The sequence below is a fragment of the Ruditapes philippinarum genome, unplaced genomic scaffold (genome assembly GCF_026571515.1).
Source record: "Ruditapes philippinarum isolate M1 unplaced genomic scaffold, ASM2657151v2 ctg5846_1_1_1_1, whole genome shotgun sequence".
NCBI classification, from domain to species: domain Eukaryota; kingdom Metazoa; phylum Mollusca; class Bivalvia; order Venerida; family Veneridae; genus Ruditapes; species Ruditapes philippinarum.
In genome coordinates, this window is record NW_026853361.1 from 1 (window position 1) to 133,556 (window position 133,556).

At 31.2% G+C, this 133,556-nt stretch overlaps 4 protein-coding genes across 5 annotated transcripts; 1 reads left to right on the forward strand and 3 right to left on the reverse strand.

Moving 5' to 3' along the window:
• Positions 1-2,491: 2,491 nt before the first annotated feature.
• On the reverse strand, positions 2,492-69,170 carry LOC132736635 (SCO-spondin-like; the record flags this gene model as incomplete). The annotated part of the gene is made up of 18 exons (XM_060723800.1): positions 69,119-69,170; positions 67,291-67,461; positions 34,171-34,341; positions 32,321-32,491; positions 30,486-30,656; positions 27,856-28,026; positions 26,024-26,194; positions 24,190-24,360; positions 20,515-20,685; positions 19,106-19,231; positions 15,488-15,628; positions 15,163-15,303; positions 13,329-13,472; positions 11,308-11,577; positions 7,867-8,160; positions 7,444-7,641; positions 7,192-7,287; positions 2,492-2,679 (listed from the first exon to the last, which is right to left on the reverse strand). Coding segments are annotated over exons 1-18 (3,018 nt in total), but the record flags the coding sequence as incomplete, so codon positions are not given.
• Positions 69,171-82,640: 13,470 nt separating this feature from the next.
• On the reverse strand, positions 82,641-98,615 carry LOC132736634 (thrombospondin-1-like). The gene is made up of 4 exons (XM_060723799.1): positions 98,532-98,615; positions 86,354-86,402; positions 83,959-84,105; positions 82,641-83,208 (listed from the first exon to the last, which is right to left on the reverse strand). Exons 1-4 carry the CDS (start codon positions 98,553-98,555, stop codon positions 83,021-83,023), a joined length of 408 nt encoding a protein of 135 aa, XP_060579782.1. The 5' UTR covers positions 98,556-98,615; the 3' UTR covers positions 82,641-83,020.
• A 7,042-nt stretch (positions 98,616-105,657) lies between these two features.
• LOC132736631 (sushi, nidogen and EGF-like domain-containing protein 1) lies at positions 105,658-129,189 on the forward strand. Of its 2 annotated transcripts, XM_060723796.1 has the most exons (14): positions 105,680-105,768; positions 107,400-107,448; positions 110,903-111,025; positions 113,278-113,400; positions 115,447-115,557; positions 117,114-117,272; positions 117,759-117,899; positions 118,335-118,475; positions 119,413-119,556; positions 122,261-122,530; positions 124,548-124,841; positions 125,868-126,068; positions 126,229-126,324; positions 128,762-129,189. In XM_060723796.1, the coding sequence occupies exons 1-14, from the start codon at positions 105,745-105,747 to the stop codon at positions 128,959-128,961; spliced, it is 2,076 nt and encodes a 691-aa protein (XP_060579779.1). In that variant the 5' UTR covers positions 105,680-105,744; the 3' UTR covers positions 128,962-129,189. The 2 variants fall into 2 exon arrangements, with proteins under 2 accessions (XP_060579780.1, XP_060579779.1); XM_060723797.1 differs by lacking the exons at positions 110,903-111,025; positions 113,278-113,400 and having other exon boundaries at positions 105,658-105,768.
• A 951-nt stretch (positions 129,190-130,140) lies between these two features.
• LOC132736632 (fibronectin type III domain-containing protein 3B-like) lies at positions 130,141-133,306 on the reverse strand (the record flags this gene model as incomplete). Its single annotated transcript, XM_060723798.1, has 3 exons — positions 130,141-130,439; positions 132,853-132,948; positions 133,109-133,306. Coding segments are annotated over 3 exons (494 nt in total), but the record flags the coding sequence as incomplete, so codon positions are not given.
• Between the last annotated feature and the right edge of the window lie 250 nt (positions 133,307-133,556).

A 133,556-nucleotide genomic window follows, 5' to 3' on the forward strand; every position in this document is an offset into this window, starting at 1 on the left:
TGTCAATTTTTCTATAAGGTAAAATATGAAAAATGCAGTTTTACTTATTCTTAAATTAGCTGGACTTTGGTGGATAGATTCATGACATATCCAATCTACATATTTTACATAAAAACAAAAGTTCGTACGTAATATACTTTCATCCTTAAAACTATACAATAGTCACCGCCTGGCGGGGGTAACGCTCGACTTTTTCCTTTTTCTAAAAGCAAACAAAGAAGCAAACATTTGAACAAATCGTAACGTTTCCTTATTTAAAGCTTTAATAGGTCTGTCTTGTCACACAAGTTTTGTCAAAGTATGAATCCTTTCCATAAATCAATTACAATAAAAAGAAGATATTATCAAAATTCAGAAAAAAATGCATTATGTATTATAGAAAATAAATATACATGAAGGTCTTGTCGTTAAAAATGGAAATTTCAATAATTGACCTTCAAAGTCAAGGTCATTTATGAATGAAGGTCAAAGTCTGTCTAGTTAATTTAAAGGGCTATCCTTGAAAATTATTATTTTCAAGATTGAAGACAATCCATTAAAAAATAACAAAGTTATAGCAAAAAATAGCAAGAACAAGCAAAATTTGGACATTTGACCTTAAAGGTCAAGGTCATTAATGGATGAAGGTCGGTCAATGTTAGTCTGGTCTGGTCTGAAAGGTCTTGTCCAAAGGGTTGTTGTGGCTAAGTATGAAGACAATACACCAAGAACTTAAAAAGTTATGATCCAGGTACAAGTTTGCGGACAGAAACGGCAACGCCAACGCCCCTAGGACTATAACAATACCCCAACTTTAAAACAACAACAACAAAAAAACAACAACAACAAGTCGACCTAACAATGTCTTCTCACCATTTCAAATTTTGATACATATACAAAATACTGAAGTGAAGCAATAATAAAATTGCCAAGTTTCGGCATTTTTCTAAAATTGACAAGGAAAGTATTGCCCTGAAAGAAATTTCAGATCATCTTTGTAACGTTTCCAGATGGTCAACATAAACATCGTCATAGTTGTACATAAGAATGATTTCAATCATGCTTCATGCAAGCATCATTTTCTTTGAGATAATGTGAATAAAAGTATTCGTAACCATGATTTTGTATAAATCTACATGTAGATTAATACAGATTCTTTATCCGAAAGTTATCGATTTTTAGAACAGATCTCTTATCAGTGACGTAAACGAAGCTTATCTCAGACCAATGGCTAATAATTTAAGCTTCTAAATTTATGCTCAAAATGAAGAATGCCAAAAGATATGAAAGACAAATTTTATTAATTAACAAAATGCCAAAAATATTGATCATTTTTCCTGGAGCCCCTAAAAGAGACCAAATAATTAATTTGAACAAATTTGAAAGCAGATTATCTAAGAAGGCTAAAGACAAGGTTTGGTGATCATCCATCAATTAGTTCAGTTTAGATTTTTCTATTTTTAGTTATAGTGGCCCCTAAAATGGAACAATGAAGTTGATATGAGCTAACATGATAAAAGGCTACCTAAGAATGCTACAGACAAAGTTTGGTGACCATCAATAAGTTCAGTACAAGAAGATGATAAAAGTTTATTATATTTTTAGCTCTAGCGACCTCTTAAAGGGTCCAAGCAAATTAATATCAGCGAATTTGATAAAATACTACCTACCAATGATACAGACAAAGTTTAATGACCATCCATCAATTAGTTCAGTAGGAGAAGTGGTTAAAAGGTATTTCTATTTTTAGCTTCAGAGGTTCCTAAAAGGGGCAAATTAATTGGAACGAATTTGATAACATACTATCTAAGAATGCTACCGACAAAGTTTGGTGATCATCCATCAATTAGTTCAGTACAAGAAGATGATTAAAGTTTATTCTATTTTTAGCTTAAGCGGTCCCCCAAAGGAGCCCGACGAATTTGAGAAAAGACAACCTAAGAATGCTACAGACAACGCTTGCTGATCATCAATCATTTAATTTAGGAGAAGAAGACGTTGAAAGGTTTTTCTTATTTTAGCTTTGTAAACCCCTCAAAGTGGCCAATTGAAATGAGATGAGCAAATTTAAGTGCTAGTGTCACAAGGATGCTACGGACAAAATTTGAGATTAACCTGCCCAGCAGTTTCAGAGAAGATGATTGTTGACACATGACGACGATCGCCCTTTGAAACTTTCGGTTCTGTTGAGCTTATTATGGGCCTTGTAAAATGATCTCCAGTTATGTTCAAAAACATGTATTAGCTTTCAAGTAATGCCTTCAGTTGTTTTAAAGATTGATGTTGCACGGACAACTTTTTATTAGGATTTTTCTAACTTCAAAAGGTCATTTTCTTGTCAAAATCTATGTTGGAGTTATGTTAAGTGACCGTCCTAAATCATCTAAAATAAGTGTTTGAAGATATTCTTTGATTAGTCAACTTAAAAACAAAAATACTAACCAAGACTGATTGATTTTAGTCTAAAATACATGTACATGTGTATATATAATGATTTTTTAAAAATATTTACCTGGAAACTTCCTTTACAGTCTAAGCATTTGTATAGAACCTCTTCCTCACAAGCACCTTTATCATCCTTAACTTGCAGAACATATCCGTAATTCTCAGCACTGTACGTGGTTATAGGTTTATCCCAAGTAATATGAAAGCTTCGGCTTGTAACATCTGATATTTGTAAATTTTCTGGCTTCATGGACACTGAAAAAAACCCCAAAACAATAACATGATAGTAATGCAAATCAGCCTATTTTACTAGCCTATTTAGAGGGATAACTGGTCTATGTCAGGCAACAGCAATTTTCATATACCTCAATGGATCTGTAGTTTCTGGAATGAATATTTATTTGACCAAACTCAAAGCAAAGCTGAGGTATCCAAAATGGTGTTAAAGATGGTCTCATATTCCCTAAGTATTCTAGTATATTTGCGGCTTTTTTCAGTTTTGTAAATCAATTGAAATTTAAAACAAAATTTATTTTAATCTACCACATGTTATAAATTAAACTTTACTGAATTTTTTGTAGCTTTTGTCGTCTCATTTTCATGGTAGAAAAAATATGCAGTGTCTTGGTGTCTTTTCTTTATATGTCTAACTTCTTAGTTTGTTTTTGTTTAAACGGAAAAAACATTCATGATTAACTCTATAATAATCATTATATGATTATAAATATATATAAACTCTTTATAATATTCCTTTGTATAATTAGAAAGATACATTTGTAAGCTTGTTTGATGAATTTTTGGTATAAGTGAACTATTTCATATTCATGATTTAGTTATATACATTTTCGGTATAAGTGACCTATACCATATAATTATGTATAAATGTATTGTATTGATCTAAACCCATAAAAATGGGTGGGGTATTACGAACGAGGGTTCAGCCGTAAGTGAAATACTTTTCTCTTTTGTATTATAATGAACAAGAGCCACCGCCGGGCGTGGGCAATGCATGAATGTTTTACTTTGTCTAAAACAAATCTTTAGAAAAAAAGTTAAGTTTTCTATTTCTTAATTTTAATAGGTCTGAAGATTCACACTGGTATTGACAGAGCATAAATCCTTTCCATGAATAAATGACAATGTTAAGTAATTTTCTTTTCAAAATTCAATCATCTGTCGCTCAAGGTCACTTAAAGATCAAGGTCTTATCTAATTTATAATTCCACATGTCTGTTTGGTCACAAATGTTGTTTTGTCCACAGATGAATAAAAAATGTATGTATATATATAGGTTGTTTTGTCCAAGTATGAAAAAACAAATCCATTGATTCATTACAAAGTTATAGCAATTTTTATAGTAATTATAATCAGTGAAAATGAAAAAAAAGAATAAATATCATATTGTTTATAAAGTTCAAGGTCAGTTAAACCTTTTAGAATATCTTGTACAAAATGTTGTTTTGTCCAAGTATGAAAATAATCCGTTGATTGAAACATAAAAGTTTGCCATGGCAAAATATTATAATTAACAAAGGGTATGGAAATGTAGAACTTTTCTGTCTTTGCCATGGCAAACCATTCTAACATTTAAGACCCATGTGACCCTAATTTTTGACCAAGTGACCCCAAGATCAAAAGAGGTCATCTTCTAATAATGACCAATCACTATATGAAATATGACTACTTTGTGAAGAATAGTTTTCAAATAATCAGCGGAAACCATGTTGTTTTCCGGCGGACAGACCGACCGTCATTAGCAAAACAAAATACCCCCTCTTCTTTAAAGGGGGGAGGGCATAAACAACAATTTAAGGGCCATAACTCGTTGTGCATCTTTTACTTAGTCAAGGGCAAGGACTTTACAAATACTTAATCAATCGACAAAAACACCAGGGTGCATAAGTACATATGCTGACCAACATTATTGTAAACTTTCAGACCTACAGGTCCAATACTTTTTGAGCTATGCATGAACAAGTTGAAAATTGCAAATTTAAACTGAGTCAAGAGCAATAACTCTTATAAAACTGAACAAATCAAAATGCAAAACCACAGTTGCACAGCTTCACAGTGATGTTGATGATTATTCCTGTATAGTTGGTTGTTTCCAACTCAAGCACTCAAGGCATAATGGAATGGTTATTTTTAAGACAAAGGCAATTTCTCTACACATACTGAATAAATCCACAATCAAACCCAGGCCCCGTGTTCACAAAGAAAAGGATCAAGTGATCCTGATTTTATTTTCTTTGTTTTATATAACTAATATTGATCGTATTTTGCTAGAATTGAATGGTACATAAAGCTAATGTAATATTTTGCTGATTTGCAAAGAAACAATCCTGTTTTGGGATAAAATAGACAAATAACGAAACAAATACAAAAATAATGGGATCAAAATAAGGATCAATTTTAGGATCAAGATCATTTTTTGGATCAACTGTAAAATGCCCATATCTTTCAAAAATTACAATAAATTTATTCTTTAATTTCAAAAACATGCTATTTCAAGTCCAGTTTTATCAAGTTAATATTAAATATCTAATCTATAAGAATTAACAATGGATAATATTTGAGTTTTTAGATTTGATCCTGATCTTGATCCTGATCCTAAAATCTTTGTGAACACGGGTCCAGGGCCACAACTAGACATGACAACCAATATTCCAAGTTTCATGATTCTTGGTCAAATACTTTTCAGCTATGTGTCACACAAGTTGAGAATTGCAAATCTTTAATTAGTCAAGGGCAATAACTCTACAAATACAAAATCCCCAATAAAGCCTCCAGGTGAAAACTTCACATGCTGACTAACATTTCAGTAATGGTTCAATATTCTAGGTAAAATACTTTTTGAGTTACCTGCGACGAAGTTGAGAATTGCAAATTTTTACTAAGTCAAGGGCACTAACTCTACAAACACTAAATAAATCCACACAAAAATACAAAGATGCCAACTACACATGCTGACTAATGTTCCTGTTAAGTTTCATGATATTAGGTCAAATACTTTTTGAGTTTCGTGCGACACAAAATGTGAACAGAAGGACAAATAGACGGACGTACTTAACACGAGAACTGGTTGAACTGGGTGATGTTCCCAGAATAGGTTTGGACACAGAAAAGAATACCTCTTGTAGTGTAAAAGTATGTTCCGGACACAGTTCAAAGTGAAACAATGAACAAAGGGCAATAACTCCAAAATTAGGTATGGCAGAGCTACTGTTCTTTGCACTACGCTTCTAAATAATGATATATATCCACCAACAATGTTTCATTTTGGTATCTCTTATAGTATAGAGTAATGTACCGGAAGTAAAGTACAGTTCAAAGTGTTAAAATAAACAAAGGGCAATTACTTCCAAATTAGGCAAGACAGAGTTATGGTTCTAACGCATTGCACATCTACTTAATGAGATCTATCTACCTACAAAGTTTCATGTTGATATGTCATATATTTTTAGAGTGAAGTCTCGGACAAAGTTCAAAGTATAAACATGAACAAAGGGTAATCACTCCAGAATAAGGCAAAGCAGAGCTACGGTTCTTGTACACTACACACCTACCCAATGAGAACTATCTACCTACAAAGTTTCATGTTGATAGCTCTTGTTGTTTCAGAGTTATGTTGCGGACAACAATAGCGGACGGATGGACGTCCGATCGAATAGGGACAAAGGGCCATTTCTATTGTTATTTTCTTTTGTTTAATAGAGAGCCATGGCCAGTTATTCTATTGTCACTGAATGAATTCGATTACACTCTTTTGTTCTGTTTACAGTTAGATGGCCTTTTATCCCTATTCGGTAGTGGGACATACAGACGAACGAATGGACAAAGCGGAGACTATATACTCACCCTTTGAGGAGCATAAAAATGGTACTTTTCCTTTGATCCTTTTAGCCATTTTTAGCCATACAAGGCTTAAAAAAGACACACAAGTAAAACCTGAATGAAAAGGATCAAAGAGAATTTACTGTTCCCCATTGTTCGCCAAGTCACAAAGGTATCTCTGGGTTTGTACGGACGGAAGTGCAAGTTTACATCTAAATGCCCCCACCCCTTATAGTGGGGGCACTAAAAGCAAAAAAATAATGTTAAAGTTTATTGTATGAAACGCTTTAAATAACATCTTCCGTGCAAAATTTCACTTCAAAATACAAATGTGGAAACAAACGTAAGCAAACATCCATATATGTGAATATTTAGGGATTTGGCGGTCATCTTTGACGCTATCTTGGATTTCTAAGCTTCAAATCAGACTTGAGGCAAATACATATTTATTCCGGAACTACAGACCTTGATGAACAATTTGGAATGTAGAACTTGCTGTTAGCTGACATAGACCACTTCGATGTCATTTAACTCTATGGATTTGCAGCACTAATATATATATATATGTATGTAGTTAAAAAGTTTCTAGGGAAAACAGGTTATTTAAACATCTAGCCTATATTTTTTTTAAAAGATACTGCTTATAATATGGTAAAGTTCACTCACTTATTATATATTATGTATGCCAGTGTATGTGCTGTTTCTTATATTTATTAATATATATATATGTATATATATATTTTATAAAGAATTCAGGTAGATTTTTTGTCTGTAAAACATCTTTGAAAACTAGAATTTAAAGTAAAAAGTTTACATTTATAAGTATTGTAAACAACATATATGGTGTTTTTATATACTAAATCTTTATAAAATTTTATATCGTAAATTGGATCGATTTATTCTTATTTTAACACTATGTACATGTATACTTACTCTTAGCTCTAGTTTTGCAAGATGATGAAACCTGGTCAAAATTGGTTGAAATGTATCCTTCATTTTCTGTATATAACCGAAATATGAAGTTTGTTCCTAAAAGAAGCAATACTCAATAAGTTATATTTGGTAACGTTTATATATTATGATCTAAATGAAAAGCAAAATATTATCAATTATCTAAATAACTATATACATAAGAACGTTTACATTATATCATGTATGACAGTATGTTGATAATGTCATAATTACCTGGCTGAAGATTTCCAACAACGTTTTGTGTTTTAGTTCCGGTAGTGTTATCACGAAACAGCACTTTGTAACTTGTATCCATTACATCAATATGATATCTCACTAAATCACCATTAGGTAAAGAAGGCGCATCCCAATCAAGTGTTATAGCACTGTCTGTTGGAGATTTGCAAACACCATTACGTGGTGCCTCTGGAACTTTAATTTAAAAAAACAGAAAGTTTGAAAATATTATTCTTTTCTGAAACAATAGTTTACTTGTTAGGATTTACTATTATTGTTTTAGTATATTCTAACATAAGAATGCTTTTCTTATAACACAAATTAAATGGTATAGTTTGTTCTTCATGCAAAATGCAATTTGAATATACCCAACATAACCTCAATATAATGTAATTAAAAGGCATGATAAAGAACAATTACCTTGGACTTTTGTTTTAACTGTAGAAACCTTTGTCTCACTCCATAAAAAGTCTCCATTAAACTGTTGACTCCTTGCTGTTACAATTACATTATATCTGTAACCATTCAGTACATTGTTAAACGCCGTAGATGAAGATGAGGTTTCCTGGGACGCTTTCTGTGTATCACCATCAAATAACTTTACTCTATATAACGTTGCTTCACCCGTTCCTGATGTCCATCTAATAGTAATGATTCTATCACGAGCATCTAAATCATTTTCTGAACTTGTTACAGGACCTGGAATGCTAGGTTCTGAAAAAAAGAACAAAAATATAAATATAAAGATACACTTTAAAAAGATAACAATTTTTCCCATTTTTTGAACCACAATTAAATCTGTTATTGATAAAAAGTAGTCATGTACCTTTCTAGTTTCAACAGAATTTCGCATCTCATATGGTCAAAAACATGTAGGTTGTCTCTTCTATTCTAAATTTTTATACAATTCATTACTTGTGTGCAACTTTTATTTGTGTTATACACTTAACTATAGTCGTCAAATCAAGCTTGAATAATGAATGCCTTACCGACATTATTTATGCGTGGTTTTACAATTTAAATTATTTTATAATGATCAATAGTTGTGGTTTAACAAATCAAATACATGTACAATACAATGCTGATGAACATGACACCAACAAATTTGTTATAAAGGACCACCTTTGAACTGATTAAATAGTGCAAAGCCAACAAGCATACTTGGTTTATATGGAATTTACTTAAGCTCTATTGTGTAGAAAGCTATAAGCTTAAGACAGACTTTTTACATCCATTCCTGGAACCAACCAATACAGAACAATAAGTGGAACCAACGAGTACAGAACAATAAGTGAAAAGTTTCTTGGTCAAGGAAACAATGACTTGCCCCTGACAGGGCTCAAACTCATGCAGCTGGTGATCATTAGATTACTGATGAATTAACCACTTGTCCATGCCACCACTTTGCTAAAATGTGTAAAACTATACATTCTAACACAACCTGCATTTTTCCCTGTTGAACATTAAAGAACCGAAAGTGAGTGTTATTATGCTATAAAATCACTGTTGACATCCTATACTTAGACATGTGAAGTGATCATTATACATGTGATGTAACTACTGAAAATGCGACAACCTCGTGATATAATTCTTCGCATCCAAACTTCAATAAGTTTTTATTGAGCGATAAAATCTCTGCTTGGGATATATCATTTCTTGAACGAAACCTTATCTTACTTGGACTTTTGTCACCTGTAGTACATCACAACAATTGTTCAAAATAGGTTATATTCCAGAATATCCAACTAAGAAAAATTAAGATAATAATCATATGCAAAAGTGTCCTCTCCCTTATTCTGCATCATAATGTAACAAGAGAGCCATGATTGCCCTGAGGTCGCTCACCTGTATAAAGGCACCCGGAGCGGGGCCAGTTTAATGTTTTTAAGTTTGTTAAGGTTTTACTACACACATATAATGAAAAACAACAATCTACCCCCCTCCTTCCACCCCCCCCCCATCTTGGCAGGGCCAATTTTAACCCAAGGGCTTTTATTTGAACAAACTTGGTAGACTACCATAAGAAGATGTTTCATGCTAAACATCTAAGCTCTAGCTCATTGGGTTTTTTTAAAAGAAGATTTTTTAAGTTTTTACTATACACATATAGTTAAAACCAATGACACCCCTGGGGCGGGGCCAATTTTGACCCCAGGGCTTTTATTCGAACAAACTTTGTAGACAATTACTAGAAGATGTTTCATGCTTAATATCTTACCTCTAGCTTTTTGGTTTCTTTCAAAAAAGATTTTTAATTTTTTGCTATACAAATATAAGGAGAATCAATAACACCCGGGGCGGGGCCAATTTTGACTCCAGGGCTTTTATTTAAACAAACTTTGTAGACACTCACTAGAAGGTGTTTCATGCTTAATATCTAAACTCCAGCTATTTGGGTTTTTTCAAAGAAGATTTTTTTAAGTTTTTGCTATATACATAGAAGGAAAATCAATGACCCCCCGGGGCGGGGCCAATTTTGACCCCAGGGCTTTGTTAGACACCAATTAGAACATGTTTCATGCTAAATATCTTAGCTCTAGCTCTTTGAGTTCTTAAAAAGAAGATTTGTTAAGTTTTTACTATATGCATATAGGGAAAATCAATGACCCCCTGGGGCGGGGCCAATTTTGACCCCAGGACTTTTATTTGAACAAACTTTGTAGACACTCATTAGAAGATGTTTCATGCCTAATATCTAAACTCTAGCTATTTGGGTTTTTTCAAAGAAGATTTTTAAGTTTTTACTATATGCATATAGGGAAAATCAATGACCCCTGGGGCGGGGCCAATTTTGACCCCAGGGCTTTTATTCGAATAAACTTGGTAGACACTCATTAGAAGATGTTTCATGCTAAATATCTTAACTCTAGCTCTTTGGGTTCGTTAAAAGAAGATTTTTAAAGTTTTTACTATATGCATATAGGGAAAATCAAAGACCCCCTGGGGCGGGGCCAATTTTGACCCCTGGGCTTTTATTTGAACAAACTTAGTAGACACTCACTAGAAGATGTTTCATGCTAAATATCTTAGCTTTAGCTCTTTGGGTTCTTTAAAAGAAGATTTTTAAAGTTTTTACAATATGCATTTATGGAAAATCAAAGACCCCCTGGGGCGGGGCCAATTTTGACCCCAGGGCTTTTATTTGAACAAACTTTGTAGACACTCACTAGAAGATGTTTAATGTTAAATATCTTAGCTCTAGCTTTTTGGGTTCTTTAAAAGAAGATATTTTAAGTTTTTACTATATGCATATAGAGAAAATCAAAGACCCCCTGGGGCGGGGCCAATTTTGACCCCAGGGATTTTATTTGAACAAACTTGGTAGACACTCATTAGAAGATGTTTCATGCCAAATATCTAAGCTCTAGCTCTTGGGGTTTTTTAAAAGAAGATATTTAAAGTTTTTTCTTTCGGTTGCCATGGCAACCAGAGTTCTGCATGGAATTAAATTCTTTGAACAATATTTAAAGGTGACCACCAAAGGAACATTCCTGTGAAGTTTGGATGAAATTGGCTAAGTGGTTTATGAGGAGATGTCATTTAAAGTAAAGTTTACGGACGGACGTACCAACTTTTGATATTTAAGAGGCAAATCAGCTCATAAACTACACCTGGACGTAAGTCCATAAGCAAAATTAGCTCATAAAAACAAAAAAAATAGCTCTTAATTTGAATTTTATGAGTTTTTGTTCTTTATTTACCTACGGAATGAAGCTCATAAATATCAAATGTTTGCTCGGACGGACGGACGACGGACGGATGGACGGACGGACGCCGGACGAAAAGCGATCATAAAAGCTCACCCTGTCACATTGTGCAAGGTGAGCTAAAAATACATGTAATGGATTTTTTAATTCTTACTTGCAGCTTGTTGTTTTGATGTAGAAGTTATCCTTGTAACACCAGGTTCTGTGGCTGTATCTTTTGATATCACTTTAACTTCATACGTTTTTCCAGGTGTCAAACCTGTAACCCTTTGAGGTGATGTTGCACCGGCCACCTTAACCCCACTTTGCAATTCTACATCATATCCACTTACATAACTAGATCTAGTAGGTGCAGTCCAAGATACAATAAATTCTGTGGTTTTCATACTTGAAAAGGTAATGCCTGTAACTTGAAGTTCTTGCACTGAAATCAAACAAATGAAATGAACTATTTTAACGTCTGAGGCATTCACTACAGTATCAAGAATTATATATGATCCGTTCACATATTTTTATGGCATGCTTTTGTTTTATACCTTCATAACTTGAAATATATAATAAGTAACTCAATGTATATTACACTGTACATCATATACATTATTATGCATATATTTAAGCCGATTACCTGGCGTGGTTAAAATCAAAACAAGAAAATTTGTTGAATAATTACTTTCCCATTTAAATGAATTTACTGAAGCTGCTTTGCATCACTGGCTTTTGAAGATGATCTTTGACCTTACTATTCATATGGTTGAAAACCATTAAAATATTTAATTAGTGAAACATCACTAGTGGATTATGTGGGCAATAATTATGCATCATGTTAATGTTAATATATAAGGGCTGTTTGAAAAGGTCATATAATTTCACAAATTAAATGCTCAATGATCACAGGAACTAAGAAGAGCCATCAACAAGTGGGGACCACACTCATTTTTTTACTTATTTCTAAAGTCAAACACATTTGAGGAAGAATATTGCAGTAAAGAATGCTCCAAAAAGATAACATCATTTCCTTGTTCAAAATATAAATAAAGTTTCATATTTCAAAATTGTACGGGTCAACTAGGTTATACTACATGACAAATATTTAAACTATATGCATTGCAGTTTCATGAAATAAGACTGATATGTGTTTGCTCATACAAGACTATATCAACAAAATGATCCCAAGGCAGGGCCAATATTGACCCAAGGGGTACGAGTAATACCAGTTATTTTGTGGGCCACAAAGTGATTTTACATGCCAAACATCCAAGCCCCGGGCATCATAGTTTCACACAATAGGTAACATGTCTTTTTCCTATATAAGTGTATATAAATTAAATGACCCATGGGTTGGAGCCAATATTGAACCAAGGGGCATGGTTCATATCAGTTTTGAAAGGTCAATGAGGCATTGATACATGCTAAATATCTTAGCTCTAGACATTGCAGTTTAACACAATGAAACTTAAAATGTGTTTCCGTATATACTCGTAAGTTTTTATAATACTGTATGTTTGTAACATTGCTTTTAATTGGATAATCGTCATGTTTCTATAGTTTTATATACATGACTGTTTTCAATTTATAAAGAAGTCTCACAGTTTTGTCTCTTACAATGATGCTAAATTGCTATAATATAAATTTGTTATAAATATTTCTTACAGGTCTTATGGCCGTAAATTAAAGGGTGTTTGAAATATAGTCCTTGCATAATATAGCTAATTAAATATATAAACTGTTAGAAATCTTTGTTAGTTATAGTATAAATCAAGTAATCCAGACAAGAAATTTTGAAATTTATACAAAATGATCATGTTTGACCTTGACCTGAGAAAGGTCAAACATGCACTATGCACAATGCCTCATTATATCATAGTATGAACTCTATTGTTCTGTTAACTATTTGATTGCCCCCTATCTCTATTTGGTAGTGCAGATGGAAAACCAGGTGCATAACAATATACGCCAATATTGTTTTGGGCATAAAAAATTATGACCAATGTAAAAGTTTATGGCTGGCAATGAGAATAGAAACAGACAGCATGGCTGTAGCAATGACTTTATTTAAAAGGTCGAGTTAAAAATACACTAAAAACTATCACTGTAAATATAAGGGTCTGAGATATATATAAGGAGATGGTCATATAATTGCCTGGTCAGCTAGTAAACAATGAATATAAACTTTACCTGTTCTGCAATTACTTTGAGAGCTCCCTTTATTGAACCAGTAAAATCCAACACTACATGTACATTTTCTATTAATACATTCAGCATTTGGATCTGAACATTCGTTAAGTACACCTCCTTGACAACTGCCACCAAGTCCAACATCTGAAATAAGATAATACATTGTGAAATTGATAAATATAAATATTAAATCTGAAATAATAATTGTACATCTTAATAGATAAGATTTTTCGTATATTTTATTAATTTAATTGCTACAATTTTCTCATTAATATTCGATTCTATCAGTATTTCAAGCAAGACTAAGTGTGTAGTTTTACAATTTATAATTGATTGCTTAGCACATTACAAATGTTTTATATGGTGAGGATCTATATAGATTGATGATTTAGATAAAATTTTAGATAAAACATGTTTTAGCAATAGCTTGAATGTTTCACTATTGAGAATTATTTGGCAGTATAGTACACAATGAAGAGTATATCTTTGCTAAAATAATACTTTATCAGTTTAATTTAAGAATAGACGGCAGGTAGATGACAGCTCTGGTTGCTTGTTGCAAGTTTATAATTTACATAATTTATATAAAGCACATTTTCCCCAAGATATGAATGAAGTTGTCCTTTAAATAGAGCGAACACGAGTAATACTTAATCACTATAACTGTACTTATTACTGAGAAGCAACAGAAGCAAAATAATTGTTCAGGTAATTGGCTTAAAATAAGTTGAAATCTGTAACATGTTACCAATTTCATAAAGAGAAATAAAGACAAAGACAAAGCATTCCTGAGGCATAATGGGCCTTAAGAGAAATCACAACTAAAACCCATGAATCTTAAAATGTAAGAGAAAAAAAAACCGTTTCAATTCTAGTGGAAACACAAACATTCCCTTATCACAAGTAAAAAGCCATTTCTCTACATTCATAGAGGATATTAACGTATCTACATTATAACACTAACATTTAGCGCGTCTTTAATATATGTTTGTATAACGTAAATAACGTCACGTCAAAATATATGCATGGCCGTGCAATACCTTTTTAACGGTTGCAAAAGCAGCAGAGGTAAGTGATAAAGGTACTTAAACTGTTTACTACAAGATGCTCAAATATAATACATTTTCTATTGTGATATCTACATACATGAAGTATCCTAATTGAGATGTGTTTTATAGCCATTAGGACAAACCTCTTTTATAACAATTCCGATAGCGAAATGCATATAAATAATGAATCTGTTAAGACAGATTTTTTACATACATTGAGTGTAAAATTCGATCTTGAAGGACTATATAGTGTAATAGTTGAATGTTAACTTAAAGGGAATTCAACAAGGTTATTTGACATGATGGGATTTGTATTTTTTTAAAGATTAATGTTCCATATGATCTAGACCTATAACTGGTGCACATAATTTAAGATTATTCACTCATTCGGCTTACCCAGAATAATTATTCTAATTGTTTTTCACTCAAATAAGGTTTAGAGTTTACCCAGAATAATTATTATAATTGCTTTTCACTCAAATAAGGCTTAAAGTAGCACAAATATGATTTTTAAATCTTTTTTCTAGAATATTTCTTAATTACCATTTGCAACTCCTTCTATTCTAAGCAATTCTATGTAAGATATTCAATTTTTTTTCCCGAGTTTTGGACCTCAGTTCAGTTCCTTTAATATTTCATGTTCATTATATAAAACTCAAATACATTTACACAAGAAATTACTCTAAAGATTTAAGATACAGCTGCTTTCTTCTGCATTTGTAGATTTTCCAACACATCCCTGTAAATTTATATAGTTTCTTTAAACTGCAAGTTATATTACTTACTTGGTTTACAAATACTTCCATCTTGATGATAACGATCATCACAGGAGCAGATATAGGATGACCCTCGACAGCTTGCGTTTTGGTACACACACTGTTTACTGTTCGAATGGCTTCTGGAACAAGAGGCTCCAAGATTTATCCCTGTAATCATACAATTACATTCACTTTAACATTATACACAATTTTTAAGTGTTTTCTATCATTTGAAACTTTACTCATGTAAAATGAAATTATGATTTTCACAATTTTACATGCATCAGGATGTTTTAGCAGTAAGAGCTTTAATATATACTATATGTTAAATATAAATATCAAATAAACATACTTGTCTCACAAATACCTCCAATGGTATTGTCAGTGTTTGTATCGTAATATGTGCTAGTACATCTACACTTGCTTCCAACACATGCAGCCCGAGATGATGAACAGGCATTTGGCATTGGACAATTAGAGCCAAGGCCAACCTCTGAAAATATAGAAATATATAAACTTCATACAATTATTAACTTTTTTATATCACTTTACATGGACAACATAACTTCATACAATAATACAACAATAAGCAGCTTGTGAAACTTGCTTTATATCATTACTTTCTATATCTCATAGAAATATCATACATATCTTACAGTTGTAAACACGAAAAAAAAGCACAAAAAAAATTCCTTTCAACTGACATTTTTTAAAATGAATATAACATGAAGTAAGATATTAAGGCCAGAAAGAAACAAATCAATAGGGGTCATCTACTAATTATGACCAATCACTATGTGAAATATGAAGACTTGTAATAAACAGTAACTAAGCTAATAAGCGGAAACCATACTACCATTCAAGAACCATGTGACCTTTACCTAGTGACCCCTAAATCAATAGAGGTCATAATTTCATAACATAGCAACAAAAAGATGGGTTTTCAGCTTTGAATCTCAATGTCTGAGAAGTTAAGAAACAACTTGCTCATTACATTTGTTGGTTTAATTCCCAAGATGCCACACGATATTGTGTCCTACAACCGAACAAACAAGAGCTGTGAGTTGGACAGCAAGCTTGACTATTTCCAATGCTTTATAGTAAAACAACAGTTTGGATAATGTAAGAATTATCACACAGGAAAACTAATCATTCACAAAAATACAGTAACCATAATGTACATGACAAAGTTTTGAGTGTCTTGGATATTCAGAACAAATACTTTTATTAGGTTCACAATATATAATAATTGACTAATGGGCTAATGAATATGATGTGAAATTTACCAAAAAATCTGGCATAATTTTGTCAGAAGGCTTGATTGAGTTACCAGTTCCTGTGTACAGGTTGGTGATATGATTCTGTGCAGGTGTTCAAAGTTTCAAAACCAGATGGAATTTGTCAATGGAACTTGAAAATATTTGAGGAAACGCAAACTTTAACATTAATTCAAAGTAAAAAAGGTGTATTATTCTGTCGGATAGAGTTACCTCCTCCTGTCTACAAGTTTGAGACATGATGGTGAACAAGTGCGCAAAGTTTCAGATGCAGAGGTCAATGACATTTGAAAATATTAGAGGTGGTACACACACTTTTACATGAAGTAGAAAAGGGGCATATTTTTGTCAAATGCTTGATAGAGATACTTCCTTTTGTGTACAGGTTAGGAGCGATATGGCCAACAAGTGTGCAAAGTTTCAAAGCCATATGTCAATGAAACTTTGAAACTATTTGAGAAGGTACGTAAACTTTAACTTAAATTCTAAGTAAAAAGGTGCATAATTTTGTTAAAATTTCTTGATAGTGTCACCTCCTCCTTTGTACAGGTCGAGGGGCATGATGGTGAACAAGTGCGCAAAATTTAAAAACCCTATGTCGGTGGACTTTAAAAATATTTTAAGTGGTTTGCAAACTTCAACATCAGTGGTTACGTCGAAGCTCGGGGGACTGGGATAGCTAATCCTTATTCTTCAAATAGTCGTGCTTAAAAACAGAAAGTAACAAAATGCTTTTGATTTCTAAAGCCAAAATGTGGTTAAATGATAAATCATTTAAATCATTAGTATGATTGTTATAATCTAAATTTCTTTTATATGTCAATCTTATTTAATAATCTTGTAAAATTAACGCCGAATACTTTAATGTATAATCTATCTATATTGACTTCTCTGTGTCACTTAATCTTTAAATTTTCTTATTCATTTAATAGTGTACTTCAATATTATTATTCCAGCTATTTCATATTAATGTGTCAAGCTTAAATTATTATTTATTAATCTGCCAATAACAATGCGAATTTAATATAGTTCCTGCTTAATGTTAAATATAGTAAGATGTTAATGGTTCTAGGTGACAATACTTTTTGTATGATCAAGACTTTAAATAGGCCCTTAAGAAATAATCATCAGATCTGCCATCACTTATCCATTAAATTTGTTATTGTTTTATTTCCATTTTTTAAATGTGTTAATTAAATCTGCTTGATTGACTTGTATGTATATCAGGTTTTTTTTCGCGAATATCTAAGTTTCGATTTAATCATGATGAATATCGCAAAAAGTAGATTCGCTAAATTTTCCTTCAATTTCATACAGGGATTGCATGAGTTTCCGGAACTTTCTTTTCTGCTTTTCATTATGAAATATCAATTTTTGATAGCCATGGTTGTTTGGAATTAAATCTTTGTTATTATTGTTTTTACTTTTTCTTTAGTAAATAAAAGTTGTTAGGTGACACAATGTGCATTTATGCTTATTTAACTGCTTTTCCTATATAATTTGATAGTTTACACCTTAAAAATAGGCAACTGAACAATAGCATGTCAACAATAAGGGGAGGTGATGAATTAAGTTTGAAATACAGAATACATACATGTAATCGATGCATCAATACAAATATTGAAAACAAAGTTTTAACTGAGAAAAAAATAAATCACTGACATTAAGGCGGTTTCTCTTTGTCACACAAAAGAAGCATGTACAGATTCTTTGAAGTCATATTCCAGCTTGACTATCACAGAATAAAATCCTTTTGTTTTATAATTTAAATCTTGCATAACGTCATGGACATCCGGGATTGTCACAGAAATTAGCCGACCGTTCCAGAGAAGATATTTGTGTAAACAATAGAAATTTGAAACTTATTTGCAGCAAGAACGTTTTAAATAATATGCAATTATATTCATAAGTTAATTATTCTAACCTGTTGATGTCAGAACAATTTCCCAAGACAGTTTAGTAATACACATAACGGTTGACTGTTTGGTATATATATGACATTTCTCAATCAATACTGGGAAAACTTGTAAACAACCGTTTGCACAAATGACTCCGACTACAATTATCTAGCAGTTGTTCACGTATGCAGGTTGGCAAAGTCTTTTAAATTCATAAACAGGCTGCCCGTTAGTGACGATTGACACTTCTAGTGCAGCAAACGATCTCTAGTGCCTGTCAGTCATGTGTCTCAAGGAAAAGTTCATATTATGATAAGCTTAAAAGTTACAATTTTGTTTTTAACTGTCATTAAAAGTTTTGTTTATTAACTGTCATTATATGCATTTGTAAGAAAATAATTGCTCGGAAATAACTTTTCTTCTTCAAATCTTTGCCTACTCGCAATTATTTTTGAAGTGTGATAATTTGGTTCATTTTGATTATCCAAATTTAGAGACGATTACTTAGCATGCTAAATTAAAGTAGGTCAGACTTTTCAATGTTGCCGGCCGTGAAGCTTCCGCAACTTAATCAGCCGCTTTTTTAAAAACATTTTTTCTTTATATGATGAGGCATTGTCACAGTATACAAATTGTATCATAATATTTGTAAGTTGTAGATATTAGCATACTAGGTTATATACTGCTATGTTAATTTCAGACACATTTTTAAAATGACCCGGAAATAAGTCATGAAACATCCGTATCACATGATTAATAATGTACATAAGAAACATTTATTAAATAAACACATACTTATAACACAGTTATTTCCATTCCAATAATATCCAGATACACATTGGCAAGTTGAACTTCTACATTCAGTATTTGGCCCTTCACACTTGTCCCCAAATATAATACATGGTTGCCCAAAAGGAATCACTGGAAATTAGACGTCATATATATATTTACTACACTTTTGAAATTATAAATCTTTTCCTCTTATCATTCTAAGATTTAACTTACCACATTATTGTAAAAGGATAATGAAGTTTTACGTGGCACTTCTCATCAAGTGTAAACATGGTAATGCATGGTCAGTATGACCTTTACCTTTACATCAGCCTAGCATGATCATGTATTTTATGAAGTTTGTTGTCTAAGTTACTGACTGAAAACAAACTAACCTAAAGATAAATCAACATTCTTTTTTTTGTATCAATCTCAAACTGTTATAGAAAAACATCTAAACGCAGTCGCTGTGTAAGATGAATTATAGTATATAAAAATAGAATTATACAGGAAAATACATACAGATAGTCAGTAAGAGTCAGATTGCAAAGATCAGAAAATACCACATTGTAGCCCTTTGATTACAATAATACATCATTTCCTCTTATCACGTAACACATTATTGTAAAAGGATAATGAAGTTTTACGTGGCACTTCTCATCAAGTGTAAACATGGTAATGCATGGTCAGTATGACCTTTACCTTGATACATCAGCCTAGCATGATCATGTATTTTATGAAGTTTCTTGAATATGGATCAAATGGTTGTCTAATTCTGATCCGAAACACAAATTGACATTCCTTTTTCTAGAAAGAAGGCAAAATTAATTTGATTTGAACTACTAATTTTTGAAAACAACTTTTTGTGACTTTCCTGTGATATTATGTTGTAAGTTTTTAAGGGTTTTTTTTGTCAAAAAATTCTATGAATGCTCTACTGTAATTGCTAATCAGATAAAATATGTTTTTTTTTATTTAAGCAATTTTCATAAAGTACTTGCAATGATCATTGCTGCACGAGAAGATGTTGTTTCTTTAAACTTATTCTTCTTTTAGATTTGGTGGCCAACTTGTTTTATGGACTGGAACCATTAGAGAAGACCCACAAATAATCATGTCTGTATTGTTTTATCACTATTAATTGGCAGAGGATGCGGCATAATTAAAATTGTAACCGACAGATGACCACCACAAGGGTATTATTAAAGTTCACATGAGTTTCTTTGTCCTCTGGTGAGCCTAAACAATTATTATGCAAATCTCTTTAAATAGTCCATGAATTGTGCATATTTCTACTAAAAACGCTACTTTTGCTACAAATTTTAGCATTTATGAAACAGATAAAATTTTACCTGGGCAGTTTTGAGAGTTACACTGTTGACCTTGAGAATATATGTGCAATACTTTAGGATAATTTACAAATAAAATATTACCTTGACAGTTTTGAGTGTTACACTGTTGAATGCCAGAATCACTTCCAAAACATGGTGCACCACCATATTGTGGTGGAGGGTTTGTACAAGTTCTAGACCTGGTTTGTGTGCCTCCAGCACATGAGACTGAACAAACACCCCATGTTGACCACTGAGTCCATCCACCATTAACTTTAATAAATAAAGATAAAAAGGTTAATTCAATTATTATAGTTATTTTCTCTGAATGCATTCATTCCTCATAATGGGGGAGTTTCCCACACTCTACTGATAAGCGGAAGTAGTAAATAAGAGGTATACAAACTATGGCCACTTGATGTAAACACAGAGATTAATAGAAAGTTTCTGAGTATTGCGTCTGGTCAGTTGTTAAATTAAAGAAATAGTTAATTACCAAAGGGTTTCAGCAGCAGGAATAAAAGAAGATTTTATCATTTAATATTAAGCTAATCATATTTAACAAATTGAATATATTACATTAAATCTTTTACAAACATATAAACGGCTTTATTTTTCAACTGTACAAGTGTACTATGTAGACTGAATAACAGTATGAAAATGAACTTGGAAAATAATCAACACTTTTAAAATACAATGCCTTTAAATACATTTTATTTACGTAGAACTAATTAAAGTGAATTATACTATATGTTTGATATAATCTTTTTTGGTATATCTATAAATTTATGATGCTTCAAATAAATATAATCATATAGAGTTTCTTGCTTCAAATTTGTTCTTTAGTAAATAAAATGCATCTAGTTACATATTTTTTACAGATTGGAGACGTGTGACAGAAATTAAGACTTTAAGGGAGAACCCATTCTGCTACTTTATTACATGTTCAAAGATCCTGTAACACATATTTTCATGGTTTTATTTCATAAATATGATGCTCAAATAAAGATTTGTCAATTTTGTAAGGTCCAATAAGCATTATTTATAAAGATATTACCCAATTTAACATTTCATGTAAATTAATGGAGATAATTAGAAATTTATTTTCTATAAATTCTAATTCAATTTTTCCAATAAGAAATGAATGCATGTAATTAATTGATTAAATGTTATGTGCGCAAATATTTGCAGTACACATTTTACATATTCTTCGATGTTTGAAAATTGTTTGATTTGCATAATTATATACATATATAATTTTTTGCAAGTGTGGTATACACACAGTAACAATATCAATCACAAAACATACAGGATCTTTAAAGGCAAGATATACTTGTTTGTGCATTAAAACGTGACATAATCATGATAATGTGTGTCTGAAATAATAAAATTTTCACATTATATATCTGTCTTTATTGTTAATGAGTATCAACTACGTATTGTACGATTCATGACATTCCATTCTAGTAGGTATGTCAAATCACTTAAATATTTTCTACAATCAAGCTAGTTTGTCAACAATTTAAAATCATGAAAAAGACGTATAAAATATGTGACCCCTGTTTAATTATAGCTGCAGGAAGTTTTGATTTTAGAATTTTCAATTGCTTTGAAAATCCTATTACCCGTTCAACATGTATCAGTTTTGATGTTATGCACCTGTCTCTGACTACAGGCAACAAGCAAATTACTATTACTATATAAATATAATTTTATATAGTAAACGGGTGCTGGATATTAATTTTGTTCTTGATGATCAATAGGTGATTATTATTATTAATTATTATGACAATTTGATCATTATTGGCATGGCAAATGTGCGTGACCATAACTTCATTTTATTACCATCACACCCTTCTAAATTTACTGCTACTCTCCATTTACTCTTTAATCTTTTATCTTGTGGAAAATGAAACCCTCAAAACCAATTACAAAGTGGAACACAACAATAATTCACCATAATGATACTAAGACTAGTGTTAATCAGTTTACTTGGAAATATAAACTTTAGCTTATTAATTAGATCAGTTGATTACAAAAACTGCTTTTTCCCATTGAAATTCAATGTAAACCAGCTATACAGCAGAGTTGTATACCTCTTATTTGTCAGGGGCGCTGCAGAGATAACTCTGCTGGATTATCTAGAAACTCTCCCATTGATAATTTGCCTTTTTATATACAAGTAAGGAGCAAAAGTCAATGTGAAGATTCATAGGTACAATAACAACAACACTTGAAAGGGTCAAAATGTCCCTGAATCTCTCAACTGAAAATATGTTTTAAATGAAAAAATATTGTATTATTATGTCAATCCTATTTAGTTCATCTAAATCAGCAGAGTGGTTATTGAAATGTTATATAAGTTTTATTTCTACATTAAATTTACAAGGAAGTAAACAAGTTCAGGAAACTGTCATAACTTGAGCTACTTCGTAATGTTTTAATGCCAATGACAAAACTGCAGCAATCACAATAGCTAGACTTTCTCTTCGTAACAGACCAGCTAAAAATGCAACAAGAGAATGTTCAAGTTTTTTTAGTAAATTATGGTCTTGCTACTACATTTAAATGTTATATTTTGGTATACAGCCATAAAGCCATAGGTCAATTTGAATTTTATAATGTACACTTCTTGGATATGGAAATGGCTCAGGTATAGCAGTGTATTGTTTGACAAACGAAGTCCATTTGAACAACTAAAGTAAATGACCACTTATGGATCATTTCTATAGAATTTCATCAAAATATATCGAGCCACTAGGGAAATGCCATAATTATGAAGCTTATTTCTATTTTTAGCTCTGGTTGCAGTCTTGTTTAACAAACTGGATGAATTTAAGCAATTCTTTTTAAAAGAACTACCAGTACCTGGTGATCAGTCTGTACAGTTTCGATTCATAGAAATCTACCACATGATTGAGGAGGTAATGTTGTTCAAAAAGTATCTCTATTTTTCGCTCTGGTGACCATCTTGATCAACCGAATTGAACCATTTAAAAGTTTGAGAGGACCACCCAAGACCATTCCTATTTTGTGTTATCAAAATCTACAAAGTTGTGACATAGTATGTAGTTTAAAGATTTTTATTTTATAAACTTAGGTGACCTCCTTCAACAGACTAAAACAAATTGATCAAGGACAACATGAAGGACTTTTCATCAAATCTACCAAGTTAAGTTCAATAGGGGATGTTGTTTTCTGCTTATTTCTATTTTCAGCTGTTTTGGCCATCTTGCACTGTTCAGTGGACGAAGTAATTTGAGCATTCTTTTTTATAAAGGACCAACATATGACAATTTCTGCATAGTTTCATCATTCCTGGCCAAGTGGTTTAGGAGATAATATTGTTTAGGTAAAAATATTAATATCAGATGACGAACTTATGGGTATCAAAAGAGCTCAATCTTGAGCTTGTTGTTCTCTGATGAGCTAAATAATTTTTAATTTTAAAATGTTTAATGCAATTTATTGTGCAAATCATAATCAAAATGCACTACTTTTGCTTCAAAAATTTGCATTTGTTAAATAGATAAAATATTACCTGGGCAGTTTTGAGAGTTACATTGTTGACCTTGAGAATATATGTGCAATCCTTGAAGATAATTTACCAATTTTCACAAATATGACAAAATTTAAAAGAGATAAAATATTAACTGGGCAGTTTTTAGTGTTACATTGTTGACTTTGAGAATCACTACCAGAACATTCATGCAATCCTTTCAGATAATTTACCAATTTTCACAAATATTACCAAATGTAAGACAGATACAATATTACCTGGACAGTTTTCAGTGTTACACTGTTGAGAATCAGAACCACTTCCAGAACATTGTGCACCACCATATTGTGGTAGAGGATTTGTACAAGATCTAGACCTGGTTTTTGTTCCTCCAGCACATGTGAGTGAACAATCACCCCATGTTGACCACTGAGTCCATCCACCATTAACTTTAATAAATAAAGATAAAAAGGTTAATTCAATAGTTATTTTTTTCTGAATGCATTTATTCCTCATAATTGATAATTTGCTTTTTGATATACAAGGAGCAAAAGTCAATGTGAAGATACATATGAACAATAACAGAAACACTTAAAAGGGTCAAAATGTCCCTGAATCTCTCACCTGAAAATATGTTTTAAATGAAAAAAATAATGTATTATTATGTCAATCCTATTTAGTTCATCTAAATCAGCAGAGTGGTTATGGAAATGTTATTTAAGTCTTGTTTCTACATAAAATTTACAAGAAAAGTAACAAGTCTAGGATACTGTCATAATTTGAGCAACTTTGTATTGTTTAAATGCCAATGACAAAACTGCAGCAATCACAATAGCTAGACTTTCTCTCCGTAACAGACCAGCTAAAAATGCAACAAGAGAATGTTAAAGTTTTTTAATCAATTATGGAATCAATTGCAACTACATTTAAATGTTATATTTTGGTATACAGCCATAAGTCAATATGAATTTTATAATGTACAATTCTTGTATATGGAAATGGCCCAGGTATAGCAGTGTATTGTTTGACAAACGAAGTCCATTTGAACAACTAAAGTAAATGACCACTTATGGATCATTTCTATAGAATTTCATTAAAATATATCGAGCCACTAGGAAGATACCATAATGATGAAGCTTATTTCTATTTTTAGCACTGGTTGCGGTCTTGTTCAACAAACTGGAACAATTTAAGCAATTTTTAAAAAGGACTACCGGTACCTGATGATCAGTCTGTACAGTTTCATAGAAATCTACCACATGATTGAGGAGGAAATATTGTTCAAAAAGTATTTCTATTCTTAGCTCTGGTGGCCATCTTGATCAACCGAATTGAACCATTTTAAAATTTGAGAGGACCACCCAAGACCATTCCTGTTTTGTGTTATCAAAATCTACAAAGTTCTGAATAGTATGTAGCTTAAAGATTTTTATGTCATAAACTTAGGTGACCATCTTCTTCAACAGACTAAAACAAATTGATCAAGGACTTTTCATCAAATCCACCAAGTTAAGTTTAAGAGAAGATGTTGTTTTTCAGCTTATTTCTATTTTTAGCTGTTGTGGCCATCTGGCACGGTTCAGTGGACGGAGTATTTTGAGCTTTTTTTATAAAGGATCAACATATGACAATTTCTGCATAGTTTCATCACTCCGGGCAAAGTGGTTTAGGAGATGATGTTGTTTAGGTAAAAATATTAACATCAGATGACAAACTTATGGGTATCAAAAGAGCTCAATCTTGAGCTTGTTGTTCTCTGATGAGCTAAATAATTTTTAATTTTAAAATGTTTAATGCAATTTATTGTGCAAATCATAATTAAAATGCACTACTTTTGCTTCAAAAATTTGCATTTGTTAAAAAGATAAAATATTACCTGGGCAGTTTTGAGAGTTACATTGTTGACCTTGAGAATATATGTGCAATCCTTTAAGATAATTTACCAATTTTCACAAATATGACCATATTTAAAAGAGATAAAATATTAACTGGGCAGTTTTTAGTGTTACATTGTTGACTTTGAAAATCACTACCAGAACATTCATGCAATCCTTTCAGATAATTTACCAATTTTCACAAATATTACCAAATGTAAGACAGATACAATATTACCTGGACAGTTTTCAGTGTTACACTGTTGAGAATCAGAACCACTTCCAGAACATTGTGCACCACCATATTGTGGTAGAGGATTTGTACAAGATCTAGACCTGGTTTTTGTTCCTCCAGCACATGTGAGTGAACAATCACCCCATGTTGACCACTGAGTCCATCCACCATTAACTTTAATAAATAAAGATAAAAAGGTTAATTCAATAGTTATTTTTTCTGAATGCATTTATTCCTCATAATTGATAATTTGCTTTTTGATATACAAGGAGCAAAAGTCAATGTGAAGATACATATGAACAATAACAGAAACACTTGAAAGGGTCAAAATGTCCCCGAATCTCTCAACTGAAAATATGTTTTAAATGAAAAAATAATGTATTATTATGTCAATCCTATTAAGTTCATCTAAATCAGCAGAGTGGTTATGGAAATGTTATTTAAGTCTTGTTTCTACATTAAATTTACAAGGAAAGTAACAAGTTTAAGATACTGTCATAATTTGAGCAACTTTGTATTGTTTAAATGCCAATGACAAAACTGCAGCAATCACAATAGCTAGACTTTCTCTCCGTAACAGACCAGCTAAAATGCAACAAGAGAATGTTCAAGTTTTTTAATCAATTATGGAATCAATTGCAACTACATTTAAATGTTATATTTTGGTATACAGCCAGAAGTCAAGTTGAATTTTATAATGTACAATTCTTGGATATGGAAATGGCCCAGGTATAGCAGTGTATTGTTTGACAAACGAAGTCCATTTGAACAACTAAAGTAAATGACCACTTATGGATCATTTCTATAGAATTTCATTAAAATATATCGAGCCGCTAGGAAGATACCATAATGATAAAGCTTATTTCTATTTTTAGCACTGGTTGCAGTCTTGTTTAACAAACTTGAACAATTTAAGCAATTTTTAAAAAGGACTACCGGTACCTGATGATCAGTCTGTACAGTTTCATAGAAATCTACCACATGATTGAGGAGGGAATATTGTTCAAAAAGTATTTCTATTCTTAGCTCTGGTGGCCATCTTGATCAACCGCATTGAACCATTTTAAAATTTGAGAGGACCACGCAAGACCATTCCTGTTTTGTGTGATCAAAATCTACAAAGTTCTGACATAGTATGTAGCTTAAAGATTTTTATGTCATAAACTTAGGTGACCATCTTCTTCAACAGACTAAAACAAATTGATCAAGGACTTTTCATCAAATCCACCAAGTTAAGTTTAAGAGAAGATGTTGTTTTTCAGCTTATTTCTATTTTTAGCTGTTGTGGCCATCTGGCACGGTTCAGTGGACGGAGTATTTTGAGCTTTTTTTATAAAGGATCAACATATGACAATTTCTGCATAGTTTCATCACTCCGGGCAAAGTGGTTTAGGAGATGATGTTGTTTAGGTAAAAATATTAACATCAGATGACAAACTTATGGGTATCAAAAGAGCTCAATCTTGAGCTTGTTGTTCTCTGATGAGCTAAATAATTTTTAATTTTAAAATGTTTAATGCAATTTATTGTGCAAATCATAATTAAAATGCACTACTTTTGCTTCAAAAATTTGCATTTGTTAAAAAGATAAAATATTACCTGGGCAGTTTTGAGAGTTACATTGTTGACCTTGAGAATATATGTGCAATCCTTTAAGATAATTTACCAATTTTCACAAATATGACCATATTTAAAAGAGATAAAATATTAACTGGGCAGTTTTTAGTGTAACATTGTTGACTTTGAGAATCACTACCAGAACATTTATGCGATCCTGTAAGATAATTTACCAATTTTCACAAATATTACCAAATGTAAAACAGATAAAATATTACCTGGACAGTTTTCAGTGTTACACTGTTGAATGCCAGAACCACTATTAAAACATGGTACACCACCATATTGTGGTGGAGGGTTTGTACAAGTTCTAGACCTGGTCTGTGTGCCTCCAGCACATGAGACTGAACAAACACCCCATGTTGACCACTGAGTCCATCCACCATTAACTTTAATAAATAAAGATGAAAAGGTTAATTCAATAGTTATTTCCTCTGAATGCATTCATTCGTCATAATTGATAATTTGCTTTTTGATATACAAGTAAGGAGCATAAGTCAGTGTGAAGATGCATAGGTACAATAACAGAAACACTTGAAAGGGTCAAAATGTCCCTGAATCTCTCAACTGAAAATTTGTTTTAAATGAAAAAATATTGTATTATTATGTCAATCCTATTTAATTCATCTAAATCAGCAGAGTGGTTATGGAAATGTTATATAAGTCTTGTTTCTACATTAAGGTAGACCATGGGTAATGGGCACCATAAAGAACTGTAAAATTGACAACATAGGACAGTTATATGTCTTCAAGGTCACCTGTATGCAAAATTTAAATAAAATTTACCGTGTGGTTTATGAGTTATGGATATATTTCTTAACTAAGACCTTGCCATTTGAAGGGCTTATTTTCAGAAATGAGGAAACTGTAAATAATCTGTAATATCATCATTATAAAAATGTTTTTCTATTGCTCATTGTTTAGAAACAAATAATAACATTCAAGTAACACATTACACAACCAAAATGTTTGGTTCTAAACAAAATGTTCTTAAAATGTATAAAAATGTAACCCTACCCCACCCACCTTTAACACTAATTTTACCATTTCCCTATCTAAAATGCCTTATTCAAAATATCCCTAAAATTTATCGAAATGAGGGTCTGTTTTCAAACTTTGCCTAAATTTTTTCAAAGGTATATTAGTTGATCATGCGAAATATAAAATACTTTTACCGTGTAGTTTTTATTTTATCGAACTTTGAAAATATCTGGTATCATATTTGTTATAAATTTTGGCATTATTTAACCAAAAAAATACCTAAAATAATTATGTTATTAAAATCAATCTTTTTTTCTTCCATAAGGGATCAGAGAGATACATAAAAAATGTTAAAAAGAAAAAAAGAAAGAAAAAAAAGTTGCCCCTTCTGGGGTTTGAACCCACGCCCCTCAATTTCAATGTAGTTTACAAGCGATTCTAGCCTATTTGAATACTCTTCAAAGTGGAGGTAATGCATTACCCATGGTTTACCTTAAATTTACAAGGAAGTTAACAGGTTCAGGAAACTGCCATAATTTGAGCTACTTCGTAATGTTTTAAAGCCAATGACAAATCTGCAGCAATTACAATAGCTAGACTTTCTCTTCGTAACAGACCAGCTAAAAATGCAACAAGAGAATGTTCAAGTCTTTTTTTAGTAAATTATGGTCTTGCAACTACATTAAAATGTTATATTTTGGTATAAAGCCATATGTCAAATTGAATTTTATAACGTACAATTCTTGGATATGGAAATGGCTCAGGTATAGCAGTGTATTGTTTGACAAACGAAGTCCATTTGAACAACTAAAATAAATAACCACTTATTGATCATTTCTATAGAATTGCATCAAAATATATCGAGCCAATAAGGAGATGCCATAATTATGAAGCTTATATCTATTTTAGCTCTGGTTGCAGTCTTGTTCAACAAACTGGAACAATTTAAGCAATATATTTTAAAAGGACTACCGGTACCTGATGATCAGTCTGTACAGTTTCATAGAAATCTACCACATGATTGAGGAGGTAATGTTGTTCAAAAAGTATTTCTATTTTTAGCTCTGGTGACCATCTTGATCAACCGAATTGAACCATTTAAAAGTTTGAGAGGACCACCCAAGACCATTCCTGTTTTGTGTTATCAAAATCTACAAAGTTCTGACATAGTATGTAGCTTAAAGATTTTTATGTAATAAACTTAGGTGACCTCCTTGAACAGACTAAACAAATTGATCAAGGACTTTTCATCAAATCTACCAAGTTAAGTTTAAGAGGAGATGTTGTTTTTCAGCTTATTTCTATTTTCAGCTGTTGTGGCCATCTGGCACTGTTCAGTGGACGGAGTAATTTGAGCGTTTTTTTTATAATGGACCAACATATGACAATTTCTGCATAGTTTCATCACTCTTGGCCAAGTGGTTTAGGAGATGAAGTTGTATAGGGAAAATATCAACATCAGATGACAAACTTATGGGTATCAAAAGAGCTCAATCTTGAGCTTGTTGTTCTCTGGTGAGCTAAATAATTTTTAATTTTAAAATGTTTAAGTCAATTAATTGTGCAAATCATAATTAAAATGCACTACTTTTTCTACAAAAAATTGCATTTGTTAAATAGATTAAATCTTACCTGGGCAGTTTTGAGAGTTACATTGTTGATCTAGAGAATATATGTGCAATCCTTTAAGATAATTACCAATTTTGAAAAATATTACCAAATGTAAAAGAGATAAAATATTAACTGGTCAGTTTTTAGTGTAACATTGTTGACCTTGAGAATCACTACCAGAACATTTATGCAATCCTTTAAGATAATTTACCAATTTTCACAAATATTACCAAATGTAAAACAGATAAAATATTACCTGGGCAGTTTTCAGTGTTACACTGTTGAGAATCAGAACCACTTCCAGAACATTGTGCACCACCATATTGTGGTAGAGGATTTGTACAAGATCTAGACCTGGTCTTTGTTCCTCCAGCACATGTGAGTGAACAATCACCCCATGTTGACCACTGAGTCCATCCACCATTAACTTTAATAAATAAAGATAAAATGGTTAATTCAATAGTTATTTTCTCTGAATGCATTCATTCCTCATAATTGATAATTTGCTTTTTTATAAACAAGTAAGGAGCAAAAGTCAATGTGAAGATACATATGTACAATAACAGAAACACTTGAAAGGGTCAAAATGTCCCTGAATCTCTCAACTGAAAATATGTTTTAAATGAAAAAAATATTGTATTATTATATCAATCCTATTTAGTTCATCTAAATCAGCAGAGTGGTTATGGAAATGTTATTTAAGTCTTGTTTCTACATTAAATTTAAAAGGAAGTTAACAAATTTAGGATACTGTCATAATATGAGCAACTTCGTAATGTTTTAATGTCAATGACAAAACTGCAGCAATCACAATAGCTAGACTTTCTCTTCGTAGCAGACCAGCTAAAAATGCAACAAGAGAATGTTCAAGTTTTTAGTAAATTATGGTCTTGCAACTACATTTAAATGTTATATTTTGGTATACAGCCATAAGTTAAGTTGAATTTTATAATGTACAATTCTTGGATATTGAAATGACTCAAGTATAGCAGTGTATTGTTTGACAAACGAAGTTCATTCGAACAACTAAATTAAATGACCACTTATGCATCATTTCTATAGAATTTCATCAAAATATATCGAGCCACAAGGGAAATGCCATAATTATGAAGCTTATTTCTATTTTTAGCTCTGGTTGCAGTCTTGTTTAACAAACTGGATGAATTTAAGCAATTTTTAAAAAGAACTACCGGTACCTGATGATCAGTCTGTACAGTTTCGATTCATAGAAATCTACCACATGATTGAGGACGAAATGTTGTTCAAAAAGTATTTCTATTTTTAGCTCTGGTGGTCATCTTGATCAACCGAATTGAACCATTTAAAAATTGAGAGGACCACCCAAGACCATTCCTATTTTGTGTTATCAAAATCTACAAAGTTCTGACATAGTATGTAGCTTAAAGATTTTTATGTCATGAACTTAGGTGGCCTCCTTCAACAGACTAAAACTAATTGATCAAGGACTTTTCATCAAATCTACCAAGTTAAGTTAAAGAGGAGATGTTGTTTTTCAGCTTATTTCTATTTTCAGCTGTTTTGGCCATCTGGCACTGTTCAGTGGACGGAGTAATTTGAGCTTTTTTTAATAAAGGACAAACATATGACAATTTCTGCATAGTTTCATCACTCCTGGCCAAGTGGTTTAGGAGATGATGATGTTTAGCTAAAAATATTAACATCAGATGACAAACTTATGGGAATCAAAAGAGCTCAATCTTGAGCTTGTTGTTCTCTGGTGAGCTAAATAATTTTTAATTTTAATATCTTTAAGTCAATTAATTGTGCAATTCATAATTAAAATGCACTACTTTTGCTACAAAAATTTGCATTTGTTAAAAAGATAAAATATTACCTGGGCAGTTCTGAGAGTTACAATGTTGACCTTGAGAAAATATGTGCAATCCTTTAAGATAATTTACCAATTTTCACAAATATTACCCAACGTAAAAAAGGTAAAATATTAACTGGGCAGTTTTTAGTGTTACATCGTTGACTTTGAGAATCACTACCAGAACATTTATGCAATCCTTTAAGATAATTTACCAATTTTCACAAATATTACCAAATGTAAAACAGATAAAATATTACCTGGACAGTTTTCAGTGTTACACTGTTGAATGCCAGAACCACTTCCTAAACATGGTGCACCACCATATTGTGGTGGAGGGTTTGTACAAGTTCTAGACCTGGTCTGTGTGCCTCCAGCACATGTGACTGAACAAACACCCCATGTTGACCACTGAGTCCATCCACCATCAACTTTAATGAATAAAGATAAAAAAAAAGTAAATTCAGTAGTTATTTTCTCTGAATGCATTCATTCCTCATAATTGATAATTTGCTAATTGATATACAAGGAGCAAAAGTCAATGTGAAGATACATATGTACAATAACAGAAACACTTGAAAGGGTCAAAATGTCCCTGAATCTCTCAACTGAAAATATGTTTTAAATGAAAAAAATATTGTATTATTATGTCAATCCTATTTAGTTCATCTAAACCAGCAGAGTGGTTATGGAAATGTTATATAAGTCTTGTTTCTACATTAAATTTACAAGGAAGTTAACAAATTTAGGATACTGTCATAATATGAGCAACTTCGTAATGTTTTAATGCCAATGACAAAACTACAGCAATCACAATAGCTAGACTTTCTCTTTGTAACAGACCAGCTAAAATGCAACAAGAGAATGTTCAAAGTTTTTAGTTAATTATGGTCTTTCAACTACATTTAAATGTTATATTTTGGTATACAGCCATAAGTTAAGTTGAATTTTATAACGTACAATTCTTGGATATGGAAATGGCTCAGGTATAGCAGTGTATTGTTTGACAAACAAAGTCCATTTGAACAACTAAAGTAAATGACCAATTATGGATCATTTCTATAGAATTTCATTAAAATATATCGAGCCACTAGGAAGATGCCATAATGATAAAGCTTATTTCTATTTTAGCACTGGTTGCAGTCTTGTTCAACAAACTTGAACAATTTAAGCATTTTTTTTTAAAAAGGACTACCGGTACCTGATGATCAGTCTGTACAGTTTCATAGAAATCTACCACATGATTGAGGAGATAACGTTGTTCAAAAGGTATTTCTATTTTTAGCTCTGGTGGCCATCTTGGTTAACCGAATTGAACCATTTAAAAATTTGAGAGGACCTCCCAAGACCATTCCTGTTTTGTGATATCAAAATCTACAAAGTTCTGACATAGTATGTAGCTTAAAGATTTTTATTTAATAAACTTAGGTGATCATATTCTTCAACAGACGAACACAAATTGATCAAGGACTTTTCATCAAATCTACAAAGTAAAGTTTAAGAGGAGATGTTGTTTTTCAGCTTCTTTCTTTTTGCAGCTTTTGTGGCCATCTTGCACTGTTCAATGGACGGAGTAATTTAAGCATTCTTTTTTTATAAAGGACCAACATATGACAATTTCTACTTAGTTTCATCACTCCTGGCCAAGTGGTTTAGGAGATGATGTTGTTTAGGTAAAAATATTACCATCACAGACTTATGGGTATCAAAATAGCTCATCTTGAGCTTGTTGTTCTCTGGTGAGCTAAATATTTTTTGATTTTAAATCTCTTTAAGTCAATTCATTGTACATAATTCTATTTAGGAATCTTCTTTTGTTACAAATATTAGCATTTATCAAATACATGTAGATAAAATATAATCTGGGAAGTTTTGATAGCTACACTTTTGACCTTGAGAATCACTACCAGAACTTTTGTGCAATCCTTTAGGATAATTTACAAATGTTCAGAAACATAACCAAATGTAAAACAGATAAAATATTACCTAGACAGTTTTGAGAGTTACATTGTTGACCTTGAGAATCACTACCAGAACATTTATGCAATCCTTTAAGATAATTTACCAATTTTCACAAATATTACCAAATATAAAACAGATAAAATATTACCTGGACAGTTTTCAGTGTTACACTGTTGAGAATCAGAGCCACTTCCAGAACATTGTGCACCACCATATTGTGGTAGAGGGTTTGTACAAGATCTAGACCTGGTCTGTGTTCCTCCAGCACATGTGACTGAACAATCATCCCATGCTGTCCATTGAGTCCATCCACCATTCACTTTAAAAAAATAAATATATATATGTTATTTTAAAAGCTATTGTTCTTTTAATGCATTCATTCCTCATAATTGATGATTTGCTTTTCTGAAAATATATATTCAACATCAGAAACACCAGAGGGCTAAAATGTCCCTGAATCTCTTATCTAAAAATATGGTTTAACTGGAAAATATTGTATTATTATGTCAATCCTATTTAGTTTATCATATTTAGCAAGTGGTAAATCTTTTTTTATAGCTTCCAGGCAGTTATCATCAGAAAATAACAAAAGAAATGGCCCTTTATTCTGTTCCGACCAGAAGTCTATGCGGTTGTCTGTCCGGATTTGTCCAGTCTATATCTTTCTCATTTTTCGAAGGATTTCAAAAAAAAATGGTACAAATTGCTTTTTCTTAAAAGGATTACAAAATTATTTGGTATAGATGTCCACCACGATGGGATGGTTTGTCAACACAAAATCCAGGTCCACCCCTCAAATGACAAGGTCACACTTGCGGGGTCAGCACAAAACCTGTGTCCGCAGTGTAATTTCTACATGCATGGTAGTATACAAATGTAGTACATAGTGAGGCGGAAAATGAAGGTAAAAGTCACAAGTTTTCAAATAACAAGAGCTGTCACAGGAGACAATGAAGTTCGACTAATTAAATACTGGACACAGAAAGGCCTTTTTTAAAAAAAAATTTGGTTAATTTTTTTTTTTCAAAACAAAATTAGGGTTGGAAAGGGAAAAAAGAAAAGATAAAAAAAAGAAAAGAAAAAAGTTTTCATATCTTAATCATCTGGAAGGTGAGATACTTTGTAAGAATTTCTTCTTTTATGATTAGTCAATCCGGATACTGATAAATGTGTTGCATACAAGTTTCAATCTATTCCTTTCAGTAGTTATGGAGATACCAGCTTACACGCAAAAACTTAACCAAGAATTTCTTTGTCAAAAAAGGGGTATAATTATGCAAAAAAGCAAATCAGGGTTATGGGACTTGTGCCAATCATGTTAGATAATCACAGAAAACAAGTGTGTGAAGTACCAATTCAAACCCTTCAGAAGTTATGGAGATACTTGCTTACATGCAAGAACTTAACCACAGGGACGACGTCGCCGACAAATGGGTGACTGCATTAGTTCGATTATCCTGCAAATAGTCGAGCTAAAAATGGTAAGACAAAAAGAATTTGAAGTTTTGAAGATGTTTTTTTAAAGTGAAATTATAAGTTCAAAGGAAGATTACTCTTGAAAAAAAAGATGCTTAAGTTATGAACCTTGTCATACATGATGTGAGTAATGAAAAAAGAACAATTATTTCTCTTATGTCTATAATAGTAGATACCATTTAATAACAAAGATACAGTAAACTTCACTTATAGCGAACACGGTTATAGAGAACTTCCGGTTATAAGGAACATTTTTGCCCTAATTTTGCCCTTCATTATTTAATATGAAATATACAGTTATAGCAAACACGGTTATAAGGAGTTGTCGCTTATAAGAACTCATTTCTTAGTCCCAATTTAGTTAAAAGTGCAGAAAATGACACTTTTATAACGAACTCCAAAAAAATGGCTATTCGTAATTAGATCCAACATCATTTTCAACTTCCATTTTCATTGGCACGGATTAAAGCTGGGCCACATGTACCGTTTGTTTTTGGTATAACTATTTCAATTCAGCTGTGAAAATGAACTGTTTTTCCTTTTATTCTATTATTTCTTTAATATTTTCGTTCGAGTAAAATAATATCAATTATATTCGGTTTTCAACATATTCACGTATGCTATTCCTTGCTAATCCATTGAAAACTACAAAGTATGCTTGGTTGAAATGAAAAAAAAAATCTTTATCTTTCATAAGTTAAGGTCAACCTTAAACTGTAATAGAAGATATTCAATATACAAGGAAGGAAAATGGAAAATATTGCATTGTTTATTCTTAACAAAAAGCACTGAGTTTAGAAACGAAATATATTTTATAAGAATTTGAGAAAGGGAGTAAAACTAAAATTGATAAAGCAAAGGATTTTCAAATTCCAAAAAGTACGCTCTCGGGTATTATGTCTAAAAAGAAATAAATTACCATTTTTTCTTAAGGTAAAAACCCAGTTTGTTATGTGTAAATCTGTTCGCTATTGAAAAAATCTGGAAACAAAGTGATCCCTCGGAAGCATTAATCACAACAAAATTACAAGAAAATTGCAGACTCGGTTTGATTGAGTCTGTACATGAGAGATAATGAATATGTGCAACATCCCTCACGCCCCCTAGCACCGGTTTGAGCGGTACTCAATTCTCAACACTTAATAGTGCTGGCATCAATGATCCCGAAGGACCAGAAAAATATAACAACACTGAAGTGAAGTACGGGGCAACTTTTTACAGCTGCCACACAGCACTTGACACCTGCTGTTGTGAAGTATAAAAATCTGGACACAAAGTGATCCCTCGGAAGCATTAATCACAACAAAATTACAAGAGAATTGCAGACTCGGTTTGATTGAGTCTGTACATGAGAGATAATGAATATGTGCAACATCCCTCACGCCCCCTAGCACCGGCTTGAGCGGTACTCAATTCTCAACACTTAATAGTGCTGGCATCAATGATCCCGAAGGACCAGAAAAATATAACAACACTGAAGTGAAGTACGGGGCAACTTTTTACAGCTACCACACAGCACTTTACACCTGCTGTTGTGAATTATAAAAATCTGGATCCCTTGGGAGCATTAATCACAACAAAATTACAAGAGAATTGCAGACTCGGTTTGATTGAGTCTGTACATGAGAGATAATGAATATGTGCAACAGATTTTGAATGTCCAAATGTGTTCGTTATATTAAGCGGAGTTTACTGTTATAATAACAAAAATAAATTTACAAATGAATGAACTTCAAAAATTAAATGGAGATAATTTTGGGAATACAGGAGTGTGAATAGCAGCTTGTGTTTTATAACTAATATCCATACGTCAAGAATTTATAGTAAAAAAATGCATTTGTTAACGTAAATTTATGCCAGGTTTAATGGGGAATAATTCTGGAAATAGTTATGCTAGAGTTATGGACCTTGTCACACTACATGTGTGTAATGATAAGATATATATTGTTACGAGCCAAGCGTAACGAGAAAGAAAAGCCAGCAACAAACTCAGTAACAATAACAAATTTATTACAGAAAAAATATTTAAGAAAAATTAAAGAACAATTTATGTTTACAAATACCTGAAGTCCAAATAAAGATATAAATTTCAAATGTCTAGTCTGATCCTGGAATGATCCCTTTTTGAATTGCACAGTTAAATCCAAGTAAAATCCAAGAACACTTTAGAATAAATTCCCACAATAAAATCCACAAGAATAATTTTAACTATTTTAAAAATAATGACTTAAAAGTTAACTGATGACTTAAAAGATAAAAGTAATGAAAAAATGTCCCTTTATATATATTAACTAAGAAAATTCCAGAAAAGTCTATTATGTTCTACAGTAATCATAATCTAGCAACTTCAACAATAAAGAACATTCCGGAAGTTTCCTTGTTGATCTTGTTTATCATATTCTATCTAAATATAATGCATGAACCATTATCTAGAATTTTCTACAACAGTTAAGAAAGTTCTAGTACATACATGTAGTTTATGTTCTAAAAATAGAACAGTGAAAATACTATATACATATAATATGTTGCATACATAACACTTCCCCTCTTTAAGAAAAAGAAATATGAATGAAATGAATATTTCTTTTTCATAAATCCAAACAATGTAACTTACGAATAACGTAGGAGAAATGTTAAACAATTTTATACATAAAATCATATATATGTGTATTATAAACAATAGCAAACAATGAAGTAAAAATAATCAATCATATTATATATATATGTTAAATTTAAAATACTGAAAATAACAGTTTAAGACACGTGAAAGTGCATCAGGGATCAAATTATCTTTCCCTTTAATGTGTCTAATGTCAAGACTATATTCTTGCAAAAACAAGCTCCACCTCAACAACCTTTGATTTTTGTTTTTAAGTTTATGCAAGAAAGTGAGGGGATTGTGATCACTAAAGACAACAACAGGCAACTTTGAAGAAGTTAGATAAACTTCAAAATGCTGAATAGCAAGAATAAGAGCAAGACACTCTTTCTCTATAGTAGAGTAATTTTTCTGATGTTCATTAAACTTTTTAGAAAAGTAACAAACAGGATGGTCAACACCATTGTTGTCTTCTTGGATCAAATTACACTTCTAGCACCTATGTCACTAGCATCTACAGCTAACTTAAAGTTTTTATTAAAATCTGGTGCCAAGAGGACTGGTGCACTCTTAAGTATGGCTTTAAGGCTGTCAAATGCCATTGGACACTTGTCATTCCAAATGAATTTGTTTCTTTTCTTCAGTAAATTTGTCAATGGTTCTGCAATAACCGAAAAATTATTACAAAATTAACGATAATACCCTGCCATACCAAGAAATTGCATCAGTTGTTTTTAGAAGTAGGCACAGGAAATTCAGAGATAGTTTTGACCTTAGCTTCTATTGGTTTTACTTTACCCTGTCCCACTACATGTCCTAAAAATGTTAAAATTGCATGACAAAATTCACTTTTTGCAAGATTAACTGTCAATTTAGCATCACTAAGTCGGTCAAAGAATGCTCTTATAGTTTTGAGATGATCCTCCCATTCATCAGAGTAGATGATTGCGTCATCGATGAATGCGTCACATCCGTGTAGACCAGATATTACCATGTTTATAAGTCTCTGAAAAGTTGCATGTGAGTTTGTCATACCAAAGGGCATGACTTTATATTGATATAAGCCGTCTGGTGTTACAAAGGCTGACATTTCTTTAGCTCTATCAGTAAGTGGAACTTGCCAGAATCCTGTTAGAAGATCAAACTTTGTTACATACGTTGCTTTTCCAATTTTTGTCAATACAGTCATCAATTCTTGGTATAGGAAATGAATCTGTTTTTGTTCACTTTACGATAATCTGTACACATTCTATATGTTCCATTTGATTTCGGTACAAGAATACATGGAGAGCTGTAACTGCTTTGACTTGGTTCAATAAAGTCATTATCCAATAAATACTGAACTTGTTGTCTTAGGTACTTTTGTTTTACAGGATTTGTTCTATATGGATGTTGTTTTATTGGTTCAGAGTTTTCAAGAATGACATCATGTTGTATTTTATCAGTCCGTGTGGGAATATCAGGAAATAAGTGTCAATAAGCTGTTTCAGTTCATCTCGTTTCGACGGTTCTAAGTGAGCAATTTTTTCATCCAGATTTTTCAGAATGTAAGACATGTCAGAGTTTTCAAGCTTTGCTGAACCAGGATCAGACTTTTCAAAATTTTCATAACTATTAGATTCAACTGAACATTGATTTTGTGGAACAGAGTTTACAAAAGATATAGGTTTTAGGTCATTGGGTTTACTTTTATATGTTTCTACATGATCATTTTGGTGTTTTACTTATTTAACCTTTTGTAACCATAACAACTGTTAGAATTTCACTTGGCGGGGATTCATTTTATTTACACTGTCTCGTTTATAGGAACATGGTGGGGCTAAGAGCGAGGTTTGGTGCACCATTAACCGGTTTAAACTCCCCAGTAGTCATTATTATGCTGCTGACCGTTCCAAGGCGGCGCCCCTCTGTGTTCCTCAGATGTATGTCTATGTTGTTTTATACTGTTTTGGTGACACTTTTGCTCGTGTCTCTTGTTGTTTCTCGTCTACGGTAAGTATCTTCCCTTTGTCCCTAGTTTTTATTTATTTTATTTTTCCCCCCTCCCCCCTTCCCCGTGTCTCATGTCCCCTTCCCCTGTGCCTTTTGAAATTATGGGCCTTATATTAATTCATTATTTGTTTTGTTTTAGTTCCTTATAAGTTACTAATTATGTATACTGATGTAGTGGTTTGCCTGCCCGTACTCTGCCTTGTACCCTGTCCTGTTTTTCTTTGGGGTCCTCCTGGGCTCCTTGCCGATGACTCTTGTTGCTGGGTCGGGTGGGGGCTGCGTTCATTGAACGCCGCCTTTCCTTGTCGATCTTGTTTATCATAATTTACTAATTTTGCTATCTCTGTCAAAATATTCTTTTAACATATTTATGTGACACATTTGTTTTTGCTTTCGCCTCCCAGTAGTATTAATAATATAATTATGGTCACTGACTTTCTTCTCAATAGTATAAGGACCAAAGTATCTTGCCTGTAATGGTTTTCCAGGTATAGGTAAAAGAGCGTACTCTATCAAAAACCCGGGTTTAAATTACTTTAATTGAGTTCTCAAACCCCTACCTTTGAAATTTCATTTCTTAAATTGGGGTTGAATTTTAAAATTAAAAACCAGCAAAACAAATAAAAATTAAAAAAAAGTAAAAAAAATTCGAAAATCTTAAAATAAAAAAAAACCCAAAAATTAAAAGAAAAAAGTATCTTCAGAAGGAATTTCTCTTTAAAAAAAAATTTTTTAAGGGTAAATCCACAGGGGGTTAACCAAAAACTCATTAAAAGGGGGGTTGGGGCCAAAAGATTCCTGAAAAAGATTCATTTTTACGGGAAAATTAACCCCAAAAAACAGATGGGTTCCCTCCCCATTTTTTTTTCAGTGTCATAACCCAAAATGACCCTTTCATTTTTCAGAGTCTGGGGAAATCCCCTCCCAAAAGGGACCTTTACTTTCAGGGTGAAGGCCGAAAAAACCCTATATTGAGTAATATTTCCCTAACTCGTGCTTGAAATGCTGGGGAAAATACCCAACATAATTACCTTGATAGACGTACCTGGATATTTGAGAAAAACAAATGTTGAAAAACTTCACAAGAGCGCTTGGACAATGCAGTTTTGGCTTTAATATTCCTTAAAAAGGAATAGCTTCAAGGGGAAGCGGCGTAGAAGCACAAATAATAGTTAATAAGTACTGAGAACCTGATTTTAAGTTTTTGGTTATGGCCTGGTAACAGTAAATAACAACATCTACTAAAAATAGATGAATACAAATCCCTAAAAAGGGCCAACAGGGGCAAATTGGGAAAATGTTGGCAAGGCTCCGGTTGTGATTGAGCCTGTTTCATGGACCGGGTACTGGAAAGTGCCAAGCGTTACCGCCCGTCCCTAGCACGGCTTAAGCAGAAATTTCAACATTTTAACGTGAAAATAAAATTTTGAATTTAGGAAAAATCCCCAGATTTGTTCTCGGGCGGTTATCATGGGAAACCCTTTTTAAAAAGTGACAAATTCCCCTGCCATTCCATTTTAAAAGCGGCGTAAAAGGTCCCCAAATAATAAAAAGCGTGGGCCCTTTTTAAAGGGAAAAAAAATTTGGGGGGAACTTTAAAAAAAATGGGGAAATTTTTAAAGGGGGTCGGAGTTTTTTGAAACCCGCGTAAACAAAGGGTAAGAGTCAAAAGACAAATTTTTTAAAAGGGAGGCAAATATCCTAAGGGTTTATTCAACCCTTCTTTAAGGGAGGAATAAAATTTGGGAAACCCCCCCAACTAGAAAATCCCAAAAACTTTTAAACTAAAAAAAACCACAAAGCACCCAAAAATAAAGTCGTGCTAACATTTCAAGGAAACGAAAAAAAATAAATATTGATTAAATGTACGGGGAGACTTTTTACAGCCGCCACACGGCACAAATAACACGGATGTGATCATAAAATAGATGAATACAGAATCCCTTAAGAAAGCCCAACACGGCAAAATTGAAAATGTTGCAGGCTGTTTGATTGAGCATGTTCATGGACAGTAATGGAAAAGGCAAGTTATCGTCCATGCCCCTATCACTTGCTTAAGCAGTATTTAACATTTAACATGAAACGGTAAAATTTGGATTTTTGGAACATTCGCTGATGTGTTCATACGGCGGTTATCATGGAATCTTCAATATGATACGTTAGTGCCATTCCACGAAAAGCGTCGTATGGTCCCCAAGTAAAAATATGCGTGTGCCCTATACGAGAAAAAAATAGACGAACTGAATAATATGGAATTTGAAAGGGGATCGGAGGTTATGAAGCCTGCGTATCACAGATAAGACGTCAAAAGACAAATTTAAAAAGCAGGCAACATATCCTAAGGGTGATTCAACATTACTCAAGTAGGAATATTGGAACCACCCAACTAGAAAATGCCGAAAACTTGAAACTAAAAATACCACAAGCACAACAATAATGTCGTGCTGAACGATCTTCAAGGATCGAAAATATAACATCATTGATTAAATGTACGGGGAGACTTTTTACAGCCGCCACACGGCACAAATAACACGGATGTGATCATAAAATAGATGAATACAGAATCCCTAAAGAAAGCCCAACACGGCAAAATTGAAAATGTTGCAGGCTCGGTTTGATTGAGCCTGTTCATGGACGGTACTGGAAAGTGCAAGTTACCGTCCACGCCCCCTAGCACCGGCTTAAGCAGAATTCAACATTTAAACGTGAAATAGTAAAATTTTGAATTTAGAAACATCCGCAGATGTGTTCATACGGCGGTTATCATGGAACCTTCAATGTGACACTTCCGTGCCATTCCATGAAAAGCGGCGTATGGTCCCCAAGTAATAAAAAGCGTGTGCCCTAAACGAGAAAACAATGGGCGGAACTAAATAAAATGGAATTTTGAAAGGGGATCGGAGGTTATGAAGCCTGCGTATCACAGATAAGACGTCAACAGACAAATTTAAAAAGCAGGCAACATATCCTAAGGGTGATTCAACATTACTCAAGTAGGAATATTGGAACCACCCAACTAGAAAATGCCGAAAACTTGAAACTAAAAATACCACAAGCACAACAATAATGTCGTGCTGAACGATCTTCAAGGATCGAAAATATAACATCATTGATTAAATGTACGGGGAGACTTTTTTAAGGTTCATCAAATGCAGGAATAGGCTATAAATGAGCTTTAGGTATTGTCTGGTTAGGTTTTTCAACCATCTGACAAGTATGACAAGATTTACAGTACCTAGATACATCTGCTTTAAGGCCAGGCCAATAAAAAATGACTGAGAATTTTATAGTAGGTTTTATTTACACCTAAATGACCTGCCATGGGTGTTTCATGAGCCATTGTGATATGATTTAGGGACCACAATTTTGTGATAAACAGTCCACTCTTGAACAGGGACATCGGGCGGTCACCATTTTCTCATTAAAATCCCATTATTTTCATAATAACAAACAGGGACTTGTAAAGCTTCATCTTCACTTAAAGCCTTTTGATAAAGGACTGAAATTTCAGGATCATTTTGTTGTTCCTGGATAAGCTGTGACCTTGACAGCGTATCTTGACCTTGATCTTTAGATCTTGGTGTAGAATAATCAGATATTGAAAAATCTGTCTGAGTTTCGGGCAGAGTAGGAGTGAGAGAAAAATTTATTTCATTATCAAAAGACTGACCTATAAAAGTATCAGCTAAGTCAATATCTGAACAAAAATTGTCTTTGTTTGCCTGCCCGTACTCTGCCTTGTGCCCTGTCCTGTTTTTATTTGGGGTCCTCCTGGGCTCCTTGCCGCTGGCGCTTGTTGCTGGGTCGGGTGGGGGCTGCGTTCATTGAATGCCGCCTTTCCTTGTCGATCTTGTTTATCATATTATTTTCTTGAATGGCCTTCTTAGCCATAGCTCGAGTAACTGCACATGAAGGGTAAAGGCCAGGAATTTCCTGCTCAATGGGGTCAGTTGTCTGATCCACACAAGGAGTGTCAGTTACAAGTGGATTAACCACTACCTTACCGCCAGCTGAGTCATTACCTAGCAATAAATGAACACCTTTAAAGGGTAAGAAAGATCTTATACCTACAGCCACCGGCCCAGTTACCAAATCTGAGGACAAATAAATATTATGGAGAGGGACATTAGAAAAACCACACTCTACACCCTGAATAAGGACACTAGATCCAGAAAAAGTCTTCTCAGGAAAAGACCGTGTATCTGCTTGTGAGAGTGTGGACTTCCCTTTATTTATAAATGAGACTTTGTGGGTTAAAGAATAATCATCAGCTAGACGGGCAGCTTCTTCTAAAGTTTCTACCTGTTTTTCATCTAAGAAAGATTTAACATCAGAGTGAATACAACGCTTAAAACTCTTCAACTAACATGAGCTGTCTGAGCTTTTTCATGATTTTTATATATTTTCTTAAATAGACACCACCGATCAAAAAGTTGTTTCTTTTTGTCTTGCAAATTCGACATGGGTTTTGACCCATTTTCTTTCTTAGAATTTTCTGAAATTTTTTCCTGGTGGCCTCTGGACTAAATGTCATAACAATTCGAATTTTCTTTTACCATTATCATATTTAGGTTGTTCAAACAGTAAACTTGTTTATAGATCTGCTTTACCAATTTAAGAGCTCTGTAAAAGTAAATTCCGGATGCTCTTTGGGCCATTTTAAAATTTCAGCAAACCTTTTCAAAATGAAGAAAAATTTAATCAACTTTTTTTTTGGAAAGGTTGTGGAAACAAGGGCCTAATATTTTTAGTGAAAATAAAAATTTTAATTTTTTTTAAAAAATTTAAAACGATTTTGCTCTCTCTTTTTTTTTCTAATTCTCTCATTCTTAACTGAAATTCTTTCTCTTCTCTTTCTTTTTCAAACTGCCTTTCCCTTTCTTTTTCTTCCCTTTCTTTTTCTAACAGTAACTGCCTTTCTTGCCTTTCTTCCCTTTCTGTTTCCATCTGTCTTTCTTCCCTTTCTTTTTCTAACTGTCTTTCTTCTATTGCATTTGTCTAGTTCAAATTAAAATTGAAGTTCAAGCTCTTTTATCTTTTTTTCAGGGTGTGTTTCAACAATCTGAGAAAATGCATCTTCTCCAAAAATATCTTCATCCACAAATAACGAATCAGAAGATTTTTAATTTCTTGTTTACGCATGACAGATTTAATTTCTGATAAATTATACTTTTTTGCAAGATCGAGCAAATCAGTTTTCTTAGCCAAATCTAATACCTCCTGGGAAGGTTCAGCTACAAACTTTTCTAAATCAAAAGACATGACTGCTTGCTGCTGGTTTTAAACTTAAATGTCGTATTTTTAAAAAATCTAGAATTGAAAAGCACACTTAATAGAACAACTATGATATCAACTCAGATTAGTAAATCCGGTAATAATAAAATGTAAAATAAACGGTAATAATTTCCAATAATATAGCCAAAAACAAATATTCAATCCCGGACGAGCCCAAAAATTTCTGTTACGAGCCAAGCGTAACGAGAAAGAAAAGCCAGCAACAAACTTGTAACAATAACAAATTTATTACAGAAAAATCATTTAAGAAAAATTAAAGAACAATTTATGTTTACAAATACCTGAAGTCCAAATAAAGATATAAATTTCAAATGTCTAGTCTGATCCTGGAATGATCCCTTTTTGAATTGCACAGTTAAATCCAAGTAAAATCCAAGAACACTTAAGAATAAATTCCCACAATAAAATCCACAAGAATAATTTTAACTATTTTAAAAATAATCCAAGCTCCAGTAAATCACTTAATATCCAAGTTGAATAATATTCCAAATATATTGATGACTTAAAAGGTAACTGATTACTTAAAAGATAAAAGTAATGAAAAATGTCCCTTTATATATATTAACTAAGAAAATTCCAGAAAAGTCTATTATATTCTACAGTTATCATAATCTAGCAACTTCAACAATAATAAATATATTGCATGAATCATAATCTAGAATTTTCTACAACAGTTAAGAAAGTTCTAGTACATACATGTAGTTTATGTTCTAAAAATAGAACAGTGATAATACTATATACATATAATATGTTGCATACATAACAATATATATATTTGAAGTTTGAAGTAGATACCTTAAAAAGAGCTGTCTGAGGACAGTAAGGCTCGACTATTCGAAATATTTTTCACAAGGGTGTTTTATTGAGTATAATAATGCTTACTTATGAATACATAAAATTGACCGGAAAGGTACAAAGACTTGTTTTTAAGATGTTTTATCAAGTAAATCACTGTTTTATTATTATGAATGCATAAAATTGTCCCCCCCCCAAAAAAAGGCAAAACCCTTCAGTAGTTATGCAGCTTACAAGCAAAACTTTACTATTTATTTCTATGTTTAAAAGTGGAGAAAAATCAGCCTAAATGCAAGATAGAATTATGGATCTTGGTCAGTGACCTACAATTATGACCTTCAATGCATATGTGAAGTTTTAAATGAATATCTTTAATAGTTATTGAGGTATGTAAAACTTGCATGTAAACATTAACCGAGAGACTCAGTAGAAAATGGGAGATAAATCAGCTTAAATGCAAGATAGAGTTATGGAACTTGGTAAGTGACATACAATTATGACCCTAAATGCATATGTGAAGTTTTAAATAAATATCTTTGATACTTATTGACACATGTAAAACTTACATGTTTGTTTGTTTTGGGTTTTACGTCACATCGACACAGTATAGGTCATATCGCGACGTTCCACCTTTACTGGTGGAGGAAGGCGGTTCCGTGCATTATTTCAGTCACGATCGGACGCCTAATTAGAACCACCGACCTTTTGTAAGCTAGCTGGATAGCTTCCTCACATGAAAGAATACAATGTCCCTGTCGGAATTTGAACCTACAGCGGTGAGGGACAAGTGTTTTGAAGTCAACGACCTTAACCACTCGGCCACGGACGCCCCAAAACTTACATGTAAACATTAACTAAGAGACTAAGTAAAAAAGTGGGAGATAAATCAGCCTAAATACTTGACACAGATATGAGTGCTGTTTAGTGATCATTATCTATGACCACAAATATAGATATAAAGTTTCAAATTAGGATCTTTAATAGTTTCAGAGATATGCAAAACTTGAATGTAAAACTTGACCAAATAAAGGAGATTTGTTAAGTACAAATGGAAGAATAATTCAGTCAAAATACATGGCAGAGTAATCGATCTTGAGATGTGACCTTCAATTATGACCCAAAGTACATGTGTAAAGTTTCAAGTAAATATCTTTGAAAGTTCTTAAAACCTTTAACCAAAATTTCCAAGTTTCAAAAGGGCAAATAATTCTGCAAATATTGCAGGCAGAGTTATGCAACTTTGCAAACTGATGTACATTCTTACTATAAAGAAAATTGTATTTCAAACAATAATTGAGATATTTGACTTTACAAACAACTTAAACCAAAATTTCTAAGTTAAAAAGGGGCACAATTCTGTAAATATTGTAAGCAGATTTATCCAACTTGTCAATCTGATGTACATTGTTACTATAAATAAGTATTGTAAGTAAATTGAATATCTCAAGCAATAATTGAGATATTTGACTTTACAAAAAACTTTAACCGACGCAGACGCCGACGCCGATCCCGGGGGTCTGGAATAGTTCTCCATATTCTTCGAAATAGTCGAGCTAAAAATGCTATGCCACTGCATTTAGAGGTCATTGAAAAATGCTTGTCCGCAGCAAAACTTCTACATGCATAGAGGGATTTCAATATAACCTGGCATAAATGTAAGTCCCTGTGGCCAAGGTCAAGGTCACACATAGGGGTCAAAGTTCTAATAAAAATATGAAAATGTGTATTTGGACCATTTGGTCATCATTTATTAAGATTGAAACACAAATGGTCATTATCATGACTAATGGTGTGAAACATGTAATTTAGGTTAATATATGCCAGATCAAGGTCACTAAAGATGATAGTCAAGGTCACTCATGATGATAAAATATAGATTTTGTCCAGAACAAATCTCCTACACATAAGGAGGGATTATATTGAAACATCATACAAATTTTCACCACTATAAGACTTGTCATGCGCTGTAACGAGGTCTAAAGGTCAAAAGTCAAGGTCCCACAAATGTTCACCACAATAAGACTTGTCATGCGCTGTAACAAGGTCTTCCGGTAAAAGGTCAAGGTCACACTTAAAGGTCATTGAAAACGGCTTGTCAGGAGCAAAACTTCTATATTCAGAGAGGGATTTCAATATCACTTGGCACAAATTGTCATCATCATAACTACTGGTATAAAACATGTAACTAAGGTTAATATATGCAGGGTCAAGGCCATTGAAGTTGATAAAATGTAGAAACAGTACATATCTCCTTCACGCATGGTGGATTCTAATGAAACTTAATAGAAATGTTCACCACAATCAGACGCAGGGTCACATGCATAAACCAAGTTTCTAGGTAAAAGGTTAGTGTCACATTTAAAGGTCATTGAAAAACGCTTGTCGCAGCTGAATTTCTACATTCATTGGGGGATTTAATGTAACTTGGCACAAATGTTCACCATTGTGAGTCTGATTGTGCACATAATCCAGATCCCTACTACCAAAGTCAAGGTAACATAGAGTTCTTGAACGGGAACCATAATTAGTCATCATTTATTATGGATTGTAACACAAATGATAACTATCATCGTGGCACATGTAATTTAGGTAAATATTTGCAAGGTCAAGGTGACTAGAGATGATAAAATATCAAGACATTTTCCGAATATCTTCCCATAGCATATCTCCTATATGCATATTTATAATGCCCACATCTCTGTCAAAAGCTTTTGTGACGGGTGTATTTTGCGACAATGTTGCCCTTGTAAAAATTTAGGACCTTATTGGTTTATATGATTTAACTATAATTTTGAAATAAGACAATCTTATTAATTGATATGGGTTGAAGGACTGATGTAAAGTGGCTGTACCTCTCTTATCAAAACATAGGAAGAAATAACATTATTATAAGTTTGACTTATGTCTACCACTTCATTTTGAATTCCTGAATTTTAAAAGCTTTTAATCAAAGGTAATAAGAACACCTTTTAATATGCCCAAAAATATTATATTTATGTTAAGGATTAGATATTTGGCATCAAGTATCACGTATTGACATCTACACAATTTATATAAATCATGCTCCTAAGGTCAATATTGGCCCTGCCCCAGGGGTCACATATATAGATATTTTCATATATATATTCTTACGTAAAGTTTCAAATCCCAGATCTCAGTTATGTGGCATGTATCATTACCATTAGGAGGACCCTGAAATTGTTACAAAACTCATTTCACTGATATTAAAAACAAGAGGGCCATGATGGCCCTGGATTGCTCCCCTGACCCACCAACCGCATCCAAGCAATGTCTTAGACAAGCATCCTTGCCAAGATTGATGACAATCGAGTAAAAGTCTATTTCCGGTTCTAAAATGTAACCACGTAAAAATGTCTATCATGTAAATCAACGGATTTTGTGTGAATTACTGAACGCTTAAAAAGGAATTTATGTGTGTTATATATATAAAGGAATAGCTTCAAAATGGTATGAACATTTATGAAATCTATAAAGTATTTATGGTGATATTTATACAGAACTTTTTAGTATACATTTAATAAATAGGTGTAAAAAGCGCATGATTCACGTGATAATACTGAACACATCGCACATAGACAGTATTGCCAAAAAATCGTCACGCTTGGTTAGGTATAACAGTTATGACCATTATAGGATAGATATAACGGGAACTAACGGTTATCACGTACTCTGCTTGATCGCTTGTGACTTTTGATCATATAAATTATGAATGTTAAAGGCGGAACACCAAAACGAAAAAAAGAATCCACCACTAGCTGTAGCGACTTAGACTCTAGTGCTATAACGAACTCATTTAGCTCCTTAAATGAAACAACAGAAGAAACAGACCCAATAAATAAAAGTTTAGGAAAAGACCTTCGAATAAAAAACAACCCCAATAACTCAAAGTCTCATCAAAGAAAACAAAAAAGTAAAAAACAAAAAACCGCGGCATCACCTGAATTGATAGAAACGAACGTGGAGATGAAACTAGAACAAAAACTAGACAAAATCGATGAAAAACTCAACAACGTTTTAACAAAAGATGACAGGTCATTCATCAGAGACATAATAAAAGACACATTTGAAGAAATGAAGGAACAATTATTAGGATCAGTCATCAAACGATTAGAAATTTTAGAAGATGAAATTTATAACAAATCAGCCTCCACTTCAAAACTTAATTCAGAGATAAGCGAAAACAAACATGTTATAGAAACAAGAATAGAAAAATCAGAAGAAAAGATGAACACTGAATTAAAAATATTAAAATTAGAAAACGAAAAATTAAAAGAAAATGCAAATGATCAAGAACAATACAGTCGAAGGAATAACCTTCGTATCACGGGAATAAAAGAAGATTCTCCCCAACAGTCTTCATTACAGACAAAAATACAATTCCAGAAAATGTGCAAAGACAATCTCGGATTGGTTGTTCTCGATGAAGAAATCGACATTGCACATAGAATTGGTCAGTTCAAGACAGGCAGCAACCGTCCAATAATTGTAAAATTCGTAAGAAGGCAAACGAAAATTAATATCATGAAAAATGCAAAGTCACTTAAAGGAACCAGAATATATTTGAATGAAGATCTTACACACTCCAATCAGCAAGCTTTAATGTCATTACGTTTAAAAGATCCCAAACGAATCGAAAAAGCATGGTCTTTCGAAGGCAAATTATTTGCCATATTTAAGTCAACGAACCCCTTAAGACCAGAAAACACAACAACACGGCTGATCAAATTCTCAGAATATGACCAATGGCTTTCGCTCCCGTGGCCGGCTCGTGAGATTGGAGGAAATTCTTCCGAAAAATCTACAACGAATGTTTGGAACAGAAAATAAAACATAACACGTTGAAAACAAACAAACATATAAATACCAACAAATCAAATGAAGACTCTTAAGTGAAAAAAGGTAAATACATGTACATCATGAGAAAAGAGAAATGTTTAACAAAAGACGCATAAAAAACTATTGTTATTGAACATTAAACTTTGTTGAGTTAGCTTCTTTAAATTAACGTTTTATAGTTAAAGTAACTTTCTCGTATCACTCCTGGTTTTTTTTGTTGTATTTTTTTATCCCAATTATATCATAGATAATTATACACGAATTTTGACACGGATATGTTATTTTCCTTTTCTGACACATTGTATATTCGTTTAGATATTTGTATAAAAACAATTTTAAATTTACAATGAAAAATAAATGAAATACGCTGTTACCCCACATATTATTTATAGACAGCTTTTCGTTTTCGACGCACATGATATTGACTGTAATATCACATTATGAATACTAGAATATACATACATTAATTATATTAACATTGTTCAATCTTAAATAACATAATAACATTTGATTGTTTTATTTTTATTTTTTTTTCTCATTATTTTCTGACCAAAGAAGGTTTATTAGTATGGGGTAGTACGGGGAGACTTTTTACAGCCGCCACACGGCACAAATAACACGGATGTGATCATAAAATAGATGAATACAGAATCCCTAAAGAAAGCCCAACACGGCAAAATTGAAAATGTTGCAGGCTCGGTTTGATTGAGCCTGTTCATGGACGGTACTGGAAAGTGCAAGTTACCGTCCACGCCCCCTAGCACCGGTTTAAGCAGAATTCAACATTTAAACGTGTAACAAGGTCTTCCGGTAAAAGGTCAAGGTCACACTTAAAGGTCATTGAAAACGGCTTGTCAGGAGCAAAACTTCTATATTCATAGAGGGATTTCAATATCACTTGGCACAAATTGTCATCATCATAACTACAGGTATAAAACATGTAACTAAGGTTAATATATGCAGGGTCAAGGCCAATAAAGATGATAAAATGTAGAAACAGTACATATCTCCTTCACGCATGATGGATTCTAATGAAACTTAATAGAAATGTTCACCACAATCAGACGCAGGGTCACATGCATAAACCAAGTTTCTAGGTAAAAGGTTAGTGTCACATTTAAAGGTCATTGAAAAACGCTTGTCGCAGCTGAATTTCTACATTCATTGGGGGATTTAATGTAACTTGGCACAAATGTTCACCATTGTGAGTCTGATTGTGCACATAATCCAGATCCCTACTACCAAAGTCAAGGTAACATAGAGTTCTTGAACGGGAACCATAATTAGTCATCATTTATTATGGATTGTAACACAAATGATAACTATCATCGTGGCACATGTAATTTTAGGTAAATATTTGCAAGGTCAAGGTGACTAGAGATGATAAAATATCAAGACATTTTCCGAATATCTTCCCATAGCATATCTCCTATATGCATATTTATAATGCCCACATCTCTGTCAAAAAGCTTTTGTGACGGGTGTATTTTGCGACAATGTTGCCCTTGTAAAAAATTTAGGACCTTATTGGTTTATATGATTTAACTATAATTTTGAAATAAGACAATCTTATTAATTGATATGGGTTGAAGGACTGATGTAAAGTGGCTGTACCTCTCTTATCAAAACATAGGAAGAAATAACATTATTATAAGTTTGACTTATGTCTACCACTTCATTTTGAATTCCTGAATTTTAAAAAGCTTTTAATCAAAGGTAATAAGAACACCTTTTAATATGCCCAAAAAAAATATTATATTTATGTTAAGGCTTAGATATTTGGCATCAAGTATCACGTATTGACATCTACACAATTTATATAAATCATGCCCCTAAGGTCAATATTGGCCCTGCCCCAGGGGTCACATTATATAGATATTTTCATATATATATTCTTACGTAAAGTTTCAAATCCCAGATCTCAGCTATTTGGCATGTATCATTACCATTAGGAGGACCCTGAAATTGTTACAAAACTCATTTCACTGATATTAAAAACAAGAGGGCCATGATGGCCCTGGATTGCTCCCCTGACCCACCAACCGCATCCAAGCAATGTCTTAGACAAGCATCCTTGCCAAGATTGATGACAATTGAGTAAAAGTCTATTTCCGGTTCTAAAATGTAAACACGTAAAAATGTCTTTCATGTAAATCAACGGATTTTGTGTGAATTACTGAACGCTTAAAAAGGAATTTATGTGTGTTATATATATAAAGGAATAGCTTCAAAATGGTATGAACATTTATGAAATCTATAAAGTATTTATGGTGATATTTATACAGAACTTTTTAGTATACATTTAATAAATAGGTGTAAAAAACGCATGATTCACGTGATAATACTGAACACGTCGCACATAGACAGTATTGCCAAAAAATCGTCACGCTTGGTTAGGTGTAACAGTTATGACTATTATAGGATAGATATAACGGGAACTAACGGTTATCACGTACTCTGCTTGATCGCTTGTGACTTTTGATCATATAAATTATGAATGTTAAAGGCGGAACACCAAAACGAAAAAAAGAATCCACCACTAGCTGTAGCGACTTAGACTCTAGTGCTATAACGAACTCATTTAGCTCCTTAAATGAAACAACAGAAGACACTGACCCAATAAATAAAAATTTAGGAAAAGACCTTCGAATAAAAAACAACCCCAATAACTCAAAGTCTCATCAAAGAAAACAAAAAAGTAAAAAACAAAAAACCGCGGCATCACCTGAATTGATTGAAACGAACGTGGAGATGAAACTAGAACAAAAACTAGACAAAATCGATGAAAAACTCAACAACGTTTTAACAAAAGATGACAGGTCATTCATCAGAGACATAATAAAAGACACATTTGAAGAAATGAAGGAACAGTTATAAGGATCAGTCATCAAACGATTAGAAATTTTAGAAGATGAAATTTATAACAAATCAGCATCCACTTCAAAACTTAATTCAGAGATAAGCGAAAACAAACATGTTATAGAAACAAGAATAGAAAAATCAGAAGAAAAGATGAACACTGAATTAAAAATATTAAAATTAGAAAACGAAAAATTAAAAGAAAATGCAAATGACCAAGAACAATACAGTCGAAGGAATAACCTTCGTATCCGGGAATAAAAGAAGATTCTCCCCAACAGTCTTCATTACAGACAAAAATACAATTCCAGAAAATGTGCAAAGACAATCTCGGATTGGTTGTTCTCGATGAAGAAATCGACATTGCACATAGAATTGGTCAGTTCAAGACAGGCAGTAACCGTCCAATAATTGTAAAATTCGTAAGAAGGCAAACGAAAATTAATATCATGAAAAATGCAAAGTCACTTAAAGGAACCAGAATATATTTGAATGAAGATCTTACACACTCCAATCAGCAAGCTTTAATGTCATTACGTTTAAAAGATCCCAAACGAATCGAAAAAGCATGGTCTTTCGAAGGCAAATTATTTGCCATATTTAAGTCAACGAACCCCTTAAGACCAGAAAACACAACAACACGGCTGATCAAATTCTCAGAATATGACCAATGGCTTTCGCTCCCGTGGCCGGCTCGTGAGATTGGAAGAAATTCTTCCGAAAAATCTACAACGAATGTTTGGAACAGAAAAAAAACATAACACGTTGAAAACAAACAAACATATAAATACCAACAAATCAAATGAAGACTCTTAAGTGAAAAAAGGTAAATACATGTACATCATGAGAAAAGAGAAATGTTTAACAAAAGACGCATAAAAAACTATTGTTATTGAACATTAAACTTTGTTGAGTTAGCTTCTTTAAATTAACGTTTTATAGTTTAAGTAACTTTCTCGTATCACTCCTGGTTTTTTTTGTTGTATTTTGTTATCCCAATTATATCATAGATAGTTATACACGAATTTTGACACGGATATGTTATTTTCCTTTTCTGACACATTGTATATTCGTTTAGATATTTGTATAAAAACAATTTTAAATTTACAATGAAAAATATGAAATACGCTGTTACCCCACATATTATTTATAGACAGCTTTTCGTTTTCGACGCACATGATATTGACTGTAATATCACATTATGAATACTAGAATATACATACATAAATTATATTAACATTGTTCAATCTTAAATAACATAATAACATTTGATTGTTTTATTTTTATTTTTTTTCTCATTATTTTCTGACCAAAGAAGGTTTATTAGTATGGGATAATAAGTCGTTTATACAAGATATTCCTTTGTGCTGTTTCTCTTCTCCCTTTCTTGTTTTTCGATAGAAGAGAAACATATTACAAGGGTATAGACAATACGAATGCCGAATTGAATAAAAATATAGTTGCCTTGCGGTTAAGTTTATTAGATTTAATAGTGTGAATGTCAAAATGAATGTAATATGTTTTTGTTGCGATTTAATTTATTACATTTGATAGTCTGAATGTCAAAATGTAGGTAAAATCGTTCTGTTGGGTTTGAATTTATTACATTTTATAGTACGAATGTCAAAATGTTGCGATTAAATGTATTACATTTGATATTATGAGTGGCAAAATGAATATAATATGTTTTGTTGTGGTAAATTTTTTTATTTTTTTACATTTGAGAGTATGAATGTCAAAATGAATGTCAAGTTTTTGTTTTCGGTAAAAGTTACACCATTAAATAGTATAAATGAACGTCAAAACGAATATAGTATACTTTGCTTGTGGTTAATTTATTTAGATTATGGTACTATGATTGTCAAATTTCAAACTGTCAAAATAAATACACTATATTTAGCTTGTAGTTTGAACGTATTAGGACTGATAGTATAAAGGTTAAAAATTAATGTAATATATTCTGCTTGCTGTATTTATGTTAAAATAAATGTGAATATATTTTGTTTTCAGTTAAATCTACTAGATTTGATGGTATGAATGTCAAAGGGAATACAATGTATTTTGCTTGCGGTATTTATGTACAAATAAATGTAAAGTGTTTTGTCTTCAGTTAAATCGATTAGATTTGATAGTGTGAATGTCAAAAAATGAATGTAACATGATTTGTGTTAGATTTGATAGTATGAGAATGTCAAACTGTATGTAATGTGATTTGCTAGCAATTTCATTTATTAGATTTGATGGTAGGAGTTTTCAAAATGAGTGTAATATTTTTTGCTTGCTGTTTAAATTAATTAGATTTGATTTTAAGAAATATAAGATATATAAATGATTTTGATAGTACTGATACCAAAATTAGATAGATTTTTTTTTCTGTTTCATCCTCTTATTTCAAATGTAACCTAAAATTCCTTCATAACTCATTTCAGAATAAAGTAACTTTAGTAATTATTGGACAATGACTTAATAAACATAAATATTTTTCTGTTAAAAATTTTCAATCCATAACATTTAGTTTTTTCTCTCCAAATATTCACATCTTTAAATGATATGTAAGAGTGTATGTTAGGTACCATAATAATATTCTCTTTCTGATATGTCATGTTGCATTATTTTGGTTTTTGTTGTTGTTGTTTCATTCATTTTTAAATCCTGATAGTAGATAGAAATGACGTAATGACTGTTTAACATTGATTTGCACCGAATATATGTATGTCATATTTGGTTTACTTAGGATTTAACTTAATAGCGATCAAGCTTAGATTAAAATTTATTATTGTTTTTTTTTAACATACATGTAATGTTACCAAACAATTCATTAGGTATTAATAAAAAAATGTCATAGTTCATTTACAATAGATAAAACATCAATTTAAACAATATTTAGTAGCGGTCATGTAATTCACAACTTAATCCTCTTTGCAGGAAGACTTTTATACTTGAACCATTTTTAACTGCTTTGGTAGTATATACATTTTCTTCATCGATTCAATTTAATGTCTAAAACTACTATCTTTACTTATAATGTTAACGGAATTTCTGGAAAAGACAAGAGAATTGCTATTTTGCAATGTTGAAAACACAAAAGGTTGACATAAGCCTTCTCCAAGAAGTGCATTTCAAACAGGCTGATAAAGAAAAGTGGGAAAAAGAATGGGATGGAACAATAATCAATAGTGGGAATTCAAGTAATCAGTTAGGCGTATCAGTTCTTTTCAGAAATGGTTTAAATATTCACATTCTAAATACTTTTGAAATTGAGATCGGACGTGTATTAGCACTTCATGTAAAGATTGAAAACAAAGAGGTATTTATCATAAATGTATACGGCCCAAATAAAGATGATATTGATATTTTCTGTAAATTAGAAGCCTTCGTTAAAGACAGAAGTGATCACCTTTTTATTATAGGAGGAGATTTTAATGTAGTGCTAGAACCTAATATTGACAAACAAGGTGGTAACCCTCATACACATTTGAAATGTCGCAAAAAAATAAAAAGTATACTTGAAATTTCAACTTAATGATATATTTCGGGTACAAAATCCGTTCACTAAAAGATTTACTTGGCGCTCAAAAGTACGGTTAAATATAGCGTGTAGATTAGATTATTTTGTTCTTTCAAATGATTTGGTTAATATTGTTGAAAAATCCGGCATAAAGCCTAGTTTTAAATCTGATCACTCAATAGCATATGTAACTTTAAATTTTGATCCTATGGTGAGAGGACCTGGTGTTTTTAAACTAAAAAATAGTTTACTTTTAAATATGGAATTTAAAGACAGAATTAAAAATGCCATAACTGAAATACGTTCTCTTAATACAGACACAAACCCTTTAGTCAGATGGGAAGTTATTAAAAGTACAATACGAAATGAAACTATAAGATTTTCAAAATATAAAAAGAAAACAGAAACAGAACAAATTCAAAAACTTATGACAGAAATCGAAAAATTGAAACTGAGATAGCCTGCAATTTTGACGAAAATTTAAATAGAAATTAGAATTGAAAAAATCAGAATTAGAACAATTTTTATAATGAAAATATCAATGGAATTATAACGAGAATAAAAAGTTTTAAATTAGACAACAGTGAAAAAAACATTAAATTGCTAAAAAACTTAGAGACTAGAAATGCTGAAAGAAAACTTATTAATAATCTAAATGTCAATGGTAATGTTACGTCAAACCAAAATGAAATTCTGAATGTGCAAAAAAAATATTATGAAAGTCTGTACAGTGAAAAGATACAAAGAGACTCAACATATGACTTTTATGATGAAAATAAAATCCCTAAACTAAACGACAACGAGCAAGTATTATGTGAAGGAATTATTACAGAAGGAGAGTGTATCGAAGCAATTACAACCATGAAAAAAGGGAAAAGTCCTGGATCAGATGGTATAAACGTTGAATTTTATAAAATGTTTTGGAATGAAATTAAAAATGATCTAATAAATTCTCTTAATTATTCATTCGAAACTGAATATTTAAGTCAGTTGCAGGCACAGAGTTTAATTACCTTAATCCCAAAACCAAAAAAAGATTTATCACTTCTTTCAAACTGGCAGCCAATAAGTTTATTGAACGTTGACTATAAAATACTGAGTAAAGTAATTGCTTATAGAATTAAACGTGTACTAAATAACTTGATCGACAATAGCCAAACTGGATTTATTAAAGGCAGATACATTGGTGAAAATATAAGATTGATTTATGATGTAATCGAGTACGCAGAACAAAACGAAAAATCTGGAATATTATTTTTTGCTGATTTTGAAAAAGCTTTTGATAGTTTGAATCATAATTTTATTTTAAAAACACTCGATCTATTTAACTTTGGACCAAATTTAAAAATGTGGGTAAAATTGTTATACAAAAATCCAACAAGTTGTATTCTTTACAATGGTTTCTTGTCGGACTCATTTAATATCAGACAAGGAGTCCGACAAGGCTGTCCTTTATCTCCTTACATTTTTATTTTAGCAATTGAACTCCTCTCCATAGCAATAAGAGGAAATACAAATATTAAAGGATTTAATATATTTGATATAGAAGTAAAAAACAGCATGTTTGCTGATGATGCAACAATATTATTAGATGGTACAAATAACAGTTTCAAAGAAATGTTAAATATATTTGAACAATTTTCATTCATCTCGGGTCTAAATCTTAATTATAATAAATGTATAGCTCTAAGAATAGGCCCACTGCGAAACCAGCACGACCTTATATATTGTAGAAAAAAATATAGTAATATTTCATGGACATCAGAAAGTGTCAAAACACTAGGAATAACATTTCATTCAAAAACTAACCATATCCTCAAATTGAATTACGATAACAGATTATCTCAATTCCAAATAGACATAAACAGATGGAAAGCTAGACATCTCACAACAATTGGTAATATCTCAGTATTGAAATCATTAATAATTCCAAAATTAACTTTCCTGTTTTCTGTTCTACCCAATCCTCCAAATAAAACTGTAAATACAATTAAACAACAATGTTATGAATTTATATGGAGCTCAAAAAGGGATAAAGTCAAACGGGATGTGATAATACAGGAGTACGAAAACGGAGGTCTTAATATGATTGACATTCATATATTTTTGAACTCAATAAAATCGAACTGGATAAAAAGAATAATAAACGATTCAAATGATGGGTTGTGGAAAGAAATAATAAAGATAAATATAAATCATTTAGGTGGAATATCTTTATTTAAATGCAATATAAACACAAAAGATATATTGAAATTTAAAATCAAAAATAAATTTATACACGAAGTATTAGTAGCTTGGAGTGAAATCAATTTTAATGAAAATCCGAAAAATATTTCAGAACAAATTCTTTGGCAAAATTCAAACATAAAAAATAACAATAGCCTTCTCTATTTCAGACAGTGGAGAAACAAAAATATATACCATGTAAAAGATATCTATGATATAAACGCAAGAAAATTTAAAACTTTTAGTCAATTAAAAACTGAATATAACATTCCTAATACTGAGTTTTTAAATTACCATAGACTTATCTCTTCAATCCCAACATGTTGGAAAAGAAAATTAGATAATGTCATTCTTTCTGTAACAACTGAGGAAATAAATATTTATGAGCTTTTAGAAAAAACAGAAACACATCTCCTAAATAGAAAATTAATACAGGTTCAAAACGAAAGAAAGCTAAAATACCAGAATGAAAAACTAAAATCCCAGTTAAAATGGGAGGCAGTATTTCCAGATAAAAATTTCAATTGGCAACAAATATATTTAAATGCGTTTGATATTTGTAAGGATAATATTTTGCAAAATTTTTATTTTTATTTCTTACATAGAAATATTGCAACTAACAAATTTCTCTTTAGATGTAAATTAGTGGAGTCTAGTCTTTGTGATTTTTGTAATATGGAAATAGATAGCATAGAACATATATTTTGGACCTGTCAACAAACACAAATTTTCTGGAATGAATTGTTAAAATGGTTGGTTGAAATTGGTATACATGCAACCCAAGACAAATTTTTGTCCTTTTTTCATTCACGAAATAAAATTTTATCATATATTCTCTTATTTGCCAAATATTATATATATAGTTGTAAAACAAAAAAAAAAATACCAAATAATCTTGTGTTTAAAAGAAAATTGATTGATAGAATATCTTTAGAAAAATACATAGCATTTCAAAATGATTCTCTTGATGATTTCAACAGGAAATGGAATAACTTTCTAATAATGCTATAAGAACTGATTGATGATATGTCAGAAGTATATTACCAAAGCAGCCTTTCTTTCTTAATATTACCATTTTTTTTATCTTATCGTAGTTTTTTATTCTCTTGCAAATTATCCTTTTATATTTTAGCACCTCCCCAAATTGTCAGCATTTTTCCAACTAACTCAAGAAATCGTTTTAAAAATTGATTTAACAAAACTCTATCTTGTTTAAAATATAATATCCTTTCTCTTAACTTTTTCTTAAAGAGATTCACGTTTAAGCTCTTTGAAATTATTTTAAAATGTCTACAACAACATATATATTAGTTTGTAACGTATGTTACATAAAATAATTAATTGAAAAATGTAAAATGAATGTATTATGTAAAAAGGAAAAGTAAATAAAAGGGCCTTAAACGTGGTTCCAAAAAAAAAAAAAAAAAAAAAAAAAAGACAATTGAGTAAAAAATGTGACCTCTAGTGGGTAAAAATAGGTTTTCCATATTTGGGCAATGCGACCTTGTTTTTGACTGGAGACAACCCATATTCATACTTGACCTAGAAATTATCAAAACAACCTTCCTGACCAATTTCCAGGAAATTTGGATCAAAACTGCAGCCAAAAAAGTTTTAACAAGATTTTTCTATTTTTAGCTCCTGTGACCTAGTTTTGAACCGGACATAACCCATCTTTGAACTTGACCTACAAATCATCAAAACAACTTTCCTGACAATTTTCAAGAATATTTGCATCAAAACTGCAGCCACTAGGGTTAACATTTTTGTTATTTTTAGCTCCTGTGACCTAGTTTTTGACCGGACATGACCCATCTTCTAACGTGACCTACAAATTATCAAAGCAATCTTCCTGACAAATTTCAAGAATATTTGCATCAAAACTGCAGCCAGTAGAGTGTTAACAAATGTTTTCTATTTTTAGCTCCTGTGACCTAGTTTTTTACCGTAGATGACATATATTCAAATTTCAACTAAAAACATCACAACAACATTACTGACAATTTTCCAGAATATTTGGATCAAAACTGCAGCCACTAGAGTGTTAACAAGCTTTTTCTTTCTTTAGCTCCTGTGACCTAGTTTTTGATTGAAGATGACCAATCTACGAACTTGACCTAGAAATCATCAAAGCAACCTTCCTGACAAATTTCCAGAATATTTGAATCAAAACTGCAGCCACTAGAATATTAACAAGATTTTTCTATTTTTAGCTACTGTGACCTAGTTTTTGACCGGACATGACACATTTTCAAACTTGACCTAGAAATCATTAAAACAACTTTCCTGACAAATTCAGAATAGTTGCATCAAAACTGCAGCCACTAAAGTGTTAACAAGATTTTTTTATTTTTAGCTCCTGTGACCTAGTTTTTAACAGAAGATAACCCATCTTATACCTTGACCTAGAAATCATCAAAGCAACCTTCCTGACAAATTTTCAGAATATTTGGATCAAAATTGCAGCCGCTAAAGTGTTAACAAGCTTTTTCTACTTTTAGCTCCTGTGACCTTGACCCGAGATAACCCATCTTCGAACTTGATCTGTATTTCTTACAGACAAATATTCTGACAAAGTTTGATGATGATGCAATCAAAACTGTGACTGCTAGACTGTTGACAACCAAATTGTTGACGACGAACGACACACGACGACGGATATATCTATATGATATATATGATATTTCATATATCATGTGATATATGATCTATGGTATGATATATATATGACATGATATATGATTTTATATATGACATGATATATGGTGTGATATATGATATGATATATGATGTGATATATGATATTATATATGATATAATATATGACACAGTGGTATCATTAGTGTTCACATTGAGCCTTTTTGTCTTCTGGTGAGCCAAAACCATTGTTATTTAAGTCCCTTAGCCCATTAATCGTGCATATCTCTATCAAAGACACAACTTTAACATTATTAAATAAATAAAATATAACACAAAAATATTGGACAATTTTCAGTGTTACACTGTTGAATGCCAGAATAACTTCCAGAACATTGTAAACCATTATATTGTGGTGGTGGGTTTCAAGTTCAAGTTCTAGACCTGGTCTGTGTTCCTCCAGCACATGTGACTGAACAAGTACACCATGCTGTCCACTGAGTCCAACCACCATTAACTTAAATAAGTGAAGATATATAAGATATTTCAATAGTTATTGTTCTTTTAATGCATTTATTCCTTATAATTGATGATTTGCTTTTAAATATACCAGTAATGGGCAAAAATCCATGTAAAGACATATGTACAATAACAAAATACTTGAGAGGGCCAGATGTCACTAATTATCTCAAATGAAAAAATATAATTGTATTATTATGTCAATCCTATTTAGTTCATCAAAATCATGGAAAGGTTATTTAAGTCTTGTTTCTACATTTAATTTACAAGGAAGTTAACAAGTTCAGGAAACTGTCATAATTTGAGCTACTTCGTAATGTTTTAATGCAAATGACAAAACTGCAGCAATCACAATAGCTAGACTTTCTCCTCGTAGCAGACCAACTAAAAATGCAACAAGAGAATGTTCAGGTTATTTTTTATTAAAGTATGGCCTTGCAACTACATAAATAGGTAAGTGAGAAGACACTTGTTTTGGTTGAGTCTATTATTATTTGTTTATGGGGTGAGATGTCATACACAAATTTACAATTTATATTCATTTACTTTTTACAGAGATAATTATCATTTTAAATGCTTCTGGTGTTGTTTTATTAATTCATTTGTAATCAAAATTGTTATATATTCGATTAAAAGGGATAATTTTAATGAAATGAAATTAGTTCGACTCAGGCAGAGAAAAGGTTTGCTAACTTTAAGGTAAATTGCTTATCTTTATGTAGCAAGTATTAATTATATATTATATTTTCAGAAAAATAAACTGCCTGAGTAGTATATTGTAAAATGGCTGCCATTTATAGTATACTTATTTATAAAGGCTTTTTTACTTTATCTCTTCATTTTTGCTCAACGACTAAAAATAACAAGAAATACCGAACGACACAAACACTTAACAAATCTTATTAGTGTGCACCTTTATTTCCTTATATATTTTTCGTTTATTTTTTGTTCTGACTATTGGGTGCATTTCCACACATTTCCCGTGCACCAGCCTTGTCAATTTATAATTATAAGGCGCGTTCAACCATGAACGAACAAAATTCACACAATTTACGGAAATATTGTTAAAATTGGTGAAATAAAATTGAAGCTGATATTTTCGGATACGACTGAGATCCACATATCAGAAAAAACATAACATGGGTAGATTATTTACATAACTGTAGGATTTGTCAACGCTGGAGTACACCATTCAGAGATTGGTAACACAATTTATTTGTTTATATAATTCTCTAAATTCCTTCGCATTGTAAAAGTCGAAAATTATTTAAATTCAGTGTCTGTCTAAGACAAACATAAATGCATATTTCTTATGTACTAACTACATGTCTGTATCATTTATAGGTTGTGCAACCCATGGATATACACCAAAATACCATAAAAAGTTTACTCATTTAGTAAAGAGCAACTGGCAGCGTTGATAACCTTCCTCACCAACCCAAAATTAACTACAGCGGTATGTAACATCAATGCCTCGACGCTGCCAGGCTGTTATACACTTAAATGGGTGCATGGACATACACGGTATACATTATTTTGCAGCATTGACTTCCTACATGTACTCACATTTTTTCAGAAATACATCTTAAATTTGTATCTTGAATAAAAAGAAACAATCTGAACAAAAGCTGTCACAAAACGTGACAAATGTCCCCGAAGGATTCTAGTTATAAATCACCTATTACATGTTTAGTGTGGTGGTATAATTTGACAAAACCCAGCAGTGACCTTTAAGTTAGAAAAAGTAGCCTGGCTCTTGTTCACAACACATTGCCCGTCTATGGCGACTTAATGTTTTTTGATAAAAAAATTGAAACTTTAATGTATATGGAAGTTACAGAGCAAACACAACAACCGCCATTTATATATATATATATAAAACATAAATATTGAAAAGGCTTAAACTTCAGCAGTGACCTTAAAAGGTCCTTCTATCATTAATTTTCAAGATAATGAGCGGAATCCATTCTAACATTTATTGTCCCTGTGACCTTGACCTTTGACCCAGTGAGACGAAAATCAATATGGGTCATTTTCTTGTTAAGACCAATCAGTACATGAAATATGAAGTCTTCGTGATAAATAGTTATTAAGATAATTAGCAGAAACTATTCTGATATTTAAGGCCCTTGTGAGATTGACATTTGATCTAATGACCCGAAAATCAGTAGGGATCATTTTCTAGTTATGATTAATCAGTACCTGAAATTTAAAGACTTTGTGATACATAGTTTTCAAGATTATCAGCGAAAATCATTCGGACAATTACGGTCCTTGTGACTTTGACCTTTGACCTAGTGACCCGAACATCGATAGAGGTCATCTACTTGTTATGACCAATCAGTATATGAAATTTAAGACTTTGTAATAAATATCTTTTTAAGAAAATCAGCGGAAACCATGTGGTCTACCAAAGGATATACCGACAGTCAGAATCAACAGTGATCTAACTTAGAGCTCAATCTCCCTGTCAAATGTGAGGGTACTAAGCCAGTGCATTGCTAAGTTATGTATTCTACATGTTTTAGTGGCAAAGATCAAAGCGATCTTTACCTTTGACATACTGACCTCAAAACTAAAACTGCCACTGCATGACTTTAATACTTCCCAACCTCATTCATGCAGCTTTGTGTGGGGTGTTTTATGATAAATATATGAGAACTTAAATTATGCTTCAAATGTGAAATGTCAAAATCAATACACTGTGGACAGGCATTTTTAAGCATTTGAGCAGACAAGCTTATCATCTTATCTTAGTTAAAGCGCCTGCGACCCTGTGACACCTAAATTAAAAGGGGTCATCTACTAGTCATAACCAACCTCAAAACCAAATATGAAGACTGTTGACCAAAGCATTCCTAAGCAAATGAGCAGAAAATCTTTCTAAACTAAAGGACCCTGTGACCTTTGACCAATGGCTTCAAAATCAATAGGCGTCAATAAACAGTCATCATTAACCTTCATACAAAATATGAACACTGTGGGTCAAAGGATTCTTAAGATGTTGGGCGGACAAGTTTTGTTTAGTCAAGGCCCTTCTGACCTTGACCTTTGACCTGGTGACCTCAAAATCAATAGGAGTCATCTATTCATGACCGATCTTTATACCAAATATGAGGAATGTTGGTTTTAGAAATCTTAAGTAATTTGGCGGACAGTGAAAAATCGACGGACGCCCGACGGCTGAATTGCCGGACAGCGAGACCGACGGCCGGACGGACAAGCTGATTCCAGTATACTCCCTTACAATTTGTTGTTCGGGGGTATAATTATATCTATAATTGTTGAACTTCTCATAATATCATGCTATCAGGATTTTATCGGCCACTGATTGGCCTAGACAGTTTTTTTTAATTCATGCGGAAACTTCTCTCCTTAGCGGCAATATTAAATGGCAAACAGTGAAGTTTGTATGAGCCATTGGCAATATTTCACATGTCAATAAAGACTCTTTAATGGGTTATGAACCAAGATAAGTGATGAGTTTAACATATTCATGATAAAAAAAAATCTAAATTAAAATGTTAATTCTGTTTTTTTTTTGGTAAACAGCCATAGTCAAGTTGAATTTAATGTACAATACTTGGATACGAATTTGGCTGAGGTATGATTGTGTATAGTTTGGCAAACCAGGACAATTTGAACAATTCAAGTAAATGATCACTATGGATCATTTTTATAGAATTTTAATAAAATCTATCGAGCCACTATGGAGATGCCATGTAAAGCTAATTTTTATTTTATTAGCTTTGGTTGCCATCTTGTTCAACATACTGGAACAATTTTTTGTAAGCATTTTTTTTAGTAAAAGGACTACCGGTACCTAATGATAATTCTGTGCAGTTTTAAAGAATTCTACCACATGATTGAGGAGAAAATGTTGTTCAAAAAGTATTTCTATTTTTAGCTCTGAAGGACATCTTGTTAACAGAATGGAACCATTAAAAATTTCAAGGACCACCAAAGACCATTCCTGTTTTGTGTCAAAATCTACAAAGTGGTAAAGGAGAATGTAGTTTAAAAATTTAATTTAAAGTTTTAATTTTTTGTAAAGCTCCAACAAGCATCTTCAACAGACTTACAATAATCGAGCAAGGACTTTTCAATAATCATTGCTGCAAAGTTTTATTAAAATATAAGTAAAGTTGAAGAGAAAATGTTGTTTTTCAGCTTATTTCTATTTGTCAGCTTTTGTGGCCATCTTATTCAGTGGACCGGAGCAATTTGGGCATTTTTATAGGGGACCAACAAATGACGATTTCTGCATAGTTTCATCTTTCCAGGTAAATCAAGAGGTTAAGAAGATATTGTTCTTTAAGTAAAAATTGTAACGTCAGATGACGGACACAGGGGTATTACAATAGCTCACCTTATGCTTGTTGTTCTCTGGTGAGCTAAATAACTTTAAATTTGAAAATCTTTAAGTCAATTAAATGTACTTAATTCTATTAAAAACGCTACTTTTGATACAAATATTAGAATTTATTGAACAGATAAAATATTACCTGGGCAGTTTTGAGTGTTACACTGTTGAATGCCAGAACCACTTCCAGAACATTGTGCACCACCATTTTGTGGTGCAGGGTTTGTACAAGTTCTAGACCTGGTCTGCGTTCCTCCACCACATGTGACTGAACAATAACCCCATGTTGACCATAGTGCCCATCCACCATGAACTTTAATAAATAAGGATTAAAAAGTTAATTCAATAGTTATTGTTCTCTGGCCTCAGAAATGATATTTTCTTTCTTTTGAAAATGCAAACATGAGTTTATAATGTTGGAATAATGGTTTAAAAGCATTTTAGGTGATGGTCACCTGAAGAAAGTAGCGCTAAATGTAAAATTATTTGTAGCAATAGAAGCAAATGTAAACAAGTAGTATTTTGGCTTCCATTCAAAATGCCAAATTTCCATATTTTTACAAAATCCCAAGCAACAGAAGCAAAATGAAGTTTCAAATATTGGCTAATAAGTAACTTTTTTGGAAAACTATAACTGGACGCAAAACAAAAGGGTCATGATGGCCCTTATATCGCTAATCTGAAAAAATGCTCTCTATTACAAGGGACACTGCGAAAAATACATGGATATACGGAAGTGGACGGATTTTTGTATATCATTAATATACGGGTAAGAATACGGATCCTTGAAATACTGAGATATACAGGACCGTATTTTATGACTAGTTTACGGTAATCCGTACACTCGTTATATACGGGAACTTTGATGTACGAATTCAGTATTTTACTAATATACGGAATTTTTATATTAAGCAGATTTACTTCTGAATTTGTAACGTGCACGGGCTAGCTGTTATATATATAATTTTTCTTATGGCTACTTTGCCAGTTGATTGGTTACAAATGATTATACAATAATTTGTTCAAACTTTGGAATCAAGTTTAATTAACTAATGTTATAACAGTAACGTGCTTGAAAGGTAATAAGTGGTCCTTGAACTTGATATAAAATTGGGGGACACTTTTAAGGCTATTTAATATATATAGAAAAACCACTTGGATATCGAGTTTTCAATACTTTAGTAATAACAATTACACCTAACGCAATGTTAAATTGATGCAATTGAAATACTTCGTAAATAGTGCAAGAACCCAAGTAATTAGACTAAAATATTAATTAATTATTTCTGTGGTGTTGACACTTCGGCAGCTGGACAGAGACTGATCGTCCACAGCTTTGAGCTCTATTTATACCCAATAACGTAGTTGTATTTAATAATCGTTTACTGAAGTTGAAGAAATCAAGCATCCAAGAGATATTGATAATGGTTCGAATATTGGTACGAATGGCATTGAGTTCGAATGATTTTAAGTACGAATTGTTCTGATATTTTACTAATAACAAAAATATGCCCGTTATATCAAATAATTGCTTCAGATTAGTTGTTAAATCTAATCATTTAATTTTTAAGTATTTATTACTTATTTATAAAAGATCAAACTATACATTTAAACACAAGATTACATATTTGTTAACAATTTTACTTTTCGGCAATTAGGTATAAAAACCACTAAATATCATAAAAGAATCTAGGCAGAATAGAACAATCGTCACAAATTGCCTATTTCCTATAAGAGGGAAAAATAGTCTGATCTAACATTTGTCAGACATTTAACAAAATAACATAAAACAAAAAAAAGCTTTAATTCAATGTAATACGTCAATTGCATACTGATACTATGGTCAGTGCACAAAACGTGCAAAACATCCATACATCCACAATGTCTGTAGCATGCAGACAAAAAGAAACGACAATGTATATTGAGTTATCTGTTTATATATACAAGCAACGTGGTATTCTAGCTCATACCGCTTTGTTTGCTTTTTATCCCATATTCCATCTGTTTTACACCCGCAGACATGTATTTACAAATACAATTTTAGCACACTTCGTGTCTTTATTACTCAATTGTTCAAGGTGAATTCCATAATAGATTTGGCTATACAGCAAAGTGACGACTAGATAGTACTTTTTTGTATTCTGCGTTTAGGGTGAATAACGTTATTTTGTAATTTCTTTGTCATTATCATAATGATATTTTAAAATGAAAAGCCAAAAGAGAAAACGTTGAAATCATGATGTCCCAAACATGAATTAATTAAATTAAAATCGTGAATCTGTAAAGTTGAAATCGTGAAAGTTAAATATGTGCAATCAAGAGGATGAAACCGGGAATTCGCGAGCGTGAAGTTGAATTTTCCCACCGGTCTTTCGTAAATGTTCCCAACGGCCTTTCGTATTATTTGTTTTGTAATTCGTGATCTCTGGATTATAGAAATGCTGTTATAGTTATTTAAATGTCAAAACAGTATATAATATTATTTGTGTTTATATTTATTTATTTTTTATTTATTTATTTAATCATTCTTTTAATAATTTATTTCAGGACACATAAAGGTTTGCCTTTTTGTACACATTAACTGCATTAGCTTGGAATATAAATCCTATGAAGTTCCGAATTCCCCAATCTTGATTCTTTTCGCGCTGTCTCATTTATGAAATAGTATTATGTAACAGCCACGTGCTGTATTGCGATAATCGAAGCCAACACAAATTAAGGCCAGATATGGATCATAAACGCAGTAGGGTATAACGAGTGTCGGTTTTCTCCGATGACGTAAGTTTGCGCAATTTTGTTGATTTCTAATATAATTCATGCAAGAATTAAAGGTCTCATAACTGGGTCTACATGTAAAGAAGTTAAAAACTAAAATTCTGACGTCAATATTTGTATGATTAACCTGCGTCTTTTTGTTCCAGCTAGAAAGACTCTAAACTGACATAATAATGAAACAAACATAACCGTCGTATTCTTTCCAATATTTTTGCAGCGTCGTTTTGTTATTATTTTTTATCTGGCGGAATTCGTCATTTAAAACAAAAGACAAGTAAATTCTGTCTTAAAATAAAGTTTGAAGTGCCGCAAGGTCCAATTACAGTTGAGTTCACACTAAACTTCCCACCCTTGTGCACTTCTAGTGCACTAGAGCTGAACTAGAAGTGCACTAGAAGTGCACTTCTAGTGCACTAGACCATATGACCAGGCTGGCCAGGGAAGGTGACACCTAAATGGTTTATTGGATAATTGTATATCAAGTGGGGGGGGGGGGCATCCATTGTTACGCTGCTTTATGAAGAAAAAAAATTGGGAAAATATATATATGGCCTATTCATGAATATAAATAAGTAAATTTTAAAATCAGCAGTTTTAACATTTTAGGTGATTATCATGTTGAAGCTTAAAATTAAAATGTTTTTTTCATTTATTGTAATCATATTTTTATTAACCAGTATTTAACTGTAGGTGAAAAATAATACCCCTTGAAATCAAATTTATAGAATTAATAAGGTTAAATTTAAATATGCTCCGTAATGGATAATTAGATAAGTGTTTTTAAAGCTTTTTTAAATGGCCATATATTTCAATTTTTCTAGTGTACAAATGGTATAAATCAATGTGATAATTCTGGCCCAATTAATTTAGTTTGTTACATCATAACTTTTTTTTCATAAGCTCAAACAAATCAAGGAAAGGTTATATTTAAGCTAAAATATTATTTCTATAATACATAACTTAGAGACAATTCAACATGTTCAATATTGAAAGAGAATATTAATACATTGATTTTAAAACAATCAATATACTGTGATAATTTAGTATTCAACTGTGTAATGCTTGCATATGTTTATGCAAATAATTTAAATATTATCCATAAAATAAATAAATTTGATATCTTTATTCATTATTTCAATATCAAAAATTTAATGTATAAAGGGAATACTTTTATTGAAGAGGAAAATCTCAAGTCATGCTGTGTATTGGTATTTTCTGAGAGGGACTGTTTTCAATATACCACTCTCCTGCTGATAAGAGGGCCTCAGGGTAAATAACAAAGAACAGTCAATTTTTTGCAGATTTATAAGAATGCATTGAAATTCCTGGTTTTCTCAAAATGCATGTTAGACATAAGCCTGGGATTCATCAGTCGTTGGCACTCAGTAAATGACCATAATTTTTGTATAATCAAATATACAAAAAAAACCATAAAGGCATAAATGCATAATAGATATTATCAGAGACATAGATAGATGTTATCTATGTCTCTGATAATATTGTATCTAAAGCGGAATTTTCTATATGTATCCATTTATCCACATTTCTTGCCATTCTGCATAATAATATCACGGATTTATATTACTATATACTATTAATATAAATCCGTGATAATATATAACTTAAGAGGCAATTCCTCATGTTCAAGATTGAAAGAGAGTATTAATTCATTGATTTTAAAACATTTTATACACTGTGATATTATGTTTTTCAACCATAAAATGCTTGCATACTTTTTAAAGATATACATAATTAAAAATTTTCCATAAAATAAATAAAATTGATAACTTTATTCAATATTTCTACATTAAAAATGTAATGTATGAAGGGAATGTTTTTATACAAGAGGAAAGTCTCGAGTCATGCTGTGTATTGGTATTTTTTTGAGAGCGACTGTTTTCATTACACTGGTCTCCTGCTGATAAGAGGGCCTCAGGGTAAATAACAAAAATGCAAATGTATGCAAAATTATTGAAAATTTCCCTTTTCCCCAAAAATACATGTAAGTCATCGATAAATGACTATACTTTGTGTATAATCAAATGTAAAAAATAATCTTAATGTCATAAACGCACGTTAGATATTATTGTCTTTGAAGTGGAATTTTCTAATCTTATTATAAAAAACTGGTTTAAAACCAATATCAGTGTTAACTATTCTACAAAGACTTCGTATCAATATTTTTTCACATTTCTTGCAATTCTGCATTAAAATTTGCAGCATCTTTTAGTTTTTGAACTGGGAAATGTTATTTTTTTTCTATTATAGATTTTGACAAATTTGCCCTTGTCAGTTTTTACGCATTTAGAAGATAATATATTTTAAAGAAAATATTATTTAAATACATGATTATAAAACTTTTGCAACTTCCTTTTCACTTTAATGCAGATCTGTTTTTTTTTTTTTTTTTTAAATTTAATATCATACATGAGCAGAAAACAGTTACAGGAGATTAAAGTGTCAAAAGTCATGCTGTGTATAGGTGTTTTTGATATAGTACCCTGCTGATAAGAGAGCCCCTCAGGGTAAATAACATAAGCCAGATTAGGCGATGTAAATTCTGTATTCTCTGGATGTTGGTGCAAATAAATTCATTACAAATAGTACAAAAAGAAAAATGAATATTTTTGCAATTTATAATAAAACTCATAAAATTAATCATATTGCATAATAATGTTACAATGCATGAAAAAAAAGGAAAAAAAAGAGTTGGTGTCGTCTCAAGAAATGGAATTGACAGATTTTCTAATCTTTTTGTTAATATCCATGTCAGTTTAAGTATACTAGTATCCCACAGGTACATATCAATACTTAATCCACACATATCAATACATACCACCATTATATATAAATATTTATTTTCAGAATAATATATATCATTTATATTAATCTTAGGTAAATCTCAGTTTGAGAAGGTAAGAGAGATTATAAATGAAATAAAATTGACAAAATTTAGGCCAATTATAAACATATTAATTCTTTAATGTATTAAAGACTATTATGCTTAAAATCATTACCATAACTAAAACAACCATAAGTTCAGATCAAAAATAACTAATACTACGGTATAATTCCCCCTCCCCCCAAAAAAGAACTGACTTAATTTTGTTTGATTAGCATTTCAATGTTTCATATTTCATTACTAGATTATAATAAAATAGAATCATATTAAATATCAATTAAGTTTGTTTATTTATGCACTTATCAACATTAAAGTTATAATTATGTATATTTAAATTACTTATTCTAACAATTAAATTTTAAAGTACAAAATCAGTAAAATTAATGACTTTGAAATTTATTGTTCTAATATTTTACGCCATATTTTACAAAATCCAATAATCACAATTTCAAACTTTTATTAAAAAACTATTAAACAGATATCTATATTTTCTATCTTTTTGTAAAAGTCAAATTGCTATTCAGTAAAATAAAAGGTAACTGCTTAATACATATAATAGGTCTGGTGCACTTCAAAGTGCACTTATGAAGTGCACTAGTAGTGCACTACTAGTGCACTTTGTAGTGCACATCTAGTGCACTCCTAGTGCACTTTGTGTAACCTTTAGTGTGAACTCAACTGTATGTCTCTCAAAACTTGAAAGTTAATTGGATGTCACTGCGATGTATGTACATGTATTGTCGATAGATGATGTCTAATTATTCGAAATAGCATTTCTTTGAAACTATCCTCATCATCTCCCATCAATCGTGTTTCTGCATAATTCGATGAGTTGAACAGTGTGACAGATATCTTGGAAACAGTTTTGGTGTCGCAGGTTTTTTTTTTAAATTAAGAACATTATAAATTATATATTGATAGTAAAATCACTTTTGAAATTGGACTTTTGAATAACCACAGATAATCAAAATATTCTTAAACTGATCAAGTTTTATTTCAGTTATGAAGTCCGCAGATGATGTGAAGGGACCTTCAAATTTTAAATTTGTGTATCAACATGTGTCATTGGGTGAGGAAAATGTGCAGCCTGACCGAAACTCGAACCCGGGACTCACATAATACTGGCTATCCGGCCGCTTACACATCTTCACCCCTAATTATTGAACAGTTCTGAACCGTGACATACTGCCCTGCTATCTTGAAATTTACAGAGTTACAGACAAATGCTAATTAAACGCTATATGGTATAAGAGTTATCCAGACTCATATATTCCCCTCCGTATTGGAAACATTTGTTTTATTCTTTTTCAAGTCAAAGTCAAGTTTCATTTATTATACGTTTTAATTTTATATCTTATTAGAATAAATGCTTAGGCGGAATGATGTCATATTATGAAATGACGTCAATTAAGGCATAAGCATTTTGCAGCTCATTTGGAAACGCGAAAACAGCCTTTGTAATATGCAAAAAAAATGTAAGAAATATTAGAAACAACTCGAACTCATGCACTGGTTTGATATAGATGAACAGTGTATGTGACCTTATTTTATTAAATTAGTTTTCCTTTCTAAAACATATTACTGTATTAAAACGATATGTATTTTTAGCAGTTTAATCACTTCTTAATATGTTAATTATAGTATTTCTGTCTTTTCATTCCGTTTTTCCTGTATAGTGGACTTGACCACCGCGTCACTGATTAATTATACTATACGCACAGTACATGTGCGCACGTCAGACACATATTGCGTTGCCACTCAAATGTTTCAAGTGCGCACGTAATACTGTCACATTCGTACGTAATAACTTACATATTTCCCTTTATGCAATTATCACGTATAATTTATTATCTGAATTTGATTTCATACTATCAGCTTAATGCTACAGGCGAAGGGGAATATTTTTTATTTACAATTTTTCTTATTTTTAGTGATGGCTCACTTTAAGAGATATTTTTGTCAACTTATCTAGTTAAACAGTCTTTCTTAACAATAAAAAATATCAATCTACACCATTGTATATTGCAGGTATTCATTCGTTGCTGTGAAGTTGTGATAGGATAGTTTTTGAAATAATAGAAACTGAAACAATAATTCAAATTTATTAAGATTTAAGTTATTATATTAATGAGAAGTAAAGTTGAATATTCCGCCTTTTGTTGAATATTCCGCCTTTTAATTAACCGGATATCATTGTACAAACACGGATCTACATCCTTTTTTTGAGTAGCAAATAAAGAAAGTTGCCCTTTCGCATTTCAGAACGAATTGACTAACGATACTAATATACATTGAAAAACACATAATTCTTACGATCAAATATATTATGTCAGCACGTTTTCCCCATACAATGTTCTTTTGTATTAATTTTATCAATAAAATACGTTTTACATAAAACAAAGCACAAATATACTGTTATATTACATGTGAGAAGTAAATATATGGTTTTTTATTACAAAAACTTTACATATTTATATAACTGATCATCCGTCATAGATTAATCATTTCATTTAAATCCTGCACAAAAAGTTGCTAATAAATGACCCATTTATCCTGATAATATAAAATGATTTTGTAAGAAAAAAATTAGTAGATATACGCCTAAATAAAATGGTTGTGTATGGACTGCTGAAATGGTGATAAGTATCTCATGACACTATTTAAAAATAGTTTTTAACATTTTCTTTTCAGATACACACATGCCAAAAAAAGTACTTTTTGGAGAAAATATTTCCTATGTCACGAAATAGACACCGTCACACTGGTCTACGTATCATTCTGATGAAGATTGATATATTTGAGTGCTTTTAAATGACGAGTTCCTGTGGATACGGATATTTGGTTTTAGCAATTATCATTAAACTTTCCTAAATAATCAATTTGTGACTCCTACATTTTCTGAAATGATTTTTGAATGTTAACACGACCGATTGATATTTTAATCTTTAAAAATAAAAGAGTGTAACATTAGTTGCTCATAAAAATCATTGTTAAGATAAAGAGAAAAGAAAAGAACTTTTAGTAGATATAGTTTATTTTAGATTTAAACAACACGCAATTCATTAAGGTTAAGGCTTGAAAATATCGAAAAATGTTCATGTATAATTCGACCATTGAAGGAAATATCGCGGTACAGGTGTTCTGCACTAGCATCTGGTTTACATCTAACATATCAGTCATCGACTGTTGTAGCGTAGACATGTTTATTTTGTTTTAAACATGTATACAACTTGTATATATATATATATATATATATATATATATATATATATATATATATATATATATATATATATATATATATATATATATATATATATATATATATATATCTTTATTCACAAAAGGTTACAAACCCATGAGTGTCATGGTATACAATCAATCATTTTATAATAAATATAGGTCAATGGTGACATATAACAATGACATATAATAGTCTCTAAAAGACATGTAATGTTTTAGTTTAAGGTACACATTTTATGTAACAATTCTTAATAGAATTAATTGTGTTGCATGCTTAAAACTTTTAAACACTAAGAAATAAAAAAAATAATATATAAATAAGATAAATTGCATTATGTTCTAACCGGAAGAAACTTAATAATTCACAATAGAACCTGAACTTGTGATTAAATACATTACAATCACATATAAATATGTAAGAAGAAACTTAATATTGCATTATATAACATGAACAAAACAGATTATAAATATATACTTGTAAAAATGACGTTGTAGGAGAAAAGTGTGAATGAAGATATTTTTAAGAAAAGTAAATCGGTGTACGGATTTCAAAAGCTTTATAAATAAAAGTGGACAGTTTTTTCTTATCATAGAAGTCGATTCATTTGACATTAATTCGATACATTTAGGTATGTTTGGTCTTTTCCAGTAGTACTTTGGTAAATACTTAGTTCTTATTTCACAATATAAAGTACATTCTAATAAAAAATGGTATTCATCCTCGAGTTTGTTACATATTATACATTTTCTTTCATTTCTTGGAATTTTGTTTGGTTTATGCCATCTCCCTGTTTCAATTAATAACCTATGTGCTGAAACTCTAAATCTTGTTAATGCTATTCTAAATTTCTGAATGTTAATTTGTTCAAGATACAATTTAAAATTAAAGTTTGAAAAAAGAATGTAAAGGGAAGCTCTTGATGAATTGCGTAGAGATTCTTTACAGATGTAGTTATCTTTAAGTCTCTGTTTTACCGAGTTCAAAAATAAAATTTCATTTCTCACTCCCTGATTAACCCAAACATGATAAAACCCTAGTCTCTGAAGTAATTGTTTAATTCAATAAGCCCAACATTTATAATTTGGTTTTTGTTCCATATTAAAGATCATCATTTTGTAAGCTTTTTTAATGTACAAATGTTGTTCCGATTTCAATATTTTAAACCAAAATTTTAAGATTCGTATCATTCTAAGCTTTATTAATTGTTCTCTGCCTAATATATGTTTATGAATTAATAAATATTTAAGTGTGACTCGATTTGGTATTTACTATATTTTTTTTAAAATACCGCAATTGTAAAGATAAAGTTCTAAAGCATATGAATATACAGTTTTCTAATCAAACATGTACTGATGTACAAGCCTGTATTTCGGTCATGTATGCGTGTCAATTATATGATTTATGCTCTTTTATCTCAAAATTACAGCTCTGGGTACCCTGTATACAACTCAAAAATACAAGTCCGTATATCCTCTGATATATCGAAAGTACGCTTCCGCATATCCTTTGTATATGTAGAAAATACGATTCCGTTTATCTTCTGTATATATAGAAAATACGATTCGGTATATCATATGTATATGTAGAAAATACGATTCCGTATATCATATGTATATGCAGAAAATACTATTTCGTATATCATCTGTATATGTAGAAAATACGGTTCCGTATATCTTCTGTATATGTAGATAATATGATTCCGTATATAATCTGTATATGTAGAAAATACGGTTCCGTATATCTTCTGTATATGTAGATAATATGATTCCGTATATAATCTGTATATGTAGAAAGTACGGTCCTTGGTATATTTATAGTATACTAGGGAAATAACCTTAATAAAGTCCGTTTACGGGATTTTATTCTCCGTATACTAAACAAGTACGGATAAATATAAGTACTCGGTCCGTATATTTGACAAAAACATCCCGTACACGCCGTATATGTCAAAAATACGGGACCGTACATTCCCGTATATCAGTATATTTTTCGCAGTGGAACAAAGAATATTGTAAGCTATAAAGCAAATAAAAACAGGTATAAAATCTTAATCTTAAATTGATATCACAAAGTTCATATTTGTATCAGAAAAAGAGCACATGTTAAACAACATTACTGGATGCTAGAACCACAGTTACATAAGAAGTCATTTTACAAAATAAATGGTTGCCTGTTATAATATTTAAAGGTAGATTCACTTGTTGCTATTTAAAGTAAATGTTTGCTATGAAAGTCAATGGTTGCTATGAAAATTTACAGTTTGCTATGAAGAGTCAATGGCTGCTATAAAGTCAATGGTTGCTTTGGAAACGGAGCTTTATTTTTTAGATTTGAAGAAGAAATTGTATTTAATGTCCTTCTATAAATACATATCAGGCAAATCTATGTTTGCCCCGGGATGGCCAATTCCGACTTGAGAGCTCTAATTTGAACAATTTTTGTAGAGGTCAACCAGACAATGTTTCATGTCAAATATAAAAGCTTAAACCTCTATATTATAGTAAAAGAAGAATGTTTTTTTTATTTTTTACATATTAATAGATTTTAGAAAAATCAATCACTCCCCCCCCCCCCCCCCCAATTTTGACCTATTATTTTATTTAACTTAGGTCTTAGTTTTACAGATGATTTTTTATGATGTTCCCCTAGACTGAGGCCAATTTTACCAAATTGCTGTAATTTGAACAATATTTGTGCAGGTCCATCCGGAATTGCATCAAGGTTAGCTAGAAAACAAAACTATGGTTTACATGTAAAATATTATATTATTATGTTATTACCATTTAGTTAACAAACATCGACAGAGAGGTTGAGGTTGAGATGTTATTAAAATCCTAATTCTATATTTAACTTGCAGGCAGTCAAAAAGTTCGGGAAACTATCATGATTTAAGCAATTTTTAAATGTTTCGACGACAATGACAGCATTGCAGAAATTTGATAATAATTTGCCTTTTTTCTTGAAACAGACAAGCTTATAATGTCGCTAGACAATGTTCAATTAATTTGTTTAGCAAGTCAGTGATTTTTCACGTTTTCTTCAGGAATAATACTTTCTAACGTCTTTTTTAATTTATTCTACATAAAGTTGGATAACATATAACACTTTTATATGTTTTCTAAGCTCTGTTTCTTTTTACATCATTTTTTCTCAATGATTTAAAATAAAAAATTTAATTCAATTACATGTACAAATAATTCATAATTGGAGTGGCTGCTAGGCGGAGTGGTTAATGCATGAGACATGTAATTTTTGCCAGGATTGTCAGGTTCAAACCCGGTTACAGGCCAGCCGTTGTTTCCTTGAGCAAGAAAATTTACACTCATTGCTTGGTACTGATTGGTTCCAGGAACAGTTTTTATTTTTTTTAAAAAGGCTTGTAAGTTCAAACACCTTCAAACTGATTTATATAAACTAAATAATTTATTAGAATTGTTGAATATTAATGTCAGAATTTGATTAGCCAATCGCTGTCAAATCTTCATGCAAATGTGTATAAAACTTCAATTTGTGCATTGTACTATTCTTTTCAAAAAGTACTCATTGATAATTGATGTACAGTTTTATCTAAAACTCCCAGTAAATTAACAAAAAAAGGGTCTTTTAAAAAAAAGGTTTTTCCAAATTCCCCCTTTAGAATTTTAAAAAAATAACAAGCCCCATCCCACCCCCCAGAATTCGACCCCCGTTGGGTTTTAATTCAAACCCCCTGAATTAAAAAAGAAAACCAAGATAAAGGGGAGAAAAAATGAAATTAAATAGGTAAAAAACCCTAAATCTTGGCAACACCATCCCCCCTTTAAAAACCCCAAAAGGCAAAATTTGACATTCCCCACCCAATCTTGGGTAAAACCAAAACGACCTCTGGGACGGGATAAAGTTCGTTCATGGGGGCGGGGACCCCGAAAATCGAAATAAAACATTTGTTTTCTAAAAACCCAATTTTTTCCGTTTTTTTTTTGAAAAATTCATCCCATGGACGAACATGGCCCAATTTCCCCCAAAATTAACAAAACACACATACACACACACACACGCACGCACAAACAGCCATTTTGACATCTATGTTGAGCTATGCGCAAGCCGGCTCCTCAAAAGTACTCTGACCACAAATAATAATACTTCTGATACAATGCGCACAAATTTTGATATTTTTATTTGATCTCTTTTGACATTGACCTTCATTTTGCGTCAATTTTGTTAAGTCACCATGGATAACATTTGTTTCTAGTTAATATACTAAAATCCATCCCTGTATAATGAAGTAATACCTACAGATGAATGTTTTAATTTGTAATTACTCTTCCCATCCTTCAAAGCAGTGGGATTCTATTGCTTTGCATTTACCTGTCAGTCGGTTGGTCCGTTGACCAATTGATTTCTGATTAATAGCTAAAGAACGCTTAGGTTTAGGAATTCAAGCATGGTATTGGGATTGTTCACGACAAGAAGAAGGCCCCTATCGTTTTTTGCGTCTTAAGGTCTAAGGTATAGGTCAAATTGATCTTGAATGTCTAAATGGCTTCCAACTTATATCAACTTACAACTAAACAACTCATCAGACTTTAACTTTCATACTTCAAAGATGAATTAATATTGGCCTGCAGATTACCCCTATTGTTCTTTGGATCAAAGGTTCAAAGATCAAGGTCGTGTTGACCTTGTACGTACAAACGGTTTCCGATCAATAACTTGACAACCCATGGTCCGTTGGCCCTTAATTTACAGGTACATTGGTCTTTGCCAGTAGATGACACCACTGATGTTGGGGTCAGGGGGTCAAAGGTTTAGGTCATATTGACCTTATATGTTAAAACAGTTTCCTATCAATAACTCGACAACGCATGGACCTTTATATTTCACAAATGCATTCCTTTCGATCAGAAAATAACGTCAATTGATGTTTGGGGTCAAGGGGTCAGAGGGCAAGATAACATTGACCTTATCAGTAAAAATTGCACTTTACCTTTAAGTTTCACAAATGTTTTGGCCTAGGCCGATAACCTTATTTTTAAGGGTCAAAGTCAAATTGACCTCGTATGTAGAAGGTTTTCCTACCAATAACACAACAACTCAATGATTTTGGTATACACCTTTTAAGATCTAAGTTAATTTATCAAATTGGCTGTCATTATAGAGGCTTACATGATCAATAAATTTATGTATATATTATTTGGTAAGATTTGTGATAAGTTTGTCATAAAAGTGCCATACATAACCTTTACAGTCACAATGACATAGTGACAAGTCATGACAAGTCAATAACCTTAATTGATTTTATGGACATTAGGTCAAAACTAAACGACAATAACCTGGCCACATTACTGACGAAAGGGGGCATACATGTTTTACAAACATATCTTGTTTGAACCTTGACCCTAAAGTAAGACCTTGACCTTTTGACCTTTCCCACAGAAACTTGAAAGTTTTCGTTTGACACTCCGCCTTACTAGAGAACATTAATCCCGAGTTATATTAGAATCCAGCCACGCATGTAGAAATACGCTCCAGACATGGGTTTTGCGCTGACCCCCATGTGTGATATTGATTTTTAAGCTGTGGACCTAGGTTTTGCTTGTGACCCATCACCCCATCATGGTGAACATTTGTATCAAACTATTTTGTAATCCTGTTAAGAATAAGCAAGATATAGACCAAACATATCTAGGCGGACGCATGAACTGATGGATGCACATGCACCAAACCGCCAAAAGTGAAAAGTGGCGAAAACTTAGTCGACCTCACCACAAGAGGGCTCAACAATTTGAAAAGTCCCCCTAACACTAAGCATAATACTTCAAAGCAAGATACGGCGCCTACAAACAAATTTTAATATTTTTATTTGATATTTGTCCTTTTGTGACATTTATTTAAACTTAATTTTGGCAAGACAACTCAACTCAACATTGGGAACATTTGTTATAATTATTTAAATCCATTCATGTATAAAGGAGGAAGTCTTAAACAGGAAAAGAGCAGGTCTTAAAAAGGTTGGTTTCCCATGACAGACACAAGTCTTTGAGAGGTCAAATTTCATCTAAGGAAACCCCGCATATTTTTAAATCTGTCTCTGTTTCATAAATTTTATTTTCAAAACAAACGAAGGTTTATTAAAAGGTTTTCATCAAAACAATTGTCACTGTCTTGCAAAGATATGCTCATTGACTGTATCAAACTTTATATCAAAATCTCGTTGTTCCTGCATTTAAAGGATATATTAGATTCCTTCTTTAACTTTACTTTACTTTACTTTACTTTACTTTAGTTTACTTTACTTTACATTACATTACATTACATTACTTTACTTACTTACTTACATACATTATGAACAAACAAAATAGTGAACAGGTGAAAGGCAAATATTTTTTTTCCTTATTCCTTCCAGGTTTTATAATTAACTTAACATGAATGATTAATAATTCAGGTTCCCATAAGATATTTCTGTAAATATCATTCCGAATGTATCTGTAATGTTCAATTTATAAAAAGAGTAGGGCAGTCTATTTCATATTTTAGGCACATGTATAATTTTTCAATAACATTTTTAAATATCAACTGTTGGTCAATCGCCTTGAAATATGTAGTCAATTCATGAAACAAAATTGCATACATGTATATTATGAAAAGTGTTTTGCCACTGCATTAATACAACATTAAATAGTAGAATAGAAGCAGATCATTTTAACTGAATTATGAAAATAAACAATTGAATAAAATATTATCTCTGCCACTCGCAACCCAATAAAATATTTGATATCAAAATGCATGTTTTAATTCAAAGTGACAAGATTGTCTTTGACTTGAAATTTATATACCAATAAAACTCTCTTATGACTCTTGGTGATATTTGAACAAGCCTTGTGTCTTGTTTTTCAATACTTCATGAACAAATAATTCATTTTAGTTCTACAAATTACAGTTCTAAACAGATAGAAACTCATAGCATCATAGCTATACAGTACCTGGACAAGCACCAATGGTACATAATCGTGTATCTGAACTGCTACCAAGACAGTTTTGCCCACCATCTGAAGGTGCAGGGTTATCACAATTTCTTGACCTAGTCTGTAAACTACTGCTGTCACCACAGGTTGGAGAGCAGGCTGACCATGGTGACCAATCTCCCCACATACCATCAACTGGTCAAGAAATGAGTTATAATACCATTTGATATCTGTCAAACTTCTGTTTGATAATGTAGGTTTTAAGAAAGAAGACTATATGCATGAATGTATTATGTTTATGAGTAATATTTTATCAAACATTAGTTAAAAGATAATATAAAATTAAATCATGTTGATCTTTCCTTCCATCTTTAAAGTACGCAAGTTATCATTGCGATTTTAACATTGCCGACCTTGATTTTAATGTGCTGTCTATCACTATTATTTTCAATTTTTGTATTATTTATTCTATTATTTCCTAATGGACAATCTCAGCAGATGAAATAAGTAAAAAGATTAAAAAATTGTATTGTAAAATCACAATGCATATTTCAATAAGCCTGACTTTTTTAAAAAATTGAATGAGTGCTCAATCACTTTTCTTTTTCAGAGTAAATTATGAGCCTTGAAAAGACAGAAAGTTTTTGAATTCATATCCAGCAATAAGACCAATATCTAAATAAATGCTAAAATTATTAGTCTTTTAAATCACTGCATTAATAACAGTTACTTAATTAAGATGAGGTATGATTCAATAAAAAATCAATGCTACTGATACTAGTTTTGAAAAATCATTATAATCTACATAAACGATCGAAACTACGTGACTGAAGTTTCAGAAGATAATAAAGATATTAAGTTGCATGCAAAGTCTTGACCAATAATAATGATCAATGAATTTGACAGTCCCTTTTTATATTCGATTATAAAATTCAAGTAACTAACCTGGGCAAACTCCACTTGTACATGATTCAGTTTGTGTGGCATCTCCAGTGCAACTACCAGCAACAGAACATGTCCTTTTTCTAGTTCTTGTTCCACTACCACATGTAACACTACAACTTTCCCAGTTTGACCAGTTAGACCATGTAGCTGAAAAACACAATATTAAAACTTAGTGTAAGTGCTTATAAAATTGTTAATAGAGGTCAGAAAATGCTTGAATGTTCAAGTACCTTGCTATAAGAATTAGGCATAATCTATTACAATAAATAATTAATAAACAAATATTCTAACACGAACCGCATTTTTTCCTATTGAACATAGAAGAACCGAAAGTGTCTGTTATTATGCTATAAAGTCACTGTTTGACGTTCTATATTTAGACATGTGACGTAATCAATATACACGTGACGTAACCACTAAAAATGTGACGCGCTGAAAATAAGTACGGAAACAAATCAGGCGCAATTATGCTTAATATCACGTACGGCAGCATTTATTTGTTGATGTCGTGTTAGAATCGAAATAATATATCCAAATCGGTGATTTTATCGCTCAATAACATTACTGTTTGTCGTTCAGATGCGCATCATTATATCACTCGGGCTACGCCCTCTTGATATAATTCATCGCATCCGAACTCCAAACAGTGATGTTATTGAGCGATAAAATCACTGTTTGGGATATATTATTTCTTAAATAAATAAATAAATGGTCAATATATTGTCATGTACGTCAAGAAATTCATGTTAAATGATACTGATATATATTCTATACCTTCTTATGTCATATGTACCAGAGATACTGCTATTTTCAATATTGAATTATATCATTATATTGTTTGACTTTGACACAATAATGTATACATGTTATGGATGAGGAGCGGAATTTTCAAATCATGTTCTGTTCGGTTATTGTTATTGTTAATACATTATCTACTTTATTTCAGTTACTGTTAAAAATTGTCCTGACAAAATGTCCTTTTGTTTACAATGTTCTTTCTACCGTCTTTGTTATTTTGCTTTTTGGTTTATCTACAGAGTAACAAATAAAGAATAGATACTCAATCTTTAAAATTAAGAACATAAATGAAGGCAGTGTAGATCCCTTAAAAATATATAATTTGTTTCCTGTATGATGATCATTTCATGATTATAACTGATATTACTTTTCAATATTTACTGTTAAAAAGGTTTCTTGGTATTGATTAAGGAAAATGCTACTTTGATACGAAGCTGTAACCTAACATAAGTTTCTTCTAAATGTTTTCTACAATACTGTTTTTATTCTGCTTAATATGTTTGTTGAAATTATTTTCACAACAAGTTTTATATTTATAATTTGAGCTTATAGTGTTTAATAAAATAACAAACTTTATCTAGGAACAAAGCATAAAAATTTGTATAGAAACAAAATTTATAGATATTACAATTTACTTTAACTTAACAAAATGTGTGTTATAATAGAAACATAAGCACATACTTTAATAAGTATTTTAAAATGAGACTTGTTTGCTTTCTTTACCTGTAAAAAGACTGTACTTTTTAGCTGTAAGTTATTACTTGTTACAGAGCAAACAATTTTGACTAAAAAAACAGGCTGCAATGCTCCTCCCTACCCCCCCCACACCAAACAAAAAGAAGCAAACAAACTTGCACATGTAGTATATCTTGAACTGAAAGGGTGAACATTGGATATTCATTTTGAAGTCAAATTTTAAGTAATGTTTTCTGGGGGTTTACTTGATAAATATCATTTAATAACCAAGCATGAGTCAAATCGTCCCCGGAAATTAATTCAAAATTATTTAAGAAATAAGAGAGCCACAATACACACTCATCCGATATTCATTGCACTTCAGGAAACTATATGGACAGTTTCCTAGATAATTGTAAACATAAGAATGCTATTATCCTTGTGCCTAAAGAAAGGGAGTTTTATAAGGTTTTCCCAATATGAGTCTTAGTTAAATCAATGGATCCCTCGTGCAGAATCGATTTTGACTCAACATTTATGATTGGTCTGCTACACACATTTATCTAAAGCTATAGACTTTGCATTATTTCAGACAATAAGACTTTTATAAGAATGTGATAACATAATGAATTCCTGAAAAAAGTTCAATAACAAGTGATCCTAAATTCCAATTGATTTAGAAAAAACCCTCAAAGATTAGAGAGATTATTTTTTACAAACTTTCAAACATAAAAAGGTCTTTTTTTTCAATTTACTTTTTATGTTACTTGAGTACACATAAACCCCCAAATTTGAAGGAAACACACTGTATTCAATGGGCAAACGATTTATTTGAAACACATTCGTATCCAATTATAAGGTCTCAAACGTACAATGCAACATCGTCTAAAGCATACATAAATTATATTATAAACGTGCATACCTTGAGCAGATGTGCAATAGAATTGCTGGTAAACTATGCATAGATATACCTGAAAAAGAAATATGCATTTATCCTATAATAAGAAAAAAAACATCTAGAGAAATAATTGATACCGGGGTAATGTAAAATAGTCTTTAAGATAGATGCAATGTTATTTTGCTTACGCTTAAACATGAACTAGTCTTTACTATACTAGACTCTAAAAAGAATTCAGATTAAATTAAACAAACAAAACTTTTACTTAAATGATCATACTTGTCATTTTTCTCGAATTAGCGAAAAATGCCATGCAATCGCAATCTAATAAGAAGGATTGTATTGCGGAATACTGGTCAACAGAATTTAAGAGATGAACAAATTGATTAGGACACAACAATTTATATTGAATGTCATTTAATTATATAAATTCCCTTCAGTAATCAAGGCATCAGTTCTGGATCTGGGTCTAAATAAGTTTCTTACAAAAAATATTTTTATCAGCATTATGTTATTTATTGAACTATGTAATTTGAAATAATGATTATTACTCCTGAAACTACGGTGGCATAAAAGTGACATTTGCAAATTTTTTATTTTGTTTTTGTTTTTGAAACTTTTTTTTATTTGTTTTTCGCAAATTTTTTATTTATTTTGTTTTTGGAACTTTTTTTGTTTGTTTTTCGCACATTTTTTATTTTTTTTGTTTTTGAAACTTTTTTTTATTTTTGTTTTTTGCACATTTTTTTTTTTTTTTGTTTTTGAAACTTTTTTTTTTTGTTTTTCGCACAATTTTTTTTTTTTTTTTTTTTGTTCTTGAAACTTTTTTTTAGTTTTGTGTACATATTTTACTTTAGTTTTTCGTACATATTTTTAAGCAAATCAAAACAGTTACACCTTATAGAAATAGTTATCTCCCATAGTATAAATTACGCCATTTCCTTGTTCAAAAATGGATAACACACATAGTTACTTCCCTTAGTATGAAATAAGCCGTTAATGTACCTCGGTATACACGATGGGGTCTCAAATCGAGGAATTTCTACGAAAGCGAGGGGTAGACTCTTCAACACTGGCACGAATAGCCACGGATAAGGTAACTTGGATTTTTCTTTTTTTTTTTGGTTTTACGTCACACCGACACAGTATAGGTAATTCGGCGACGTTCCAGCGAAGACCTCGGGTGCCCTTCCGTGCATTATTTCAGGCACGAACGGGCAAGGTAACTTGCTCCGAGGCATATATTATTATAGATTATTTTAATTATATATAGTAATTGTGGTAAATCTAAACCGTTGAGCCACACATAGTGATTAAAGGCAGCTACTCAGTATGTGACTTAAAAGTGCATAAATCAAATTTTGTAAACAATTTCATTATTTAAATTTTGTATAGATAGTCCTGATATATATAAGCATATATATACCGGTACGGCTGTCCACGGTTGAACGGCTGTCTGCCCATTTGATTGTACGTTGTGTACAAGCCTTTAAGAGTCTTATGAATTAGACTAACATGCATCCTTGCTCTGTGCTTTTATATATCAGGACTATCAATACAAAATTTAAATAATAAGATTGTTTACAAAATTTGATTTATGCACTTTTAAGTCACATACTGAGTAGCTGCCTTTAATCACTATGTGTGGCTCAACGGTTTAGATTTACCACAATTACTATATATAATTAAAATAATCTATAATAATACATGCCTCTGAACAAGTTACCTTGCCCGTCGTGCCTGAAATAATGCACGGAAGGGCACCTGAGGTCTTCGCTGGAACGTCGCCGAATGACCTATACTGTGTCGGTGTGACGTAAAACAAAAAAAAAAATCCAAGTTACCTTATCCGTGGCCATTCGTGCCAGTGTTGAAGAGTCTACCCCTCGCTTTCGTAGAAATTCCTCGATTTGAGACCCTATCGTGTATACCTAGGTACATTAACGGCTTATTTCATACTAAGGAAAGTAACTTTGTGTGTTATCAATTTTTGAACAAGGAAATGGCGTAATTTATACTATGGGAGATAACTATACTATTTAACTGTTTTGATTGGCTTAAAAATATGTACGAAAAACTAAAATAAAATATGTACACAAAACTAAAAAAAAAAATTAAAAAAAAAAAAAAAAAAAAAAAAAAAAAAAAAAAAAAAAAAAAAAAAAAAAAAAAAAAAGTGAAAAAAAAAAAAAAAAAAAAGTTCAAAACAAAAAAAAAAAAAATGTGCGAAAAACAAAAAAAAAAAGTTTCAAAAACAAACAAAAAAAAATAAAAAATTTGCGAAAAACAAATAAAAAAAAGTTTCAAAAACAAAAGAAAATAAAAAATTTGCGAAAAACAAATAAAAAAAAGTTTCAAAAACAAACAAAAATAAAAATTTTGCAAATGTCACTTTTATGCCACCGTATGAAACAATTTATAGATACATTATATACTATACTGGATGGCATGAAAAGGCAAAAAACAGAGAAAGATTACTTAAATTTGATTTAAATTTGATTTAAATAATTTATAAAATGTATTTTCTATTATATTTTCTAAGTTGTGTTCTAATTGTCCTTGAAAATGAGATGCATATCTCACGAAATGTACATTCAATATATAAACTGGATGAAGATAAATAAACTTGTTCAAAATTGCTAAGAAAGAATGGTTTGTCAACATAAACAAACAGCCGTACCAGATTTTAATATGTGATGAAATTTACTTTCAGTACCAATTTGTCATTAATAATAAATTTATGACAGCGACTCATTTATCACATTGCCAATCAAGTTTTTCCGTCCGTAGGATAAGTTTGTTCTATGATACTTTAACGTTAGATTTATTTATTACAAGGTCTTGCCTCATCAATTTTAATCGTTTGTGATGCAATCCATATTGAAAATAGAGATTAAATAATCAAAAGTAAAGCCTTAGTCTTGTTTTATAAGACTCAATTTATTCGACAAAATAGAAATTCAGAAAATATAAGGGAACATATTTAGATCCAATTAATTGCGCATAATTATTCTAAACCCAACGTAGCTGTTTAAAATCGTTTTGACCTACAATTCCAACTACTGGTTAAAAGTTTATTTTTAGTAAAATCGTCGTTAATATTCATTTTTTATTGTCTCCTGTATGCTGTCGGGAATATCTTGGTTGCCGACGCAAATCCGAAAATCGATTGTCATTTTAGGTGAATAAGAGTGTCCGCCCATTGGTCCGCTGGTGTAAGTATATCAGTATGGGAATACCCTGGTATTTTGCCGTCATTGAGCCGAAGTTGAACAGTAAAACTAATGGTCATTTCAGCTCAATTCTCGCTGTTTCCTGCTGGCAAGTCGCAAATTTTTATATAGTTGAATGCTTAAGGAGTTTGACCATGTGTCCATTGGTTTAAGTAGAACACTTATATTTTTTCCGACGTTTATTTGAAAATCGAATGGATTTTTTAGCTTAAAACACGGCATATCTGACCTGCCCCTGTGATTTCCACAGAACCTAACATTGTGACATGATCAATGGATTTTGTGTCTACCGGTGTGTGTTCGTTGGCCACTGGTAAAAATATGTTTGTCGGGAATACAGAAAATCGAAATGTAAATAGTCATTTAAGCGCTGAACTCGAAATTTCCGTCTGGCTCATATGAGCATTATGCTAAATAAAACAGAATTCCATAATTGTGGCATGCTTAGAGTGTCAAAACTTGTGTCCTTTTGTATAAGTGTGTCCGTCAAGAATACTTTAAATGCCGGCGTAAAGCCAACTATTGCATTAGAAATAATCATTTAAGCTCAAATCTTAAAATTTCCGTCTGGCTCATGTTAGACCAAAGCTAAATTCCACTAAGTAGCATGTCTAGAAAATTTGATCAAGTGTCCGCTGGTATTGAAGTGTCCACTTGGAACACACCGGTATTTTGTTGATGTAAAAAATGTAAAAGAAAGTGATCCCTAGGAAGATAACTCCGAAGAATTAATAAAAGATAAACTAACACTGTAGGGAAGTACGGAGCAAGTTGCCGTCACATGTCACTTGACACCTTGTTTAACCTAAAATTGAACTGTTAATAGTCTTTTTAGTTAAAGACTCCGAATTTCTGGCTAGTTCATGTGCACCCTATACTAAATGCGGAAGATAAGAATTGGTGTTATTCTTATGAGGTTCGAACTTGTGTGTTCTTGTGTAAGTGTGTCCATCAAGAATACTCTCGTTTCTGACGTAAAGCCGAGAATTTGACAAGAAGATGTTATTTTAGCTAAATTCTCGGAAACTCGGCTTGCCGGACCCAAAATAGTTGCCTACATGCAGAATTTGATTGTGTGACCGCTGTTATTAGTGTGTCAGTCAGGGTATACTTGCATTTTGACAATGCTAAGTTGAAGATAGAACTGTAAAAATTCATTGAGTTCAAAATCCGAATTTCTTGTTGGCTCCTGCCAGCTCTATGATTATTATCGCAGACTCCATATGGTGACATGTAGTTTGACTGTGTGTATCCGCTAGTTAAATTTTCTGTCAGAATATTCTCGCATATTACTGACGTTAAGACGAAAATCAAAACTTAGTTGATATTTTGTCTCAAACCTCGCATATTATGATTCCAATATGATGGCATGCTTAGAGCTTGCAAACTTGTGTCTGCTTGTTTAAAAAATACCCGTCAGGATAATTGTGGCGATTTGCCGATGTTAAGTCTGCCGAACATCAGACTGTTTTCAGTCAAATTATAGAATCCTAAGACTTAAAAATGCAGACCTGATAAGATTACATGTTTATGGGATCTGAACGTATGTCAGTCGTTGTTTGTGCCGTGTGGAGGCTGTAAATAATCGCCCCGAACATTCAATCGGAAATGTTATATTTCCGATCCTTAAAAATCGTTCGGCACGACATTATTGTTGTGCTTGTGGTGATTTAGTTATTTCTATTCGGCTATTTTCTTGTCGGATGTTTCCAGTATTCCTCACTTGAATCCTGTTGAATCACCCTGAGGAAATGTGGCCTGCTTTTTAAATTTGTCTTTTGACGTCTTATCTGTGATATGCAGGCTTCATAACCTCTGATTCCCTTTCAAAATTCCATTTTATTTAGTTCCGCCCATTGTTACTCGTTTAGGGCATACGCATTTTTTTACCTTTGGACTATATGACGCTTTTCATGGAATGGCACATACGTGTCACATTGAAAATTCCATGATAACCCCCATATGAACACATCTGCGGATGTTTTAAAATTCCAATATGTACTAGTTCATGTTAAATGTTGAATTCTGCTTAAGCCGGTACTAGGGGTCGTGGACGGTAGTTTGTACTTGACATAACCGTCCATGAACAGGCTCAATCAAACCGAGCCTGCAACATTTTCAGTTTTGCCGTGTTGGGCTTTCCTTAGGGATTCTTACTTTCTCTATTTCAAGCGTTTCGGTCGGGAGACAAAGGTGCGGTTTTCTCTATTTTAACTTTTATTTCTCAATCGAACTATGTTTACTTTTGATACAATTTTTTTTGTTTTGCTTTCTCATGAATGTAGCGTAGCTTTTTTTAATATTTAGAATTTATATATGAATACAATTGGTTCACAAACCTTATAACTGGCATATTTTATTTTATTTCAGCATTAATCAAATTTCAAGCGACGGAGAAGGTAAGGAAAATAAAAAGAACTGTTTGCAACAAAAAAAAAGTTTTTGTATTGTATAAACATGTTACTGATATGGACTTTATAAAAAGCAGCATTTAGCACATGATTTAGGAACTGCTACTTTTGGGGTCTTTACACAACAATTATCTATAAATTGCATAATATCTAACAGATAAACGCTTTGTTGAAGTAACATTTTTAAAACTTCTAAAAAATACCAACCAGCAAACAACAAAGAGTTGAATGATAAAAATATGAAGTCAAACATAACGATATGATGATTTAAAAATTGAATTTCTAAATTCAAACAAAGTGATACATTTCTAACACTGTGATATCTTTTTGAAGATATTTTATTACAATAAGTTATTTTCGTAGAAAAAAAGTTCATGATAACTTACCAAAAGGATATATCCTTCCATAATGGTATTCAGCAGTTGATATTGATATTTATAAACATTTCTTTAACCTTAGATAAATTTCATAAGGAAGTAAAATTCAGCGCATCTGTCAACATAATTATCAACGTTGTTATTTCATTAAAATTAAAACAAGTCTTCTCATCCGATGCAAATAAGGATATACTTAAAATAAGACAAATAAAATTGCAAACAGATGCATGAAACTTGCTTTTATTCTTTTAACATTTAACATGCCAAGTAAAGTTTAAAACCAATAGCTTTATGCATATTATAATGCTTATTATAGCTTTCTTGTTTGATTGTTCGTCTACATACAAAAAACTTGTATTATTTGCTTATACAAATTATCAAAATAATACATGTATCAAATGTCTGCTTGGGCCAATTAAAATGTTTGAGAAGTTTGGCAATGATCATCGGAATCGTAAAAACCGAAATTCACTGAAAAGAAACATAAGAGAATAAAGGTTAATTTTTTGCGATGTAAATTTAAAGTGAATTTAGTCTGTAATGGAAAGTGTACAATGCAATACATAATTACGATGATAATATTTAGTACCAAAAATATAATTCTATATGGGTGTTGTTGACTAGTAATAATTAATATGATCCGATAGCACACATATTTATGCAGCAAATGATAAACTTGTTGTAGAACATTATTTATCGTATAAATCACTGAGAACTTTATCATAATTTTTCTAAATTCAAACAATATATTATAATAATATCTAAATAATACTGTTTATGTTATTTATCAACATTTGACAAACGTATGAAAATGTGCTCATAATAAATCATATGCTGAGTTGCATTGCACAATTCATTTGGGGTCAATACTAAGGTTACTAAACATTTACATTTTATAATTAAAAACAACTTAAATGATGTATTGGAAACAAAACACAGGGTATCAGAAAAGCTCTGCTATGAAAACTACAAGAAAGGCAAAACCCATCCATGAAACTGGTATTAAGGACAAGCCCCCTTTCTTCCCTAAAGTATTGTGTATAGTCGACAGCTTATATACAGGTCATGGTTAAGGTTTAAAAGTAAGGTAAACCTGCCAAAACAATAAAGATAATATTAACAGCATTAAAACAACGTATTAAAATAAATATACAGCTGCATGAAACAACCGGTAAAATTGTGACGTACTCGTATGTTAAGGAAAACCTTAAATATGGCAATAAAACGATACCCATTGATTCACATGACATGTATGTATTGCTAAAATTGGGAATAGTATTCTATATATATGTACACGTTTGCTTCAATAGTAGCAAACTGTTAAAAGATAAAACAAGTTTTCAGAGCTTGAAATAGTAAAATATTCATGGATATAAAAAATTTAAATTTGAATTTGAAGTCAACTCAGAGCTCAGCCATATGAAGTAAACAAAAACATTAGCATATCCACAACTACAAACGAAGTGAATTTTCCCAGAAGATGAACATTTATTATACAAATGTTCTCTCTAGGATTGGATGTTATAATAATTCTTAAAAGCGGTTGATAACTTGTAGTAAATTTTTTCATCGGCTGCAAGTTTTTCAACTCTACATAAAATATATGTGTAGGTCCCGCCGGCGACGGGGTTTTTAAACACTGTGTGGTATTTATTGAATTAATATTATACATGAATACATATTTGATATATAAAATGTGTATGTCAGAAAAGTGTCAGATAAGCACTTTAAAATTTGTATGTACCTTTAAGATGTTTCTAATTAATAATAAAATAACTCTCGTTTCTAATTAATAATAAAATAATATATTTATCTCACGACTATGTGTTTTTCTAGTTCCCAAGAATTATGATACAAATTCTTGATAAAATTTTGAAATTAGGAATTGAGTAGCTTGAATAAGATCATAAAATCATTTAGAACGTAGGGACTCGGTGTTTCTTTTATGTTGTAAGAATCTAAAATAAACAAAAACAACGAAGGGAACATCATTTAATTATGATCAGTTAAACAAATTCAGTGATTTAAACCAGCTATCAGCCTCAACTAAACTTTGTTTTATAAAACAAGGAATTAATTGTTTAAGCATATTGATTTTATAAACTTAAACTGAGAAATGAGTCACTGTATTTTTGTTTACAATTTTTTGTAAAACTCATTGTATTAGTTGTTTAATATATAAATATACCAAATGCCTATGAGAAAAAGAAAGAAAACAGAAAAGAGAACTATCAAAAAGATGAATTTGCCCTAAACAGAATTTAGTTTGTCGGCGCTCTGTGTATCATTGTGCTTTATAACTACAAGGCAGGATCTATATAAGAACAGAAAAATTCCTAAAAAGCACCCAAAAAGGCAAAATTGAATTTTTAATGCAGGCTCTGTTTAATCGAGTCTGTCCATAGACGGAAGAGGTAGTTGCTAGTTACCGTTCAAGTCCTTTAGTACCAGCATGAAATGAAAAAAGAAAAAAAAGTTAAGGTGTAAAAGTTATAGTTTTTTTTAATACAGATAACTTTTATTTAATTAATACAGATAAATGTATGTTAAAATTAAATTAACATGAATAATTTAAGTAGGAAGTGTTATTAGCCTTTTAACAAACTGTACTTCAAAACTTTATACTATATTGTCATGGTACTTTATAACCCAACAGGTGCTTAAGTCAGCTATTATTTAAAATGCACATAATTTGTTAATACTATGTCTATTAAGTTTGTTTATTTTGAAGATATGAAAAATATTATATTACCAAACGCTTCTACGGCTCATTAAAATTAATTGATGAATCCTTGAAAAATTACAAATTACATTACCTTATTAAACAGTCAACTTTTCTATTCATGGATAAAGTTTCAAAGTAATTCAAAGTAAATCATTAGTTTTAAGTTCGTTTGTGAGTGGTTTTTTGTTTTTGTTTCCAGATTTGTTTTGATAATTATTAATAAAATCATTAATCACAGTGCAAATACAATAAGCACAACTCAGGGTACTTCTATGGATATGCATTTTGGACCTTAATCCTTACTTCCTTTTATTTGACTTCTTTGATAGAATAAATCTTACTTATCATCCAGTATTTAAAATGACACACATTTTCGTCCTTTCATATTGAGTCACTGGATTGAAAGATTGTTGTTTTCTAAAATGTCATCAAGTACGAAATTTTCTTTTATAAAAATGACATAATAAAGATAAAGAACCCAAACCACTTTATCAATACACCCGGGGGGGGGGGGGGGTAGGTGGGGTATTAAACTTTCAGTGTATTAGTGACAAATACAATAACTTATCAAAATGAACAAACAATTCGTAAGGAAATATCTAACATCTGTTAATGTAACTAAAATACTGTTACAGATGAAAATATTTAACAATTGCAGATGAGTGCAAGCCCATAAATGGCATAGATAGTACAAGTTTACTGCATTGAGGAATAACACTTAATAATTATAAAAGTAGTTGTTTAACTGAATATACCAAATGCATGTAAGAAAAAGAAGAAAAAAAGAGAAAATTAACAAAAAATTTGCCCTAAACAGCATTAAGTTTGTCGGCTCTCTGTATCATTGCGGTTTATAACTACAAGGCAGAATCTATATAAGTACAGAGAAAAATCCCTAAAAAATATCCAAAAAGGCAACAGTGAAATTTTTATGCAGGCTCGGTTTAATCGAGCATGTCCATAGACGATAGAGGTAGTTGCTAGTTACCGTCAAAGCCCTTTAGTACCAGCATGAAATGAAAAAAAAAATGTTAAGGTGTAAAAGTAATAGAGATTTAATTCAGATAAATGAATGTGTAATATAATTAAAATTAGTAATTCATGTAGGAAGTTTTACAAGCTGTTTTACAAATTCTAATTAAAGAATTTATACTAACTTTACATGGTTCTTTATGACCCGATATGTACGTGTCAGTTATGATTTAAAATGCACATACCATATTAATACAATGCCTATTACGTGTGTTTATTTAGTAGATTCTAATAGCAGACGCTTCATACGGCTAAATAAAAGTTGTTAAAAAAATTCATTGATGAACCCTTGAAAAATTACATAACGCAAGTCAACTTTTCTATTTTCTATTCATGGATAAAGTTTCAAAGTAAATCAAAATTTTAAAGTTCGATGTGTTTGTTTCCCGATTTTCACTTCATAATCAATTAATCACAGTGCAAATACATGTATATAAGCATAACTCAGAGAACTTCTAGGGATATGCATTTTGGAACATAAGCATTCGTTCATTTTATTTGACTTCTTTGATAAAATAAATCATTTTTATTATGTGAGCCATCCTTGGTTCTATCATTGTCTAATGAATGAATATTAATGTATTTGTCTATGTACATAATGAGTAATTGTCGAGGAACATAAATATGCCGTTCAACCATAAGATATATGAACGGAAATTAATGTTCATGTCAATATATGGAAAAGACATTTTTCGAGTCAAAAATGTCGGGCAATATTGGAAAAAACAATAGAATCTTGAACAATTTTATCGAATGCAAGATGAATACATAGAAATGTTAACATTTTCTAAATGGAATAAGTCAATATGACGCAATGAAAGTAATAAAGAACCATTTATAAATATTTTGAATATATTTTGACATAGGACCGGTTATATATTGAATAAATTCAAAATTGCTGCATGTACACTAGAGATTACGGAATAAAATAAAATCAAAGTTTTACCGAACAATAATTATTTAAAGATATGAAAGTATTAAATAACGAAAAAGAAAAGCGAAATTTACAACAAAGTACACAAAGCACATTTTTATAAATAATACTTCTATCAGCACCTGCACTTGAATCCTGTGGCCACCGATCTGCGATAATGTTTTTTTTTCCTTTATGCGAATTATAAATGATATTTCAAGTGATATAAAATGCTTAGTTTAGTACGGAAGCTTCCTGGTGCAAATTTATAATATTCTATAAAAATAACTACTTCAAAGGAGATAAAAAATAACTCCTAAGTAGACTCTATTACTCATACGTAGTACATTATAACTCTTAAGATAAGTTTTATGTAACATTATAAATTGACACCAGGACGTTTCCTGTGTTAGACCCTTTGAACCGAAAACTGAAGAATTATTTTATTCAAGTTCTGTCAATATAATCTGCCGTATTCATGCATAAAATGTCGCTTTTTCCTGTATAACATAATTTTGTTTATCATACTGAATTTATTTTGCATTTGAATTATTCTTGTTTAAATAATCATAGTAAAATATTCTAAAAAGTTGTCAAACTTAATAATTTCGCTCAATTCGGCGACTCGGAAAATAAAAGTATTTAATATACATGTTTTTAAGTTAATAATTTGTTAAAATACATTAACCTTCTCAGCCGAATCGTTTTATGCTTATAATATGCGGAGAATCGTGACAACATAAGTGATGAAAGGTTACGTTCAGTACGTGGCCCTCATAATAAATTTTGAAGAAAACAAAAAGACAAAAGAAGGAGGGGGGGGGGGTCATCAGTATAATGTAATATTCCGATAGACTTATTGGCAAGCAGATATTAGACAGAAAAAATAAGCAATAACATCGTACGATTAACTTTTGGTGTTCATGACTAAGCTGGTTTCTTAAAACCTTTTTCACATAAGATTTGTGCTACATTATGACAAATCACATTAAAGAATCAGATTTATTAGATCTAATTAAAAGTAATTTCCTCTGACTTTCAGATTTGGAGACTTCAGATCTGGAAACGCATGTAACAATTTTATAGGCCTATATTTATTATATATTATATTTATGAGGGCTATGTACGCAGACATGTGTTTAAATACAATATCTTGATAAACGAAGCATATTTTATCTATAAGTTAAATACTTCATTTAAGTTGTGATTTTATCTGTAATGTCACCCTGAAACTAGTCCAGTCATGTAACATCTCAAAATACGGCAACAAATGTGGTAAAGGCAAGTTATCCAATGATAATATGTTAAGTTATCGTTTCCCGATAACAGACTATAAAAAAAGCAAAGATAAACAAATACAAAAAAAACAAAAACAAAAAAAAAACAGCAACAACAACAACAAGAAACATACAAAGTGACAAAGATGTATTGCAAAAGTTTCTCCAACTTTCTAAAGATATGTAACCTTTTATCAGATATTTCTTTTAAATAATAGTGTAATTATTACTCACGAAAAGCATATATCCTTTCATCATGCTATCTTACAGACGAATGTATAAAATAGATATCTATAAACATTCATTTATAAACCTTACTAAACTACACAAGGAAGTAAAAATATACCTAAACATTATTCGTTCTTTACATTGCTATTTACATTTAATAAATACATACCTACCCATACGAAGCGTGTATAATCATTATATTATTAAACTTGTTTTCCAGCTACCATGTAATAGAAAGAGCACCTAAACACGACGCTATCTGATTTGTACGAGGGGGGGGGGGGGCGTAGCCCCCGAGTATAAATCAGATTGCCGAGTGTTTTGGTGTTCTTTCTCTTTTGTATCATAGTCAAATATAAAAACGCGTTCCCTGTTGTCACAATATGAAACCCCGGAAAAAGTAACCAATGTACGAGCATCTGAATATGATATTTTTGTCGCATTCCCTTTCTCTCCTGTCACAATAAGTAAACCCCAGCAAAAAAGAGCCAATCAATGGGCATGCTCTGGAGTGCGGGTAACTAAAACCTGCACTCCAGTTAACGCACTGTGCATGTATATGATTTATACGATTTAACTCTGACACATTTTCAACAGAAAGGTCCCCAAACTATGATACAATAAAAGTATATATCGTATGTACTGTTCAAAAGTACGTGTTTACAAATATTTTTATTTGTATCCACTGAATGTTTATTATTTAATTTCTTATTATCTATCTATTTAAGTGGTTAAATCATAGCTTTGGACTTTGAAAAAAAAAACAAGGTTAACAAAAGTTAAACTCATTTCTACATTTTCAAAACATATAAATTTAGAGAGACGTAAAACACAATTTTACTACGTGTTTTGTATTAATAAAAAAAGGAAGTGACCCAATTTTATGTGATTGCTCAAGCATATGATTGTAGTCAAATTAGATATAATTTTATCTTCTTTTTAAAAAAGTTAAAAAAATTATAAGATATTAAAGTGAAATATGCGTATTTTCGTATATTTTAAAACATCAAACGTTCTGTTATATCTGTATAATTACATAATCTAATCATTTAAATATGATTTGTATAAACATTTTATTTGCTGATTATTTTTATTGAACCAATAACTGATTATTCATTTAAAAAACTATCTTTTAAATTGTGTCACGTGTTAACCGATAAAACATTAATTGTATATGAGTATATGAGTAACTCATTTAAAGGCACATCATGCCTCAGAAATGAATAAAGTTTGACTTCTTCAGAATTTCATAACGTTTAAATAATGGGTTTTAGAGCATGTTATGTGCTTTTTACCAGTAGAAAATTCCAATAAATGTGGTGTAGTTTGTCACAGAAATAGCAAAATGTAAATAAAGTAGTATAATTTCGAATTCCATTCAAAATAGTAAGTCACCATAACTGTACTTATAGCAAAAAAGCAACAAAAGAAAAAAAAGGAAGGTCATTGGCCAGACAGTTACTTTTTCAAAACTATTAAACATCACCAAATGTAAAAACTTTTGAAAAATAAAAGTTTTTTTGGGGACATAATGGACCTTTAAGAAAATTCACCGGAACCCACGGTACACATTCCGCATATTCTACATTCAATACTGTTCTATGATAAATTGCCTGGATTACCGAGGATGACTTAATATAACTTGCTGTTAAATAATACATTTGTTGCAAATCATATTAGAAAATCTATCAATTTCTTCAGGCATACTTACTTTATCATGACATGTGTTTGATAATGATAATAATATTATTTTCGATTGTCTAGTCCAGTAAGGATTACTCTTCATACATATTGAACGATTTGTTGTCTCATATGTTTGTAATCATATTTGTTTAACCCAATATCTATATTTGTAATATTAGTAAACTGCACAGTTTCTTAACTAGGTATATCCATAAGATTAATTGTAAATATTTTAATGATTTATACGCCGCGATAAATTTCTTAATTTTACTTTAAATTTGAACAAGAATATCGTTTAAAGGGAAACCACTGAGGTTTAAAAGCCTAAAAAACATAACATTAGAATTTCTTACATAAATGAACTGGGGCGCTTTAAACAGAAATATATGCAGAGATTGTTAAGAAATATACTTTAAAATAAATCGAAAATCGTAGTTTTATGCTTTTCTTAGCCTAATTTGAGTGAAAAGCGTTTAAACGCTTATCATTTTTGGTCATTTTTTTATAATCTGAATAATTATTATGGAAGTGCGCGAATGATCTGAAAGTTTGCACAAAGATTTGTGGTCTACACCTACATCAAATGGTACATTTATCTGGAAAAAAATATTTTCAGTCCCAGCATGTCAAAAAACCTCAGTGGAGTCCCTTTACAGCTGCACATTTCTAAATGAATGTTAATACACATTAGTGAAAAAATATGAGAAATGAAGATCAGTTACATTTACCGAAGTAAAACTTAGATAGATATTTATTTACCAAATATGAATGACATCATTGACCTTATTGAACACTCCTTCACTGAAAGGTTCAGAACCAACCAAGATATCAAATTTCTATGTTTGTTTCGTCTTTCATGAATTATGATGTATTATAAATAGACATTTAAGCAACAAACTGTTGACGTTATGAAATTATACAACTTTTCGTATTAGCTTCCAGGAGATAATTAAAAATACAGCGAGGTAGAATGGGGGTTCAAGGGCACCGTACTTAACCTCTATTATCATATTATCTGTGAAGTTTGAATAGATTCGTATTATAAACTTAAGGTAAATGACTCCAAAACTAAGAAAGGTAAAATTATAGTTGGTTACCACGGCATTTCCCTCCCTACCCTTTACAAATGTGTGAATTTCTAACAAAATATTTATAGTTTGTAAGTTATACTCCATACAAGAATTATTCAACTTAATTTAACCCAATTAAAGATCAAATTGCAATGGATTTAATTACAAAATATCATTGGACAATGCATTTTCTCTCATTTGTCTCTATCACTGTGTGAAGATTTAAAATCAGATCCCACCAAGCATTTCATGCTTTTCTCCGAGGGAGTGACTGAGTGTGTGAGTAGAAAAGTAAATAAGTATGTAGGTAGGTCGGTCGGTCGGTCGGTCGGTCGGTGACATGTGTATGACAATTTACAAATAACAAAAACTCTTTTTTAAGTAGTTAGTATTTTAAAGGGAAGTCTATGACACTGCAGTGCCTTCAATAAGTATCTATAGATGTTTGAAACTTCGATGAAATTATTAATAGTTTAGAAGTTTTACTAAATACAAGACTGTACCGGAGGGACGGAAGCAGGGACAATATGGCTCCTATATGCTTTCGTGAAAGTCTACTTCCTGATTATAATTGTAACTCTTTTTGTGACTAATATTTCTTGTTACTTAATATATATATAATTATAAAGAAAGTGCACTTACACTAAACGGGAAGTTAAAAATATTATAATAATAATAGTTTATAAACGACTTTACACTAAAAGATGAAGCTGATATATTTGATAATAAGTAGTTCATGTCAGTTTATTTACTGAACATCAGAAGCATGTATAGACCCTTTCATTTCAGCGATCAGCGTCGAGGTAGAGTTACTTCCCTTACCGGATGTGACGTAAATGGGGGATTGAAATATACAAACCGCGTAGAATGTCAGCTTATTGAAAGTTAAATGCGTAAATACTAATCGTTCAATTAAGATTATAACATGAAAATTTTTATTTTTGCACACATAAATTTCATATCCATTATCATATCAAGAAAATAAAAAAAACAAATACAAAAACAAAGATTAATTCTTGCTACGGGGTAAAACAGCGGCATTTCAAAGTGAAAATATCTATTTGATTTTCTCTCATGCCAGATCAAAAAGCAAGTAAATAAATAAATTTTTAATATTATATAAACACCCATACACCAAATATAAATTTATATGGTCATTTTCTAGTTTTCTGTGTGATTTTCTGTAATTTAGAAAATTCCGGCGTTTTTGTGACAATCATGAAAATAATTGTCAATGTTTTTTAATGATTATTTTCCAAGCTTTAGAACAATAGCAAAATGCATTATGTCAACACTTATTGATTTTATTTCATTATGCCATGTAAAAAATTGTAAAAACATCCAGTGAAGGATATAATTTTATAAATATTCCTGAAAGAACGAAAACCATGTGGCAATGAATTTAATAACGTACACGTAAGATTCGCAACAGACGATAATAAGATAATTTTGATATTACAAATCTATTCTTATGATAATGAAAATAAAAACCTTTTCCCAGTAACTTATATAATAATTAAAAAGATTTGTTCATATAAGCGCCACTGGGCTGTAACATAGTTATCAACAGGGTGCATATTTTGTATATACATGCACAAGCGGCATCTGGCTGTGATATCATAAAACGCCAGGGAACATATTTTAGAGTTATAACATTACATCAGATTACGTCACTTTTGTTTGTTGTCAAATTTTTTTATGATCCGAATTTGGTTATGGATCAGCCTTAGGACTTTATTGGTCAGGCCTTACTGATTTGATACTCCACAATGACTCCACCAACTGGCACAGTCAAAAATACGTAAAATCTTAGTTCAGTTAATAACGAATTTTCTGTGTACGTTTTTCACAACATATTTTTTTAATGATTTATTTTTTCTAAAAAATTGATTAGCAGAATATGAATTAAATAAAATTATTAAAGTGAAAATATCACTTATACATGCTTAAATATAATATATAGTGCATTCAATTAGCGTGATGTACGATTTTTTAAGAGTGCCTTTTTTGCCGACACAAATACTATACAGTCATGTACAGTCAAAAGAATTTTTACTTTTTATGCTTTGAACATTTTTAAAATTACATAGATTTATATTAATGTGTTTTTCTTGGTCTTAGTAATGCTTAAATCAAAATAATACTTATTCAGCCAGTATCTTGCAATTACGCAGCTACAGAATACTTACATTTTTGAAACTCAAAATATCTCTCGGGTACTGTGTATTAGCAGAGACATATAGATACACTATCTAAATCATTCTCTGGTATTAGCAAGTTAGTACATTTAACTGCCTGTGACAATTTTCATTATTAAGAATCAAATGAAAATGGTAACCATGATCAGTTACCCAGCAATATGGTCTGGTATTAAAACAAATCGTTAACCTTATTATGATAAACATTTTTAATCATTTGGCCATCATTTTTATGACATATCTTATTCAAAAACACAAAAATTTGGCAATTTCATTCTGCCCATCTAACAAGAGTATGGATTAAGATCTTTATATCCCTTTATAATGTACTTATTCGTATCGTGAATGTCCACCGTATCCCCCAATGACGTCATCCAAGGGCGACAACTTGAATCCGGTCTTAAATGAAAGGTTCTATATGTAAGCTATTATTAAATAAACATTCATTTTACAGCTTGGTAAGAAATATCTATGACCTATTGAAAAAGTCTTCAGGAATAATTAAAAATGACGAATGAAACAATTTTCGATGTAGCTGTATTTAATCGTTTTTGATCTACGTTTGTATAAGTTATAAAACCCTTCAGCTTAAAAAGGATGTTTACCGTTGGTTTAAAGATCAGAAGTAACGAAATATAAAAATAAATTATAAAAACTATATACATTTATATAAACTATAGTTTCAAAGAATAAAGGTGTAATAAGAATTATTCCATATTCATTAATAACCTGTCAAAACAAGACATATATTTCAAATGGCAAAGATATACAGTACGCAAAATTGAAAAAAAAAGAGCAACAAAAAACAACAACAACAATCCGGTGTGTAAAAAGTTTGCAGACATGCAGATTCGTTAAGTGACTACGAGAACCTCAATATTATTGTGTTTGATATTAACTTCCCTATTGTGTTGTATATTCTTAATGTGTTATCTTCTCTAAATAAAGATATTATTAAAGTAATTGTGTACTTATTTGTTAGCTCCCTAGACTTCATTTGTTTTTGAGGAATTCGTCTGAAATTGAGGCTAACAGTGGGAAAAACAATTTTTCATATTCAAGTTATATTGAAGAAATTTAAATTAAAATTTTATTAAAGCAATAAATCAAAGAAAATTTGTTTGTTTGTTGTGTAAGATGTAACTTTATTTCATCTCGTGAACTTAAAAATTCGTATTCTCACGAGTGGCACAGCTTTTTGTGAGAATACTGTTTTTTAAAGCTACTCGACGAAATAAAATTAATTCCATACAAAAATAAACAAATTTCCTCTATGCATTTCATCCGCAAATAACTTCTGTTTGAATGATTTAAAAACTTTAACAAGTTACACGAATAAGGAAAATTTGTATTAAGTTTAATCATATGTACTTAGGTAAATATATGCTTAAACAATTTGTGGCAGTATTAAAATGAAGCTGACAAGCTAGTTCCAACCGAATAAAAACCACATTGAATATCAGCCGCAAAAAAATCGATATCATCAAATATTGCACCTGTTAGAAGAAACCTAATGATAGATGTACATGCATACATAAAGAAGATAAGGGTATTGTTGTGAGTCACCTCAAAAATAAGCTGAACATTTTATCCATTCAATTAAAAACTGATTTTACCTAATTTTCACTCAGAAAATAGACCTACATTGTACATATAACATCTCTCTGAGACCGCCATTTACAATTTGCCATCGATACATGAAATGTAAAGCAACACACGATATGATATCACGAAAATGTACCTACCTACCTACCTACCGCAACAGTTTACCGTCCGTTTTTCATATCGCGAGTCGCTAGACATTTCTCGTGTGGCATGTCATGTGTCGTGTCGTTTTTCATTCTTCACATTGTTAGTGAATATAATGAGTCGACTTAAAAGTGACATTTAATCCGACTTTTTGAACTAATGACACGATACATATCTGTAACAATGTGATACAAATATGAGGAATATCGTGCAAAATCAAGAGTCGTGTTTAGGATTGTTGCCACGAACTTAGACATCAAGTGAAACATGACAATGCAATACGAAATAATACGACATTACATGAAGCAATTGTCACGTGATTATCATGTATCTACCATAGGCGGTATCACTCTTATCATCAAATATTTCGTACATAAAATAGTTAATGTAAAACTAGATTGTTTTTTCAACCGTGTAGTAAACATATCAAACTAAATTTAATTGCCTACCACTGAATTTTACTTCCTAATATAATTTATATAAAGTTTAAAAAATGCTTTAAGTATACAAATAGTTAACATGATGCATGGACATATTATTTTCGTGAGTTATGCTCTTGTATCTATTAAAAAGCTCAGATTTTCATACTTTATTATTTAAATAACTTTCTGGCACAAAAGCTAATGTTTTAGAAACATATTTACGTAAATGTATCAATATTTATGTTCTTTGTTTTTTGCATTGGGCTCATGTTTGAATCATTGCTTTATTGAATCATTTTTGTTATTAAATATTGCATGACAAGGGTTAGGATTTTATTCGTATAATCTTTACTAAATTTTTGTTATTTAGATGTTAAAAGGTATAATAGACAAACAAATTTGAATGATTTTTACACATATATTGATTCAATACGCGTTGTCTGTAGTTATATAAACCCTATTTTTTATATGTCAAAGCATGTTAATCGTGTGACGTAAAATGAATCTTTTCTCATGTTGCAATGTTTATTATGGGCCTCATTATTAAATAAATATGTTGAATATATTGTTGTACATAAAGGCACAGTATGCTTGAGAAATGAAAAAAAAATCTTTAGAAAGGTCATAAGTTTAATAACGTTTAAATTATGGTTTTAGAGCTGGGTAGATGCCTGTTAATTGTAAAATAAAACGTGGACAATATAAACAAAGCAGTATTTTGATTCCTATACAAAATACTTAATGACAATAAATGTTCAAATTGTCAAAAGCAACAGAAGAAAAGGACATTTGAAATTTAAATAAAAGAATATTCGTCAAATCACGCAGTGCATATATTAAATTTTGCACTCGACACAATTTCATATATATGTGTATTTGTTATGGATTAATTATGTATGGGTAAAGGCCTCACCAGATGGTAGGATTTAGTTTTACAACTTTAATTAGTTATAATATGCACATGTTTTAAAGCAATTCAGACTGTAATTAACATTGTATGAATCATTAGGTTTCCCTCAAAAACAATTCAATTCCTTACAGACTTCACTTACTATTTTTTGCCGAAAAATGTATAAATGCTATAACTGTTGGTATTGAACAATTAGAGGTAGGCCGTTGATAGCATTGAGGAAGCATTAAGGAAATTACCATGCTCTGAAATAAATAAAATAACTGAGCCTGGCATGTATAGCAATGAGTTATCGAGCCAAAACAACCAAACATGCAAAAGGTGGAGAACGTATCACATGAAAAAAAAATAATGTTTTGCTTCCTTTTTCAGCAATTCATAATAGACATTTTTTTCTTACAGTTAAAAGGCTATCAAAAAGTGTTATTTGTCTCTGCGAGCTTTATATGTATTATCTTCAAAATGTATGTAATAAATTAGAATATTTCCTCACGTGCGTATTGCTTATTATAATAAGTGTTTTCAGCTTCTTTAGAAATACTTGACCTCGCCTAATGAAAATCTACCAATCACAATTACCACTATCAGCACTGGTCTCGTCATGAAAAAAGCGGCTACACTAATTGTTGCTGAGTAAGAGCAAATTTGCAGTTATAAGTATTGAGATGCATTTACATCTGAACCAGAATCATTGTAAGAACTATATATTAGATTTGCACATACATGTATTTACTAAAGATTAATGAAGACCTGTCGTGCATGTTTCTTTTTATGCATAACATGATCTGCGATATTAATATTATCTTGTTAACAATAAGTATTAAGATATGGTTGTTTTCCAGGTGTCTCTGTGTTTACTCTGCCATGTTTTCCACTCTACACTGTCACAAGGTAAGCCTTAATTAAAATTCTCTTTGAAAATATATGTTGTTAAGTTCAGATATACCAGTAACAATTGACAAATTTTTGTTTGTCTTTAATAAATAAGGAAAGTTGCATTTACGAAAGCGCATTGTTCTAACACAGGACGTAAAATCCATGTCCGATGACGTTATCAAGATTTATTTAGCAGAATAAATACAGTGCAACTTTTAAAATCCGAACACCAGTCAGACTTGTTGAATTTTTTCTTATTTTTTGAAGTTGCCGGAATTAAGTGCTTACATAAAGAGATGATGAAAAAAATATATGAAGCAGATGTAATTTTATAAATGTCACAAATAGAGGATCATTTCCTCATAGGTTTTTATTGAATTTTTCTTTGACCTTTAACTTGTGATAAAGGATGCACTAAGATGAATAATTCTGTATCTGTGTTACGGATTACAGGTCCTTAGGGGAAACCAAATTAGGATATCAAAGTTTTTCATTACATATTTTTTCTATATAGTAAAACATATCTATTTTTCAAATATTAGAAAATTTCACCATCCATTTTTTTCTATATTATTTTTTTGTTTATGTCCACACCCCTCCTAATGAATTTTTGCCCTAATTTCAATCACCAAGGCGATATTAGAGGAATTAATTTTAAATTAAACTTTTGTAAATTTTTATTTTAAAATACGATTTACGTAAAAGTGACTCACCTTTTCACAGGCTCAAAAATGACACATCTTTTCCAACAACAAAAAACAATTATAAACTTGAAAGAAAATAACCTTTAGATATATATTGACAACTTGATAAAATATTAAACACTTTTACCGTCTAGAAAATAGTAATTAGAAACTAGAAATTTTGCTTTAACAGTTTGAATTTGATACATATGAAATTTTTCTTGACAAAAGGTTCTAACTTTGAGCATTCATGTTATAGTCCGGATCAAACGTTCTTTGTGGGCTGTGAATAGCAAGTATCTGTTAAGTTGTAGGTTATCAAATTCAAAAGAAATTAATACTTAGTGCGAATTAATTCAATAAAATCATTACTTTAAAACATGAGCATAAATGCTAGTTTGATATAGATAAATGCTTCTTCGTCATTACTCAAATAGACTTACTCTCAGTTTTTAGCTCACCTGAGCTTGCTCAGGGTGAGCTTTTAGGATCGGTGAATGTCCGTCGTCCGTCGTCCGTCCGTCCGTCCACAATTGCTTGTGAACACTCTAGCGGTCGCATTTTTGCCTCAATCATCATCAAACTTGGTCAGGATGCTTATCTAGTTGAAAGCTCGGATGAGTTCGAACATGGGTCATCTCGGATGAAAAACTAGGTCACAAGAGCTAAAAATAGAAAAACCTTGTGAACACTCTAGAGGTCACTTTTTTGACCCAATCATCATCAAACTTGGTTAGGATGTTTGTCTAGGTGATAGCTCGGATAAGTTCGAACATGGGTCATCTCGGATGAAAAAGTAGGTCACAGGAGCTATAAATAGAAAAACCTTGTGAACACTTTAGTGGTCACATTTTTGAACTAATCATCATCAAACTTGGTCAGAATGCTTGTCTAGTCAATTGCTTGGATGAGTTCGAACATGGGTCATCTCTGATGAAAAACTAGGTCACAGGAGCTAAAAATAGAAAAACCTTGTGAACACTCTAGTGGTCACATTTTTGACCCAATCATCAGCAAACTTTGTCAGGATGCTTGTTTAGATAATAGCTCAGATGAGTTCGAATATGGGTCATCTCGGATGAAAAACTAGGTCACCGAAGCTATAAATAGAAAAACCCTGTTAACACTCTAGCGGTCACATTTTGCATCAATCATCATCAAACTTGGTCAGGATGCTTATCTAGTTGATAGCTTGGATGAGTTCGAACATGGGTCATCTCGGATGAAAAAGTAGGTCACCGGAGCTAAAAATAGAAAAACCTTGTTAACACTTTAGCGGTCACATTTTTGCATCAATCATCATCAAACTTGATCAAGATGCTTGTCTAGGTGATAGCTCGGATGAGTTCGAACATGGGTCATCTCGGATGAAAAACTAGGTCACAGGAGCTAAAAATAGAAAAACCATGTTAACACTCTAGTGGTCACAATTTTGACTCAATTGTCATCAAACTTGGTCAGGAAACTTGTCTAGGTCATTGCTGGGAATAAATCGAACATGGGACATCTCGGATGAAAAACTAGGTCACAGGAGCTAAAAATAGAAAAATCTTGTTAACACTCTAGTGGCTACTGTTGTGATCCAAATATTCTGTTAATTGGTCTGAAAGTTTGTTTTGATGATTTCTAAGTCAAGATCGAACATGGGTCATCTTGGATGTAAAACTAGGTCACACCGCCCAAATATGGAAAAACCTTGTTAACATTCTAATGGTCACATTTTCGACTCAATTATCATCAAACTTGGTCAGGATGCTTGTCTAGGTAATTGCTTGGATGAGTTCGAAATCGCATGTGAAACTAGGTCACCGGAGCTAAAAATAGAAAAATCTTGTTAACACTCTAGTTGCTACTGTTTTGATCCAAGTATCCTGGAAATTGGTCTGAAAGTTTGTTTTGATGATTTCTAGGTCAAGTTTGAATATGTGTCACCTGGGTAAAAAACTAGGTCGCACTGCTCAAATAAGGATAATCCTTGTTAACACTGTAGTGGTCACATTTTTGACTCACCTGTCATGAGACTTGGTCAGAATGCTTGTCTAGGTACTTGTTTGGATGAGTTTGATAATTCAGGTGAGCGATCTAGGGCCATCATGGCCCTCTTGTTTTTATAAAGAACGGAAATTTATTTTCAATTGTAAAAAGAATGCATTTTAAGTCGTTTAAATTTTTTTTATTGCAGTCAAGTTGTCAAACTAATATTCTTTATACAGCTTTGAAACAATAAAGTCCTAACATAATGTACAATTATTGAAAAATGATTTTGATACTAACCATCATTATTTGATATGATACCAGATTTCGATTTTCTTCTACAATAGTCCATTCAAGTCTTTAAAATCGAAAAGGTTTTTTTCTAGTTTAAAGCCAATAAAATATCTAAAAGTTTTACCCCAAGTTACTGGCAATGATTATACCCTGTATTAAAGAATTATTCAAAAAACAAAATTAATTTGGCAGTTTTTCTGTGAAAATTATTGTGTTCAATGTTGTAAAAAAGTTGTAAATTAATCATTTTATATATTTTTCTGGTTTTCCTCAATTTTGTTTCTACAGTTCAGATTGACAACATCATACCACTATCAGAGTTTGTACACTTTGGTGTCAATTTTTCTCATTATCATCGAGTTATTACTAACATTATCACTTACATCATATCATTTGTGTGAATTCAAAATGCTTATGTAACTATAAAACAAATGTTCAACTCAAGAAAAAGTATTGTGATTTTTAAGATTAAAATAGTTTAAACTGTATATCTAAAAGTGAAACATTTCTTTTTACAGATATTGATGAATGTACACAAGGTACACATAGCTGTAATGCTAATGCTGATTGTACGAACACTATAGGGAGTTACACATGTAAATGTAAAACTGGTTATACTGGAGATGGACGTACATGTTCTGGTAAATATCATTATAATAAACCTTCACCTTTACATTGATTGTGAACATAGATGCTCAACAAATTCATGAATTAGTCTTATTACAAATGCCACAATATAACTAATGGCATTGCAAAAAATCTTTAAGACTTTAAACTTGAACAGGAACAGATATAAATTGAATTATAAGTAAAATGATATTGTTTATATAATTCTCAGACTGAACATTTCTTTTTACAGATAGAAATTTTAACCTTTTCCCTCATATAAGCGTGTTTTGACGGCTATTCACCCCCCTTTTTGAGGCCTCAAACAGTGAAAAAAATGCCCTATTTAGGCCTCAAACACCGTTTTTCGTTTGAGAAATGTTGTTAAAAAGTGATCACTTTTTCGAAGCCGCCCCCCATCATAAAGGTACATCAGGGGGTTGCCAGAAGAGTGATGTGCCCCTTCTGTTTGGGGGTGTGGAAAGGAGGCGGCAGTCCCCATCATCTCCAAGAAAATTTTGGACTTGTGAGAGGCTAAAAATGACCCCATGTCGATCATAAGGTAACGTGTAACCAACCCTGAAAAGCCTTTGACTCTTTCTTAATCCGTTGAGAATTTGCAGCACTTTGAAATCAGTTTGGATGGAAAAAACAATGGAGATAAGTGATTTTTGACAATTTTGAGACGTCTCCCCGTTGCCATGGTAACTTGAAATTTAAGATTGAGCATGCTGTAACAGAGGCTATGGTCCAGTCCACATTTTGTGCCAAGTTACATCAGTATTGAGGCATTTTTCATGGTTTCATAGCAGCTGAACTTGTAACAGGAGGCTTTTTAATGAAAACGGCCATTTTTTACAATATGCTAATGTGGTAAAAGGTTAAAAGACAATATGTACAGAAGTAGATATACAAACAACACTCTTTAAAATATTGTCTTTCGAGGGATCACATTTTGTCCAGATTTTTATACTTCAAATCAGCTTAACATTTATTCTAAAGTTTGCCCGGACTACTCCTCTTATACCACTAATGCAATTTAAATTGAACTTTACAGGATTGATTTGTAGGCCAAATACTTGCGCATATTACACGATTTTTCTACTTGAATGATTTTTGCCCAAGTTATGGCCCTAGAATGAAATGAATGTTTATAAATTTTTACCAGACTACTCCTTTTATACCACAAATGCAATTGCAATGAAACTTTACAGGATTGATTGGTAGGTCAAGTACTTGTGCATAACACACATGTTTTTTGTTTTTGCTTGAATGATTTTTGGCTGAGGTATTGCCCTAAAAAAAACAGATGTTTTTTCGTGTTTCCAGCAAGGAAGTTTGTCTGGACTACTTCCGAAAAACTGCTGGTGCAATTTCATCAAACTTTAAGGGGAATGATCAATACCAGTTTAGTTGTGCATCTCATCAAAATGTTTTGGTTTAATGATTTTTGTCAGAGTTTTGGCCTTTTTAATGATTTTAATATTAAAATATGTCCGCACTACTCATGCTATACCATTAATACATTTTCAACGAAAGTTTGCAAGATTGATCTGTAGCTCAAGTTTTTGGGCATATTACATCTGTAAATAAAAAAGTTTTTCAATCGTTTACATATATTTAGAATGAGGTATAACTTTAATTGGTGCCTGAAGTGGTAACTGATCTTTATTTCTGGCTTTTCCAACCATTTAGAGACGTTAAAAATTTTGACATACTTGTATGTAAGTAATTTCTAATCAAAAAATTAAAAAAGTTTGGTAATGACTTTTATATATAATATGTATTTAAATCTGGACAAAATGTAATCCCTAAAAATGGAACCATAAATCACAATACAATTACATGACACTTGCAGGCTGAATTCTTTTTTGTTACAAGGCGACCAAAGAGATCACTGATCACTCTTGTTAAGTGTTGAAAATAGAGTATGGCTCAAGCTGGTGCTAGAGTGCGTAAGGGATGTTGCCTTTTTTCATTATCCCTCATGTGCAGACACAATCACACCGAGTCTGCAAGTGTCATGTAATTGTATTGTGATTTATGGTTCCATTTTTAGGGATTACATTTTGTCCAGATTTAAATACATATTATATATAAAAGTCATTACCAAACTTTTTTAATTTTTTGATTAGAAATTACTTACATACAAGTATGTCAAAATTTTTAACGTCTCTAAATGGTTGGAAAAGCCAGAAATAAAGATCAGTTACCACTTTAGGCACCAATTAAAGTTATACCTCATTCTAAATATATGTAAACGATTGAAAAACTTTTTTATTTACAGATGTTAATGAATGCTCAACTAATGGTGATAACTGTCACAACAATGCAGACTGTTCAAACACTCAAGGGAGTTTTATTTGTACATGTAAACCTGGCTATACTGGGAATGGAGTGACATGTTCTGGTAACTATAAATATATTTTTCTATATACTCTTTCCCTTTAACATGTTTAATATAAAAGGATTTTAACTGATAGAAACTTATAAAGATAAGATTTGAATAAATAGACATACCTGGTATTCTCAATTATTTTAAGGTCATTTTGGAAATAACAGAGAAAATTCTGAAAAATATTTTATTCAAACACTGTCCTTGAAAATTAAAAAATACCAGTGAATTCTCAGTTATGTAAGTTGTTGACGAGATATACGGGAGAATAATCAAGCCTATAAGGCGCTAGCGGAAACTTATATTTATGTAGCAGAGGGTTATGTTAAGTGAGCAGAGGGTTGTATTTATGTAGCAGAGGGTTGTATCTATACAGCAGAGAGTTATGTTTATATAGCAGAGGATTATGTTTATGTAGCAGAAAGTTTTATTAATGTTGCAGAGAGTTATGTTTATTTAGCAGAGGGTAATGTTTATGAAGCAGATGGTTATATTAATGTTGCAGAGGGTTATGTTTATATATGTAGCAGAGGGTTATATTTACGTAGCAGAGGGTTATATTCCTGTAGCAGAGGGTTATGTTTATGTAGCAAAGGGTTGTTATTATGCAACAAAGGGTTATGCTTATGTAGCAGAGGGTTATATTCATGTAGCAGAGGGCTATGTTTATGAAGCAGACGGTTGTATTTATATAGCAGAGGGTTATATTTATGTAGCAGAGAGTTATGCCTATGTAGCAGAGGGCTATATTTATGTAGCAGATTTTTGCATTTATGAAGCAGAGGGTTATATTTATGTAGCAGAGGGTTATATTTAAGTAGCAGAGGGATTATTTTTGATATAGCAGAGGGTTATGTTTATGTAGCACAGGGTTATGTTTATGTAGCACAGGGTTATTTGTATGTAGTAGAGGGTTATGTTTATGTAACAGATGATTATGTATATGTAGCAGATGGTGAAATTTATGTAGCAGTGGGTTATATTTCTGTAGCAGAGGGTTATTTTTATGTAACAGAGGGTTATATTTATGTAGCAGAGGGTTAGAATTTATGAAACAGAGGGTTATATTTATGTGCAGAGGGTTATGTTTATGTAGCAAAGGGTTATAGTTATGTAGCAACTTATTTTATGAAATTCAAAATACAGTGATATAAATGATTTTTGTAACAATGAAAAGATACTCTTCTAAATAAAAGAGGGATTCTTTGATACGCCTTACATTAAAATAACATTTGTCTTATTACAAATAATTATATAGATTGCTAAATCTTACATGCAAAGTGTGACAGTCATTTTCTTAGCTTACAATACAAAAATGTCACTATAAACAACAATTAATTTCTATTATTAGAAACAATTGAAAAGCTGTTCTTAACTTCAGGCTTTTGTTGTTGTAAAATATTGTTTAACACAAACGTTATGTCATACATTAGGTTTAATTATCAAGCTTTTCTCCCAGAAAATGTTTATGTTGTGATGTCGTTTTAGTTTAATGGTTTGACTACTTCTGTATTATAAATATGCACTTTTTATATGAACAAAACGCAAAAATCATGGAGAGACATTTGTTTTGTAAAATTATATGAACAAATTGAAGTTCAGTATAAAATTAAATATTACTGTTTACAAGTAGAACAATTAAGTATGAAGAATATAGGTATATGAAAATAAATAATACAACATATAGGAACATTAAAAAGTACTTGTATCTGGAGTGGCAAATAAAATCTACTGAATTTTGGTCTAGAGTATAAGAGGTATAAGTAACTTATATTGCCTAGATACATTAATTTGAAATCAAGACAAGATAGATGAAGTACATGCAAGTGTAGGTATGAAAAACATAAGTTTGAAAAGAAAGTAAATTTTGATTTCCAAATGTTAACCAAGATAATTATGCCTTCTCCCTTGGGAGACCATTAACATTGTTAGGTAATTAATAAAACTATTGCTGCAGTATCTTCATTTCTGAATAATTTATATCTTTCATTATTTATACGGACAATATAACTTTTGTTTATATGTATGTTTAATTACTTGAACATTTTTTTTTTATTTTAGATATAGATGAATGTGCACCAGGGCCATGTAAGAATGGGGGTACATGTTCAAATCTGGTTAATGCATATAGTTGTTCATGTACAAATGGATACTCTGGTACAAATTGTCAAGGTAATTTAAAAAATGTACTCATACTCAAGATGTCATGATGAAAAATTAATTTTACTTTAATCTATGCTCTTTTTAAACTGGATGATGTGTACTGGAAAGTTATAAACATTTGTCTTGTGCTTAACTCCGTTTGTAAAGTTTTAAAAGTTTTAAATGACTTGTGGCAAGTGTTGCATTTTCTCGTATTTTATAAACATACTTAAATTAATCAAGTTTACGGTTTTCACTTGTCTTTAATTAGTATGTTCCCTATTCCTTGTCTGTCTTATAATTTTGGTATGAATTTTTCTCATTACCACTAACAAAAGCTTCAGTATGAGGAAAAGTTGCGCATAATGGAACACAAAGCTTTACCCCACCACGTTTGTACCATGTCTCAGTTACAACTGGAACTAAATTTCTCATGTGGAGCACTTTGCTCAAACTTAAAAAGTCGGAGATTTTGCTCATGACTCATTCATGACCCCTTTTGTTTTTGAATGTCAGAGGTCAAGGTCACCATAGCCTTGAATATTATTAGCTTGTCAAAGCAACAAAAAGATATTGTTTAGGCTGACGGACCTAAGATTTAGTGCAGGGATTGGTTTTGACTAGAAGAAGACACATTTTGATTTTAAGGTTATTGGGTTTAAGGTCACCATTGCCTAACCACTATAATCTTTTGACTATTGACCAGATAGAGCTTTTGCCTACAGTCCTTAGTTTGAAAGTTGGTCATGACTTGAAGATTACCAATATTCTTTTTGAAGTCAATAATTAAGCGGTCTTTAAGTTAAGGCTACAAAAACACATGAACTTATTTTCGAATCAAGAACAAGAGTTTAATCTGTCAAAGGATTATAAACTTATTAAATTACAATACTATAATATCATATAATATTTTAGCACTTAAATGATGTGGAAGCATAAGTGTCCAATAAACCAAAAGAAGATTGGCGTATTAATTACCTGTCCTCGTTCTTCTTTTTAAATTAAATAGTCATGTCCTTTGTTGCATTTGATATAAAACATTTCATCCTTGAATCGTACATAAGTTTATAGCATTCCAAATGATTTTGTTTAAATTATTCAGATATAGTACACATTGAGAAGATTTTCATGTTGCAAGCCATAACTTTCTAGATCTATTAACTAGCAATTACATATACACCTTTATTACTAAAACGGGTGTTGTCCTATATGAATCTTTGGTTATAATAAAGAAATATTGAGAACAAAAAATATACAACTTTAAACTGAGAGTAAAACATTCTAACCGAAAATGACATTCTTTGCAAAAATATGGTTGTGAAGACAACACGTCATGTTCACTAAACACTTTTAAGTTGTTGTATATTTATTATTGATTAGACTTAACAAATGCATAACCAGAGAAAATTTGACATCAAAATGGTACGGAAAACAGCAAAACTAAGTCATTTTCTCTTTTGGCGCCATCTAATGGGAAACCAATTTGTCACATTTAATAGAAGTACATCCATCGGAATAACATTTAGAGATACTTAGATATAAGATACAATAACTTATAAAAGTATGTTGATATGATTTGCGTCTAGTGGCTTCTCTTGGAGCATCATGTTCACACTCTGGAACAACTTGTGCTGATAGAAATGCTAGATGCCAAAGTAATGGAAAAAGTGGAAACACTTGTCAGTGTACAAGTTCATACTATGACAGTGATGGTTTAAATAACATTGGTGGAATATGTACACCAAGTAAGTGTCATAAATTACATAATAGGTCAATGACAGATACTGTAAAATATGTAGATTATCCTGCAGTAGTATTTTACACTGGTATTTCAAAACAAAACCCATATATTTTCCTAAAAGGGACACACTTATTGACGAAATTAAGAAAATGGTTATTAATGGCCTTTTTTGAGTTATTTGAATTAAAAAAGACAAATATAAACTACGTTTATTAGCATGACTTAAGTTACAGTATGCATCCAGGTTTTATAAAGTTGGCCTTCTGACTCTTTTTTAAAATTATATGCAATTTTTAAAGAAGTAATTTAATTCGTTTTGGCCCTTTTTCATGTCTACAAATGTATGATATTTATATATGAGAAACATGTATAATAAAGTCAGTTTTCAAAAGTTGTTTCAATTGTATTTTAGTATGAAGTTGTATCATCTATGCTCAATGGTATTTAAATAGTTTATGGCAATGAAATTCATACATTTTTATATTTTTAGAGGTTGGCCTTGGCTATAATTGTCCTATTGCAAATGCATGTTCATCAACTCGGGCTGAATGTGTTGGAAGCAAGTGTAGATGTACTGACACATATTACGATACAAACACTGACAGTACCATTGGAGGTACTTGTGAGACAAGTATGTTTATTTGATATTTGTATTATACATGTTGTATACAAAAGCTGTTAATTACTTCCACATCCTGATGCATGTAAAATTGTGAAAATCGAAATTTCTGTTTATGATTTAATATGAAACAAAAGCACTTTCAATTTACTTTGTAATTGAATTCAAGAAGAGAGATTCTTAAAAATGTTTAGCTTTCTACTCCTTTTTGTATAAATTTGTATTTTCTTTTTGAATATGATTTGAAATATTGTTTAAACTTATTAACTTTTTCTTGAGACAAATTTTCAAAAAATGAAAACACTTTTTGATTTTTTACACAAACTAGGAAATCAAGGTCAGTTCAGCATGGTTTCAGCATGAGATATTTTAAAAGCTTTATTTAGTTGTTTAGTAAAAACATGTTTGTGAATTATGTTCACAGTGAATGTAATTGTATGATTATAGGGAGAAATCTTGGAGCTTTTTGTTCCAGTAGCCATCCGAATAGTAAACAGTGTGTGGACCAAAATGCAAGTTGTCGACAGTCATCCTATATCTGCTCCTGTGATGATCGTTATCATCAAGATGGAAGTAGATGTCAACCAAGTAAGTAACGTTACTTGCAGATAAAAACTGTAGACATTGAAAGGGATTTGTTTGACAATCTACAAAGGGGAAGAAAGCTATATCTTCAATATTTATAAGTAATTAACGAACAATTTTATGTACATGTACATGGAATTGAATTTTACATAATGGACATGTACTATTAAAGGAACTGCACTGAGGTCCAAAACCCGGAAAAAATAGAAATTAAATATCTTATAAAGATCAGCTTTGGAACTTTAAACAGAAAGAGATGCAAAAGATTAATTAATTAATAGATATACTCGAAACAAAATTGAAAATTGGTGATTTTGTGCTTCTCTTAGTCCTATTTGTGTGAAAAGCGTTACAGTTAGAATATTAAGTATTTTTGGAAAACGGAACGCTACTTTTTTTCAGGTGATAAGCATTTCACATGCTCACGAACCATTATTAAAAAAGTTACAGAACTCGTTTTTGCTCTATATAAAAAAGCACAAATGCTTTCATTTCAGAGGAATAATGTGCTTTTAAATGAATTATGTAAATAAAAAACAAGCAATCAGAACTTTCATCTGCTGCCTATGATGAAATTAAACTGATGAAATGTTATTTTAGCTAGAATTCTCTTCATTATATATAGTACTGCTAAATAATTCTCAATAATAAAACATTCTAGCTATTACTAAAACGTGTTTCATCTTAATTTTGACCTAAATCATCAATCTATGTAGATCCTCTTAATAAAATATTATTGATTAATAATGTGCTTAATTATCAATTAATATTGAACTGTCCACTAAAAGCGCTTTGCTTAAAATATTGATAGAATCTGATATTACTGAGAAAAATATAAAAATATAAAGTATAAAAATTTCTAATCTAATAAGATGTACAATTATTTTTTAGATTTATTAATTAATATCTATTATTTATACAATGTGTTATCTTATTTCAGATATTGCTCTTGGTGGCAATTGTCAGGGAGGTGTACAGAATGAATGTTCTGATCCAAATGCTGAATGTATTAACAGTAAATGTACATGTAAAGTCGGCTATTACCGCTTCTTTGAAGGGAACTCACAAAGTAATTGCAGAACAGGTAAAGTTCATTTTGATTACTAACAAGCAGTAAAAACGTCAATATTTATATGATCTCAGATCTTAATATTTACAGTGATTAGTCTTAAGTGTATTTTTAACTCAACGTTCTAAAACAGGTATAACTACAGTCATGTTGTCTGTTTCCATTTCGCTGCCAGCCAGAAACTTTAAGATTGGACATTTTTGGCGTATATTGTTATGCATCTGTTTGTTTATCTGCACAACCTATTAGGAATTGGGGGGGGGGGGGTGTCAATCGACCTAAAGTGTACAATAAAGTTAATTCCATAACATAATGAGACGTTATGCAGAGTCAAGTTCACACTTGGTTTTCTTCATAAATTTGAAATTTTCGTGTCTTGATTACTCTATTTATACTATTACTTTTTAAGAATTTTGACAGGTTATATTAGACATGACCTTATATATTAGACATGGGTTATATTTTGAACACTCGTTTATATACGGTCATATAACCTTTTATAATGAATTCAAAATACAGCAAACATCATTTTTAGAGAAAAAAGTGAGATATCTTTATAAAATGAAAGAAGCCCTCTATATATAACTATGTAAACATCACAATCATCTAATGGAAAGCCCCCTTACAAACGTACATTATTATTATAAAGACTTATTGTTTTCTCACTAACCAGATAGAAAAATCCGTAAATGTTACTAAAAATAGCGGTGTTGGAAAATCTTATCTAACATGGCCTTATTTCACACTCAACGTGCAGCACTTCTAAAAACGTATTCCTACACATATTCACTCCTATTTTAACAAAAATGAAACATCAAAAGGTCAAAATGTATTAAAAATATGTGTGCTAATCTATTAAAATTGTCCACGGAATCAAAATAGATTGATATTAACTTTCACGGTGCAATGAGTCCTACTCTTTTCAATATCGATCTGTTACTAAAAATAGCACACTTTAAAATATCGAAAAATTCTTCTTTAAATTGGATATAATGACACTTTGCCTGAAAAACATCCATGTTTTCCTTTATGATACCGATGCTTCTTGATGACGAATCTCATTTTGATATATTTTAATTGAATATTCGACCAAAATAACCGATTAAGTAGAAAAATCTTTGCAAACGGTAAACCCTTTCTGTCAACCATTTTGAAGTATGGACTGAATTCCTTATATAAACACTTATATTATGACACTTTCCGACTTTAATATTGATGTGTTTTATCATGATCACCTTGCTTTTTGGTGAGGGATCTCATATGAATTTATTTTCATTGAATTTTCACTCATTAACTTGGTCAGTAGAATTTTTTGCGGACTTTTAATCATAGAAAGTCACGCGCCTAAGCCCCGCCCCGCTTTTCAAAACTAGCTACGTTGTAATGCGCGTAGCAAGTAGTTTCACTGATTTCTTATGTGTCCTGGTGAGTGAGAAAAATAATCAATCATTGGATTAAATAGAGGAAAGGGAAATTCCAACCCTCAGGCAATCGGTTCCAACGGGAACTCGCCAAGGCTCTTTCCCGATGGAACCGATCACCCTCGGGTTGGGATTTCCCTATCCTCTATCAAGGCGAGTTCCCGATGGAACCGATTGCCCGAGGGTTGGGATTTCCCTATCCTCTAACCCAATGATAGATTCTATCCCGTAGTCCCGTACTTCACTTCAGTGTTGTTATATTATTCTGGTCATTCGGAATGATTGAGTCCTGCATGTTTAAGTGTTGAGAATTGAACACCACTCAAGCCGGTGCTAGGATGCTTGAGGGATGTTACATTTTTTAATATACCTCATGTACGGACTCAATCAAACCGAGACGGCAATTTCTATGATATCTGCAGTTTTCAGTACTTCCGATGGATCACTTATTTTCCAGATATTTATAAAAGAAAACACATTTATGTTAAACTACAATGTCTAGAGCTTAGATATTTAACATGTATCATTGCGTCATTCACCTTTACAAAACTAATATGAATCATTCCCCTTGGTTTAGCATTGGCCTATACCCAGGACTCATATAATTTATATATACTAATATAGGAAAACACATCTGACATATTGTATGAAACAATGATGCCCAAAGCTTAGATATATGGCATGTAGTATCAGTTTGTGTACCACAAAATAACTGGTATAACTCATGCCCCTTGGGTCAATATTGGCCCTGCTCTGAGGGTCAATTTGTAAAATTATTAATAAAATCATGCATGAGAAAACACATGTCAGTCTTATTTTGTGAATAAATAATGCCTAGAGTTTAAATATTTTGCCATGTATCATTGCCTTGTTGACATCTACGAACAAACTTTGTATATTGACAATGACATGATGCATAATGTATGCCAACATAATCCACCAGTGCTGGTTCATTCAATTAAAGATCCTAATATTTTTCATAGAATAATTTTATATTTCCTACTTTGACAATTAGTAAAGTCAGAGATCTACTTCAAAATCAGTAATACAAAGCAGCTTCAGTTAAGTGCTGTATATCATACAATCATAGAAAGGGGAAGTAACTTTTAAAAAACATTTGTTTGTTTTTGATTTCAACCACACAAGCCAATCGGCTTAAATCTATGCATAAAAATGTATATGATGTGGTGTTATATACATGTACTAACTTATTACATATAACGGATCATATATAATTCTTGATAATGTAGTGAATGCCTCAGACGTTAAAACAATTCATTTCATTTGTTATATTTCAGTTCAAGAACTTCAGGTAACAGGAATTACCTTTCCAAATACAAAAACCACAGAATTTACTGTATCTTGGACTGCACCTACTAGATCTAGTTATGTAAGTGGATATGATGTAGAATGGGAAAGTGGTGGTAAGGTGGTAGGTGCAACATCTCCTCAGATGGTGACAGGTTTGACACCTGGAAAAACGTACGTAGTTAAAGTGATATCAAAAGATACAGCCACAGAACCTGGTGTTACAAGGACAACTTATACATCAAAACAACAATCTGCAAGTAAGCACTTCAAAACATTATTATGCATATCATTTAGTAATGTCAAACAATTTGATGAAACATAATACATTTTAAGCTACTGTGGTTGTTAAAGGGACATACCAGGTGTAAGATATGTTTTGTTTTCGTTATATAAACATAATATCCTATTGACAAAAATTATGTAGAATGGTTTTTCATCATTAATTCGATTCAAAAGTTGTATTGTGTAATATGTCTATTGTGTTTTGTTAATCATCATTTATAATAATTGTAATTAAGTTGTTAACATAAAGAGGTAAAACAAACTAAGAACATACAAGCTGTTTGATTTAGGAAATTGTTACATTTACGTTTATAAATCTTTAAAAAACATAGAAGTGCACTAGGTAAATTCCGGTGCTGACTTGCCTCGTCCACTTAGGGGGCAAATGACATATCCGAATGATGGGCCGGTCAAATCTTTTAATAACTCAGACATGGCGTTTTGATGGCACTGGAAACTTTTGATATCTATGTCATTGTAAGTGTTTCTTGTTTGTGTGTAGGGAATGGGCAGTATTTTTTGGGGTTTTTTCCCGAGCATTTTGGTATCTTTGTATGTATTTTTGACTCTACGAATGAAGGTAAAAAGTAAAAAATCAAGCTATGACAGTTGGTACCAAACAAGTAAAAAACTTTGGATAAATTTGTTAACAATCTAAACGTATGATCGACAGTTGGAATTTTTAAAAAGCCGTTGATTGCACTGTGTGTTAGAAATATTTTTTAAGGGATCGGGCGAATTCTGGAGTATCCTGCACCTTCATGAAGATGGCCCCTATTAATATATTTCAGGTGTGATTTTTGTCGGGTTGGGACATATATAAATTGCTGTTAGTCATTATTTAAAGAAACAATGCATGCAAACTGTTATTTTCTTCAATGTATGTCATATGTCCTCGAATAATGCTGTGCAACTGGTTATCTTCATGTGTAACATATTTATTTTGAAATATTTGGAATTGTGATTCTGGACACATTGAACTACAAAATTGTTCATTGTAGGTCCACCTGCCCCCTTACAAGATATAAAAATATTTGTAAAAATTAAAGTGTGTACCAAATTTGAAACAAGGGCAACATTGTCGCAATATACGCCCGTCACAGAAGCTTTTGACAGAGATGTGGACATTTATAATACACATGCATAAAAGAGATATGCTCTATATACTATATTATCATCTCTAGTGATTTTTTATCTGACTTTTGACTCCTATGTATGACATTGACCTCTACCGCAGGGACCTAAATTTTGCGCGCGACACTCCACAATATTTAATATTTGTGCCAAGTTATATTGAAATCCCCCTATGCATGTAGAAGTTTTGCTCCGGACAAGCGTTTTCAATGACCTCTGAGTGTGACCTCGAAATATATATTACATCAGCACGAATTCAATATTTAAGCAGCAACATGTTTTACTTAGACATATATTATCAGTAAGTATACAGTGCATATACCCAGCCTCATACTCGTTTAAATGATGGATATTCATTGTGTTTTATTTATGTTTTTTATATCAAGTAACTAATAATTATAATAATACATAAATGAGTCATGCATAAAGTGTTTAGAAATTGTAAGGTACCCAATATATGATACCTATATGGGATCCATCATTTAAGCTTGCTTCGGTAACTGTAGTTTAGTAAACAACAAATAAAATATAAAAAATACATTTCTCTACCTTATTTACTGTGAACAGCATAGTTTAATATTTAAAAAAAGAGGAAACAAAGATAAAAAAGATAGACTTATGATGGCAATGGGACCATGTTTTGTATTTTTACTATTTTCACTTAGAGTTGTAATTATGTAATGAATTGTTTTTAAATATAGAATAGTATTGAGCATTTTTTGACCATATGAGATTTGGACATTTATTTGAATTTTAGAAGCGACAAGATGACTTTTTGTATCATTAACATGTTTAATTGTTGTTCAAAAAATGTAGAAAAATGTTCCCTTTCATTCTTAACTTTTTGTTTTTTTTAAGAACCGAGCATTCCAGGTCCTGTAACAAGTACAGAAAATGATTTAGATGCTAGTGATGGAAACATTGATATTAAATGGACAGCAGGAACTGGTGTAATAACGTTATATAGAGTCAAGTTATTTGATGGTGATACACAGAAAGGCTCCCGAGACGCCTCATATGTATCAACAACATTTAACAATGTACTGAATGGTTATAGATATAATGTAAGTGTAACAGCAAGAAGTCAATTGTTTAATGGAGACTATTTATGGAGTGAGACAAAGACTTCTACAATTAAAACAAAAGTTCAAGGTAACAGTTCTTTATCATGCCTTTTCATTTTACATTATATAAGGGTAATGTTGGGTACATTTAATTGCATTTGCATGAAGAAGGAAAGGATCATTCAATTTTTGGTATTATAAAAGCATTGTATTGTTAAGGATACTAAGACGGTATCGTTTGATTTTATTAACCTGTCAATTCCATAATGATTATACGGTCAATGCACAGAATATATTAATATTCGATAAATGTTCGGTAAATTCCGTGAGATTTAAGCAGTAAGATATGATTAAATTGATCTGATTTGTATGCATTGCCGTTTCAATACACTGACCGTTATAGCGTAATAGGGTAAACTACGGGTATATAATTTCTATTTGTCCAACGTGTTGTAAGATCGAGACAGCGTATGTCCTCCAGGCTTTTTTTCTTATTCTGACTATTTTCAACATTTTTGAAGTTAAGGTTTGTTCTTTCTGTTTTAATAGGTTTCGCACTTTTTTGTTAATACTATACTTTTGTATATAACATTGTTAAAGAATTAATATTCAAAATTCATTCGGATTAAGATCAATAAATGTCATTTCAGTGCCGTAAAATACAATACAAAACGTGACAATTTAGTGTTTCTTAGTTGTTTCATATCTGTGTAGAGAATACTGAAAGCGCTTGACCATTTTCATTGTAATATACTTAAAATAAAGAAAAAATAAGTCTAAAAAAAAGTGACATCTGAAAAAATGTCAAAAGAAGTGATCGAACCTCGGACGTCTCATACATTAGGAAACCATTTAACCGACTTTGCTATTGCGGATGTTACGAGAACCTACATTAATGTAGTGGGAGTTTTCCAAACGTTAGCTATATACTCCATATATATTCTCGTAAAATAAACAGACAAAACCAAAGTAAGATCGAATATTAAAATGTGTGCTAAAATGTATTCATAATTGACAGGTCAATAAAATCAGACTGTAATAGTAAGTCATAACAAGTGAACTAATGTTTAATAAATAAAAGATATTTTCAATTTTTCTGTTTGTTAAATTACAGTTCCACAGGCACCACGTAATGGTGTTTGTAAATCTCCTACAGACGCTTCTATCACACTTGATTGGGATGCACCTTCTCTGCCTAATGGTGATGTAAGAAGATATCATATTGATGTAATTAATACTACTAGTAACAAAGTGCTGTTCCGTGATAAAACTACTGGAACTGAAACACAAAAAGTGGTTGGAAATCTACAACCAGGTAACTATGATATTATCAATATACTGTCATGCATGATATAATGTAAACATTTTTATCTTAATCGATATTACTATAATTTATAATATTTTGCTGTTCAACTAATTCATAATATAAGATTATACTTTACCAAAAATAACTAATCGAATATTGCCTCTTTTAGGAATAAACTACATATTTCGGTTATATACAGAAAATGAAGGATATAATTCAACAAATTATGACCAGGTGTCATCAGCTTGCAAAACTAGAGCTAAGAGTAAGTATACACAGTGAATCTATTGAGTATGAAACATGAATATATCTTTGTTTACTAATTGATGCTCACCATATAACCGTGTGTTGTTTGAAATGACTATAAAATTAATGTAAAATTTCTACGTTAAAAGATGTTACTAGAAGGCTGAGTTATATGCTACCTTAAAACATTTTATGAAAATCAACTTTGAGGAAAACGCACTACGATTTTAAGAAATGTAGAAAGATTCAAGATTCTAAAAAATTATATTTTATCTGCAATTATTGACAGATGAGGCAGTTTATCATCATATTTCTACCGAACGACTAACGCAGTAAGTGCTATTTTTGCATGTTTTGACATTTATTTGGTAATTTACATGCATTGTGTGTTGCTACTTTGAACATGTTCTCAGGCGCAATTTCCAGAACGGCAGTGAAATGACCAAGATCACTAATAGAGGTTAACATTTGAAATATATACTATATTTCTGCCCCTATGTAGATCATAAGTTTCATTAAAAGATTTTGACATATCTTGGTGGAAATGTTGAAATAAATGATGTTCAAAGGTCAAGTACATTCACAGAGTTCAGTTGTTTAGAGTCTCTTGTATGTGTAGTCAATAACTTTGTCATTTCTTTATGTAATTCGAAATAACCTATTTGCATATAGATCTATTATATGTTCACCATTAAGAAACAAACACAGATTCTATTGTCAGGTAAAATCTTCAGGGATATTTGTCACATTTAACGACAAGTTTATGGAGCATCTCTTTTACAAGCATAAAAAATAAACACAAACATGCATATTGTAAACCTTCCCTAATAGTATTTAAATTGGAACAATGAAATTACTTTGTAAACCTTTCAAGTTTTTTTTACAACACCATGTTTTATGCAGTAAAGAAAATGATAACATGAACAACAAAACATCTGAGCACTATTTGTAGCATACATCAATTGTTTGTCACTACTCAGGTAAAAATGCATGACATATTAAACGTTGTTTTGATACACCATATGTTTGCGATATGTAAAACATTTGTGTTTCATATCATTTGAAAAATATTTGTAAGAGAAAATGTGTTTTTTATATTTATTAATGTAACTCATGCTTATCACATGTTTTTATATACAAATAAGATGTCATATCTTAAATATATGTGATTTTCATGTGTTTTTCATATGATAAATTTATTGATCATATATTTTGCAAGCTTTGCACTTTAGACAATCTCAATTAGAGTCGTCATGACTGTACAGACGTTCTTTAAAGATTCTTGGTTTATGCATCTACGATGTACATCACAGTAAAAAATGCACAAAACGTTAAACATATGTTTGTCAAATGTTTTTTATATGTGAAATTACACACGTTCAACAAGGACCACATGAAAAACACATGTTAACATACATATGTTAAACTCATACAAACTCTTACACTTTTATATGAATAAGTTCTCATAAATAAAATATGTTGTTTTCGTTTCATGTTATAACGTCGCTTTTAATTGTACTCGTATAATCGCGGTGTTATATAATTTTATAAAAACGGCTGCTGTCAATTGTTGAAGACACCTCACTTTATTCTCTCTGAGAAAGGAAGTTTGCTGTATTATAAATTTTTTAAAAATATTCCTGACGGGTTATAGTGTCTTGGGTTACATTTACAAACAACCGTTTACACAATGTCAAACATGTTTATAACTTATATTTTCTATACTTCTCATACCATGTTGAGAAGGTCCTGCTGGTCGGATAACTATTTGTAAAAGTAAAACAACTTTCAATCAACTCTTTCATGAAATCAGTACTGTAGATAAAAATGAATAGATGTTATTATAGTTACAAACTATTAAAATAATACTTGCAAAATAGATACATAAGTTACAACATAAGTTAATGACGTAATTAATACTTCCTTGGCAGATGAGAAAAAATTGAGATCTTGGCAATGTTTTATCTGTCAAACAATGTTAAAGGTACTTAAATTTTAAACAAATGCTACATAAATTATCTTCCACATTATATGAAATTAATCTATGTATTGCAAGTATTAAGAGCTGGTGTTCTATCAATTTGATACTTTGTAAAATGTATACAATATTCAAAAGTCCCTGATATTAAAATTCTTGTTTTCCAAAGGAGCTTTGAATCGTATAATTCTATAAGGAATTCTATGAATAAATACACTGGCATCAACTACGTCAGGTAATGACTGGAAAGTATCTAAAGGAATCTAGACCAGATGTTTAAATAGTTATTTTTACTGTGATATCTCGTAGTTTTCATAACAATAAATGTACAAATTGTGTGCTCTACCAAAGTTGTCAATATGTACCTTAAATTGAGTGCTGTACACTGGTCAGATATTTTTTTAACAAATGTAAAAATAAAACAAAAATATTTGAAAGAACACTGCCTTTATTTTTATAAATTTAATTTAATACATAGTGTCTGAATCACCAACAAAGCTTGAAGTAACAGGAGTAACGAGTCGTGGTTTTAGTATATCTTGGGAGAAACCTGGAAAGACATTCAGTGAGGAAAACTATGGTTATGTTCTACAGATTAAAGATGACACCGGCTCATGCTGGAAAGAAGTTATTTATAGATGCTCAGATTGTGCTGGTAATTTTCAAGTAAGTTTTTGATTAAAGTCATTTTTATATGATTTGTTTAACATTGTCGTAATTATTATTGTAATACAGAACACAACTATGAAACTTAATAGAGTTCAGAATGATTTTAGCTATCCCGTTTGTTTTTGTTTTTTTTTCTTTTTTCATAAGTCAGAATCACTCCAACTGAAGTTTCTATATTAAACTTCAACGACGTAGTTATAAGTCCCTGATCGAGATCCTTAACGCTGTCTTATTTTACAGACTCGACAAAGACTTTTCCCACATTACTCAGACTACTGACTCACAATCACACACTTAAAAAGTAAAGAGTTCTTTTTTCAATCAAGAAGCAATTATAACTCCATAATAAGGATAAGATATACAAACAAAACAAACAGATTAATTATTGGGAAGGCTTTCACTTTGTTAAAAGTATTTAAAAGTTGAGTTTCCGTTTCACTTATCTTTGCAGAATTTTATCCTTTCACTACATCTAATCCATTTTCTTTGTTTATTGCATCACGATTTTATACATTATAGTTTTAGTTTAGTATAGTTTTAGTCGGTTTTTGTTTCTATTTTTCGTTGTTGTATTTAGTTTTATGTTAGAAAGAGACAGGAGTATTATAAAATAGATCAGATAGTTGTATGTACACATAGTCGGTACCAGATATTCATATGTATACTAATCTTATAAGGAGAGGAGAGATATATGATATAATTATCATATAACTAGACTTATAGATACCGGTACTCTGCATCAATATAGATTATTTTATATTAGTCCTGTCTCTTATCTGGACCACATACGATCAATTAAACTAAATCTACAACGAACTAGTAAATAGCAAACAAAACCGACCTAAAACTAATACTAAACTAAAAACTATAATGTATAAAAATCGTGATGGCAATAACAAAGAAAAGATTAGATGTAGTGAAAGGATAAAATTCTATAAGTGAAACGGAAACTCCAACTTTTAATACTTTTTAACAAGTGAAAGCCTTCCCAATAATTAAATAACTGTTATGTTTTGAAGATTAATACTTTCTTATTAGATTTAATTGATCTATGTCGAGTCTGTAAGAACAGCGTTAAGGATCTCGATCAGGGACTTATAACTACGTCGTTGAAGTTTAATATAGAAACTTCAGTTGGAGTGATTCTGACTTATGAAAAAAGAAAAAAAAACAAAAACAAACGGGATAGCTAAAATCATTCTGAACTCTATTAAGTTTCATAGTTGTGTTCTGTATTACAATAATAATTACGACAATGTTAAACAAATCATATAAAAATGACTTTAATCAAAGACTTACTTGAAAATTACCAGCACAATCTGAGCATCTATAAATAACTTCTTTCCAGCATGAGCCGGTGTCATCTTTAATCTGTAGAACATAACCATAGTTTTCCTCACTGAATGTATTTCCAGGTTTCTCCCAAGATATACTAAAACCACGACTCGTTACTCCTGTAACTTCAAGCTTTGTTGGTGATTCAGACACTATGTATTAAATTAAATTTATAAAAATAAAGGCAGTGTTCTTTCAAATATTTTTGTTTTATTTTTACATTTGTTAAAAAAATATCTGACCAGTGTACAGCACTCAATTTAAGGTACATATTGACAACTTTGGTAGAGCACACAATTTGTACATTTATTGTTAAGAAAACTACGAGATATCACAGTAAAAATAACTATTTAAACATCTGGTCTAGATTCCTTTAGATACTTTCCAGTCATTACCTGACGTAGTTGATGCCAGTGTATTTATTCATAGAATTCCTTATAGAATTATACGATTCAAAGCTCCTTTGGAAAACAAGAATTTTAATATCAGGGACTTTTGAATATTGTATACATTTTACAAAGTATCAAATTGATAGAACACCAGCTCTTAATACTTGTAATACATAGATTAATTTCATATAATGTGGAAGATAATTTATGTAGCATTTGTTTAAAATTTAAGTACCTTTAACATTGTTTGACAGATAAAACATTGCCAAGATCTCAATTTTTTCTCATCTGCCAAGGAAGTATTAATTACGTCATTAACTTATGTTGTAACTTATGTATCTATTTTGCAAGTATTATTTTAATAGTTTGTAACTATAATAACATCTATTTATTTTATCTACAGTACTGATTTTCATGAAAGAGTTGATGGAAAGTTGTTTTACGTTTACAAATAGTTATCCGACCAGCAGGACCTTCTCAACATGGTATGAGAAGTATAGAAAATATAAGTTATAAACATGTTTGACATTGTGTAAACGGTTGTTTGTAAATTTAACCCAAGACACTATAACCCGTCAGAAATATTTTTAAAGAATTTATAATACAGCAAACTTCCTTTTTCAGAGAGAATAAAGTGAGGTGTCTTCAACAATTGACAGCAGCCGTTTTCATAAAATTATATAACACCGCGATTATACGAGTACAATTTAAAGCGTCGTTATAACATGAAACAAAAACAACATATTTTATTTATGAGAACTTATTCATATAAAAGTGTTAGAGTTTGTATGAGTTTAACATATGTATGCTAACATGTGTTTTTCATGTGGTCCTTGTTGAACGTGTGTAATTTACACATATAAAAAAACATTTGACAAACATATGTTAAACGTTTTGTGCATTTTTTACTGTGATGTACATCGTAGATGCATAAACCAAGAATCTGTACAGTCATGACGACTCTAATTGCGATTGTCTAAAGTGCAAAGCTTGCAAAATATATTGATGATCAATAAATTTATCATATGAAAAACACATGAAAATCACATATATTTAAGATATGACATCTTATTTGTATAAAAAAACATGTGATAAGCACGAGTTACATTAATAAATATAAAAAACACATTTTCTCTTACAAATATTTTTCAAATGATATGAAACACATATGTTTTACATATCGCAAACATATGGTGTATCAAAACAACGTTTAATATGTCATGCATTTTAACCTGAGTAGTGACAAACAATTGATGTATGCTACAAATAGTGCTCAGATGTTTTGTTGTCCATGTTATCATTTTCTTTACTGCATAAAACATGGTGTTGTAAAAAAAACTTGAAAGATTTACAAAATAATTTCGTTGTTCCAATTTAAATACTATTAGGGAAGGTTTACAATATGCATGTGTGTGTTTATTTTTTATGCTTGTTAAAGAGATGCTTCATAAACTTGTCGTTAAATGTGACAAATATCCCTGAAGATTTTACCTGACAATAGAATCTGTGTTTGTTTCTTTACCGTGAACATATAATATATGCAAATAACTTATTTCAAAAATCCATAAAGAAATGACAAAGTTATTGACTAGACATAAAATAGACTCTAAACAACTGAACTCTGTGAATGTACTTGACATTTGAACATCATTTATTTGAACATTTCCACCAAGAAATGTCAAAATCTTTTAATGAAACTTATGATCCAGATACGGGGAGAAATATAGTATATATTTCAAATGTTAACCTCTATTAGTGACCTTGGTCATTTCACTGCCGTTCTGGAAATTGCGCCTTAGAACATGTTCGAAGTAGCAACACACAATGCATGTAATTACCAAATTAATGTCAAAACATGCAAATATTGCACTTATTACGTTAGTCATACAGTAGAAATATGATGATAAACTTCCTAATCAATCAATAATTGCAGATAAAATATAAATTATTATTTGAATCTTAAAAATCTTTCTACATTTATTTAAATCGTAGTACATTTTTCTCAAGTTTAATTTTCTTGAAACGTTTGTCAGTAGGCATATAACTCAGCCTTCTAGTAACAGCTTTTGGACATTTATAGTAATTTGAAAATAAGCACGGGTATGTGGTGAACAAAGATAAGTAAACAAATATTTATTCTTATTTCAAACTCCAAATATTCACTGTGTATACTTACTCTTAGCTCTAGTTTTGCAAGCTGATGATACCTGGTCATAATTTGTTGAATTATATTCTTCATTTTCTGTATATAACCGAAAAATGTAGTATGTTCCTGAAATAAACAATAATTCAAAAGTTCCACTCAGAAGAATTTATATCTAAAATCATGAAAAAACAACAACAAAGTATTATAACTTATCTAAATAACTATTAATATAAAAAACGTTTACAATATATCATCCATGACAGTATGTTGATAATGTCATAGTTACCTGGTTGTAGATTTCCAACCACTTTTTGTGTTTCAGTTCCTATAGTTTTATCACTGAGCTGAAAATCGTTACTTGTTTTCAATACTATAATATGATATCTCACTAAATCACCATTAGGTAGAGAAGGTTCATCCCAATCAAGTGTTATAGCACTGTCTGTTGGAGATTTACAAACACAATTACGTGGTGCCTCTGGAACTGTAATTTAAAAAAACGAAATTTTGAAAATATTGTTTATTTCCGAAACAACAGTTCTCTTGTAAGGGATTACTATTACAGTATCCTCTAACAATAGAATGCTTTTCTAATAGAAAATTTAAATGGTATCTTTGCTTGTTCGTGCAAATGCAAATTTAGTTATATCCAATTTAACCTCAAGATAATGTAATGAAAAGGCATGACAAAGAACAATTACCTTGGACTTTTGTTTTTATTGGAGAAACCTTTG

Coding starts and splice junctions, on each gene's coding strand:
- LOC132736634 (XM_060723799.1), bottom strand. CDS start 98,555: ATGATGAAAGGATATATGCTTTTC. Junction 86,403..98,531: donor TGAAAGGATATATGCTTTTC/GTGAGTAATAAT, acceptor TTTCTTTTTCAG/GTATATCTATGCATAGTTTA. Junction 84,106..86,353: donor CTATTGCACATCTGCTCAAG/GTATGCACGTTT, acceptor TGTGTTTTTCAG/CTACATGGTCTAACTGGTCA.
- LOC132736631 (XM_060723796.1), top strand. CDS start 105,745: ATGATGCATGGACATATTATTTTC. Junction 115,558..117,113: donor CTCTGGTACAAATTGTCAAG/GTAATTTAAAAA, acceptor ATTTGCGTCTAG/TGGCTTCTCTTGGAGCATCA. Junction 119,557..122,260: donor ACAAAGTAATTGCAGAACAG/GTAAAGTTCATT, acceptor GTTATATTTCAG/TTCAAGAACTTCAGGTAACA.